This window comes from Leptodactylus fuscus, chromosome 2 (genome assembly GCF_031893055.1).
Source record: "Leptodactylus fuscus isolate aLepFus1 chromosome 2, aLepFus1.hap2, whole genome shotgun sequence".
NCBI classification, from domain to species: Eukaryota; Metazoa; Chordata; class Amphibia; order Anura; family Leptodactylidae; genus Leptodactylus; species Leptodactylus fuscus.
In genome coordinates this window covers 254,675,596-254,819,774 of record NC_134266.1, presented here as the reverse complement: position 1 = coordinate 254,819,774, position 144,179 = coordinate 254,675,596, and the positions used below count along the sequence as shown (strand labels likewise).

The window sequence follows — 144,179 nt, the reverse complement described above, 5'->3', positions numbered from 1 at the left end:
ACTGTGTGCAGGGGACACTATGGGGGATAATACTGTGTGCAGGGGCCACTATGGGGGATAATACTGTGTGCAGGGGTCACTATGGGGGATAATACTGTGTGCAGGGCCACTAAGGGACATAATACTGTGTGCAGGGGCCACTATGGGGGATAATACTGTGTGCAGGGGCCACTAAGGGACATAATACTGTGTGCAGGGTCCACTAAGGGACATAATACTGTGTGCAGGGGACACTATGGGGGATAATACTGTGTGCAGGGGACACTATGGGGGATAATACTGTGTGCAGGGGTCACTAAGGGACATAATACTGTGTGCAGGGGTCACTATGGGGGATAATACTGTGTGCAGGGCCACTAAGGGACATAATACTGTGTGCAGGGGACACTATGGGGGATAATACTGTGTGCAGGGGACACTATGGGGGATAATACTGTGTGCAGGGCCACTAAGGGACATAATACTGTGTGCAGGGGCCACTAATGGACATAATACTGTGTGCAAGGCTTACTAAGGGACATAATAGACTGCGGAGGAGGGGGGTTGGTCGGGGTCTTCGATGCCGGTGTCGGTTGGGGGGGGCATGCCAAAAGTTCGTCATGAGGCCCCGCCATTCCTAGTTACGCCACTGTTTGCAGGGATATACTGCTTTGCAAGTTGAATATCATTCATGCTTTATATTTGGCCGTTTTCATGGATCTCCCCCCATACACTGTATTGTATTAGGGATCCGCCCCCTTAGGTGCAAATTGTCCATGAAAAATTGCCTTTCGACACCACGGCCATCTGAATGTAGGCTATCTGATTTATGCATCTCCAGAAGATTAACAAAAGGGCAGCACGACACCGAGTTCTAAGAACATATTCTCCAGAATTGTTACTTAATTCGCTCTATATGTATTTACTAAATGATATTAGGATAATGGCGGGAGCAGTGGCTGCTTTCTACCAGTTCTGTTTACTAACTGGTTTTAATCCATATTCAGATAACATATGGATATGGTAATTGTATAATAAACTGTGATTCAGTATGGGGAGGGAGGGCTGCGTAAAGTATAACTGAATACATTTACACATATTACAGAATGAGCCCAGGACTCCCATGGTGCCGCCATGTAACTAGGTAACTAAGCGGCGCTCTTAATAGAGACACATTTTGGAATTCAATTAAAAACTTCATTAGTAAAGTTTTTCCACAGTTCAGTCTCAGTGCTAAGTATTTACGGGATGCTGTTTTTTTAACGAAAAAATTCAGAAATTCAGACATACTTGTATCTAGTGACTGGTGACCACCTGGTGCCTTCCTATATCTTTTAACATCTCATTAAAAATTGGTACTGGAAATGAAAACAGGTCTATGCGGGTGATTATGTATCTCCCTGTGACATTCTGCAAATTTTCGCATCATATACTGTGTTTTGGAGGTGTTATAAATAAACACACACACACGTATATATACATATATATATATATATATATATATATATATATATATATATATATATAAAATATACTGTACATATTTACATATCATATACACATTACACCAGGGGTCGGCAACCCCTGACACGCGTGCCAAGACTGGCACGCGAGGCATATTTTGCTGGCACGGCAGCCAGCCTGAGACTTCACACTAAATTTAGAGAGAGAGAGCGTCCTTCAGTGCTCTGGTAGAGCTGCGGTGTAGGACACGCCCCCTTCTCTCACTGCCCACCAATCAGAGGTGAGCCTCTCACTGCGCAGGATAAGGGCTCCCTGGACCTGCTGCTACACGTGAGGAGCTCCTGCCGTCTGCAGCCTGAGGAGGAGAGGAAGAAAAGTGAAAGTAAAAACAACACTAGGTACGTGTGTTACTAACTATTCTTATTACTGTCAGGCATTTGGGGTTATTAATTTAGTTTTAGTAACTCCATGTGCCTCACATTAATAGCAGTTAACCCCATCATGTCCCTCACATTAACCCTGTGTGGCTCACATAAGGGTTACTGATGTGTGAGACATATGGGGGTACTAATAAGGGACCTATATAATGAAGATATTCACTTATTACCTCCATATGACTCACATATCAGTGTCCCTTATGTAAAGTACACAGGGGGTTAATGTGAGGGACATGATGGGGTTTACTGCTATTAATATGAGGCACATTGAGTTGTAACCTGCAATGCACATGACCAGACTCTTTATCTACAACTGCGGATAAAGTACAGACCTATATATTTCAATTGACCCATATATACAGCCATTCTTTTTGTGGCTGTGTATCTGGGCCAAATTGAAGAACTGAAAACTATTGAGCAGGTCCTATATCTGTCCTATACATCCCCTATATGTGTCCTATACATCCCCTATATCTGTCTGCATTTGCAGCTCTGTCAATTCATTTTTAATGTATAGGTCAGTGAAAACCACATGCGTGCCATTTGTATGCAGGAGGCGTAAGGCTGAGGCCCCACGTTGCAGAAACGCAGCATTTTTGTTGCAGATTTTGATGCGGTTTATTTCAACCAAAGCTAAAAATGGCTACAGAAGGAATGGGTAATATATAGGAAGCTTCTTATACGTTTCCCTTCTGCTCAATCCACTCCTGGTTTAGGTTCAGAAAAACACAGCAAAATATGTAACAAAAAAAGCTGTGTTCCAACAACGTGGGGGGCCTTAGGCTAAAGCCCCACGTTGCAGAAACAGCTTTTTTTCGTTGCAGATTTTGCTCTTTTTTTTGAGCCGAAGCCAGGAGTAGATTGAGCAGGAGGGAGACATATAAGAAGCTTCCTATATATTTCCCATTCGTTTTCTAGCCATTCTTGCTTTGACGGAAAGAAAAACGCAGCCAAATCTGCAATAAAAAAGCTGCATTTTTGTAATGTGGGGCCTCGGGCTTAGTGTGATTCTATTGGATGGTGACACTGTAACTAGATGCAATTATAGCCAAATCCAGTTCCTGGGCACCAGTGCAGCCACTTTGTTGTAAGTGTGACACCCATTAATTCCTTGCTGGGGTTTTGCTGTTACTGCACCACCAGGAACTAAAAGTGACTGAAATTAATCTGTGTTTCACTTAGGGAGCGTTCACACTACCGTTGGTGTCCGACAGCTAGTGTCTACTGCTAATGTCTGTTCAAAATCTTGTGCAGATATTAGTATCGGACACTAGCTGTGTCTGTGACATTTTGCATTGATTTAAATGGACATCGGGTGCGTTCGTTTACTGTTCGTGGGTGTCCTTAAGTGTCCGTTCCCAAAGATGTCCGACTTTTCAAGCGGACAGAAAAACCTACATATCGGGTTTTGCTGTCCGCTTGAAAAGTCAGACATCTTTGTGAATGGACAGTTAAGGACAGGCACGGACAGTAAAGGAACACACCCGGTGTCCGTTTAAATCAATGCAAAATGTCACGGACACAGCTAGTGTCCGATACTAATATCCGCACAAGATTTTGAACGGACATTAGCAGCGGACACTAGCTGTTGGACACAGACGGTAGTGTGAACGCTCCCTTACAGAAAACTGAAGTTACTAACAGCCAAGGACTGGATGGAGCATACAGGTACATTGTGTGTCAGCTCTTTACAGGTATGACCTTACTCTGCTCCCAGTCACATACATTACCACTAATTGTGGGTTACACATGTACTTACATTGCTTCTAAAGGAAAAGAACATGTGTATCCAGGCAAATAGTGGTAAGCGCATGTGGCTGGGAGCGCAGTATGACAGCACCCCTATGTTGTGGTTTGTGCTATATGACTTTAGTGTAGGTGTCGTCAGCTTTACAATTATTGACCGGCACTCCGAGACCTCATCTTTGATTTTTTAATTTAAATCGGCACACCGAACAGAAAAGGTTGCCTACCCCTGCATTACACCATACACTTATGGTTACATATATTCATTCTGCTGAGCTGTCATATCACACCAGGAGAGAAGATCCTGCTGCCTTCCGAAGAAGCTCTCTGAACACCCTACCACTCCCTTCTCCACTCTTCCAACACAGCTGATGCCTGGATTAGGTTACAACAGCCTGTAAGAAGCTCCCGCTGTTGCAACTTTCAACAATACAAACAGAAAAGAGAGAGGAAAGACAAGAGTTCCAGAAACCACTATCTTGTACCAATCCACATCTTTATATGACTTCCTCCAGTTCCAGACGGTACTTTTGCTATGGGACCTTTGAGGTCGAAATGGCCTCTGACGACACTTCATCTCTCATTGACTCAAGAAATTGATTCTTGGTTGAATTTGGTGTTTGACCCCATTCTCCTCTTGCCCTTCCCTTAAAGGGATTCTATCATTAGAATCCCTTTTTCAGTTAATATCACTTCGGAATAACCTTAAGAAAGGCTATTCGTTCGCCACCTTTATATTTCTGCTCCACGCCGCCGTTCCATTGATATACCAGTTTTTCCTAGTATGCAAATGAGTCTCCAGACACAGGGGGGCATCTGCTGTGCTGTCTGAAGACTCTCCATCCACTACAGCCACGTCTCTCCGCCGCATCCTTCATATAGTCTTCTTCCGGTCAAGCCTGCGTTCAGAATCTAAATGCGGAACCCCATCAGGCTTCGGGCAGAGCCCACTGCACATGTCTGCTCGACCATTTTACTGTGTCCACTCTACAAGCTTCCTTCCCCCTCCTTCTTCTGTTGGTAATATCAAGTTACGACAGCCAGTAACAACTCTAGCTGCTGTAACTCAAAGCAAAAAAGACAGGAGAGGAGGAGAAGCAAAAATCCTCACTCTCAACTTTTCCACCTACACGTCCCCTAGGTAAGTACACTTTCAGCCCTCCCTAACTGCAGTCCCGCCAGTCCTAAACGTCCCAATTTACCTATGTATTAAACTAACTTTCTTTAAAACATTGAACTTTTTTCTGAAAAGCGTTAAGTATTCTCCCAGGTTCTTTATACTTTTATGAACACTTGTTCAGTGAGTTCATTCGGCGGATGCGCAGAGGGCTGCGGAGGTCATTCTGCTGCTTTAAATAATAATTACATCTTTATCTATGAAGAGGCGAAACCTTCAGCTCGAGAGTAATTTATGCCGTAAATAAATAACAATTCTTCACTGCAGAACCAAAAAGTTGCCGACCACATGGGCTTACTATGGATGGAAAATATTGTGATCTATTGAATAATAAGGGTTGGGAGACCCAGGATATGAATTCAGTCGCCAGCTATAATGAACTATAATTATCGCAGAAACAAAAGTTCGTTTGTTAATAGAACAATGATAAAAATGATCTACTCTGTAATTTGAGGGCGAGTCGGCTCGGAGCAGCACGCCGCCGAGTGTTAAATGTGTATTTGACAGCTATTTTACCCACATAAATTATACATCCTCATCATCAAAACATGAAGACGTTCCCACTATGTAAGAAAAATATATTATTATATCACCCCATAGCAGCAAGAGAGCAGAAAATGGATTCCGGCCTGAAATATTTATGATATGGATATAAAAATAAGACAATTATTTCATAATATCTCAAGATTGAAATATTTCATGATAAAATTTTGCACGGCCTTAGTCAAGTTGATTCCAGTTTTAGAGGTATAGCGCTATATTACAATAGATAGATGTGATATCCATAGCTTAAAGTGCAGAATTCTGTCCTGAATCAAATTAATAATAAAATTATATAATTTTTATGTTCTTCAGAAACGGAGCTCCAGATTTCCTGCATATGATGGAGCCTGAGAGCTCACTATATACTCTTTATACATTGAACTCAATAATAACACAGTATGAACAAAGTTTCTAAATGCCCTGTTAGAGGTGTAAGACGTATTTTCTCCTGTAATACTTCAGATTAACACAAGAACATAGAGCCAGGTAAGATTTCAGCATAGCTCCCTTGTTTTGTCACTCAAGGAAGGGAGATGGGAAGGAGGCCATCGTAGTGCACGTCCAAACCCTCAACACCTCCCGCTGCCTTCTACTCAAGAGCATCCATCAAATCCACTCCTTCCTCACTGCAGAAAATACTAAGATGCTATTCCAAGCCCTCATAGTCTGCTTAAATTACTGTAACACCCTTCTCCATAGCCTCACAGTGAATACTCTCGCCCACTCCAGTCCACCTTAAACTGTGCTTCTCACTTAATACACCTTGCTCCCCCCGGTTCTTCATCGGCTGCTCCCCTCTGCCAATCTCTTCACTGGTTTCCCATAGCCCAGTGAATAGAGTTTAAGTTACTAACGTTAACATACAAAGCCATCCACAACCTGGCCCCTCCATATATCTCGGACCTAATCTCCCGCTACCTGCCCACACGTAACCTCAGATCCTCCAATGACCTCCTACTCCGCTCTGCCCTCATCCGCTCCTCACACAACCGTCTCCAAGATTTCTCCCGTGCTTCCCCCATACTCTGGAACTCCTTACCACAACACATAAGACTGACCCCCACAATCACAGGCTTCAAGAAGGCCCTGAAGACTCACCTATTCAGGAAGGCCTACAACCCCCAATAATACTACTGTCACCACTCCGCCATTATATTCCTATACACGTATTTTCTCCTCTGGTTGGGTTACTTTCTGATGTATGCTTTCATCTATGTTCCTGACCATACCATTGCTCCATCACCAAATCAGTGACTTGGAAGTGCAATCTGGATTTCCTGCTATAGAAAAGTCTGTACCTCAATACAAAGCTAAAGGGTAAAAACCAGGGTAATACTTAGAGTCAGTGACACCTATGCCCTAGATCAGTGGTCTCACACCTGTGACTCCTGAGGCTTTGGGAATTTACAACTGGAAGCCATAGTTAACCAACAGATGTGGAGCCACAAGTTGGAGATCCCTGCCATGGATGTTCTGTAACTTCAACTACCAGAATGTTGCACCAGTATTTCACTGTTGGAGCATTCTAAGCTTACAATTGGATGACCATGGTTGAAAATAGCAGTAGAGGTCAAGTCCACAGGGTCACAGATGAAACATAACTTTTCATGAAAAATTTGCACCCAAGGGGTGCCAGTTTTCAAGGCTCACTCGTGCATTAAGTGTATGGAGGGATCAGTGAAAACAGACAAAAATAGAGCATGACCTATATTTTGACTGTCAAATACCGTAAACTATTGGTCATGTGAGTGTCCAATGACTGCAGTGTATGAAGTCTTATGAGTATAAGGTAAGACTGGATAAAAAAAACTGCAGGGTAGGGAATCAGAACCTTATATGTACAGTATAATGTGCAAATGGTGCAGGAACTACTGTATATGTGTCATCCTACTACATGTGTGCGGTGGCGGGGGAATATATTTATGTAGTGTTCTCCCATGTCAGCAGTGTAGAGTAATATACTATATATATGTGACAGTATACTACATGAAGGATGTAGGTCAATGTATGTATGTGCAGTTATATTATTGCAGGAGTGTAGTGGAATGGATTTGCTATATCATTTGTGAGCCTTCTGGGACAATAAAATGTACATTTTCACAATGCATAGCCTGTTACCTAACCTGGAGTGCTGACATTTGTATTTTAGGGTTCCCGCAGCTCATCATGATCTCTAAATATCAGCACAGCAGGTTTATGCCGAGGAAATACTGCTGGATTCAGGGATTTTATGCCAAAGAGGAAATTATTGTGACGTTTCATTCACAACTCGGTTATACCTCTGGATCTATTCCAATGAAAGATTAAATGGAGCTGGGCCAAATGCCCCTTTTAGAATCTGGTCCCCAGATAAATCTTATGATGTGCTTGTATAAATTTACATGCAAAGAAGGAATGATGTTACAAGATATTCCTGGTATCTGGTAGGTAGAGATGAGCTGGCTGGGCACTTCCTACGGGCCTGGGAGGACAAGTAACTGCATCTTGGTAAAGGTTAGAATTTTGTTAGGGATTTGGGTGGGTTGGGGTGAAGATTAGTTTCAAGTTGAACAAATCTGGTATAAACCACACCTTAAAATGGCTTAAATCATAGTGGAGAACACTCTGGGGACTCCTAGGAGTTTATCTATAAACCATAGTATAGAATACTGCCAGGGCTCCTAGGAACCTATCTATAAAACATAGTGTATAATAATGTCAGGGCTCCTAGGAACCTATCTATAAAACATAGTGTAGAACAAGTACACAGTACACAGTGCAGGAAGAATCTCACTCTGAATGGGTTTCTTGCGTTCGTTTCTCACCCAACAGCAGCAATCCCATCATTGTATCCTGCGGATGGGATAAGATGGTGAAGGTTTGGAATTTGGCTAACTGCAAACTGAAGACCAACCACATTGGCCACAGCGGCTACCTGAATACAGTCACTGTGTCCCCTGATGGGTCCCTGTGTGCTTCTGGAGGCAAGGATGGACAAGCCATGTTGTGGGATTTGAATGAGGGGAAACACTTGTACACCCTGGACAGCGGAGATATCATCAACGCTCTCTGCTTCAGTCCCAACCGCTACTGGCTGTGCGCTGCCACAGGGCCAAGCATCAAGATCTGGGATCTAGAGGGCAAGATCATTGTAGATGAACTGAAACAAGAGGAGATCAGCACAAGCAGCAAAGCTGAACCCCCACAATGTACTTCTCTGGCTTGGTCAGCAGATGGACAGACACTCTTCGCTGGATACACAGACAACTTGATCAGAGTCTGGCAAGTGACCATTGGAACCCACTAAGATATTTTCTGGAAACAGGAAAATGGAGAAATTTCAGTTGTAATGTTACCACCTGATGCTGCTTGTGCAGTATGGAGTCTTCTCTTATACCAGCCTATGACTCTAATAAAACTTGCTATAAAAATTTGCTGTCAGGGCTCCTAGGAACCTATCTATAAAACATAGTGTAGAACACTGTCAGGGCTCCTAGGATCCTATCTATAAAACATAGTGTAGAATACTGTCAGGACTCCTAGGAACCTATCTATAAAACATAGTGTAGAACACTGTCAGGGCTCCTAGGATCCTATCTATAAAACATAGTGTAGAATACTGTCAGGACTCCTAGGAACCTATCTATAAAACATAGTGTAGAACACTGTCAGGGCTCCTAGGAACCTATCTATAAAATATAGTGTATGACACTGTCAGGGCTCCTAGGAACCCATCTATAAAACATAGTGTAGAACACTGTCAGGGCTCCTAGGAACCTATCTATAAAACATAGTGTAGAACACTGTAATTAGTTCATTTTTATTAAATACTGAACATTTTGGAATATTCAGGTCAAATATAGATCATGACAAAGAGGTTCTTCCATCTCTAATTTGGGTATTCAGACACAAGGTTAGGTCATGAAGTTGAATCTTTTGCCCCAAGTGAAGGAGAAAGTGCCAGGAGAAACTATACAATTGCAAACAAATACCTGAAAAAAAGCCCAAGTAAACATAATATGGGAAATCCAAGAACACTGGACTATAAATAAAGGGTTAATATATGGCAAATACATGCAACCAAGCAGATAAAACAGAAGAATTTAAAACAATGTATGCCCACAGGCAGGAAAGCTGCTTGCTGTCTGTGAATAATATCCGCTGAAACCGCTTACTTAGTAACAAAATAGTGAACTGCAAATTAGCTAGAAGGGAGACACCTAGTGGCACGAACTTTACTCAGGTTTTTCAGGCAGAAAGCAGCCACATGTTTAATTTAAGGGCGTTACATGTTGGTCCAGAATTACCTGTTATATTAAAGGAGACTTGAGGGGTCTGAAAAAGAAGTGGCCATTTAAGTCTGTATGTGCACAGTGGGGACAGACTTGGGGACTTTTGGAGACAATTTTCTCCAATGCTCTCCGTCCTGCAATACAGAGATGAGTAAATTATGATATTTTTTTTTTTTACACATGGTCCATGGATCTGTGGGGAAAAACAGCAATGTGAATTGCAGCTTGTATAGGTCTGTCTGCTGTCCAGGTGCAGTCACATAGACACACTGAGAGCACATGGATGAAAAATACAGATATGTGAGTAAGTGCTTAATGGGGGCATGGGGGGGGGGAGATTTATGAAGACTAAGGCTATCAACACCAGTCTATATATAGTCTGTGCTGGCGAAGGGTTTACCTCACACATACCTCCCAACTTTTGAAGAACAGAAAGAGGGACAAAATGTGCGGCGCTACGCGCGCTGCAGCAAATTTAGCACAGCCCACTTTTATGTTGACTCCGCCCATTCTCATTTTTTTTCCATGTACCCCCACACAGTATAATCCTCCTACAGTCACCCGTACATTATATGTCCCCACATTATATTGTTCCTTTCCAACTGCTCTACAGTATTAAGTCCCTCTACTGGTGCCCCAGTTTAACCTGGGGGAAACTAGAGGGGACATGAAAGAAGCAGACATTAAACCGTAGGAGTAGCTGGATGGTGACATTAAACTGAGGGCAACTAGAGGCAGACAGGTCCCCCTACAGCTACCTCCACGGTTTAATGCCCCCTCCAGTTGTCCCCAGTTTAATGTCCCCAGTTTAAGTGCCCCCCTTCATCTTCCCCCAGTTTCATCTCCACCACCAATTCTCCCCCAGTTTAATATCCCCTTCATCTGCTCCATTTTATGTCCCCCTCCATCTGCCCCCAGTTTCATGCCCCCCCTACATCTGCCCCTAGTTTCATCTTCCTCCAGTTTATTATCCCCCTTCACCTGCCCCCAGTTTCATGTCCCCCCTCCATCTTCCCCCATTTTCATGCCCCCCCTCATCTCTGCCCCCAGTATAATGTTCCCCTTCCATCTCTGCCCCTAGGTTACTGAGAGACACACACACATAGAGACACACACAGAGACACAGACACACACACAGAGACACACACACACAGAGACACACACACACACACACTCTCCACCCTGCATCTCACATTCCCCTCCCCTCTCAGTACCTTTAGGCGGCAAATCTCTTCATCTTCTGGCTGGCACACTAAGACACGCCTCCCTATTCACGTGACGTCTGACGTCACACACAGGTCCTTCAGATTACAGTAGTACAAGCTTTCCCCCGATCACTCACCGCTTTTATCGCTGTTATGAGAGCGGGGAGTGATCAGAGGAAAGTTTGTTAAGTAAAACACTAAAGGTACAAAGTGGGACATGTAGGGAGCTGCGCGGGACTGCGGGACAGGAGAATAAAAGCGAGACTTTCCCGCTAAGTGCGGGACAGTTGGGAGTTATGCTAACATGACGAGGTTCAGTCTTTGTTTCTGTAAAACAGGGGTATAGCTAGGGGTTCAGCATGGGAAAGGGGGGCAAACATATCTAAAAGGGCCCCCAAATCAGGCATAGCCATATTGTGACCATAAAGTGACCGTATAGCGGTATATACCAGCTCTACACAGGACTCTGCAGACCATTTAGGTGAATACAGTACAAGAACAATGTAGTGCCTTACGACTCACGTCTCTGACTAATCCTTCACATTTCCTTTCTCTTCCCTTTGGACGGCCATGACCACTTCTTCCAGCTGTGACTTGTCTCTGTAAAGATTTTGGCATAGAAATCTTTGGCTCTTCACTTTTCCAGACACCTGTCACACATTATCCTCACCTACATAAAGTCCCCATAATGCCGCTACCCTTATATAAAAATTCCCTGCACGCCCGAGTGCCTTTTTTGTTATTGATCTAGACCTTCTTTATAAATTATACCCCCTTTTACTAAAGCCCCTTAATACTGCTTATATTAGTTATGCTCCCTTTTTGTTGCTAAAGGTGATTCCTTCGCAAAAAGTTGTAACAGCACAGTTTTTGTTTTTGTGAAAGAGCGATGTCATAAGTCAGGGAGTCACCATTGAGGTCACTGCCGCTGCTCAATGGAAATAATCAGGGCGTCTGCCTCCTGGTGCGTAAGGCGCAGGATAATGATGTCATTCCGCAGATGTCTTAGGGCAACACGTAGGCCACAGGCCTACTTACTAGTAAAAAAGGAAGCGAGAGGCTTCCTCCTCTACCATGCACTTTGGCTTCCTCCTCTACCATGCACTTTGGTGTCAGGCAGACACTGATGCAGTTAATGTGTAACTTATGCTGCGGCGGCCATGAAGTGAGTGGGTAAGATCCCAACGCGTCTGATAGCTGCACCTTTGTTTATCCAGCAACCAAATGGTGACTGGGGATCCTAATGTACCATAGTCCATACCTAGTCCTTGCATGGGTTAGGGCGTTTGCCAGATGTGACAATTATACAATTATGCCTCATGTATGAACCCTTGGTCCAGTGCACCCTGGAGCCTAAGGACACAAGGTACAGGCTGCAATGTAAGTCTGAGGTTTGCAGTCATCTAATAGTTAAATGACTTTACACAATAATACATTTCTACTTGGTTCTAAGCCAAAGAAATGTAACATTTTTTTCTATCATTAAGAATAGTAGTAGTATAACGGGAACAATTCTGCGGTTTTCCCGGAGTCTTCAGAATACAAATGTGGATGTTATTTCATGGCTGCGTGGCTATCTGAGTGCTGGGAAGATAAGCACAAAATGCCTTTTTTTCTACCTCTCGCTGAACTTCCTTTATTGCATGTCGGATCCACAATGCAGTGTTCATACTGTAAAGAGTAAAAACTTTATTTTCTTCCATTTTCCCAGAGTTGATTTTATTTTTGTCTTTAACATTGCTGCACTGCCCCCTGGTGCTTACTTTGAAAACTTCCATCTTTGGAGTGTTGTTTCATTCACAACATTTGGTTACAGTTAGAGGTGGTCACTGACGGGGGCGTAACTACCGGGGTAGCTGCTGCCACAGGGCCCGGGACATTAGGGGACACGGTGGGCCCCTAATGTGTTTTTTCTCTTTTTAATAGGCCATTACCTGATGGAATAACCCCAGCAGGTAAGAGGCCATATATACTTATGGAGTCCTGTTCCTGCTCACGGCTGCCTGTGCTTCTTCTGCAGATGCGGCTTATTTTCAGACCCTAGAGTATAATGATCGCAGGCCCAGAGGAGGTGACTGAACATAAAAAAAAAACAGAGTTATTCACCTCCCATGGGCTTTGGCACACTCCTTGCGGTCTTCAGGCTACTTTTGCAATGTAGCCCACGTCAGGGCCGAAAGCAGCAGGGAGTGTGCAGGAGAGGGAAGTGCTACTGGTTTTTATGTTTGTCACTTCCACTGGGTCTCTGATCATTATACTCTGGGTTCTGAAAATAGGGAATAATACTGTTTGGACGGGCAGCTATAGGACATTATACTGTGTTCTGGGTCTGTTATGGGACATTATACTATATGGAGGGGCCACTATGGGACATTATACTGTGTGGAGGGGCCACTATGGGACATTATACTATATAGAGGGGCCACCATGGGACATTATACTGTGTGGAGGGGCCACTATGGGACATTATACTGTGTCTAGGGGCCACTATGGGACATTATACTGTATGGAGGGGCCACTATGGGACATTATACTGTATGGAGGGGTCACTATGGGACATAATACTGTGTGCAGGGGTCACTATGGGTCATTATACTGTGTGGAGGGGCCACTATGGGACATAATACTGTGTGCAGGGGCCACTATGGGACATTATACTGTGTGGAGGGGCCACTATGGGACATTATACTATGTGGAGGAGCCACTATGGGACATTATACTGTGTGCAGGGGCCACTATGGGACATTATACTGTGTGCAGGGGCCGCTATGGGACATTATACTGTGTGGAGGGGCTACTATGGGACATTATACTGTGTGGAGGGGCTACTATGGGACATTATACTGTGTGGAGGGGCCACTATGGGACATTATACTATGTGGAGGAGCCACTATGGGACATTATACTGTGTGCAGGGGCCACTATGGGACATTATACTGTGTGAAGGGGCCACTATGGGACATTATACTGTGTGCAGGGGCCACTATGGGACATTATACTGTGTGAAGGGACTCCTATGGATGTTATACAGTATGGAGGGGCCTCTAAGTACATTATACTGTGTGCAGGGGTTGTTATGGGACATTATACCTTGCAAAGGAGCCACTATGGGATATTATAGTGTGTGTAAATGGGACATTATACTATGTTGAAATCAGGAAAAGGGGTGCTATGCCATGGGGGGGGGGACCCAAGTCAAAAGTTTGCTGGAGGGCCAGTCTTTTCTATTTACACCCCTTATTCAGAGGACACTGGTCCCAAAAGAAGAAGCTGTTTGTGGTAGATCTAGGACATGATATGGCTGAAAAAAAAAACATTTGTCCTTAATTCATGGGAGACCAAGGTCCTAAGAGAGGTCAGTCATTTAGTGTAGGGACCCACCTAACAGAGGTCGCCTTGACGGGCCAGGTGGGCTTATAGTTACAGATTCATCAAAATGTAAAAAGTACCAAGAACCTCCTATCCATGCTCATATAAACACTGCAGCTTATTCATAGAGCTGATCGCGGGGGTCACAGACAGGTGCCCTTGACCCCAGTACCTGTCTGGATTTGCCGGATTCTGACACTAGCTCTGATTATGGGATTTTCTCAGGGTATGCTTTGGTTGCAGATTTCTTTCTCCCTCTTTCACTGTAGTGTGACTCTATTATGGCAGGACTTTTACAAGGTGGTATTTTCACATGAGCGGTATAGTTTCTGAGATATGCATCTACCATTAGGCAAAGAGCAGGCTGTATTATAAAGCTAAGTAACTTCCATGACATTCAGAGTAACAGTACTGGATCCTGCCAGAAGAGGGCGCCATCACTCTCCTGCATGGAACACAAAAGTATATTACAGGAATGAGAACTCTAAGGTAAATAGTAACAATAACGGGAAAGAAGTGGACTATACGCAATATGCAGTGGCATAACTAAAATCTTTTGGACCCTTGCAAACTTTTGTCCGATGCCCCCTCCACCCTTCCAACAGCAAATTCTTCATAGTGATGGTTACAGGTCAACACACAATATAATATGCTCCACAGTGGCCCCATACCAGTGGAGAACGTAGCCCCTCTGCTGCCTGAAGCGGACAATAAAAAGACGACTACCCCTCACTACCCCTCAGACTGAAGAGCTACTGTGGAGTATATAATACTGCGTGGGGGCAGGGGTGAACCTAGGGTTTGTGCTGCCTGAGGCGGACGTCAGAAAGCTGCCCCCCCCCCCCAAGGAGGGGGCGGGGCCGAGCAGAGGGGGCAGGGCCGAGCGGAGGGGGCGGGGCCAAGTGGAGAGGGCGGAGCGGAGAGAGCATCGTTAGCGGGCAGGGAGCAGGCAGGGAGAGGACCAACTCTCTGCTAAGCATGAGGGGCGGCCGCTGGAGCAGCGCTGTGTCCACAGGGCCGCCCCAATCCACCGCTCGCTTCCCATGCCGGGCTGCCGAGACAGTGACGCTAAGCCAGTCCAGGACAGCCTGCCTGAAGTGGTCGCCTCATGGGAGGTGCTGCGCTGCGTGGGGGCCACTGTGTGGAACATATAATACTGTGTGTGGGCCACTGTGGGGAGTATACTATACTGTATGGGACCACACAGTGGCCCCCACCCAGTATTACATGCTCCACAGTGGCCCCAACTCAGTATTATATGCTCCCAGCAGTTCCCTTCCACTTTGGTGCTATTATTACACTCCAGGGTTTCCTCGGACCCCAGAATACAATGTTTGGAGGCCCTGGGAAGGTGATTAAAAATAACACACTCATAATTACCTTGCCTCACCTCTCCTGGGCATTCTTCGCTCTGTCCTGCTGTCTTCAGTGTCTTTGACCCTCTACAGACGTCACTGCTGAGACATATCATTACACCGCCATGCCCCATCACAGGCCTCAGTCACATGACAGAAGAGCGCCGGAGAGGATGCTGAGCACAGGAGAGGTGAGTATTAAATATTTATTATTTCTAGTCACCTCCCCTGGGCTAGCAGCTATTGGAAAGGGGCCCGGCGATATGCTAGGGACCCTTTACATTAACAGTATGTACAGCGGTTGTGCAATCAGGCTTGTACGACTGCTATCATAGTCACCAAGGCTGGCCCCATATCACGCTGGCCCAGTCGCAGGGGTTATCCTTGCAGATGTTGTCCTTGGCAGGATTCAAACCCAGGACTGCAAGGCTGCAGTGCTAACCACTGAGCCACCGTGTTGCCCCTGCTACAGTTACAACTTGTGGTCTGGCAAACTGTTGTGCACCTTCTCTCCCCTGAATCCCAAATGCTGACACTAAACAGACATACCTCTCTTGGACACAGAATAGACCTACAATGTGAATAGAGGGCAAATAGGACCCAGAACCATGTTCGGTTCCTATTAAAATGGCCGTAGGCAGATGGGAGAATGACATAGAATCCTAGGCCTCTTGCAGACGACCGTGGCATAGCTCAGTGAGCTAGTTCAGTGGGGTTATCCTGGGTAGCACACTGACCCATTCATTTCTATCGGCCCACGTACACGACCGTGTATTAAAAGGATCAATGTGCGGGTCAACAGTCCAGGCCAAAAACTCAGGGCAAAACCTATTCCTGTCTGGTTTTGTTGCTGTGCTTTCGTGGCACCGATTCATTGAATGAATTTGGCCACAGAAGCATGGGATGTCCGTGCACTGCCCAATCTTATTGCAACTAGACGTCACCGTTACGGCTCCCTAAGGCTCACAATTTGACTCCGTTCACTAACATTAGTGAAAGACTCACAAGGTGATATGGCAATCTTTGGTCGCATAGCGGTAATTGTGAGCAAAATCGACATGTAGCCCTAACCTAAAAATCACCCTGTTGTTCGATTTTGCAGAATTCACCAGTCCCCCGAGTTACTCTCCACATTCAATGCTCTTTCCTCTTCCATTACGAATTACTTTACCAGATTGTCATCACTTCTATGGCCACTAGATGTCACTATAATGTTACGTATTCACATTCACCAGCCAAGTCCCCAAATCATTGAGCCTTCATTCACACTGTTTTGGAGTCTCCTTAAGAGACCCTGTCACAGATGCCGCCAAAAATTGACGTAGAGAAAAGTACTGCACAAAACCTGCCGACACTGGTAATCGCGTTTTTAGTGGGCGGTCCCTCCATTCTTCTTGTCCCACTACAGAGAACATGCCACAAGTGTGAACCTAGCATTAATGTGCCAAACCTTTATGTACAAAATTGTATCTAGACACAGAAATAGCAATTTTATCGGAAGGGTCTGGCTGCTGAGATCCGGCTTCATTAATAGAACAATGGAGTGAGTGACACCGTGCGCAGACCCCTACTCATCTCATATCCCTATAGGCACATTTACTATGAAGCATTATATCAGGTGGGCTAGAGACAAAATTCAACGTGCCCCAGAGTCTGTGTAGCAGCGCCTGTAACATGGTGCAGAAAACTGCACAGCCTTGGGGTGGTGAAAGGTCATCTTTAATACTATACTGTGTACACCCAGAGTATAATAATTGGAGATCCTGAAAGTAACCGCTTTTTAATGCGTATAGGTTTCTGTTTGGGGGGTCCCAAGCACCAACTATCAGCTATCCCTATGCTCTGACACTATCACAGCACAGGGATAGTAAAAATAAATTGGCTTTTCTGTGATAGTGGGGCCACCGCCTTATAATAGCAGTGGTGGTCCACTATTTTCTATCCCTGTGCTCTGACACTATGATATCACAGCACAGGGATAGTTAAAAAAAAAAAAGACGTTTCTGAGATGAGTGCGACCACCGCTGATAATATTGGTGATGGTGCCACTATCATCTACTCGTATCAGTCATTTTAGATAAATTTGTTCGCTTTCATCAAAAACAGAAAAATTAGTAATATTCGGCTTGAATCCAGTTCATTACAAACCAATTCTCACATCTCTAGTTATACACGTTCCACACGAAAGACTATGCGGCTCCATCCACTGTCTATGGGACTGCCTGAGCCAAGAGAAGGAATGTAATGGTAAGTGCGCCACTCAATTCAGGTAGGGAAATGGGACTCCTGTTCTTGTGCTCCTGGGGTCCCAATATCAGCATAAGGGATAACATTAAAATTTGTGCCAAACTTGTGCCATCCCCACAGCACCATGGTGCCATCTCTTTGTTGTATTTAAACTATAGAGTCATCCCAATAACCTGCAGGTAGCGGTATATACTATACAAGTTCATGGCCATATAATGTGTGCACCGACTATTACAGACTATGGATGAAGTGTTGGCACGCTCACTCGCACTCGCTCTACCAAAGTGCATTTAATGGAGATTTTCTACAGGGAGAGCGATACTTCAAAGAGAAATATAGCAACACAACCCACGTCGGAGCATTGACAATAAAAGCAGAGGTCACGTGATGCCTTAATCCGGTCCTGTAACAGGTGCCCTATATAGAAAACCCAGGTCACTATCCATCCTCTCTTTCATGTTTACACACAATAGCGCCTTTGTTAGGGAGAGAAGGGAATGCTGGGTAACGTGGTGTCCCCATTCAATTCATTCCTTCTGAGTTTTGGATAGTTTTCTCAGACGCAGAAAGTTCTTGAAAGACGTTATTTATGTGTTTGAGAAGTTGATATTTCATTATTGTACTACTTCTTGTTACCGTGATGTATTGGTTAACGTCTTCTGCCAATATCTGATTTAGTAAATAATTCAATTTCCAGGAATGTAACAATTTGGGTCATATTTTATTACAATTCTGTGTGTTACTCTGTTATTCCTCCTGGAAATTATGAATAAATTGGGTGTTACCAATGAGGGGGGTCCCTACACATTCTCAGACTGTCCAGTAAGTGTTGACAGTGCCAGACTATATAGGAACCCCTTTACGGGGAATGGTAACAGGGTATTTATACATTTCCTACAGGGATAACAGAGGAACAACACATTGTAGAATTATGAAAAAATCCTCCATGTGTTTTATTTCATAGATGAATACATGTATTTACTGGAACACGGAGGTCGGGAGACCTAACATATCCTATTTAAAGGTACCATCCAGTAGGAAATTGTGACTCTGATGTTTGCCACGTTCAGTCTTCTTATAGACTTGCCCAGGATTGAATTAATTTTCAATAGAGAGCAAACTGTAACTACAACTCCCAGCATGCTCTGACTGCTGCAGGCTATCGGGCCTGCTAAGACTTGTGTGAGTGTGTGTCTACCTCCACCCCAGTCCAGGCCCGTTTTAACACAATGGTGGACCCAGTGAAATTATCCCCCATAACCACTTATATATAAACATTCCTTACTAGCACAAATCATAATGCCCCCTATATTGTATAATGCCCCCTACATAGTATAATGCCCCCTACATTGTATAATGCCCTCTACATAGTATAATACCCCCTACATTGTATAATGCCCTCTACATTGTATAATGCCCCCTACATTGTATAAAGCTCCCTACATAGTATAATGCCCTCTACATAGTATAATGCCCTTTATATAGTATAATGCCCCCTATATAATATAATGCCCCCTACATTGTATAAAGCTCCCTACATAGTATAATGCCCTCTACATAGTATAATGCCCTCTACATAGTATAATGCCCGCTACATAGTATAATGCCCCCTACGTAGTATAATGCCCCCTACGTAGTATAATGCCCCCTGCATAGTATAACGCCTCCTTAGTGACCCTATGCAATATAAGGCCCCTCAATGGCCCATCACTCAGTAAAATTCCCCTGCAGTGGCCCCATATAATACAATGGCCCATCACGCATTAACCTGTCCCCATCTGTGGATATGAGATTTCACTCGGCAGTCTGGATTATTTTAATAGGATGAAATGGAGGACTGAAGATATATTTAGAAGTTCCTGGGTTCTTGGAGGGTCACATCAGACCTACTTGTACCACCTGCAGGTTTCCAGCTCTGAGATCTCCAGGGCTTGTAGTTTAGAGTTGGGGTCAGATTTTGCCTCAAAATGGAAATACATTTTATATATCTATTAATAATATAATATATAACCTATAATATACCACTAGTGTAAATGGCACAAAGTAGGGGCTCCATTACAGATTCTGCTTTGGGGCCCGGGAGCTTCAAGTTTGGCCATTGTCTATGGGGGGGGGGGTCTCCTGTTCAGGGCCTTTGTCAAGGGTTAGCGCAGCTACAAAGAGTACCTCTAAGACTAGGCTTACAATAGCGTTGGGGTAAACCCAATACGTAAAAAAAGTGGTTACCGCAAAACCCCTGGACATCATTGACTATAATGGGATGAACCAGGTTTCTGTTCAAAATGGGCAGAGAGAAAAGTCCTGCTTCCACATATTTCAAGTGTAATCAGGGTCGGAGTCTGCAAACCGTCACCCAACACCCACCCTACCCATGCAGCCCATTGATTTCTTTCGTAGCTGTGTAATTCTAGATTCATCCTTTGGTGGTGCTGCAGTGCAATTCAAAATGTGTTGCTGTGTAGATTGCAGATTCCTGGGATCCCCCCCCCCCCCCCCTGGGATTGTCTAAAGAGGATAACCGCTTAGTGCCAGATCCCTGAAACCTATGCTTTGTTGATCTGACTGTGTTCACACTAAGTGCCGTGTCTTCATTCAGTATATATGCCCAATGTGCTTATAGGTTATAATGGGCTAGAGCCATACCAGAATGCCTTTGGGTTTGTGTAGACATAAATACCGACACTGAAAGCAAGGCATAGCCTGTGTAATAAAGCAAATCTCCGGAAGATGGAGCTTAATAACAAACGCAACTCATGAGTGCTCCAGATGGCCAATTGTTGTGACTCTTATATCCTCCTGTCAGGGTAAATAGTTTACCCCATTCTTAATTTATGTCTAAGTGTATTACTACTGCCCCCTACAGACTGTATATAAAGCAATAAATAGCCTTTATCCCTCTTACAGAAAGGGACTCAACTGTAGAATGTTCCTCTGGGTAAAAGGCCGAGCCGCATAGGGTAGGCGTTACTGACTGTAGCAGCGGGGTATGGAGTCTCCCCTTGTCCTTCCCTTAATCCCCCCCTTTTTTCTGACCAGTTCCCTTGATCGGTAAAGGGAGCTTTTCTAGACCGGATCTCCTCTATGATAGGTGACCTTGTTCCCCCTCTAATTTGGGCTGGTATAAGTGGTAGGTCCGGTGGGGATTTAGGGCTTGCACGCGCCCACCCCATTTCTTTTTCCGGCTCCTCAGCAGAGAGTTTACCTCCCTCCCATTTCTATGATCCGCTTGACAGTATGATTTGTTGGTGACAATATGGATGCATATCTTTAAGTCACAGCTGGCGGTACAGTTTGGATATTTCGGGAGTGACTTGTCCGCAGGGATACCAGTGGCCGGCATACCGCTTCACACCCACTGTTCAGATGTTGGAAATATTATGGAAGATTTAATAAAAACACCATCCCTAAAAGAGTTAAAATTGCTATGTGTTTCCCCTTCCCTCCCCTGGTGTTTACAACCAGTACACCCTGGGCAAACAGTCAATTTGCTGCCGGCCCAGGCGGAGATAGTTGGCACCTTCCTTAGCACTCAGCACCAGGGGCAACTGCTCCTGAGCACCCCATAGCCACAAGTCTGTTCCTTAGACACCCTTTGTGTAACCAGCCTCTGGTGTAGACAGAGCGCCATCCAAGTGTCCGCTGCCATAGGCTTGAGTCATAACCTCTAGGTCTTCTCTATAGTGTATCTATCCAAATATAAGACCAGAGACCCATAGAAGAGGAAGTGGGAACTATAAGGATGACTGCAGTGTGTAACCGGAGGATGAGGATAATGAATATCACATTAATACACATACAATAACACCTCCAATAGACTGGAACAGACAATATTTGGATGCACGGCTGAGCTCTAGTCTCCTTCTGAATTATACATGGATTCGAAATGTTCAGTCCCTGTATGAAGCAGAGCTGGATTGTCCTGAAGATGATCAAGACACCCAGACCCAGGAATGAAGAGGACATAGTGGTAAGACGTAGTAGTTACATCTAGACCCTAGTGGACCAAAAAGGTACCCATACTCCAGTATTATAAATGTCACATGATAGGTGGGGGCACATTTGCTGATTTTACTTTCAGTTTAATAAACCTCAAATTCCTGAACCACAATGGAACTTCTCAACCAAGAACTTCTTCAGGATTTTCTCAACCATGAACTTTAGGATATCTCAACCAAGAACTTCTTCAGGATGTTCTCAATCAAGAACTTCTTCAGGAATTCTCAACCACATACATGAATCGTTATTACTGCTTATAGCAGGCAGTTGTCAATGGACTTGCATGTAGAGGTTAGACCACACTTGTCAACTCTCCCGAAACATCCAAAAGTCTCCCGCAGAAGGGGGAGACCAATGAATTGGGCCCTACTTGAAGATGATACAAACACACAGGCAAGCAAACATAGGAGATGGACTTTAACAAAGTTACTTACTAGTTACTTACAAAGTCTTATTAGAGGCAACTGGCTTAGTGGTTACAGAAACTAATAAGAGGCATGTAGCTTGGTGGTTACAAAGTCTAACAAGAAGAAACTAGATGGGGCTACAAAGTGTAACAAGAGGCGATTGGCTTGTGGTTACAGAGTGTTACAAGAGGCAGCCGACTTGGTGGTTACAGAGTGTTACAAGAGGCAGCCGACTTGGTGGTTACAGAGTGTTACAAGAAGCAGCCGACTTGGTGGTTACAGAGTGTTACAAGAAGCAGCCGACTTGGTGGTTACAGAGTGTTACAAGAGGCAGCCGACTTGGTGGTTACAGAGTGTTACAAGAGGCAGCTGACTTGGTGGTTACAGGGTGTTACACAGGCAGCCGACTTGGTGGTTACAGAGTGTTACAAGAGGCAGCCGACTTGGTGGTTACAGAGTGTTACAAGAGGCAGCTGACTTGGAGGTTTCAGAGTGTTACAAGAGGCAGCCGACTTGGTGGTTACAGAGTCTCTCAATGAAAGCACTTCTTACAGAACAGGGTACTTTTTCAGTCTCTGTATTACACAGTCTCCTGCGGAACTGCATCCAAAAGACACTAAGTAGTTGGACAGGGTCTCCCATAGATCCATAATCACACTTACACCCACTACACAGTTTAGCAGCTTTAGAGTCAGTCTTGGTTGCAGTCTGCCCTATTGTGTCTTGAGTACATGTCTACAATCGTATGGGCTGTCCCATGATAAACAACCCTGGAGAGGATCGCCAACTTGTGATGTTTACTCGCCCCAGGTCCTGTCTAACTACTGCTACAATGCACATACAGTATTCACAGACCTCCTGAACTTTTTCACATTTTGTCACCTTACAACCACAACTTAAATGTATTTTCTTGAGATTTTAAGGGATAACCAACACAAAGTATCTGATAATTGTGAATAGGATGGAAAATATAAGATACGAAATTGTAATCAAATGAAAATCAAATACTCTGGGATCTCGTCATTCCCCAGATTATATTAACTGAAGGTGCAGGAGAGGTGGTGAGAACTAATAAAAACTCATCCTCACCTCCTGTCACCTCTCCTGGGCTCCTTATCTGCATCTGGTATTTGTTCCTGGGCATCTTGTGGCCCTCTGGGTGAACGTCAGTGGTTTTCATGGGGAACCAATGAGGCCTGTGATTGAGTTTCAGTGATTATATGGGGTACGTTGACGTCATGATGCAAGCCACACATGACCACTGGTTCCCCAGGGGTACTGATATCACCCAGTAGGCTGGAAAATGCTAAAAGATGCTCTGGCAATGAACACAAGGCACCACAACAGGGTCCTGGAAATGCTAAGGAGTGAAACACAGCTAAAAATCACTGCGTAAAAAATCCCCCAAAAAACGGGCTGGAAAACAAAAGTAGGTTGTAAGTAGTCTGTTGCATCTCTTGTAGCTCCAATCACTTGCTAAGGGGATTTCAGGATAAAATGAGATCTATCTGAAGTTTGACCCTTAGGGGCCCAACCATTCATCAGAATGTAGGGGCAGCAGTGCATCCTTCCTCTGCTTTATAGAGGTTTTTTTCCTCCTTTTTATGAATTGTTTTACCCTAAGTAAAGTTTTGTGTATCCAATGACACCTTTATTGTGTGTGCGTCCTTTTTTGTAAGTGTTGTCTATGGGCAGGGGAGTAACTACTGGGGTAGCCGCGGTAGCGGCTGCCACAGGGTCTGGGAGAGTAGGGGGCCTGGCGACAGCCGCTACCGCTGTGTTTTTTGTAACGGGCCCTATTTACTTACCTCTCCTGGCAAGTTTCAGGCCTACTTTTGTGATGTCCCTGACGTCACATGACCGGGGCCTGTGTCCTTTGTGTCGCGACAAAGTCCCCGGGTCACGTGACGTCCCATATGTCATTGAAGATGGCCGACATCAGCAGAGCCCGCAACGGAGCCAGGGATAGGTAAGTAAGTGTTTTTTTATGTTTATATCCCTCCTGGGTCTCTGATTATTAATTCGTATAATATTTGTTCATGGGTGTCCACAATGGGACATAATACTGTTTGCAGGGACCAAAATGGGGCATCATACTGTGTGTGCAGGGGCCACTATGGGGCATAATAGTATGTGTAGGGGCCACTATGGGGAACTATACTGTGTGCAGAGGCCTCTATGGGGCATCATACTGTGTGTGCAGGGACCACTATGGGGCATAATAGTATGTGTAGGGGCCACTATGGGGAACTATACTGTGTGCAGAGGCCTCTATGGGGCATCATACTGTGTGTGCAGGGACCACTATGGGGCATCGCACTGTGTGTGCAGGGACCACTATGGGGCATCGCACTGTGTGTGCAGGAGCCACTATGGGGCATCATACTGTGTGTGCAGTGGCCACTATGGGGCACCATACTGTGTGTGCAGTGGCCACTATGGGGCACCATACTGTGTGTGCAGGAGCCACTATGGGGCATCATAATGTGTGTGCAGGAGCCACTATGGGGCACCATAATGTGTGTGCAGGGGCCACTATGGGGCATAATAGTGTATGCAGGAATGCGGGGGGGGAGCCCACCACTCCTAGTTATGCCTGTCTATTAGAGAAAAGCATGAGCCCTGGGAATAGAGGTAACAGGACCACCATGCTTCCAAAAACTGAGTGCTCCGGTGGCCCTATGGATTTGCTATAAAAATATAAAATCGGAATACCCCTTTAAGGTATTATCAACTTTTCTTAACCACATGCTATTTATTAATCCTACTTCAACGAAAAGTTTGACGTAAGGGGCCACCATATGAATACTATGCAGCCCATACACCTTCACTAGAGGCTACTGTATATACTGTATCTACCAATTTCAATGGGAAAAATGTCCAATATCAGCTCCTGTGACTGCAAGGAAAACATCAATACAATAGTCTAAAAGGAAAGAATTTTTTGGAAAGGTCGAGTAGGGGTCACTGATTGTTCCTACTGAAGACAACTCGGGACCTGACACTAAGAAGACCATGAAAATGTTAATAGTTAACATTTGTAAGAATGAAACTGTCAGGACTCAGAACCTTATGGAGATAGGACCTTGTAGTACCAGGCAGGTAGTTTTCAGTATAGACACTGGTGGTGGAGAACAGAGAGGGGCAGGCACAGGCTGTAGAGGGCCATCACCGGTCCCTCTGCAGCAGTCAAATGAGGTGCAGGGCTTTTGGAGAATGAGGCACAATGTGGTCGGCTACAGTATCAGACACCATAATGCTGGGGACAGCTGAGTTGTGTTTTTAATTTTATACCTGCCCTGGCTCCTCCAGAGTTTATCCAGTTCCTGGAAAACCTCTTTAAAAATAACGTACCTTAGTGCATACAGTATAATGTACAACAGTGGTCGCCAAACAGTATAATGTTCCATATTGGCCTCTTCACATAGAATGATGTCCCTTAATGGCCCCTCCACACTGTATAATGTTCTATAGCAGCCCATGCACACAGCAGCGCCGCACCTCCCATGAGGCGACCTGAAGCGACCGCTTCAGGCGACGCTATGACAGGGCCCCGGGGAGGACGGCATTTTTGCTTACCTAAGCCAGTCCAGGACAAGCTGTCCTGGACTGGCTTAGCGTCACCGTCACCGAGCGGTGGATTGGGGAGGCCCTGTGGACGCAGCGCTGCTCCAGTGGCCTCTCCGCACGCTCAGTCAGAGAGCAGGTCCTCTCCCTGCCTGCTCTATGCCTGCTAACGCCTCTCCTCCACGCCCCCTTTGCTCACCATGCCCCCTTCGATCCACCCCGCCCCCTCCACTCCACCCCCTCTTCCGGGAGGGGGGGGGACGGCTTTCTGTCGTCCGCCTCGGGCAGCAGAAAAGGTAGGTTCACCCCTGGCACACAGTATCATGTCTCATAGTAGTCTCTCCACACAGTATAGTATCCAAAAGTGGCCCCTCCCCACACTATAATGTCCTATGGTGGACCGTCTATACAGTATAATGTCTCACAGTAGCCCACCCAAACACTACAATGACCCATACGGTTTTATTTATGAATTTTCTTCCAAACCCAAAATTTTGGGGGTTTGCCACCCACAAACCATTTATATACTCAGGGTCTAATTAGCAGAAGCTCAGAGGAGGTGACAAACAGTGTTACTCACCTCTCCTGGATGCCAGTGCCAGTCTTCTGGTCATAGAGACATCATGAGTGACGTGAGAGACCACTGAAGATTGACAACTGATGCCGGCATAGCGTCACATGGGTTGCACCACTGTCATTTTGCAATGTGACAGCTCTAAGACCAGAAGAGGTCAGAAGATCGTTGCTGAAGCCCAGGAGAGGTGAGTAACACTGTCCATCATCATTAGTTACCTCCCTTGGGCCGCCACTTACTATACAACAGCAGTTTTGTTTCAGAACTGTTCAGTCTGAACAAAACCGCTGGCGAAAACTCACGAGGTTCATCCAACAAATACTCTCAGTACCTCCCAGCAGCCTCTGCTCTAAATGTATAGATCGGAGGATGCCGGGTGGGCCTGTGTGCTTCATATATCATCTTTACCATCCAGCGTTTGTACCAGCTGAGTGGGCCCTCTTCCATCCATGGCCCCTGTGCAGCCAATTTCGCCGCACATGTGATATGTCCACCACTGGAACAGAGCACTGGGGACAGGCAAGTACGATTTTAGGAGGTTCGTCCAATTTCTGGACAACCCCTTTAAGTAACTGTAGCACAAAGTATAAAAGTAAATTGTGGTCCCAGACATTGTATACTCTGTTATATTTCCCCCATATAGTCAAAACTATAAAAACACAGATAATGAAAATCGTGAAAACTAGGCGACATCCCATATATTACTTAGTAATTGTACGAGTACAGCAAAACAATATACAATATCAATCATACAAGATCAATGGTGATCAATAACTGTCCTAAAGCGCCTCTCATCTTATTTATGAGGAATTGCAATAGCAATTACATAGTAGAGGTCATAATTCTACTACTAAGTTTCCCAAATGTGGTGTTTAGTATCTGATAGATGTTCAATTGATTTATTCTTTCAGGTTGCTGAACAGAGAAAAGCACAATTGGCTGCTGATTGAAATACCTTCCATAGTGCTGCCTTCTGCAGGGCTGGAGGTTAAAGGGCTTGTCCGGGGGTGGAGGGATAATTAAAATGGGGGGAGGGGGGAAATGGATTAAAAATTAAAAATCAGACCTGCTTAAAGCAACACTCCTGTATTTTTGCTTATATATAATTTATCTAGGAATAGTATATGTAGTTATTCCATTCTATCAGAAAAGTCATGGCATCCTTCTCTTCAGTCAGCTCATGGGATCTGATAAGAACAGGCATGTCTGCTTTGCAAAAGTCACACCAGAACTTTCTGAAATGGCATGGGCTGTGCTACAAGGTAGTCGCCATCTCATATCACAACTGTGATTGATAGTTAGACAGACTCCTGTCACACAGTTATAACATAGAGATCACAACTAAGCCTCACTAACTATATACTCCTGGTGTATTAGATTATTTGGGAGAATATAGAAATAAGGATAATGACAAATTACCCCAGCAGGTAGAGGTGGTACTGGCTATAGCTACCTCATCTCTATCTCAGCACACAGTTTAGGAGAATACAGAGATAAGGATAATGACAGTTTACCCCAGCAGGTAGAGGTGGTACTGGCTATAGCTAGATCATGTATATCTCAGCACACAGTTTAGGAGAATATAGAGATAAGGATAATGACAGTTTACCCCTGCAGGTAGAGGTGGTACTGGCTATAGCTACCTCATCTCTATCTCAGCACACAGTTTAGGAGAATACAGAGATAAGGATAATGACAATTTATCCCAGCAGGTAGAGGTGGTACTGGCTATAGCTACCTCATCTCTATCTCAGCACACAGTTTAGGAGAATATAGAGATAAGGATAATGACAGTTTACCCCAGCAGGTAGAGGTGGTATTGGCTATAGCTACCTCATCTATATCTCAGCACACAGTTTAGGAGAATACAGAGATAAGGATAATGACAGTTTACCCCAGCAGGTAGAGGTGGTACTGGCTATAGCTCCATCATCTATATCTCAGCACACAGTTTAGGAGAATACAGAGATAAGGATAATGACAATTTATCCCAGCAGGTAGAGGTGGTAATGGCTATAGCTACCACATCTCTATCTCAGCACACAGTTTAGGAGAATATAGAAATAAGGATAATGACAATTTATTCCAGCAGGCAGAAGTGGTACTGGCTATAGCTACCTCATCTATATCACAGCACACAGTTTAGGAGAATACAGAGATAAGGATAATGACAATTTATTCCAGCAGGCAGAAGTGGTACTGGCTATAGCTACCTCATCTATATCACAGCACACAGTTTAGGAGAATACAGAGATAAGGATAATGACAGTTTATACCAGCAGTTAGAGGTGGTACTGGCTATAGCTACCTCATCTATATCTCAGCACACAGTTTAGGAGAGTATAGAGATAAGGATAATGACAGTTTATCCCAGCAGGTAGAGGTGGTACTGGCTCTAGCTACCTCATCTCTATCTCAGCACACACTTTAGGAGAATATAGAGATAAGGATAATGACAGTTTATCCCAGCAGGTAGAGGTTCCGTCTCTAGTTGCCTCATCTTCATCTCGGCACACAGGAAATATCTGGGAATTCTCGCTCAGCCATTCCTTGGCCAGAGTCGTGACCTATTTGGACCAGTGATAGGTTGAATGGTAATTCCCAGAATTTTTCTGTGTGTGTTTTTAACCTTTTAAGTGGCTTTTGGTTCCTTTAGATCCCACCTATGCCACATAAAAAAGTGTAAATTGAAGCTCCTGTGCAAAATGTGGTAGAACCTCCCCATCCATATACAATGTGCATTTATAATACAAGTATTTACTTATGTGGAAGAGGTGGTATTGGCTTTAGCTACATCATCCCCATCTCCGCATACAGGGAATGCCTGGGAATTCCAGCTCAGCCAATCTCCTCCAAAAAGAAGAAAGATCCATCTACAGGCAACTGTTTCAGGTCAAGCAGGTTACTGACTGGCTAGGTAAGAGGTCATAGATATGGGTAAGAAAGGATACTATATCATCCTAAGGAGATCGCCTTTTCAGGCCACATTCACTGTACAAGGACTTCTAGACCATACATGCCTTGCATTGATATGGGGAAACCACTCTGAGGCTGAGGCACACTGACTTTAGCCATGGTCATCTACAAGAGGCTTTATTCCCAGATTGTGTCACTAGGTTTCTGGAAAACCAGGCATTGATCTATAGGATGCTACCTTACAAAAGGTGATGCTACAACACGTTTTCCATAAAAGAGAACTTATTTGTATACACTTCACTTAGATAGATAGATAGATAGATAGATAGATAATAGATAGATAGGAGATAGATAGATAGATAGATAGATAGGAGATAGATAGATAGATAGATAGATAGATAGATAGATAGATAGAGAGATAGATAGGAGATAGATAGATAGATAGATAGATAGATAGATAGATAGATAGGAGATAGATAGATAGATAGATAGAAGATAGATAGATAGATAGATAGATAGATAGAAGATAGATAGATAGATAGATAGATAGATAGATAGATAGATAGATAGATAGGAGATAGATAGATAGATAGATAGATAGATAGGAGATAAATAGAAGATAGATAGATAGATAGATAGATAGATAGATAGATAGATAGATAGATAGATAGATAGGAGATAAATAGAAGATAGATAGATAGATAGATAGATAAATAGATAGATAGGAGATAAATAGAAGATAGATAGATAGATAGATAGATAGATAGATAGATAGATAGGAGATAGATAGATAGATAGATAGATAGATAGATGATAAATAGAAGATAGATAGATAGATAGATAGATAGATAGATAGATAGATAGATAGAAGATAGATAGATAGCACAATGGGTGCAAAATCCTAAGGATACGGCATGTGATCCCAAGTAGATAATGCAAAATTGGACAGCACTCCAAGGCGATAAATCAAATAGGTGAATATTTTTTCCATTGCAACATTTCGGTCCTAGTGATGGTGGACCATTCTGGCTTGAGAAAGATCTTCCATCACTAGGACCGAAACATTGCGATGGAATAAATCTTCACCTATTTCATGAATCACCTTGGAGTGCTGTCCATTTTTCCATTATATAGACAGATCGATCTAGATAGATAGTGTGTTTTGCTGTTTGCACTCGTTCTCATTTGCACTACTTTGGAGGTATAGTCTGACTTTTTGTCTACTAGATAGATTTTGAGAATTCCTTGTAGTGATGTAGCACCATCTAATATAGGAATAACAACGTCATACATGATGTATTTGCAGATTATCCTACAACCCGCACACATTGCATTTCGATTCCGCTCCACAGCTTCCTGCAGCCTGTGTGAATGACATATGATATCACTGGAGGTGTGCCCAGCTCCTGATGTGGAGGCAGCCTGGAAACTGCAGTGCTGGTGTCCTGCTAGCCTAGAATGGAATGAATGTGACACTGGCGCTTGGGACAGTCCTGTTTATCATACCAATGAAGGAGGCTTTGAGAGGCGCTGGAGGAATTTCCAGACAGATGTGCTGCTGAAAGGTAAATGCAGAGAACACTGAAAGGAGCAACAGATATTATCCATCTAGTGAGCAGCGTGTGGGATGTGCGGGAATCATTTCCTCCTAGTGTGAATATGTAGATGCCAGGCAGGAATAGATACTAGAAAGTCATAGCAATGTAGAACTTGTTGCAGGGCAAACATCTCCAGCACAGGGTCATCCGGCCCCTTGATGAAGAAGAAGAGGATGATGGTGAGAATTCCTGTATCTACAGAGGCGTACGAAGTGCTTACTATATCCAAAATCTAAACAGGTGAAGCAGAATTTATTGCTCTTCTGTGCGCAGAGCTTCTATAGGAGGCCTGCTTACATTGCTGCAGCACTGCATCACATATTTTATTTACACATATTCATCTTATCACTTAAAGGGCCGCACCATGTACTCATCCTCTATGCATAGAATAGATTCCTGATCGGTACGGGTCTGATCGCTAAGACCCCCGCTCATCCTGGAAATGGGGATGGTGCTATGTAAGGTAGCTAAATAAGCAAATATATGTAAAAATGAATCTCATGAGGTCGCCCATCTCTAGTTAGCATAAAGGTGAAATCCATTGTAAGGGGGCATTCACACGATGTAACGCGGCACTGATTCATGCACGATAACTCGCATAAGGATCAGCGCTGCAAAACAGAATTCCGTTGACTTCAATGGGTTCCATTTAGTGCACGTAACACATTGAAATCAATGGGTTAAAAAGCCTCCCATTGATTACAATGTGTTACACGCGCTAAACGGAACCCATTGAAGTCAACGAGATTCTGTTTTGCAGCGCTGATTCTTATGCAAGTTATCGTGCAAGAATCAGTGCCGCGTTACATCGTGTGAATGTTCCCTAAGGTTGGGGTCACATACGTCGTGGAAAACACTTTTTTCCTCTGATATGGCAGACACCCGGCGGACCCCATTATAGTCATTGGGGTCTGCCAGTATCTGTTTCAGCAGTCCGGCTTTCCACCATTCAGGTCGCCTGGTGGACCCAAATGATGGATACCAAGATGGTAGTGTAAACCCAACCTCAGGCCTTATTCACACGTCAGTGTTTTGCTTCAGTGACTCTGAGCAAGGTATAATGAAAGAGTTACACCTGTTCTGTGTTTTCAACCTGCACCTGATGCAAATTACTGACCCAACAATGATGGTGTGAATAAGATCCAAGACATGGACTGTCTTGCATGGATGGAGTGGAATGGAATTCCATCATTTTCCCCACAGATCTGGCGACCAGGCTCTATGCCAGGCTTAAACCCAACCAAATGCATTTACCAGGTTGCTTAAAATTACACTGTTAGGCTGGGGCCCCATGTTCTGAAAATACAGCATTTTGGCCGGGCGGAGGGGAAGGGTTGGTATCATTAAAGTGAATACCGTGCAGTAACATTTTGTGGCTTATTTTGTGACTTCACCTCCCCTAAGTCAATGATTATTATACTCAGGAGTCTCAAAGACCCCAGAGTATAATAATAGCGGTAGTTGTTGGGGCACGCTCCTGCTTACAACCGTCGCATCCTATATCAGAAGGGGAAGTAGGGGGTGGCCATGTGCAGCAGCAGGGATAGATAGCTAAATAGGCCATTACCTGCTGAGGATACTACAGCAGGTAGCAGCCTATTAACAAAAAAAAAAGTTATCCTCACTTATATGCTATTCCTTGATGGAGACGCGAACTCCTCCTCTTCCTTCACCCGTCTCAGTACAGGAGGCATGATGACATCTTAGCGGCCTGTCTTGGGCTGGTTTAGGGGAAAAAAAATGGTATTCCCTGTATTTCTGAAGACTAGCTGTTCAGTAGCGCCGCCCTACAGTGCCATGTTCATCGCTGGGCAGTAAGGAACGCCCCTCCTCACAGTACAGCAATAGATGCTACCGTGAGGAGGCGCCCTTCTAACACTGAAGAGATACAGTAATGACACTGATAGCACAGAATGGGAAAGCCGATAGTACACTGAGGACGTGAAAGCTCCTCTTTGATAGGCCATTATCTGGTGGAGTAACTCAAAGTTCGAGAAAGGTCTTCTTAAAAAAAAAAATCTGCAGCGGTAGCGGCTGCTGTCGGGCCCCCTAATGTCCCGGGCCCTGTGGCAGCCCCTATCTCTGCTACCCCAAGAGTAACGCCCCTGCTTCTGTATGTAAGAACTTGCTTCCTCTAATTTAGTTATCAGGTTTGAGAACCCGTTACTTGCTCTCTTCAGAGTTATGGTCTCGAGTCCTATATTATACCCACTTTCCGTTACCTCTTTTTGGCCTTCTTGCACCTTCCAACGTGTTCTCTCTACCTCCTCGGTTACATCGTGTGCCAGGGGTCCCTGCTGAGGCCTGTGATTTGGGCCACAAGTGTCAGGTTGTCATGAAGCTTGGCGTGCCCATGTGACTGCTGATGGCTCAAGCACTGACCCCGGGCACATGACATCACCAGGAGAGAGTCTAATGCTACCAAGAGCCCCAAAAGAGGTAACAGAAGGGGAGTAGGAATGTTTTATTTATTTTCACCTCCCCTGGGCCTCCACTTATTATACTCTGGAGTCTGACGAGACCCCAGACTATAATGCAGCAGCCATTTCAGTTCACCCAAGGCAAATCTCCATTTATTCGGTTTCATAAAAGACCAAACAATTTGGATTATTTGGGTCGAAGCGGCTGAGTACGAGTCTGTTCACCCATCTCTAACCCAGTATATCTACAGTGAGATCTCCGCATGTGGTGTTATACTAAGTAAAGCGTCATATTCACGCTATGGTTGAGCCAAGTCTTTCTGCTGCCTCCGAAGACTATAGAAATGGCTTTTGTCTTCGTCTTCTTCTACATAAGGAGTATTTGGATAGTAGTAGTGTAAACTATTTCCTGCAAATATTCCATGGGAAGAATATGCAAATCTGTCTTCCATGATGTAATTAGGAAGTCAGCTGCTGCCTCAGTGTTGCAAACCAATAGAGGGCGCTCACTGGAATGTGCAAGCCTGTCTTGTCATAGAAGTCGTTCTTATTAGAGCAGCATGTGACGGATCCATTACTAATGTATTCCCCTACACTTCCTTAATGTCTTATTATCTATGCTTTTCATTGTAGTGATACCTTACTTATAGTTTATTGCTAGTATATTGCTATCTATATTTGTTTAGCTATTGGCAATATAGTGGTACAAGTATAATTTGGTATGTCTACGAATGAGGGAGGATAAGAGGTTTTGATGTGAATTGGGTCATCTGTTCCTGAAGAGACCACCAAAATAACTACAAATGCCAAAACAGACCCCTACCTAAATACATACAACTGACCAGACCTTTTGAAAAAGTACAAGACTCATTAAAAAAGCTTAGACCCCTTATAGGCAGACCCACGGTGAAATAAATTTAGACCCAAGACCCCTATAAATAGACCCGAAACCGGACACCCTAAACCAATACAGCACATATACAACCCCTGGCAAAAATTATGGAATCACCAGTCCCTGAGGATGCTCCTTGAGTTGTTTAATTTTGTAGAAAAAAAGCAGATCACAGCCATGGAAAAAAACTAAAGGCATTTCATATGGCAACTTTCTGGCTTTAAGAAACACTAAAAGAAATCCAGAAAAATCGTTGTGTTAGCCAGGAACAGGTAGATTTTTAGAACAAGCGCAGGGAATAAATTATGAAATCATGAAAAACAAACCAACAAAATAAGACTCCAACACATCACTAGGACTTTGTTGCACCACCTCTGGCTTTTATAACTGCTTGCAGTCTCTTAAAAAAAAGGTATCAACTACTGAAGATCACCAAGTTTACGTGTTTTTTTTATATTTGCAGTCTCTTAGGCATTGACAATCAGGACTCTTCATCAATCTGTCTCCAGCCTTCTCTCATTGCTGTTGCCAGATCAGCTTTGCAGGTTGGAGCCTTGTCATGGACCATTTTCTTTCACTTCCACCACAGATTTTCAATTGGATTGAGATCTGGACTGTTTGTAGACCATGGCATTGATCTTATGTGTGTTTCTTCAAGGAATGTTTTTGCTCTATGGCAAGATGCATTATCATTTAAAAAAAAAATGATTTCATCATCCCCAAACATCCTTTCGATAGATGGGATAAGAAAAGAGTCCAAAATTTCAATGTAAACCTGTGCATTTATTGAAGATTTAATGACAGCCATCTCCCCAGTGCCTTTACCTGACATGCAGCCCCATATCATCAATGACTGTAGAAATTTGCACGTTTCTTCAGAAAAAGTTGTCTGCATAAATCTCACTGGAAGGCACCAAACAAAAGCTCCAGCATCATCACCTTGCCCAATGCAGAATCGAGATTCATCACTGAATATGACTTTCATCCACAGTTCACAATCATCTTTCCTTAGCCCATTGTAACCTTGTTTTTTTTTCTGTTTAGGTGTTAGTGATGGCTTTCTTTTAGCTTTTCTGTATGTAAATCCCATCTTTGAAGAGTCCTGTTTATCACTCATTAAGTCAATGCCTCAGAGACTGCGAGCTGTTATAAAAGCCAGAGGTGGTGCAACAAAGTACTAGTGATTAGAGCTGAGCGAACACTAAAATGTTCGAGGTTCGAAATTCGATTCGAACAGCCGCTCACTGTTCGAGTGTTCGAATGGGTTTCGAACCCCATTATAGTCTATGGGGAACATAAACTCGTTAAGGGGGAAACCCAAATTCGTGTCTGGAGGGTCACCAAGTCCACTATGACACCCCAGGAAATGATACCAACACCCTGGAATGACACTGGGACAGCAGGGGAAGCATGTCTGGGGGCATAAAAGTCACTTTATTTCATGGAAATCCCTGTCAGTTTGCGATTTTCGCAAGCTAACTTTTCCCCATAGAAATGCATTGGCCAGTGCTGATTGGCCAGAGTACGGAACTCGACCAATCAGCGCTGGCTCTGCTGGAGGAGGCGGAGTCTAAGATAGCTCCACACCAGTCTCCATTCAGGTCCGACCTTAGACTCCGCCTCCTCCGGCAGAGCCAGCGCTGATTGGCCGAAGGCTGGCCAATGCATTCCTATGCGAATGCAGACTTAGCAGTGCTGAGTCAGTTTTGCTCAACTACACATCTGATGCACACTCGGCACTGCTACATCAGATGTAGCAATCTGATGTAGCAGAGCCGAGGGTGCACTAGAACCCCTGTGCAAACTCAGTTCACGCTAATAGAATGCATTGGCCAGCGCTGATTGGCCAATGCATTCTATTAGCCCGATGAAGTAGAGCTGAATGTGTGTGCTAAGCACACACATTCAGCACTGCTTCATCAAGCCAATACAATGCATTAGCCAGTGCTGATTGGCCAGAGTACGGAATTCGGCCAATCAGCGCTGGCCAATGCATTCTATTAGCCCGATGAAGTAGAGCTGAATGTGTGTGCTAAGCACACACATTCAGCACTGCTTCATCAAGCCAATACAATGCATTAGCCAGTGCTGATTGGCCAGAGTACGGAATTCGGCCAATCAGCGCTGGCTCTGCCGGAGGAGGCGGAGTCTAAGGTCGGACCTGAATGGAGACTGGTGTGGAGCGATCTTAGACTCCGCCTCCTCCAGCAGAGCCAGCGCTGATTGGTCGAGTTCCGTACTCTGGCCAATCAGCGCTGGCCAATGCATTCTATTAGCCCGATGAAGTAGAGCTGAATGTGTGTGCTTAGCACACACATTCAGCTCTACTTCATCAGGCTAATAGAATACATTGGCCAATCAGCGCTGGCCAATGCATTCTATTAGCTTGATGAAGCAGAGTGTGCACAAGGGTTCAAGCGCACCCTCGGCTCTGATGTAGCAGAGCTGAGGGTGCACAAGGGTTCAAGTGCACCCTCGGCTCTCCTACATCAGAGCCGAGGGTGCGCTTGAACCCTTGTGCAGCCTCGGCTCTGCTACATCAGAGCCGAGGGTGCGCTTGAACCCTTGTGCACACTCTGCTTCATCAAGCTAATAGAATGCATTGGCCAGCGCTGATTGGCCAGAGTACGGAATTCGGCCAATCAGCGCTGGCCAATGCATCCCTATGGGAAAAAGTTTATCTCACAAAAATCACAATTACACACCCGATAGAGCCCCAAAAAGTTATTTTTAATAACATTCCCCCCTAAATAAAGGTTATCCCTAGCTATCCCTGCCTGTACAGCTATCCCTGTCTCATAGTCACAAAGTTCACATTCTCATATGACCCGGATTTGAAATCCACTATTCGTCTAAAATGGAGGTCACCTGATTTCGGCAGCCAATGACTTTTTCCAATTTTTTTCAATGCCCCCAGTGTCGTAGTTCCTGTCCCACCTCCCCTGCGCTGTTATTGGTGCAAAAAAGGCGCCAGGGAAGGTGGGAGGGGAATCGAATTTTGGCGCACTTTACCACGTGGTGTTCGATTCGATTCGAACATGGCGAACACCCTGATATCCAATCGAACATGTGTTCGATAGAACACTGTTCGCTCATCTCTACTAGTGATGTGTTGGAGTGTTATGTTGTTTGTTTTTCATGATTTTTTCCTCAGAATTGAGTGATTTCATAATTTATTCCCTGTGCTTGTTCTAAAAATCTAACTGTTACTGGCTACCACAATTATTTTTCTTAAAGCCAGAAATTTGCCATATTAAATGCCTTTAGTTTTTTTCATGGCTGTGATCTGCTTTTTTCTGCACAATTAAACAACTCAAGGAACATCCTCAGGGACCGATGATTCCATAATTTTTGCCAGGGGTTGTATGAGATAACTTAGGTTAAATTGACATGGCGGAAAATGAAGAGGAATTCCTCTTCATTTTCCGCCACAGTATTTCACCGCGGTCTGTGGCAAAATGGAGTAGGACGCTTACTTTTTCAGAGTCCTGCTAAAATCTCTGCCTCCTTTTGAAAACAATGGAAGGCTTATTTTGGGCAGAATCTGCCACAGTTTTGGGGAATGGAATCCACGACAAATTCCTATGCATGAGCATTTTACTCTTACACAGCAGCTCACACTCCTCCTCTGTCTGTTGCTGATACCTGTCTTTAGAACATGTCTATTTGTCCAGGTCCTGCACACAGGGGTGAACCTACCTTTTTTGCCACCCAAGGCGGACGACAGAAAGCTTTCCCTCCCCTCCCCCGGGAGGAGGGGCGGAGCGAAGGGGCTGGGATGGAGCGGCGTCAGCAGGCTGAGAGCAGGCAGGGAGAGGACCTGCTCTCTGCCTGAGCGTGAGGGGAGCAGCGCTGCGTCCACAGGGCCTCCCCAATCCACCGCTCGCTTCCCGCGTCGGGCTGCCGAGACGGTGACGCTAAGGACAGTTTGTCTGGACTGGCTTAGGTAAGCGAAAATGATGCCCCCCCCCCCCCCCCCCCCCGGGGCCCTGGCATAGCGCCGCCTGCACACATAAGGTCATGAGAGGTGCTGTGTCCAGATCCTTCCACAGGGTTATCACACTTAACAATGTTGTGTAATTCTTCATAAAAGAATTTTGGGTGGCCACACAAACCACACATATTATAATAAACTACTGGGTGGGCTACTAACATTTTCCTAGGACCTGCATACACATGGACCTGCATCCAGGTCCTTTTGTAGGTCCTAATCAGTTTTGTTCTACCCCAATAAAACTGCACATTGCACAAAGTGTTTGGGCACCTCTAAATCAGACATATTATAATAAACTGGAGGCCCTAACAGGTTCTTTGCCCAGGATCTACCAATGCCATTACACAGTAAAGAAAGTTGCATGTAAGCACAGAGACTTTTATTCTACCCGCTTTATATCATAAACCTGGCTCATTTAGTCATGGTCCCCCCCGCCATAAGCCCCACAGCAGTGGCTATAACAATGGCCCCATGACTACCGTGCGGCCATTTGAGCTGTGTATCACCTGTAAGAGAACAGTAACAGCCCAGCATTAGTCATAATTATACTCCGTGGTCACCGAGTCCTGCAAAAGCCGCAGCAAAGCTCTCTGTGTTAAAATTACAGGTTTTACCATTTGTATGCAGTGCATTAACAGAGGAATTGCTCTTTGTAGTGTTGGTTTTATGTAGTCGTGTATTATTACACCGCCCTGGTCATACAAATCCCTGCTGTTCATCCATTTATTAAAATGTCAGCCAAGTTGAAGGAAAAGAATTATAGAATTTATAACAATTGGATTTTTACAAAGTTCTACTTATAGCAGCAGAATTGTGGAGTGATGTAGCATTGATGGGGGTGTGTGAAAGCAAACACAAGGAGGAACGCCATAATAGCTAAAGATGAGCGAACAGTGTTCTATCGAACTCATGTTCGATCGGATATTAGGCTGTTCGGCATGTTCGAATCGAATCGAACACCGCGTGATAAAGTGCGCCATTACTCGATTCCCCTCCCACCTTCCCTGGCGCCTTTTTTGCTCCAATAACAGCGCAGGGTAGGTGGGACAGGAACTACGACACCGGTGACGTTGAGAAAAGTAGGCAAAACCCATTGGCTGCCGAAAACATGTGACCTCTAATTTAAAAGAACAGCGACGCCCAGCTTCGCGTCATTCTGAGCTTGCAATTCACCGGGGACGGAGGTTTCCGTCCAGTTAGCTAGGGCTTAGATTCTGGTTAGGCAGGGACAGGCTAGGATAGGAAGGAGAAGACAACCAACAGCTCTTATAAGAGCTAAATTCCAGGGAGAAGCTTGTCAGTGTAACGTGGCACTGACGGGCTCAATCGCCGCAACCCAGCTTTCCCAGGATCCTGAATGGAATACACTGACAGTGTATTCCCGTATACCCGATATATACCCCCGATACCCGTTCCAACGGTGTGCCCCCCCACCTTCACCCCAGAAATACCCTGCAAGTCCCCTAGCAATAGAATTGGGGCTATATACACCCACTATTTTTGCTACTGCCATATAGTGCCATTGTCTGACTGGGAATTCAAAGAATATATTGGGGTTACGTGCACCCACAATTTTTGCTACTGGTATATAGTGCCATTGTCTGACTGGGAATTCAAAGAATATATTGGGGTTATAAATACCCTCATTTCTTGCTACTGGTATATAGTGCCATTGTCTGACTGGGAATTCAAAGAATATATTGGGGTTACAAATACCCTCATTTCTTGCTACTGCCATATAGTGCCAGTTTCTGACTGGTAATTCAAAGAATATATTGGGGTTACGTGCACCCACAATTTTTGCTACTGGTATATAGTGCCATTGTCTGACTGGGAATTCAAAGAATATATTGGGGTTACGTGCACCCACAATTTTTGCTACTGGTATATAGTGCCATTGTCTGACTGGGAATTCAAAGAATATATTGGGGTTATAAATACCCTCATTTCTTGCTACTGGTATATAGTGCCATTGTCTGACTGGGAATTCAAAGAATATATTGGGGTTACAAATACCCTCATTTCTTGCTACTGGTATATAGTGCCATTGTCTGACTGGGAATTCAAAGAATATATTGGGGTTACAAATACCCTCATTTCTTGCTACTGCCATATAGTGCCAGTTTCTGACTGGTAATTCAAAGAATATATTGGGGTTATAAATACCCTCATTTCTTGCTACTGGTATATAGTGCCATTGTCTGACTGGGAATTCAAAGAATATATTGGGGTTATAAATACCCTCATTTCTTGCTACTGGTATATAGTGCCATTGTCTGACTGGGAATTCAAAGAATATATTGGGGTTACAAATACCCTCATTTCTTGCTACTGCCATATAGTGCCAGTTTCTGACTGGTAATTCAAAGAATATATTGGGGTTATAAATACCCTCATTTCTTGCTACTGGTATATAGTGCCATTGTCTGACTGGGAATTCAAAGAATATATTGGGGTTACAAATACCCTCATTTCTTGCTACTGGTATATAGTGCCATTGTCTGACTGGGAATTCAAAGAATATATTGGGGTTACAAATACCCTCATTTCTTGCTACTGCCATATAGTGCCAGTTTCTGACTGGTAATTCAAAGAATATATTGGGGTTACGTGCACCCACAATTTTTGCTACTGGTATATAGTGCCATTGTCTGACTGGGAATTCAAAGAATATATTGGGGTTACGTGCACCCACAATTTTTGCTACTGGTATATAGTGCCATTGTCTGACTGGGAATTCAAAGAATATATTGGGGTTACGTGCACCCACAATTTTTGCTACTGGTATATAGTGCCATTGTCTGACTGGGAATTCAAAGAATATATTGGGGTTACGTGCACCCACAATTTTTGCTACTGGTATATAGTGCCATTGTCTGACTGGGAATTCAAAGAATATATTGGGGTTACGTGCACCCACAATTTTTGCTACTGGTATATAGTGCCATTGTCTGACTGGGAATTCAAAGAATATATTGGGGTTACGTGCACCCACAATTTTTGCTACTGGTATATAGTGCCAATTTCTAACTGGGAATTCAAAATGCGCAAGGCTCCCGGAAAGGGACGTGGACGAGGCCGTGGGCGAGGTCGGGGGAATGGTTCTGGGGAGCAAGGTAGCAGTGAAGCCACAGGGCGTCCCGTGCCTACTCCTGTGGGGCAGCAAGCATTGCGCCACTCCACAGTGCCAGGGTTGCTTGCCACATTAACTAAACTGCAGGGTACAAACCTTAGTAGGCCCGAGAACCAGGAACAGGTCTTGCAATGGCTGTCAGAGAACGCTTACAGCACATTGTCCAGCAGCCAGTCAGACTCTGCCTCCTCTCCTCCTATTACCCAACAGTCTTGTCCTCCTTCCTCCCAAAATTCCAAAGCTTCACAGAACAATAACCCCAACTGTCCCTGCTCCCCAGAGCTGTTCTCCGCTCCTTTCATTGTCCCTCAACCTGCCTCTCCACGTCATGATTCCACGAACCTAACAGAGGAGCATCTGTGTCCAGATGCTCAAACACTAGAGTCTCCTCCATCTCCGTTCGATTTGGTGGTGGATGACCAGCAACCCACCCTCATCGACGATGATGTGACGCAGTTGCCGTCAGGGCATCCAGTTGACCGGCGCATTGTGCGGGAGGAGGAGATGAGACAGGAGTTGGAAGAGGAAGTGGTGGATGATGAGGACACTGACCCGACCTGGACAGGGGGGATGTCAAGCGGGGAAAGTAGTGTGGATGTTGAGGCAGGTGCAGCACCAAAAAGGGTAGCTAGAGGCAGAGGCAGAGGTCAGCAGCTTAGGCGAAGCCAGGCCACACCCGGAATCTCCCAAGATGTTCCAGTTCGTACCCAGCCCCGAAAAACTCCCACCTCGAGGGCACGTTTCTCGAAGGTGTGGAGTTTTTTCAAGGAATGCGCCGAGGACAGATATAGTGTTGTCTGCACAATTTGCCTCTCGAAATTGATTAGGGGCTCTGAGAAGAGCAACCTGTCCACCACTTCAATGCGCCATCATTTGGAATCCAAGCACTGGAATCAGTGGCAGGCAGCAACGGCAGGACAAAGGCCGCCTGCCATTCACGCCACTGCCACTGCCTCTGCCACTGCCTCTGCCACTGCCACTGCTGACTGTGCTGGCGATGCACTCCAGAGGACGAGCCAGGACACCACTTCATCTGCCTCTGCCACTTTGTTGACTTCTCCCTCATCCTCCCCTGTTCCTGTCTTATCTCCTTCTCCTGCACCATCAAAGGCACCATCAGGCGCTTCTTTACAACAACCCACCATCTCTCAGACATTGGAGCGGCGGCAGAAATACACTGCTAACCATCCACACGCGCAAGCCTTGAACGCCAACATCGCTAAACTGCTGGCCCAGGAGATGTTGGCGTTCCGGCTTGTTGAAACTCCCGCCTTCCTGGACCTGATGGCAAATGCGGCACCTCGCTATGCCGTCCCTAGCCGTCACTACTTCTCCCGGTGTGCCGTCCCCGCCTTGCACCAGCACGTGTCACTCAACATCAGGCGGGCCCTTAGTTCCGCGCTTTGCACAAAGGTCCACTTGACCACCGACGCGTGGACAAGTGCATGCGGACAGGGACGCTACATTTCACTGACGGCACACTGGGTGAATGTAGTTGAGGCTGGGACTGCTTCCCAAACTGGCCCGGTGTACCTCGTCTCCCCGCCTAACATTCCTGGCAGGGACACGAGAAGAACACCCCCCTCCTCCTCCTCCTCTACCGCCTCCTCCTCCGCCACCGCCTCCTCCTCCGCCACCGCCTCCTCCTCCGCTGTTAGATTGACCCCAGCTACGAGTTGGAAACGTTGCAGCACTGGCGTTGGTAGACGTCAGCAGGCTGTGCTGAAGCTGATCAGCTTGGGGGACAGACAGCACACTGCCTCCGAGGTGAGGGATGCCCTCCTCGATGAGACGGCAATATGGTTTGAGCCGCTGCACCTGGGCCCAGGCATGGTCGTTTGTGATAACGGCCGGAACCTGGTAGCAGCTCTGGAGCTTGCCGGACTCCAACATGTTCCATGCCTGGCCCACGTCTTCAACCTAGTGGTGCAACGTTTCCTAAAGAGCTACCCCAATGTTCCAGAGCTACTGATGAAAGTGCGGCGCATGTGCGCCCACTTTCGCAAGTCGACAGTAGCCGCTGCTAGCTTAAAATCTCTCCAGCAACGCCTGCATGTGCCACAACACCGGCTTTTGTGCGACGTCCCCACACGCTGGAACTCAACGTTTCAGATGTTGAATAGAGTGGTTGAGCAGCAGAGACCTTTGATGGAATACCAGCTACAAAACCCTAGGGTGCCACAAAGTCAGCTGCCTCAGTTTCACATCCATGAGTGGCCATGGATGAGAGACCTTTGTGACATCCTACGGGTCTTTGAGGAGTCCACAAGGAGGGTGAGCTCTGAGGATGCGATGGTGAGCCTTACAATCCCGCTCTTGTGTGTTCTGAGAGAATCCCTGATTGACATCAGGGATAACTCAGATCACACAGAGGAGTTAGGGATAGCATCCGATCCGTCACAGCTGGAGAGTAGGTCCACACATCTGTCCGCTTCACTGCGTTTAATGGAGGAGGAGGAGGAGGAGGAGGAAGAAGAGTTGTCAGATGATGTGATGGTGATACAGGAGGCTTCCGGGCAACTTCGAATCGTCCCATTGTTGCAGCGCGGATGGGTAGACATGGAGGATGAGGAGGAAATGGAGATTGAACTTTCCGGTGGGGCCAGAGGAGTCATGCCAACTAACACTGTGGCAGACATGGCTGAGTTCATGTTGGGGTGCTTTACAACCGACAAGCGTATTGTCAAAATCATGGAGGACAACCAGTACTGGATCTTTGCTATCCTTGACCCCCGGTATAAAAACAACATCTCGTCTTTTATTCCGGTAGAGGGGAGGGCCAATCGCATCAATGCTTGCCACAGGCAATTGGTGCAGAATATGATGGAGATGTTTCCAGCATGTGACGTTGGCGGCAGGGAGGGCAGTTCCTCCAGTAGGCAACCAAGTTCTCACCGGTCCACACAAACGAGGGGCACACTGTCTAAGGTCTGGGACACCTTGATGGCACCCCCTCGCCAAAGTGCCGCCACGGAGGGTCCTAGTGTCACCAGGCGTGAGAAGTATAGGCGCATGTTGCGGGAATACCTTTCCGACCACAGCCCTGTCCTCTCCGACCCCACTGCGCCCTACACGTATTGGGTGTCGAAGTTGGACCTGTGGCTTGAACTTGCCCTATATGCCTTGGAGGTGCTGTCCTGTCCTGCCGCCAGCGTCCTATCTGAGAGGGTGTTCAGTGCAGCCGGTGGCATCATCACTGACAAGCGCACCCGTCTGTCAGCTGAGAGTGCCGACCGGCTCACTTTGATAAAAATGAACCACCACTGGATAGAGCCTTCATTTTTGTGCCCACCTGTGTAAAGCACCCCAACATGAAACTCCATGTCTGTACTCAACCTCTCCAATTCCTCCGCATCCTCATACTCATCCACCATAAGCGTTGCACAATTCTGCTAATACTAGGCTCCCTCCACCCTGATTTCCCCCAACTCTGCTGGTTAGAGGCTCCCTCCACCCTGATTTCCACCAACTCTGCTGGTTAGAGGCTCCCTCCACCCTGCTTTCCCACAACTCTGCTGGTTAGAGGCTCCCTCCACCCTGATTTCCACCAACTCTGCTGGTTAGAGGCTCCCTCCACCATGAATTGGTCCAAACTGGGGTTTTTACAGGCTCCCTCCACCATGAATTGGTCCAAACTGGGGTTTTTAGAGGCTCCCTCCACCATGAATTGGTCCAAACTGGGGTTTTTAGAGGCTCCCTCCACCATGAATTGGTCCAAACTGGGGTTTTTAGAGGCTCCCTCCACCATGAATTTGCCCAAACTGGGCTGTTTAGAGGCTCCCTCCACCATGAATTGGTCCAAACTGGGGTTTTTAGAGGCTCCCTCCACCATGAATTGGTCCAAACTGGGGTTTTTAGAGGCTCCCTCCACCATGAATTGGTCCAAACTGGGGGTTTTTAGAGGCTCCCTCCACCATGAATTGGTCCAAACTGGGGTTTTTAGAGGCTCCCTCCACCATGAATTTGCCCAAACTGGGCTGTTTAGAGGCTCCCTCCACCATGAATTTGCCCAAACTGGGCTGTTTAGAGGCTCCCTCCACCATGAATTGGTCCAAACTGGGGTTTTTAGAGGCTCCCTCCACCATGAATTGGTCCAAACTGGGGGTTTTTAGAGGCTCCCTCCACCATGAATTTGCCCAAACTGGGCTGTTTAGAGGCTCCCTCCACCATGAATTGGTCCAAACTGGGGTTTTTAGAGGCTCCCTCCACCATGAATTGGTCCAAACTGGGGTTTTTAGAGGCTCCCTCCACCATGAATTGGTCCAAACTGGGGTTTTTAGAGGCTCCCTCCACCATGAATTGGTCCAAACTGGGGTTTTTAGAGGCTCCCTCCACCATGAATTGGTCCAAACTGGGGTGTTTAGAGGCTCCCTCCACCATGAATTGGTCCAAACTGGGGTTTTTAGAGGCTCCCTCCACCATGAATTTGCCCAAACTGGGCTGTTTAGAGGCTCCCTCCACCATGAATTTGCCCAAACTGGGCTGTTTAGAGGCTCCCTCCACCATGAATTGGTCCAAACTGGGGTTTTTAGAGGCTCCCTCCACCATGAATTGGTCCAAACTGGGGTTTTTAGAGGCTCCCTCCACCATGAATTTGCCCAAACTGGGCTGTTTAGAGGTTCCCTCCACCATGAATTTGCCCAAACTGGGCTGTTTAGAGGCTCCCTCCACCATGAATTGGTCCAAACTGGGGTTTTTAGAGGCTCCCTCCACCATGAATTGGTCCAAACTGGGGGGTTTTAGAGGCTCCCTCCACCATGAATTTGCCCAAACTGGGCTGTTTAGAGGCTCCCTCCACCATGAATTGGTCCAAACTGGGGTTTTTAGAGGCTCCCTCCACCATGCATTGGTCCAAAATGGGGTTTTTAGAGGCTCCCTCCACCATGAATTGGTCCAAACTGGGGTTTTTAGAGGCTCCCTCCACCATGAATTGGTCCAAACTGGGGTTTTTAGAGGCTCCCTCCACCATGAATTGGTCCAAACTGGGGTTTTTAGAGGCTCCCTCCACCATGAATTTGCCCAAACTGGGCTGTTTAGAGGCTCCCTCCACCATGAATTTGCCCAAACTGGGCTGTTTAGAGGCTCCCTCCACCATGAATTGGTCCAAACTGGGCTGTTTAGAGGCTCCCTCCACCATGAATTGGTCCAAACTGGGGTTTTTAGAGGCTCCCTCCACCATGAATTGGTCCAAACTGGGGGTTTTTAGAGGCTCCCTCCACCATGAATTTGCCCAAACTGGGCTGTTTAGAGGCTCCCTCCATCATGAATTGGTCCAAACTGGGGTTTTTAGAGGCTCCCTCCACCATGAATTGGTCCAAACTGGGGTTTTTAGAGGCTCCCTCCACCATGAATTGGTCCAAACTGGGGTTTTTAGAGGCTCCCTCCACCATGAATTTGCCCAAACTCTGCTGGTTAGAGGCTCAATCCACCCTGATTTTCAAAACAAATGTTGGTGCCAACCTCAACTTACTACAAGGGCCAAATTCACTGCTGGTGACAAGCTCTCCTCACTGCAAGTGCCAAATACACATGTTTCAAGGTGTTTTCCTACTGTCAGAGAGGTGGTATTGAGTGTGTAAAGTGTGTAGTTGTTAGGCTGTGATGTTGGGGTAATAGAGGGTCTTTGGTGTGTTAGATGCCCCCAGACATGCTTCCCCTGCTGTCCCAGTGTCATTCCAGAGGTGTTGGCATCATTTCCTGGGGTGTCATAGTGGACTTGGTGACCCTCCAGACACGGATTTGGGTTTCCCCCTTAACGAGTATCTGTTCCCCATAGACTATAATGGGGTTCGAAACCCGTTCGAACACACGAACATTGAGCGGCTGTTCGAATCGAATTTCGAACCTCGAACATTTTAGTGTTCGCTCATCTCTAATAATAGCGCACGATCAATCCTTTAACACCTTAGTTGCCGAGGTGAATTCATATCCGAGCATGCATAGACGGAGGCAGGTGGCTCCGGTGTCTGATAAATAAAATGAAATAAAAATGTTAAATTATTTATACCGTATGGGGTATGATATACTGGAAAAAAATTACAAAGCCTGATTCATATCCCCCCCAAAAAAAAAAATTATAAAAAGTGATCAAAAATTCATACATATGCCAAAATGGAATTAAAGGGAGCCTGTAGCCAGAACCCAGCATATCAACGGGGTCCCGCAGATAGATAGGTTATAGTTACCTGATTCATACTGTGAATTTGGGCTTCCATTGCCGAGATATCACCATTTTTGACATGCAAGTACCTCTTTGGAGCAATAGCAAGCCCTCATTGCACCGAACAGCTAATTTGCATATTAACAAAAGCAGTGAGATCTCGACAACAGAGACACCAAGTCACAAGAAAATTCAGGTGACCCTAACCTATCTACCTGCAGGGCTGGGCTGATAGGCTGCCTTTTGATGACAGACTCCATTTTCATAGAAACTACACTTAGTCCTGCAAAAAATCAAACACACTGTAACATCTCTGCCTGTTCGGGTCTCTGCACCACCCTCTGCTCGCGTGCTGCGGTGCAGGAGGCGTGTGCAGTTTGATAATTTACTTAAAGTTTTTAGTTGCACTGTGTGAACATGGCTCTAGTTCTGTGATTGTATTTGCACCACACCCGTCTTCTGCCCTTGTTGCCTCTGTCCATTCAGTGGTTAAATTTTGTCTTGCCTGTGATTGACAGCCTGCCTTCCTGTCAGGTTCAGGGCGGGTTCTTCCTCCCCTATTTAGTCTTGGCTCACATTCACACTGGTGCCTGTTATTGCCTCGTGCTTGCTGGCTTTCTCTTGCTGTTTATTTACTTGTATTCTAATCCTTGACCTCTGGCTTTCCTCACTGACTATTCTTTTGGACTCTGATTTGGCACTGCATTGCTCGACTGTTACTGACCCTTGGCTAGCTGACCTCTCTTTGTTGTTGTTCGTCTTGTCTGTGTTTTGTGTCTCACATATACAGGAAGGGACTGTCTTTGTGGTTGCTGCCTATTACGTAGGATAGGGCCTGGCAATAGGAAGGGACAGTTGGGGGCTTCAGCTTAGGGCTCACTGTCTCTTGTGCCCCTTCCTCCAGGGTTCTCCAGCAGCTTCTGGGAAATTATTATCTGGCTATTCCCTAACACACACGCGGAAATATAAATAAGTTATGGGTGTCAGAATAAGAAAATTTGGATTTGGAGCTAGTAAAACAACAAAAAATGTTTCATAATATACTGTATAAAACATTAAATGGTGCCATTAAAAACACAGCTTGTACCGCAGAAAACAAGACCTCACATACCTGCAAACAGGAAAATAAGTGATGAATTTTGGAAGGCAAGGAGGTAAAAATTAAAAAGCTGCTGTCGTGGGATAAGGCATTGTGCCACTTTTGAGAAGACAGAAATATCACTATACTGATGCAAAATAGCTCATGATAAGGAATGGTGCAGAATAGAAGTAGACGGAGGCACATTCGCAGCAGACTGTGAGTAAATTGACTGTTATAGTATACTTGAAGCCTTGTCTTGGAATTTTTTCTCTAGCCCCCACCATTCCTGATCAATCAGTGCTGTTAGTTTTGGTGCCTGGTAAACTATTTAGGACTAGTTCACACGGGGGCAGGTGGGGCGGATTTTGGTACCAGTAGTGACGCGGGGAGCCACGTCACTCTCAGGTCAAAACCCGCCTGCCATGACAGTCGCGGTCACGGCTTCCCCCTCCGGAGTCGGCTCAAATGAATGGGCCGACACCAGAGGTGGCTTCCGCCTGAAGAAAGGGCAGCTCGCTTCTTTTTTTCGCAAGAGGCAACATGCCGATAGCGGAAACAAGAACGCTAGTGGTCTCCATAGACCACCATTGTATGGAGGTGGATTTTGAGGCAAAATCCGCTGTCAAAATCCGCCTCCTTGCCCCCTTGTGAACTAGCCCTTAGTCTCTGTATTGTCAGGAGGGCAGTGTCAGGCAGGAGCAGACAAGGGGTGTGATTTAGAGCTCTGACACTTGCACCCTCTGATTGGAGTGCTGAGTCACACCCCCCCTGTCTGACACCGCCCACCTGATATTACAGAGCTTATATAGCACATCAGGCACCAAAACTACATGTGCTTGTTGTTCCGGAATGGCGAGGGATATAGAGAAAATTCCAACTGTTCTGGAATCAGTGGAGCAGTGACTATCAACAAATGCTAAGAATGTAAATTGGTGGAGGTAAAAGGTCCTCTTTAAGTGCATATGACTGAGCTGCTATACCAGGCACAGCCACTATGTTATGTATGGTTCTGTGTTCGGTATCCAATAAAGAGGCCACAGCACTAGTTCAAACTTAATGGTGGGGGTGCCATAAATCTATGTGGTTACACCTTATTCTACACAACCAAGAGGCATCTGTGATCTGCGCCCTACAGGCCCTACTTTTTACAGTTCGGGCTATTGTGACTGTTTTTACAGACCCCGATTTACCCATTAAAGGGATACGGCTCCTAAATATGGAGATTCCCAAGTGTGAGGCAGAGTATATGGATTGCAAGCTCTGCTGGTACAAGACACGATGTCTCTGTTGTGCCCATTTAAAATACCGTAAGGTCTCTTCAAATATCATTATGATGTCTGCATATGACTGTACTGGCAGCATACCAGTCTCGCTGCAGGGTAATGTTCTTTAACCTGCTTTCTTCTGCCAACAAATCTGCTGTGCCGCTCTGCTCTTTGTTGTGTTGTAATCTGCCCTCTGTGCCCGCTTCAGTTCACATGCAGTTCAGGTTTGCTTAAATTAACTTTCCTTCTGCTCCCCTGGGAATCTTCCCTTGCCCTTATCATTTCTGTGTGGTTTTGAGCGTATTTGCTTGCTAGTGTATCTATTATCTGTATTACAAAGATGCGCTGTGCATGAACGCACCAGAAAAGGGCTCGTATATTGAGCAAAGCGTGTTACATAAGGCATTTACATGAGCGGCCGCAGGGTAGATAAACACATTCATCTGTGAAAGAGTTTTAATTTGGATTTATTACGGAGCGCACGATTCTAAGTAACGCACCACAATATTAGGCACAGTCTGGACAATGTTTACAAGTCACCATATGGGAATGTGCATGGCACACTATACCGATGAAGAGGAGCCAGGTTGCTCATTTCTTTCCCCTCCGAGTCGTAGATAGGGCCAACGTTTCCCCGTATGATCAAAAACCATGATCCTTCCCAGATCTCCCATTGGCAATATCGTACCCTATAATATATATGGCGGGGCATGTTGTTGGATTATAATGGGGTGAAAGCTCCCAATGACTCTTTCCCAAGCACAGAGGCCCATAAACTTAGTAATCTAAGAGCACCTCTAGTAACAGTAATGGGTACTGGATGGAACCCATTCATTTACTACACATGTAATCATATGGGCACCACGGTCGGAGTACCAGAGGATCGTCCATTGGGCCCAGGCTGTAACACCATAATGGCCTCGCAGAAGACACCCAAACTTGGAAGGTATTATAGTCTATTTCCTAGGGATTGTTGGTGGGTGGGACCCCAAAATCATTATCTGTTAGGCCCCCAAAAATCTCCTTTGATATGTGATGATAAGGAACAGTACAAGATCTGACTCTCTTGCAAAATGGGAAGGAATTGACTCAAGGATGGAAAAGGGTCTGTGTGGAAACATTTTGTGGTGGCCTAGTAGCTTCATAATGGAGCTCCAACTCTTCTATGTTCACCATTGCTGACTAAAAAAAGTTTGACTACTCCAACTGTGAAGAGCCCTTTCCTAACTTGATGTCCAGATTCCTTCTCTTCCATACGTAAAGAATGTTCCCTCGTCCATTATACATGTAAAGAGCATCGCATTTTTTCCAAGCCTAGTAATAATCTGGTTGCCCGGCTTTGAACTTTCTCCAGCTCCCCTATATCCTTAATAGAATATGGAGTTCAAGACTGAAATGAATATTTGAGATGTCCCCTGACCAGGGACTTGGAGAGGTTCAATATTACATTAGGATTAGAGATGAGCGAACACTGTTTGATCGAATAGATATTCAATCGAATATCAGGCCGTTCGAGGTATTTGATTCCAATCTAATACCACGAGGCAAACGCACTAAAAATTCGTAACCCCTCCCACCTTCCCTGGCGCTTTTTTTGCACCAATAACTGCGCAGGGGAGGTGGAACAGGAACTAAGACAACGGAGGCATTGAAAAAAAATTGGAAAAAGGAATTGGCTGGCTAAATCAGGTGACTTCCAATTTATACGAATGGTGGATTTAACATTCGGTTAATTTGAGACTGTGAACTATATGACTGTGAGACAGAGATAGATGTACAGGAAGGGTTAGCTAGTGATTACCTTTATTTAGGTGGAAATGTCACTCACACAGCTCTTTGGGGCTCTATCTGGTCGGGATCCCTGTCCACTTGCGATATGCGCGAGCTGACTTTTTCCCATAGGAATGCATCGAACAGCGTTGATTGGCCGAATGCCATACAGAATACAGCATTCAGCCAATCAATGCTGGTTCTGCCGGAGGCTCATCTGTGAAGAGGCAGAGTCTAAGATCAGACCAGAATGGAGACTGCTGTGGACCGATCTTAGACTCCGCCTTCTAAGGCAGAACTAGTGTTGATTGGCCGAATGCTGTACTCTGTATGGCATTCGGCTAATCAACGCTGGTCAATGCATTCCTATGCTGAGATGTAGCAGTGCTGGGCGTGCGCTCAGCTCGGCTACTCGGGAGATGCAGCCGAGCTGAGCACACGGCCAGCACTGCTACACCGGAGAACTGCTGCTACACCAGAGAACTGCTGAACCCTGCTGCACACTCAGCTCTGCTGCATCACAGGTGCACTGGACCCTGCTGCACACTCAGCTCTGCTGAGATGAAGCAGAGCTGAGTGTGCAGCAGGGTTCAGCGGTTCTCTGGTGTAGCAGCGGTTCTCCGGTGTAGCAGTGCTGGCCGTGCGCTCAGCTTGGCTGCATCTCTGGTGTAGCCGAGCTGAGCGCACGACCAGCTCTGCTTCATCTTCGGTTTGGCAGTGCTGGCCGTGCGCTCAGCTCGGATGCATCTCCCGAGCAGCCAAGCTGAGCGCACGGCCAGCACTGCTACATCTCAGCATAGGAATGCATTGACCAGTGTTGATTGGTCAAATGCCATACAAAGTACAGCATTCGGCCAAGCAACACTTTTTTTTTATCATTAACACGTCGTAATAGCCTTAAGAAAGGTTATTCTTCTCCTACCTTTCGATGTCTTCTCCGCGCTGCTGTTCCGTAGGAATCCCGTTTTTTGTCTGTCAGTAAATGAGTTCTCTCGCAGCACTGGGGGCGTCCCCAATGCTGCCAGAGAACTCTCCAGCGCCGCCTCCATCTTCTTCTGGAATGGGGTCTTCCTGTGTCTTCCTCCGGCGGTGGCTTCTAACTTCTAGGCCTAGGGCAAAGCCGACTGCGCATGCCCGCCAGCCTATACTATGTAAGCGGCCATTTTTCTTGTGGCCGCAAGCATGCACAGTCGGCTTTGCCCGAGGCCTAGAAGTTAGAAGCCACCGCCAGAAGAAGTGCTGTTTGAGCACTGAGGCCCGCCCCCAGTGCTGTGAGAGAACTCATTTACATACCGACCAAAACCGGGATTCCTACGGAACGGCCGCGCGGAGAAGACAACGAAAGGTAGGAGAAGAATAGCCTTTCTTAAGGCTATTCCGACGTGTTAATGATAAAAAAAAAAAAGTGATTGAATGATAGGATCCCTTTAAATTTCATCTGCCATCTTCCAGCCCTTGATGCAAGATTATCAGATTATTTTTGTTGTATTTTACAGTAACACTTTACACAACCAAATATTTCCTTTAGTGTTTTAGCGCAGAGTCACTTTTCTGAGCATTTGCTTTACACATCCTCATGTTGATTTTCTGGACCATCCCTCTCTTGGTCTGTACCGTCAGTTCTGCGACGTCAGCCTTGCTTCTTTGTGCTTCGGTCTGCTGTTTTTCTGCTTTTCTTGATGTTCGTTTTGTTACTTGCAGCTGCTACCTACTCCTTTTCGCTTTGCTCTCCAGTCTGTGATGTGACTCTCTGCCTCTCGGCGCTCTCCGTACCCACAGGACTTGTCTCTATTTATTTGCTTCTCTTTTCGTCATTAACCTGCTGTTAACTTTTCTAGGCTGGCGAGATTTTCTGTATCCTTAATCTCATCTTCTATTTCTTGGCACATCAGCAGGTTCCTTAACCTTCCCTTTGTTAATGGAAATTCCAGGCCAAATGATGTAATTATTGGTTACATAGTAATTAGGAATGACTAAAGTAGCAAGTCTATAAAGTTCAACTTATATCACGACAATGTTGATCCAGAGGAAGGAAAAAACCCCTATAAGATAGACTCCACTTACACCATATTAGGGGAAAACCTATTGATTCCAAATCTGGAAATCAGAATTTGTTCCTGTATCAACATCTTCTCTCTAAAATCTATTTCCTATATTGTATTGTTAGACTGATTATTACCAGAAACAATTCTAGCTTTTCTGCTACCTGAGGCGAAAATTGACATGGTGCTCCCAAATTAGAAAATTAGGCTTGACTACCACAGTGGATACTCATCACTCTGAAGCCACCTGACTGACATACTGGGCCCCCCAGTTCATGTTCAGTGATTATAAGACGCTTGGGATGTACACCCAGATTTAGCGTTGAGCTTAAACGGATTGTCAAAGAATTAGACAAACTCTGGAGGGCCTAGGGGCAGGTGTAACAAAAATTTCCAAAAATTTTGGTTTTGGCCAAAATGATTGGAGGTCTAGGGCCTCCTGAATGATGTCAGCGACTAATGAGGCCTGTGATTGCATCTCAGTAGTCTTGTGGGTTATTATATCATTATGTTTCATGACTCCAAGATCACTTGATCACTTATGTGACCATTTTTCAACTGAACATGGTCACATAGGTGATTCTATTAAAATAATTCTGTTAAAACACATGTTCAGGATATATTTCTGAAAATTCCAGAAAAATTCAGAGAGTAAAGAGTCTCACTGTGTATGTTGCATATAGTGTTGTTGCCTGTCTATTAAACTTGCAGCAACCTCTATTGACTATGTCCCAGGCTACACAGCAAAGCTGTCAGGCAAGGTCTCCTCTGATAAAGGTTTCAAGTCAGACTGGGGTTTCAAGATATGTTGTTCAAGCTCTTTTGAAGAAGCACCAAGAATCAGGCAACGTTGAGAATCGTAGACACAATGGTTTGCCAAGGAAGCTTAGTACTTTCGATGAAAGATACATCGTGCCTTTGAAATGAGAAGATGTCCAGCAGTGACATCAGCGTAGAAATAGCAGAAACCAGTGGGACCCAGGTACTCCCATCCACTGTTTTGAGAAGTCTGGCCAGAAGTGGTCTCCATGGAAGAATTCTGGCCAAAAGGCCATAACTTTGGCATGAGAACAATGCCAAGAAATTCAACTATACACCAAAACATACAGTAGGAACTAAGTTGTAGAAAGATGTCAGCAGGTCCTCTAGACCAATGAGTCAAAATGTAAAATACTCGTAACAGAAGGCAGTTAGTTTCCCGAAGAGCTGGAGAGCGGTACGAGAAGTGTCTGCAGGACACAGTAAAGCATGGTGGAGGTTCCTTATAAGTTTGGGGCTGGAGTTGCAGGTTTGGTCAGGATTAATGTCGTCTGGAAGTAATAATGATTTGGCACCCACAGAGCCCTGATCTTATCATCACCCAGTCTGTCTGGGATGACATGAAGAGACAGAAGGATTGGAGCAAGCCTATATCCATAGAAGATCTGTGCTTAGTTCTCCAAGATGGCGGGAACAACCTCCCTACCAAGTTCTGCCAAAAAACTGTCCAAGAAGAACTGATGGAGGGCAAAGGGCAAAGGTCATCGCAAATATTGATGGAATTTAGATTTCTATTTTGTTCATTCAAATTATTAACCCTTCTGTTTCTGAATATACAATATATATATATATATATATATATATATATATATATATATATATATGGGATTTCCTCAGTAACAATGTTTTTGGGATACTAACTCCATTAAAGTGTATTACATAAGTAACCTACATTTTCTTTGACTGGAACAAAATGTGAACAATTGTACATCTGTTCCAATTTCTCTTAAGTATTAACACGTGAGTGACCCCATAAAGTGAATCATGCAATACATGTCTTTCTATCTATAGAAGAAAGATGGACCAATTCAGTTTCCGGTGACTGCAAACCTAGTGACCGAGATTCTTGTATTGATTAAAGACTGTATCACCGTGCACACACAGCTTTTTTTTGGATGGCGGCTGCCATAAATATAGGCCAATAGTTGTTTCCCTACATGTATCAGGCTAATTATGACAATTACATGGGGGCATTGGCGCTATTAGCGGTAATTATCCCGCCATGGATCCTTTCTTGGGTTTATTTTGGTAATACAGTAGATAGATTCGGACCATTCATCTGTGTGTCAGTAGCAGCAAAAATAGATTTAGGGCAAGTCTAATTCTGTAAACAATGAAAGGGGCCAGAAGATTGTAGATACAGAAAGTCATTATGTAGGTCAGTGGACCATTCTATTCAATGTGTCGGCAGCAATTGTCATAAAGATTCCACACACGTGATGCTAGTGATACAATGATGTTATGGGGTCGGAACATGGAGGAGATATATTTCGTGTGCCATTGACATCTGCTAATGGAAGAACCTTGACGATACATCTGCATGGTGGAAGATAAAGAGATGGCCTGTTCTGGGTCATACCTGGTCTTTTGCAATGTGGCGATGATGCCAGAGAAGAGAAACCAAGATGGATGCTACTACCTCCTTGGCATGTGACATTGGCACCAAATCCTCCTACAGGCCTGCGGTGGCACAGTGTTGAGTGGTTGCACTTGGGTTATGGTAACCTCCTGCTGTGGGGTCCTATGTGTTGGTGGTTCAGGGTGCTCTTCATGTAGGATATGAATGAGTCTCAGGAGACAAAGTGGCCATCGAGCAGGTGATGCTAACAGCACAGCTTAGATCTTCCAGCCACAAGTTACATGGAAAAGTGTGAAGTCCAAACTAAAAAATTTGGCCAGCACTCCATGGTAAAAGCAAAATCCAATCTTTATTTCACATTCCCAAAGAGTAAAAACATCATGACTGTTCCAAAAGGAAAAAAAAACTTCATACTAAAGTTTTGGACTTCACAATTTTCCGTTGGAGCAAAGAAATGGACTTGTGCACCCTGGAGGGAAGCTGCATACTTTTTTGGTTCACAAGTAACATGGTCACTTCCTGCTGTGGGCTCCTATGTGTTGGTGGCTCAGGGTACCCTTCATGTAGGATGTGAATGAGTCTCAGAAGACACAGTGGCCATCGAGCAGGTTCCTCTAGTCCTATGTCCCTTTCGACCATGACATTCAGGGGCCACTCTCGTAGACACATTAACATAGGAATGACTAATTAACTCTTGTGGGACACTACATCTGCTTGATGGACCTTCCAAATCATCAGCTTTTTGGTGTAGGCAAAGGCCTAGCTATAAGTATACTTGCCAATGCTTTGGTGACAACCTTCGGGAGACCAACACACTTTGTGAAGTCACAGCCTTTGTGCATGACGTCTGCTTGTTGTATGTGTGATGCCCCTTTTTGTGACATGGGCACGCAATGTATTGGCAATGCCCCTTTTTCAGGATGTGCCCACATCACACGTAAAGTGACAGAGAGCCTGGTGGATGTGAACCAATGACTTAAATGCTGGCAATGGCAGAGGAGAGAGGGCCATGACTGGGGTAGGATGGGAATCAAATAAGAGAATGAAAGAAGACCGGAGAAGGTTGTCCACTTGCCTGTCCTTAGTGAGGAGATTGTGTCGGGGTCACGGCAGCTGGAGCAAGAGGAGTTTTTGGAGACTTGGCTTGAGAACAAGTGATGAATTGGGCAAAGGAGTTATGGTTCACCTCCACCCAATTCGTGGTTCAATACTTGGAAGTAGGGTTGGTTGCCTAGCCTGGTTTGCTGCGTTGAGAATGCCCAGGATGGAATTAGGTCTCCTTCAATATTACCCTAGGGAAGTTGGATTACTGCTCTGGGTAAATAATCTGGGGTCTGTAGATGTTATAGATTATGGGTTTGGGCCTATAGGTACCCCTCCTTTCTGTTGGAGATCATCTTATATTTACTACAACCTTTTATGTTTATGTTATTTATAATGGTTACTTATAGACTCCTATAGGTGGGATATACATATCCACCAACCTCTTGGGTCCATGTCCTCATTAGTAAAGGGATGAGAAGTGGAGACTCCTATAGGTGGGATATACATATCCACCAACCTTTTGTGTCCATGTCCTCATTAGTAAAGGGTTGAGAGGTGGAGACTCCTATAGGTGGGATATACATATCTACCAACTTCTTGGATCCATGTCCTTATTAATAAAGGGTTGAGAAGTGGAGACTCCTATAGGTGGGATATACATATCCACCAACCTCTTGGGTCCATGTCCTCATTAGTAAAGGGTTGAGAAGTGGAGACTCCTATAGGTGGGATATACATATCCACCAAGCTCTTGGGTCCATGTCCTCATTAATAAAGGGTTGAGAGGTAGAGACTCCTATAGGTGGGATATACATATCCACCAAGCTCTTGGGTCCATGTCCTCATTAGTAAAGGATTGAGAGGTGGAGACTCCTATAGGTGGGATATACATATCTACCAACTTCTTGGATCCATGTCCTTATTAATAAAGGATTGAGAGGTGGAGACTCCTATAGGTGGGATATACATATCTACCAACTTCTTGGATCCATGTCCTTATTAATAAAGGGTTGAGAAGTGGAGACTCCTATAGGTGGGATATACATATCCACCAACCTCTTGGGTCCATGTCCTCATTAGTAAAGGGTTGAGAGGTGGAGACTCCTATAGGTGGGATTTACATAACCACCAAACTCTTAGGTCCATGTCCTCATTAGTAAAGGGTTGAGAGGTGGAGACTCCTATAGGTGGGATATACATATCCACCAACCTCTTGGGTCCATGTCCTCATTAGTAAACGGGTGATAGGTGGATAAGGGGTGGGGTGTCCAGTTGTGGATATAGACTATCCTCTACTCACGATGAGTTTATACGAAATAGTTTTTTGTGTTATAGCCCGATGCATTTGACTATACTGATATTATAACCCACTTTAAGTATGTTTATACCATTGAAGGTACTTATAGTTACCTACATCTTTCCCAGGGGAACAGATTTGGAAATTTCTGTGTGTCTTTCGGCATCATGTACCGTTTTATTGTAAAACTGGATTGAAAATAGAAAATAGAAAAGCGAGAAGCTTCCATTTGGTTCAGACTGCTAATGACATTATAGGACACAGCATGTCATAGAGGAGAACTGTGCGTGTCACCGCCAGAGCGCTGATTTCCATGTCTCGCTATTTTCAGGTACAGTTAGAACATCTTGTTTAGAGAACAAAGAAATCTCCACTTTACGCTCATCGCATTGTAAAAACAGCAAAAATGACATACGTAGAACACATCGGAGTATTTTTAGCATTATGAATAATGACTGTTATCTAAAGAAAAATGCACCATGAACTTTTTGTCTCAGAAAATACTTAGTACGGGCAGGGAAACATTCCAGAACCACATTACCTATATTGTATACGTAGCATTAACACTGACCTACATATCACATAAGAACATTGCTGAGAAAATAGCCCAGAATTTATGCTGACATGTAAAGGATACGTCCACATTAGAACAATGTTAATAGTTTCTGGACAAAAAAAAAGAAAAAAAATGAGACATCTTTGCAAATAGCGACTGTTACTGCTGTGTATAAAGCTAATATGTAGGTGTATTTGTCTCCATAGTTACAGACTACAAACAGACCCCGTATAGTCTGGTTATGTTCTCGGATGAGGCAGCAAGTGTGGTGGTTTTTTAAAGGGATCCTATCATTCAAACTCATTTTTTTCTCATTAACACACCAGAATGGCCTTAAGAAAGACTATGCTTCTCCTACCTTTCAATGTCTTCTCCGCGCCGCCGCTCGCTTGAAATCCCGGTTTTTGTCGGTATGCAAATGAGTTCTCTCGCAGCACTGGGGGTGGTCCTCAGTGCTCAAGCAGCACTGGGGGCATCCCCAATGCTGCAAGAGAACTCTCCAGCGCCGCCTCCATCTTCTTCAAGAATGGCCTCTTTACGCATTTTCTTCCGGCGTGCGGAGGTTCAAAATTCAAGGCATCCACAAGTCGGCTTTGCCAGCAGACCTCAGGCAGAGCCGACTTCACATGCAGGCAGCCATAGAACTCCAGGAGCGTACTGGGCATGCTCGCGTAACCAGCCACAAAAAAAATGGCTGCCCGCATGTGAAGTCAGCTCTGCCCAAGGCCCGCTGGCAGAGCCGACATGCGCATGCATTGAATTTGGACCCCCTGCACCGAAAAAAGATGCGTGAAGAGGCCATTGCTGAAGAAGATGGAGGCGGCGCTGGAGAGAGTTCTCTCGCAGCATTGGGGATGCCCCCAGTGCTGTTTGGGCGCTGAGACCCACCCACAGTGCTGCAAGATAACTCATTTGCATACCGTCAAAATGGGATTTCAAGCGAACAGCGGCGCGGAGAAGACATCAAAAGGTAGGAGAAGAATAGCCTTTCTTAAGTCTATTCCGACGTGTTAGTGAGAAAAAAATTAGTTTGAATGATAGGATCCTTTTAAGGGTAATCCGGAAACCACCTCAAAATCCACCTGCAAAATTGCCTCCCATTGACTTCATTGGGAGCTGCTCGCTTTTTTTTTTCCGCAAGCTAGTAGCGGAAAAAATAAGCGAGATGACCTATCTTGCCGTGGTGTACATGGCTCGAGACACGCCCCTGCTTAGGCCCGTTCATTCGGGCCTAATCAGGAGCAGTATGCTGTGACGGAATGCCAATACTGTATTGGCATCCCGTTGCGAAATGTTCACAAGGTGGAAAAAGTTTTTGCGACATAAGAAGCAACAGTACTGGCAACGCATTACTGATTTATTTGTGACATAGTGCTGGCACTTGCACCTCCACAGATTAGGACTGTCTCTATCACAGAAGTATAGCTTTCCACAGCTCATTCTCTGTCAATACTAGTCACAGCCCCTCTCATGTCATCACCACAGCGTTGCAGCAATACACTGACTGTAAGAACCCATGCACACAACTAAGGCCTGATTCACATCTGCATTCAGTATTCCGTTCGGAGAGACACCCCCCCATACAGAAACCTATACGCATTAAAAAGTGGTTAGCTAAGAAACCACTCGGACCCCATAGACTATAATGGGGTCTGTGTGGTTTCCGCTTGGTTCCAAAACCCGATCAGAAGTCTAACTCCTTGCATAATATATCTATGATACTGGGCTTTTCTGTTTGTCCATGGTTTCACTGTCCTCAATGTTTACAGTTGGCAGGCAAGGACTCCTAGTATCAGTGGTGTAACTAGGAATGGCGCCCTCCCGACTGACGCCAAAGACCCTGCCTGTACACACTATTATCCCCCATGGTGGCCCCTGCACACACTATTATACCCCATTGTGGCCCCCGCACACATTATTATGCTCCATAGTGGCCCCTGCACTCAGTATTATCCCCCATAGTGGCCCCTGCACACATTATTATGCCCCATAGTGGCCCCTGCACACAGTATTATCCCCCATAGTGGCCCCTGCACATAGTATTATGCCCCATAGTGGCTCCTGCATACATTATTATGCCCCATGGTGGCCCCTGCACACAGTATTATGCCCATAGTGGCCCCTGCACACAGTATTATGCCCCATAGTGGTCCCTGCACACAGTATTATGCCCCATAGTGGCTCCTGCACACAGTATTATGCCCCATAGTGGCCCCTGCACACAGTATTATGCCCCATAGTGGCTCCTGCACACAGTATTATCCCCCATAGAGGTCCCTGCACACAGTATTATGCCCCATAGTGGCCCCTGCACACAGTATTATGCCCCATAGTGGTCCCTGCACACAGTATTATGCCCCATAGTGGCCCCTGCACACAGTATTATGCCCCATAGTGGCTCCTGCACACAGTATTATGCCCCATAGTGGCCCCTGCACACAGTATTATGCCCCATAGTGGTCCCTGCACACAGTATTATGCCCCATACTGGCCCCTGCACTCAGTATTATGCCCCATGGTGGCTCCTGTACACACTATTATGCCCCACTGTGGACACCCATGAACAATTTTTTATACTCGGGGGTCTTTTCAGACCCCAGAGTATAATAATTGGAGACCGAGAGGGGGATACCAACATAAAAACCACTGTTTCTTACCTCTCCCTGGCTCCGCTGCACTCGGTGGTGTCAGCCATCTTCAATGACGCCTGGAACGTCACAGGCGTCACATGACCCAGGATGCAGGCCCGGTCATGTGACAGCAGGGACGTCACACAAGTAGGCCCAAAGAGGTAAGTAACAGCGTGTTTTATGTTCTCTTACCTCTCCCAGGTCGTAGTCTACGCGTTAAGAACGACAAGTTCGAAACGCATCAGTCTCTGACTACTATGTTTCACGTTCCATCATCCCATTGGAGTATATACAGTATATTTTTAATATGTTTACCTAAATAAAGAAAAGAAACAAATTTTTTATTTGGAAGAAAGTTTGTTGGATTCTCCTTCTGCTTTTTGTCTAGTTTTGTAGATGACTGTGATACAAGGAGTCCTGGTCTCCTGACCGGGTTAAGGGTGGGAAATCCAGCCAGTGTCCGAACAAGATTTTGCAGAGTGACTCTCAGTTCTGGTAGAAAGTAGGAGGCCAAGTACAGGGGTTCTCCTTATATATCATTACATAAGTCCCGCCTGATCCAGTGTAGGGTTAGAGCATGTTCTAGTTTAGGGTAAAACTAGTATAAATGTTTTTTCTTGTACATAACCTGCCATTGAATAAATGCAAGCAGAAGTTTTGAGTGTAAACAGCATTAGCACAATACTTGGAGCTGTTGCTTCTCCGGGGTCAGCAATGTATTCTAATGTATTCCCTCCTTGTAGGCTTCCTACACAGTGCGATCACCTGCTGAGAAAGCTGGCCCAGGGTCAAACACACTTGTCACAGTGATCCATGCTCGCTCAAGGTCTGGATTAGACCATGCATCATTGCCCTGCATGTAAGAAGCGTGTCCTGGAAAATGGAGGAGAAATAGCTGTCGCCTACACAAGAAGACATTATACAGGGGCCCTGCTAACTTTTTGTTTTCCTATTTTCTACAGTACATCATGCATTCCACCAAAGTATTAAGCCAAATGGAACATGAACTTTGCAAAGTATAGGCATTAAAGGGGTATGTCCAAATCGGACTGCAGGCTGTACGACAACTCAACATCGGAAATAGTTGCGGCCAAACTTTTCCCGATGCTGTGATGAATTTTGTGCGGCTTTTTTTTTCATTAATTTGTGAGGTTTTTTGTAGCATGTACCACCACTCAAGATTTGTGCGCTGCCATTTTTTTACATGAATCTTACAGCTTTTATTCTTCTTTATTCTTCTTCTGATCGTCTTGAGTTAAAAGCCAATAAAATGTTGTTTTAAAAAATTATATTTTGTGTATATAGCACCAAGGCAGACCTATGAGTCTCCATGGTAACAGACTACAATTAAGAACGGGTGTAGTCTGAGCTTGCAGTCATGTGTTACTCCCTTTTATCTGCCCCTTCTACTATTTTTTGTAGTCTGCAGATATGGAGTCACATGAGTCTGTACTGGAGCTGTGTACTCAAATTACAAAAAAAATTTTTATTAACACCATCTAAAAAGTTGCTTCATATATTTTTTAAAAAAAATTTGGATATAAAAACAAAAATTTGCTGCAAATTTGCACCCAATGGAGCACCTGCCATGAGGCGACCTGAGGCGACAGGCTCAGGCGGCATCACCAAGGATAATCGGAGGGGTGACATTTATTTTTAATCAGCCTCTACCTATTTGATTATTCCAACACAGCAATCCCTGCTAGTGTCCAGTCTTCGTCACAGCCAGGAGGAGCATCCACACCCAGGAGGCAGAAGTGGAGGCCCGACAGGACAGGAGTAGGGATCAGTGAGTAAAATCCTCAGCTGTTACCTGTTGGAATCATTCAATATGTAGCAGTTGAACATGTGTGGCCCCAGGTGAGGTGAGTAAAAAGAACAAACAGTTATACTCTACTCTCCATGGTGCTGTGCACCCTGGGGTCATGTCATTATGGTGGTGCACCCCTATGTGACCACTGAGGCCTGTGGTTGGTGACCAGAGTGATGTCAGCCAGGGCCAGAAAAAGCCTAAGGAGGACCCTTTCAGAACTCTGGACTCCACAAGGTTGTCCAAGAGAAGTGAGGCAAGGTGAGTATAATTGTTTCTTATTTTTACTCCCCTCCATGATATATGTTATAAATATATTACACTGAGAAGACCCCTGAGTATAAGGGCCCCTTCACACGGAGTTTACGCTCCATGTATTCTGTTTACGCTCGGTGTATTCTGTACATTTTACACGTGTAAAAATACACGTGTAAAATGTAGTTAGCCATTGAGTTCAATGGCATGTTCGTATAACACGCGTCTTCTTGCGCGCGTCTGCGCTCAATGGCTAACTACATTTCACACGTGTAATTTTAAACGTGTAAAATGTACAGAATACACCGAGTGTAAGCTCCATGTGAAGGGGCCCTAATAGTGCTTCAGAGGTGATGAATCCTGAAAGTTTCGGGTTTGGGTAAGCCACAAACCTTTGGAAAATGAGAGTCACATCAGGCCCAATCCAAATCTGCTTACTCAACACTATGATTACACTAGCATATCACTGTGTGGGGGCAAAAAAAAAAAAAGGCAGTATACTGTGTGGGGATCAAAAAGATAAGAGGGTTATATACTGTGGAGAGGGGCCAAAAAAGGAAGCAATATTATGTGTTGGGGCCTAAAAAGGGACAATAGACTGTGTGGATGATGATAAAGGGGGCAGTATACTGTGCTGGAATATATGGGGTAATACACTGTGGGGGTCAGTAAAGGGCGTGTTATACTGTGTGTGCGTGTATGTGTGTTCCAGATAAGGGGATTATTTTATATGAAAATGGAAGGCATGACCCCATCACACAACCAAAGATTGCTCAATCTGGTATTTTTTTTATTTGGAGGGTGCCTATAGTTCACCTCAGGCAGCAGAGAAGCTCGGTTGACAGCAGTATGTGTCTATAGTTTAAAGAAGACTTTCCACTAGAGATGAGCGAGTACTATTCCAAACTCCTGTTTCCAATAGCACGCACCCCAGCGGACTCCCAGAACGGAATACTGAACGCAGTTATGAACCAGGCCTCAGTACTTTAAGTACTTTTTAGCTTCCCTTTAATAATATGTATGGCAGACCCCATCATTTCTTACTTACTAGGAACCTTTGAATGAATTTTCCCTAGACGTTCACGGCCGCTGTTGCTTTCACAGAATCATGAAATAACTGATATGTCTGAATGGATGTGAATGGTTATTCCTGGGCCGGCAGCTGGTAAATGGACTTAATTCTCTGAACTAACACTTGCATTTTCATCCTGAAGAAGTCAGTGGATGTGACCGAATAATCCCGACTTGCTCCGTATTTCCTTTACAGATGTTGTAATGTGCTTACCATTATCTGATGCCAGTGACTAATCTGAGCTGAATGTCACAGCGGGCACTGATTAGCTTTTTAGGATGGCAGCCTTTTATTTGCTGCGTGCAAAGACCTCTAATCCGGTGCTACAGATCAGAGGGCCTGCTGTTCACGTCACTATCTCTGCTCAGCCTTTCTGATCAAATACCAATTCTGCCTCTTCTGTCTCCCATTTCTAAACAGACCTTGGTTTTGCATATGAAATGCACATAATATTAATAATGGAGAGCCGGGCCGCGGAGGAGTCTTATCCTGAGCACACTATGCAAATCAGGAAGGAGAATTTAGAATAATCACTTGTATGGGGAGTTACTTGCTTGTGGCTGCTGGCGGTCAGAGATAATGGACGGATTTACAGTTCTACAAACACAATTAGAACTTCGTCATTTTCTTAAAACGGATAAATATTTTAAAGGGGGGTTTTCTGAGACCGGGCCTTGCATAATGAGGAATCGCTGCACCCACTGCTGAGATGTCTTCTTTGATGTTAATACACAACTGAGCTCTTTGGAGTAATGAGGGCGTTGCTTCTTATAGGTTTGGAGCAACGGCAACTCCCTTTTTGCTCCAAAAGGCAAATTTGCATATTAATAAAAATGGCAATATTTCAGAAATAGAGGCGATAAATACTGTGTGATTCAGGTGACCCAAACCTATTTGGGTTTTTGTACTAAATTCCCTTTTATATATATATATTGATGATCAGTGCTTAAGAGCGTTAAAGAGGTTTTCTCATCTCAGGATTTCCGTTGCCCGATTGTCTCCTCTCCTCTCCACTTCCTGTTTTTCAGCTCATTCTTTCACAGAGCTCCTGCTTGCTCTAAACCGCACAGCTACCTCTGGATTTACATATGTAGATAAGGATAGGTTCACACGGGTGCTTGGTCTCTGCTCGGGGGTTCTGTTACCCCATTCCGGAGAGAAGGAGATCTTCTTTCCCCACATTTTTCCACCCTCGTCTAGCGGAAACCCAGCGGATCCCATTATAGTCTATGGGGTCAGCAGGTTTCCAAGGGTAACCACTTTTTTAAACGGATTAGGTTTTCGTTCAGGGGGGTCCCCAAGCGACCCCCCTGGAACGGAAAACCAAATTCTAGTGTGAACCTAAGGTTACAGAGACTCTGTTAAAGAAACGTATCTAGTCCTTATCAGTGCTCACAAACAGAAAGCCATATGCAATGAGTGTGACAGAAGATAATATAGAGGCCAGGAGTCATCATCCTGACCTGTGAGCAGGACGGCAACCTAGACAACCTGCTGTAAACAATGAGGGGAGAAATGTAGCTGTATCTGCCAAACAGAGCAAGATAGATAAAGCAATGTATTGGGTAAAACACTTCTGTTAGCTTCAGCTACAAGTCTGAATATGATCCTTGAGATAGGAGTACCCCAATATCAGATCGCTGGTGGTTTTGTATATGGCACCCCCGGTGATCAGCTGTTCAAAGGGGCAGCGGTACTTGGGCAAGAACCATTTCTGCTTTTACAAGTCAGTGACATCCTGTTTATTGGTCATATGGTCCATATACAGCCCAGTTTCAAGTAGGGCTACAATACTGAGGACAGTGACCAGTGGCGTAACTACCGCCATAGCAGCAGAGGCAGCTGCCACAGGGCTCTGGACATTAGGGGCCTAGTGACAGCCACTACCACTGCTATCATTATACTCGGGGGTCTTTTCGGACCCCCGAGTATAATGATCGGAGGCCCGGGAGAGGTAAGGGAACGTAAAAAACACTGTTACCTACCTCAACACGATTCTGCCAGGCCTCCTTCCTAGGTGACTGACGTCTATGACGTCACATGAACCCGGCCTGCGTCCCGGGTCATGTGACGTCCGACGTCATTGATGAGGGACGGCAGCGGAGAAGACAGCGTAGGAGCCGGGGACAGGTAAAAAACAGTAGTTTTTTTATGTTTTTATTCCCCCAGGTCTCCGATTATTATACTCTGGGGTCTGAAAACACCCCAGAGTATAATAATTGTTTATGGGTGTCCACAGTGGGACATAATACTGGGTGCAGGGGCCACTATGGGGGATAATACTGTGTGCAGGGGCCACTATGGGGGATAATACTGTGTGCAGGAGCCACTATGGGGGATAATACTGTGTGCAGGGGCCACTATTGGGGATAATACTGTGTGCAGGGGCCACTATGGGGGATAATACTGTGTGCAGGGGCCACTATTGGGGATAATACTGTGTGCAGGGGCCACTATTGGGGATAATACTGTGTGCAGGGGCCACTATGGGGGATAATACTGTGTGCAGGGGCCACTATTGGGGATAATACTGTGTGCAGGGGCCACTATGGGGGATAATACTGTGTGCAGGGGCCACTATTGGGGATAATACTGTGTGCAGGGGCCACTATTGGGGATAATACTGTTTGCAGGGGCCACTATGGGGGATAATACTGTGTGAAGGGGCCACTATGGGGCATAATACAATGCGCAGGAATGGGTAGGAGGGAGTCGATCGAGGTCTTCGGCGTCGGTGAGGGGGGGGCACTGACAGTGACTATAAAATGTATGGTGCTTGATAAACGGTGAAGAAGCCCCTTTGTTCATCTGAATGCTGCATTCTCTACAAACAGCTGATCAGTGGGGTGTCAGTTGTCAGACCCCCACCAATCTGATATTGAGGACTTATCCTAAGAAAATGTCATTAATTTCATAGAACTGGCAAACCCCTTTAATCCAGCATTCAGTTTTACAGATATTCTTTATAATCAAGTACTAGTTTCTGACTCAGAGCTGCTTCTTTTCAAGCAAATCTGTTTATACATCTCATATAAGATGTTAGCTGCTCCTCCTGACCCCCCGACACCTCCCCATAATAACATACACTCCACCAAGCCTGCATATGTTCTACATGGGGAGAGACACGGTAGGTCCTCCAGTATAAAGGACACTCTTTATAGCTTTATAGTTGTTATTGATTAAAGAAAATCTCATATATATGCAAATTACTGAAAATCCAATATTTCTATAGAGCATAGCCTTTTTAATGGGTATGGACACGCAACACGTAGGCACACATACACACACATGGATATACACTCACTGGTCTCCTAACCAAGCACACATAAGTCTCGTACACAAATTATGGCAAACAAGTGGAAATTTTCAGTAGTTGTGAGATTGTTTGTAATATTTTACCTCTAGATTTTATTGAGGTTGCACTGCAAAATATCTGCAATGTGTGCACATACTTTAACTTAAAAGGGTTTTGCCATCTCAGTGTTTCAGCAATTTGTCTGTTGTTTTTTCTTTTCACTTCCTGTATTTCCTATTTCACAGGTCAGTGGTTATGGTAAACAATGGGAGGAATAAGTTCACATAGCAGGCAAACAAAGCAGCCTTTCTAAAGCAATATATTTAGCTAAGATCCTTGAGATGGTAATACCCCTTTAAACTTACTAAAGCAGGCCACAATAATTCTGAACTTCCAATTTTATGTCTTTCAATGAAGCCCTTTAATGTCACCTTCATCACTGCCAGCCCAATACCCTTCTTAAAGATGAATTTTCGCCACATCCACCAACTCCAACTCCTTGCATCCTTCAATAGCTGCTGCTTCACTGAATTTGTCGCAATTGGATTTTTTTTTTCTGGCCTCTAGTTCTCGAGCAATCGATGCTTTTAGTTTCAGCACCCAATATGCTAATTATATTATTTACTGTCAGGTGGGGGACCTGAACTGGAACACATAGGACCTCCCACCTGACAGTAGAGGGCCTAATTAGCATACTGGGTACTGAACAGATATCTTCTGTGCGGATCTCTCTACTGATCAGACAATTATGGGTATACCCAGGACTATACATAAGTAGTACTTGGATATTCTAAATCAGAGTGTGCTTTAATGGGTAAACAGGTTCCAGATACTTTATTAGGATTCTAGTACGTCACCCTATTATAAGACACAGTCATTAACTAAACATAAGAAAGCCATGTGGGCCAAAGTGTAACAATGGCTTGGAAGAGAACAAAGATGGGTACAAGGGTGATAGGTCAAACCTCAGCACACGTGTCACTCATGGTTGAAGAAGAGCCATGGAGTACGTTCATGGCTGGGAAGGGGGCACAATGATGTTTTATGTTGTCCTGAAATGTTGTTTTACACTCATTTTCGCGAGGAAGTTGTTCTGAATTATTTAGAGTGTTGCTATTTTCTGCTGCACTCAGCAAATCTCCTGATACAACCTTGAATTTATTGCCAATTGACTCGTGAACTTTTCCTGTTCAGAAATAGCTGGCTATAACCGTACAGCCGTACTACGTGGAGCCCAATTTGTCGTCAGCAGCTGATGCCAACTTGGGGGGGTCCAAGCATGGGTGATCCTGCATGTAAGGAGGCCCTCTACTACGTATGAATCAGATTGCATGTGAAGGGTTATTTTCATTCCCATCCCATTCCTCATAATTATTGGTGGATTTTCCGAGAGTTATGTATGTAGGAGTCAATGGCTAGCCCCCCACTCTCATTGCGTTAGCAGTTAGAAAACAAATGATCTACTGATCTTGTTCTGTTTTTGGTATCTGCATCTGGTTTCCAACAGATCAGATCAGAACGAGGTCAGCTTGATCTCAGAGGAAGGTCTTTGCTGCTCTGCAATACCAGGAACAGCCATAACACAATGTAAGGCGCTGTAATGGGTAGCTGATCGATGTGGTTCCAGGAGTGGGTGCATTGCACATGTTCAAAAGCAGCCTGGATGCCTTTCTCTTAAGAAAAAATATTACAGGTTATGAGTATTACCCTTGGTTCACATCTGCTTTTGGTAATCCATTTGGGGAGTTCGCGTGGGGACTCTCCAAAAGGACTACCAAACGCACTGGAAGTGGTGTGTGCAGTGAAAGCACGCAGACCCCATAGGCCATAATGGGGTCTGTGTGATTACCGCGCGCCGCCCGTGGACATGAAAGTGGATCACAAAGTACTTTCATGTCCGCATGATTCGTGCGGGCAACGTACAGAGAGCACATGGACACCATTATAGTCTATGGGGTCTGTGTGCTTTCACTGCACACACCGCTTGCCAGTGCGTTTGGTAATTCATTGGGGGGGTCCCTATATGGACTTCCCTGAAAGGATTACCAACGCAGATGTGAACAAGGCTTTAGATGTTTGTAGATGACAAGTTGATCCAGAGTTTTCTACTGATTGCCAGATTTAATGTTGGAAAGGATTTTTTTCCCCCTGATATCGGACAATTGGCATCAGTGTTATGTTTTTGTCTCACCTTCCTCCAGATCGACTCTGTTGGGTTATAGGTTGGACTTCATGGACTTGTCTTCATCCAACCTCATCTACTATGTTATTATGGTAGAACCCTCACCGATTGGTATATGACCTATATTCAATATTAAACTATCTGAAAACCCCTTTAAAGAAAATACAGTTCTCAATATGACTCTCTAGGAAGGTTACTCCATCCTACCAAACTGGTAATTATCTGCCCAAGGTTATCGAGAATGTCAACCATACCATGTTAATGGCTCCGATTTTTTCGCCTCTGTTGGACAAGTGTGCGATGACATCATCAGTATTGTAGATTATGTCATTACTAACAAAAAAAACCTTGGCGTAACGATGTACCACCCACAATTCTGTTTTCTTCATTGGCAGTTTATTAAATTGACTTCCAAAAAGTTGGATTGACAAAAAATTTTATTTTCTAAAAGTAACAGCAATGATTATTCTCTGAAATATTAGCAGGTGGAGGATCATGAACAGTAGGTTGGAGGAGTTGTCTGAAGACCCTCTGCCTCCTTGTTGTTTCCTCCTATTAGGAAGGTTTTCTTCAAAGAGGTTATATCAGGAGGAAAAATTTTTGGCAGTAGATAGTGTGGGGAGGGTAGCTCAGTAGAAGCAGTGGTGCGGACCCAACAAGTCAGAGACAGGGACACAAAATCTTGCAGCGAAGCGCTTTATTTAAGAAAAACAGCAAAATAAATAAACCTTTACGTCAGGCAAAAAATGAGCAAAAAAAATACAGCCTTAACTTCAGGCAAAATAACGTCAAACAAAATCCTGCTCGTCTGAGCACTAACTATACAGAAAGTACTAAGGGTCAGTTCACACGTGAACTGCCCGCGCGGGTTTTGACACGGAGAGAGACGCGGTGAGCCGTGTCTCTCTCTTGTCAAAACCCGCCTGCCACGACCATCGCGGTCGCGGCTTTCCCCTCCGCTGTCGGCTCAAATGAATGAGCCGACATAGGAGGGAGCTGCCGTGGGCGGAAGCCGCACGGCTGAGCCCGCGCAGTTTCCGCCTGAAGAAAGGGCATGTCCTTTCTTTTCTCCGCTAGCGGCAGCCCGCCGCTAGCGGAAAAAAAAAGCCCGGTGGTCTACATAGACCACCATTGTAAAGGGGCGGATTTTGAAGCGAAATCCGCTGTCAAAATCCGCCCCTTTGTTCACGTGTGAACTAGCCCTAACTGTATGTGTGACTTACTCAATGTCAGGACAGACCCAGGCACCACTTCTCCTCCCAGTATCTGCGCTGAAGTGCAGGCTCAGCAGTCTTTTATGACCCAGTAATGAGCCTATGACCCACACCTGGGGCTGAGGCCTACTCCAGACCTGCCCTGGACCACACACAAGTCAGGAATCTGGGGTTGATATAGCGGGACTCCAGTACTTTGCCTTTCAACTTCTTACAATAGATCTATGGATAGATAGCTATATTGCACCAGAAGGGTCACCTTACTAATATAGATAGCAGTCCCCCATTGAGCCAATCCCAAGATTCTTCATAGCACTGCCAGGAAATTGGAAGTCTTCCATTTCAGCCAACTCTCATGATGCTCCGCCTCTTAGTCACATGACTGACTTTGCTCTACTCCTGCTGCTTATTCTCAGAGTAGAGCAGTGACATAGTCAGAGCGTCATGAGAGGTGGCTGAAATAAAAGCGCTATGAAAAGCTAGGAATTGGCGCAATGGGGCCCGACATCTATATCAGTTGACCCCTCTGGTGCAGTATATACACTGCCTCCCCACATAACCCCTTTAACCCCTTCCCGACATGCGCCGTAATAGTACGGCGCGTGTCGGGTCTGTAACTATGGCGACCGCCCGAGAGCCGGGCGGCTGTCATAGCCGCCGGGTGTCTACTGCTTTAAGCAGTAGACAACCGGCTCTGATGCCTCCGATCGGTCCCCGGACCGATCGGAGGCATTAACCCCTCCGGCGCTGCTGTCAAAGGCGCCGGAGGCGCCATTTTCCCGGCGGCGCATGGGCGCCGCCATTTTGGCAGGGATCGCCGGCTCCTGGAGCATGCTCCAGGGCCGACCCCCCGTTGCCATGACAGCCGGGAGCCTTGTTAAAGTCTCCCAGCCGGTCTGCAAATTCTCTCTTTTGCAGGCTGGTCTATGAAGCCTGCAAAAGAGATGATGATTTTTTGCAATGCATTGCAATGCATTAGCATTGTAATGCATTGCATTAGTGATCAGACCCCCTGGGGTTCAACACCCCTAGGGGGTCTAATAAATGCAAAAAAAAAAATAAAAAAAAAATATTAAAAAATATAAAAAGAATTAAAAGTTCAAATCACCCCCCTTTCCCTAGAACACATATAAAAGTAGTTAAAAACTGTGAAACATATACATGTTAGGTATCCCCGCGTCCGAAATCGCCCGCTCTACAAATCTATAAAAATATTTTTCCTGTTCGGTAAACGCCGTAGCAGGAAAAATAGTCAAAAGTGCCAAACTGCCGTTTTTTCACTGTTTTAATTCTGATAAAAATTTGAATAAAAAGTGATCAAAGCAATAACATTTCCCGAAAATGGTAGAACTAAAAAGTACACCCGGCCCCGCAAAAAAAGACGCCCTATACATCCCCGTACACCTATGTATAAAAAAGTTACGGCCGTCGGAATATGGCAACTTTTAGAAAAAAAATTTTTTAACACCGTTTTAGAATTTTTTTTAGGGGTCAAAATGTAAATAAAACCATATAAATTTGGTATCCCTGGAACCGTACCGAAACACAGAATATAGGGGACAGGTCATTTTGGCTGCACAGTGAACGCCGTAAAACCAAAGCCCGTAAGAAAGTCGCAGAAATGCATTTTTTCTTCAAATACACCCCATTCTGAATTTTTTTCCTGCTTTCCAGTACATTATATAGAATAATTAATGGTGGCATCATGAAGAAAAAATTGTCCCGCAAAAATTAAGACCTCATATGACTCTGGGAGCGGAGAAATAAAAAAGTTATGGGGTTTAGAAGGAGGGGAGTCAAAAACGAAAAACGAAAATCAAAAAATGCCATCGGCGGGAAGGGGTTAAACAGTGACGTAACTAAATTCTTGTAGGCCCGGTGTGATCTTTGGTCCGGGGCCCTCTACCTCATCCCTACAGTGAATTCTTGAAGTGATGGTTACGGGTGCTAATGAGTTTAATCCCCCTTAGTGTGGTTAGGGGAATCTGTGGGTCTCCTTGGCTTATGGGCCAGATGGGAGCTGCAATCTCAGTACTGATTCCATTAGGCTCCTGGGCCCCGATTCGACTGCACCCCTTCAAGTTACACCTCTTTTTGATGATCACTATTATGATATGGTTATCTGACACCCATAATAAATGTGGTGACCTTACATATTATATGGATTATTTGCGCACATTTACCCAAATTTACTAACGTTATAAGATCGATCATAATCCTCCCGAAAAAAAAAAACATAGCAGCAACATCAGGATTGTCCATTTTGCTGCCAGTGAATATCTATGGAGTGTGGAATTTTCTTAGACACAGTTACCCATAAATATGAGGCTTTCACATCAGCCAACTGTCCCTAATGTCCAAAGATTTGCTCTAGCAAAGTCTTTTTTCTACTTGTGACTATTGACTGAGCGCACAATAACCCAGCCCTTGTTCTGCATGTTACTTACCATCTGTTCCCATTCTCTGGACTCTTACCATTTAAAATTCATGGTAAAGCAGGACTTCAAATGCAAAAAAGTACACTATGTACAGACTGTGCAAACATGGCCTGCTGCTGAGGGTTGTGGTGCTGTGGGGTCATCCAGGCTTTTTACACACAAAACAGCAAAGTGTCCCCGGAAAAAGTTGTCAACGTCTTAGTTATTGCAAAATTGATAAAAAGAGGAACACGCCTGCAACTAAAAATGTATTTAGATATTGTATTATTTTTAATATTATTATATTTTTTTATAATATTAAAATATTCAAATTTTACAGTGTACGCAGAAGAGAGAATATTTTTTTTTGTATTATTGCATCAATTTTTTCTTTAGGCCGGCTTCAAATGGGCAGTCGGCCCATGAAATACGGACAGGATGTCAATTGTATTTCCCGGACAGAACCCTGACCCAGACTCTCAGCATCATAGTCAGGTGAACACAGGATTACAGTGCAGGATGGTAGTTTAGAGGGGAAGCAGGGACTCCTATGATGCTGGAAGTCTGGGTCCTTTCTCAGCTGACCTCCAGTCCATATCTTAGGCACACCTCCCAACCGTCCCAGATTCAGTGGGACAGTTCCTGATTCTGGGTCCTGTCCCGGTTGGCGGGAGGTATGTCCAAGCATGAACTTATCTACATCCAGAGGACACAGATCAGTTAAATACAATGATGAAATAGGAGTCGTCCTCAGACAGCTCCTGCTTCATTGCTCTGTTTCAAACACATCCCTGTGTGCTCTGGCCCTGGGAGCCCGATTTGATGAAATCACTCACATCACTCCTGCAGCTCCCTCAACAGTCTGGGAGAAGAGACTTCACGGAGCGGCAGGGTAGCGAGGAGAGGTGAGTATCACTGTTTTATTATGTTAAACTGGAGGCAGATGAAGAGGGACATTGAACTGGGGAAGATGGAGGGGGGCTTTAAACTGGGGGGAGATGAAGAGGAACATTAAACTCAGGGCACTTGGAGGGGTATGTCAAACTGGAGACAATTTGGAAGGGGACATTAAACTGGGGCAAATGGAGAAGAACATTAAACAGTGGGGGTAGCTGGAGGGGTATATGTTACCCTCTAGTTGCCCCCTGTTTAATGTTCCCATACAACTACCTCCAGGGTTTAATGTTAATCTTCATCTCCCCCCAGTTTAGTGCCCCCTTTATTCGAGTGTATTCAGCTGCAAACTGGGCCCCACATCAGAACCACAGTTGATTGTGTGCAGGGGCCATTACAGACCGAAAACGCCCTTGTGAAGCCGGCTATATTGTTTACGTTTACTACATTGAAAACTGCATGTGCAAATCTAGTATAAAAGCCAATTCACATGGGACAAGCAAGGAACTTCAGTAGGATAAATTTCGAATCTAAAAGATAATCCTCTTTTCATGGATATGCAAATCATCTGCATGTCCTCCAGGGGCGGGGCCTGATTTACCAGATTTGCCTGTAGACAGCCATACGTGCTCCAACTTCCTGCTAAAATCTTTGCCTAATGCCACCCCTTTATTTGTGATTGCATTTTAGCTACTCCCTGTGTCACTGCTGTCTGTGGGCAAATCGGGCCCCGCCCCCGATGCACTTGCAGGCTGATTTGCATATCCATAAAAAGATTATTGTGACTGTGTCTTCATTGGATTATGGCCACATAGGAATGTTTCTGATCCCATTAAAGGCCCCTACATGGCACTATTATTGGTTGGGGAGGAATTTGGGACCTGATAGTCTCCCTTTTGAACTGGTTTTCCAAGGAGTCTTTGTTACATACTTACTGCTCAGGTTCTTTATGTGTTGAATTTCGAGCTTCTGGGATGGTTTCGATACCAAATCAGGTGATCAGAACCAGCACTTGGAGCCCTCCGCACTGTGTTTAGTGGTATTATGTCAAGATAGGGGCTGGCAGAGTCATATTAATAGTAAGGTCAACCCCATATACATGTCATAGAACCCCCAGCTGTCTGAAGAGGGCGCTGCATTCAGCTAGGTGCCACAGCCTCTTCAGTAGTTAAAAGCACAGTGCCATCTATTTGTGCTGTGGCTGTGCTCGGTATTGCAGCTTAGCCCATTCAATTGATTAGGACTGAGCTGCAATCAGACGATATAACTGATGAACGTGTGAAGCAGACGTGGCCCTCGAGGAGTGCTGCTGCCTCTTTATACAGCTGATCAGCCTGGGGTCCAGCTGTCGGACCTCCGCAGATTTTCAGTTGATGACCAATTCTAAGGAAATGTCATTAATTCAAGAAGTCCCAGAAATCCTCTTCAATGCAAACCATGTCAGACTGAGGTACCTTGGGCCCACCAGATGAAAATCGTTCTAGGGGGCGCACCCTTCAACAATCCCTAGGAAATAGATCATTGGCTGGGCCATTATTATGCTAGAACCTGGGCCCAATTGAGGATCTTTGGGTACTCTGGTGGGCAAGTCCTATATTGAATGCAAATCTATTTCCCAGGTCAAAAAGAGGGACATCGAAGGATCAAACTGGAAGAAAGGGACAGTGTTGGAGTAATAATGGTCCAGCAGAAGACAACCATATTTGAAGGATACCGTGGTCTGTTTCCTAGTGGTTCATGGAGGGTGGCTTCCAGAATTTAGGGTTTTGGGTTGGAGGAACCTCAGTCCGACACTGCTGACACTTGGTAGGGGCACATATTGCTATCCTCACCTTAAAGATTTAGCTTTTTTTCCCCTAAAAGTCCCCTAGAACAGGATGTAACTAGGGCAGCCCCTCTATGAATATTACCCTTAGTTCCGTACCTTGTCCGTCCAACCCCTACAAATCCCAAACTTTTGCCACCAAATAATTTCCTTCTTTGTTTCGTGAATTTGGAAACAATATGAGAACGTGGGGCCTGTCCAGAGCCAGGTGCTTTTTGTTGGCAGCTTGTTTGCTAATGACTCGAGCTCTTGGAGAGCAGCTGCCTTACTGCTTCCTTTGTATGGGCCATTGTTGCAGCACGCCCCTTGTTAATGCACATGCTGCCCGGGGGCAGACCCTGGGAATGGAAGCCTCCAAACCTGACACAGAGCTAGGAGGTTTAGCTTTGCATCTGCCTGGCCCAGTCATTGTGCGCCTGCTGTTCACTGGCTGTTCATTGGCTGCTTGTCTACTCAGTAATAGCTCCTGCAGATACGCTGCTCTCCCATCTGTCCCCTTCTTCATTGTTCACTCTGCCTGCCTGCCATCCTGGAGCTGACACTGTGTTAAGGACTTTGCTGCTAAAACCGCTCTGGAAACCAATGTCTGTGTGTTCGCCGGCTAAAGTGAGTACAGGGAGGATTTGTGCATTTACTGGATTCATGGATTTTCTTCATTGGGATATAGCAGAGCCGAGTTTGTCATTCGGTCCAACTGGTGATAAGTAACGTATGTTTTCTATAGGGCTACAGGTAAACATTGGCTTTATCTTTATGGATGGAGTTATTACGATGGATGAGCAGGGCAGAGGACGATAGCCGCTTCAGCTCTGCTGCATCTGTTATTTACTTAGCAATTCGTAACTGGGACGTGTCTAGGACTGGAAGTAAACTTATCGCTGTAGTGTCATGTGGAGCAGTGGCCGAGATTTACTATTGTGGTTATCAGTGGACTGCTGGAAATGTGACGCATCTTAGGCACATCTTAGGTGGATCTAATGTACATCTTAGGCACATCTTAGTTGTATACAATGTACATCTTAGGCACATCTTAGTTGTATACAATGTACATCTTAGGCACATCTTAGTTGTATACAATGTACATCTTAGGCACATCTTAGGTGCATCTAATGTACATCTTAGGCACATCTTAGTTGTATACAATGTACATCTTAGGCACATCTTAGGTGCATCTAATGTACATCTTAGGCACATCTTAGGTGCATCTAATGTACATCTTAGGCACATCTTAGTTGTATACAATGTACATCTTAGGCACAACTTAAGGACATCTTAGGCACATCTTAGTCGCATCTTAGGTGTATCTAATGTACATCTTAGGCGCATCTTATGTACATCTTGGACGCATCTTAGGCACATCTTAAGGATATCTTAGGCGCCTCTTAGACACATCTTAAGCACATCTTAGTCACATCTTAAGCTCATCTTAGGAGCGTCTTAGGTGTATCTAGTGTACATCTTAAGCATATTTTCAGCACATCTTAGGCACATCGTAGACATACCTAGGGCAAATTTTAGGAGTGTTTTAGGCTCATCTTAGACATATCTTGGTGCATCTAATTTGACGTGCTAGACATGTGGGCGGAGCTTCTTAGAAAACAGGTGGGGCTTAAATGAGTCAAAAATATCTCCAAATTACATCGCAATTTTGGTGTAAAATTCTAGCTCAAAGTACACAAACTAATAAGTGGTATAAACTTAGATGAGACAGTCTTAAGACACATCAGATGTATCATCCAGCCTCCGTCACTGTGATAAATCTGGTGTATTTTCAGAGTAAGTTTACATTGTATCACTATTAGTCTATCTGTCCAACGTCTCTCCTCATCCTCATTATGTATGTATGAACATTGCAGTCACAAAGATACATTTTGCATTCTTGGTAATATGTCGCCATCCTCCTTTGTATTGCATACCTGTATACTGTAGACTCTGTGTATATACCTTTGTGTTTACCAGCTGTATTGTTGTGGTGCTGAAGCTTCTCCATACAGAGAGGACATGGATCTCAGAGCAGGTGCAGAATGTGATGGCTGTGCAGGGGTCTCTAAGCCGAGGGCACGGTGATGGAGAACAGCTGGATGAACAATTACGACAATTGCATTTGTATACGAGACCCCACTGTGAAGTGAATTGTGCTGATACCTTGATGCAGAGGGGCGCTATCTAGATGTGACCTGTGGTGTGTGTGCGGTGTAAACATAGCGAAGATGCCATGATGTTATTTTGAGGATGCATCACACATCCAGGAGCTGCAGTGGTATGGTTGTGTGCAAAGATTGCAAGCTTTGTGGCCAAGGTGTTTGCAATATTGTATTAATATCAATAATGCATTTATGTGCACACTGTTATTATTATACCGCACCACTGAGACAGTACACTAAGGCTGCTTTCACACATGGTGTTTTGATGCAGTCTTTGAAGCCGATGCAAGATGTGGATATTTATTCAATTATTTCTGATGCTTATATAGCATCAACATATTCGGGAGCGCTGTACAGGTATTGTCACGTCTCACCGTGTGGGAAGAAGCCGAAGCACCTGGGGGAGAACTATGCAAAAACAGGGAGAATATACAAACTCCATGCAAATGTTGTGCTTGGCAGGATTCGATCTCAGGACCCCAGTGCTGAAAGGCAACAATACTAGAAAGCTGCTATTAAGGTGATGGGGCCCCCCGATCTACCGGGCTGCATAGACTGCACCAATGCTATGTCCGCCCTGTAAATAAATGAAGGCACAGCCGTAGATGTGTAGTATGTGCACGGTAGTGCTACACCTAGTGTATTATTGTTCAATGACACACACGGCTCTACTACATCTGTATGTGATGAGGGGTGGGAGTTGTGCTTGTAAGTGATGTCCAATGAAAGGACCCTCTCTCAGCAGTGGGCTATGATTTGTGTCAGGGAGCACGCCAAGCTCTTAAAGGTCTTTGTAGATGAGAGCTGTGGAGGCAGGTGCATGAAGGGTTAACATAAAGGCAGCGCTCGTGCCACATGCCCCTATTATTCCAGCATATGCATTAGGCTATTGAAAGTTTCCAGGAGATGGGCAGACCACCAGTTGCCGATCTCCTGCAGCTCCAGTAGACATCTGTTGCCTCAGAGTATTAACCAATCTGTTCAATGGGACATCTTTTCTTTGTGAGCTGGAAGTTAGCAGACAGAAGCATGGCCTGCCATACAACGGTCATTAAAGGGAGAGAATCCAGCGCACACACCACTTATTATTACATATTCATTGTATTCTCTGCATTGTCTCTGCCTTACATCAAGGCTTGGATCAGGGGCAAGCGGCCATTCTGCATTCAGCAAGAGGACAATTAACAAATCATTATTATTATCATTATTATTATTATTATTATTATTTACTTTTATTATTAATGTTATTATTATATTTATTAGGATTATTATATTAGTATTATTATTATATTCTATTAGCAGTAGTAGTATTACTGTTATATTTATTATTATTATTATTATTATTATTATTATTATTATTATTATTATTTAATTGGGTAACTTATTGAAAAATATTCCTGCATTATTAACCTGCCATAGGAATATATTTGCTAATATAGATATACTGGGGAAGTAATAAATAATAATAACAATTTGAATAAATAAATATATATATATATATGTACATATTAGTACTATTATTTATTTCTTACTAGCCTCTGCCCACGACTTCGTCTACGTGTTGTTGTTGGCAATGATCTGCTTATATTTAGCCTATTTCTGCTGTCCATGATCCGCCTGCTCCCGTGTCTGTCTCCCAGCTCTGCTACATCTGTGCATATGCACAGCATACCCAGCTGTATCTACATCTCTGCATATGGACAGCATACCCAGCTGTGCTACAGCTCTGCCTAAGCTCTGCTACATCTGGCAATTTGGATTACAGGGGTTTTCTTATGTCAGTGTCTGCAGGGGCGAACCGACCTTTTTCGCCGCCCGATGCAGATGACAGAAAGCCTCCCCAAGAGGAGGGGAGGGGGTGGGGTGGAGCGAAGGGGGCGGGGCAGAGCAAAGGGGGCGTGACGGAGCGGCGTTAGCAGGCAGAGAGCTGGCAGGGAGAGGACCTGCTCTCTGCCTGAGGGTGAAGGGAGGCCGCTAGAGCAGCGCTGCGTCCACAGGGCCTCCCCAATCCACCGCTCGGTGACGGTGACGCTAAGCCAGTCCAGGACAGCTTGGCCTGGACTGGCTTAGGTAAGCAAAAATGACGCCCTCCCCAGGGCCCTGGCATAGCGCCGCCTGAAGCGGTCGCTTCAGGCCGCCTCATGGGAGGTACGGTGCTGAGTGTCTTAGCAGCTTCTGTGTTAGAAATGGCTGAACGGATGTTGCTGAAATTTGCCATATTTCTCCCCCCATCAGAGCCTCAACACCACATTCACCTGTCTTACTCACACAAACTGTACACCCGATATACTCCTCTTGCCCACACACAGTCTGCATGTTCTCTACTGTCCTGACCTTCCATGAGACTACATTTTCTGCAGCATCCACACTGTCCAGTTCAATACCATATAGCTCCGCCCATATAATAGCATGTAGCTCCGCCCACACAATAGCGTGATCCTATCCAAGAACGGCTCAAGGACCTTTGATGATGTCATCAAGGGTCCTAGAGTCTAGTATGAACATAAATTTGTTCATAGCGGTCGTGAAGCCATGTGATTTCCCGGGATAAAAAGTAGTCTGTTTCAATCCAGGTGACAATCTATCTTTGTGCCAAATTTCAGGCAAATCTGTTCAGCCGTTTTGATAAGATCTGGTGCTCCTGAAGCAGTATATATCTGATTTCTATGTGCATGCTTCCAATGTTGGTGCATGCGCAGTGAAGCAGAAATATTCTACTCTCGCTTCCATGAAGAACTGCGCATGCGCAAGGTGCTGGGTGAGTATCGACTTTTTTTTAAGAAAAACCCTGGGAACAGTTTAGTAAAGGAATATTTGGGAAACTAAACCATCTGTCCATAAGGACCTCCAGGTGAATTTGTGTTCCAAATACACATGGTGAATTCCCTTTAACATGGCTGTCAAGATTAAATTTTATTAGCTATGTATAAGAAAGATGACAAGTGTCTGATCAGTGGAGTCCGACTGCTGGGACACCACTGCTCCTGGGAATGGTGGTTCCATGTCTATATTATGAATGGAGTGGTGGTCACCCATATGTGCTGCCGCTCTTCTTTGTTGGGCTACAGAAGAGTATCTGAGCACTGCACCCCAATTGCGCCAAAATGGTGGCACTAAATTCTCTAGCACTGTGTCATGGCCTGTAGCTGGTCTTTGATGTCTTCTAACCACTGTGTCACATGCCACCCCTTTACGGCATGCTCTAGACATAACATAATGTATCTACCGTGGCCGGAGTGTTCCTTTAATTATATAGAATGTTCTGTTCAAGCAATCTGATAACCTGGAGTTGGAAGTAAATTAATGCTTGGCAAAATGGTGGTCAAGTATCGTGGTTTCACCAACCAAATCAGGGCATAGTCATAGGGGGTGTAGATGTAGCAATCGGCGCCGGACCCTCTTATGTACAACATATTAGGAAACCAGTATGTTAGATGGCACATGGTAAGTGAGGGACCTATTACATATTGTGTACTGGGGCCTTGGAACTGGTTTACAGTTGCAGAAATGTCGCCCAAACACCTATAAATTCACCAAACACCTATCCTAGGGCAAAGGCCAGATGGAGGAATGGGTGGCCCAAGCTTTCATTTCTGGGTGCCTCTTCTGTAGGCTAAGTGGCCTCTATTTGTATCTGTATTTTGCCTTGTAGAACATCTTGCAGACCACCAATGTACGGATTACCTGAATTTCCCTGTATCTCCCCCACAGATAGATATACAATCCTTTTTGCATGGGTTATGAATAGTGAGTCATCTTGGTAAAGTACGTGATGATCTTGAGCTGTCAAACTTTTCATATTGCGGGACATTCTTAGAACTGCAAAGCTCACAATGATATACTGTTACGGCTTTTATGTAGCACTTGACAAGTACATCATCTGGAAAATTATACTGTGACAATAACAAATAACGTCATCGGGAAGAACCCGACCCAGAAATCTTACAATATATACAATATACCTTATGTACTTGGTTAACATTAGTAGAGGGTCATACAAGTACTTGGGGAACGTAGAAGAACATGGACCCCCAGCAATGTTGGCAATAAAGAGAAAATCTCAGGATCAACATGGAATTTTTGAAATTATTTTTGAAATTATTGGCAAATTTTTCAAATTCTTGATGTTCCAATGGATTTGAGAGAATTGCGGAAGTCTACAGGATCTGGAGAATTGTCAATCTATATTGATTGATTGATAGATAGATAGATAGATAGATAGATAGATAGATAGATAGATAGATAGATAGATAGATAGATAGTTTTTTTGGGGGATAGAGTAGACCCCTATAAATCCCCTGAGCAATAATAGTATCTTCGAGGGGTGGCTTTGATATAGAAGTTGGACAGCCATGTTTATGTAAAATATGGACCTTGAGAACTCTCAAAGATGGTTGAGTTAAAGTGGAAATGTGACAGATCCAGACATTGTCTTAAAGGATTGTCCAGGATTGGAAATACAAGGCTCTTTTCTTCCAAAATTATTGCCACCACTGTCCACAGGTAATGTTCAGTACTGCAGCTCCGCTCCATGAGTTGCAATACCACAGATGGACAGATGTCACATTGTTGCTGGAAGAAAGCAGTTTAAATGCTTAACCGGTTAAGGACCGCCGTACGTAAAATTACGGCCTGCGGTCCAGGTACCTAAAGACCGGACTATTGTAAAAATACGTCCTGTCTTTAGGTACCTATTTCGCGGGGGGATGGGTGCGGGGAGGACGGGGGTTAGGTGTTACTAACACCTAACCCCTTCCTCAATAACGTCCAGTCGGAACTGAGTCCGACTGGACGTTTTAACCCTTTCGATCGCGCCGTGAAACATCACGGCGCGATCGAAAGGCATCCGCCGACAATTAAATCAGATCGGCACCCCCCGCGGCGAGATCGGAGGGTGCCGATAGCAGTAAAAGGTAGTCTGGGGTCTGGCCAGTGACCCCAGACTGCCCGAAGCCCCCACATACCTGGTGATCCTGCCAGGACCTTCTGATGTCAGGCTGTGCGTCTACACAGCCTGACATCCTGCTACGGAATGCCATGTGGGACACCTGCAGGCTGTGTCTCACATGGCATTCTATATCAGCAAAGTATTGCTGATTGAAGTGTCCTAAATGGACACATGAAAAAGTAAAAAAAAATGTAAAAAAAATAAAATGAAGTGTATGAAAAAAATTAATAAAGTTATAAAGCCCAAAAATCCCTTTTTCTCAATAGAAAATGAATTATATAAAAAAAGAACTAAAAAGTAATAAAAACAATGCATATTTGGTATTGTCGCGTCCGTAACAATCTGTACAATAAAACTGAAATAATATTTAATGTACACGGCGAACGCCGGAAAAAAAAAACGGAAAAAACTCGCCGGAAGTAATGATTTTTCGCCATCTCACCATACAAAATATGCTATAAAAAGTGATCAAAAAGTCATATGCATCCGACAACAGTACCAATAAAAAGCGCAGGTTGTCCCGCAAAAAATAAGCCCTCAACCAACTCTGTCAACCGAAAAATAAAAATGTTACGCCTCTTAGAAGATGCGATGCAAAAAACATTGATTTATGTCCCCAAATGTGTTTTTCCTCTGCAGAACTAGTAACACATAAAAAAATACTATAAATGAGGTATCGCCGTAACCGTACCGACCCGCAGAATAAAGGGAACATGTTACTTATACTGTACGCTGCATGGCGCAAAATTAAAAAAGTAAAACTCAATGCCAGGATTGATTTTTTTTTTTTAAATCCAGCAAAAAAGGGTTAATAAAATGTATTCAATAAGATGTAGACACCCAAAAATGGTGTCATTACGAAATGCATCTCATCCCGCAAAGAATAAGCCCTTATATGGCCGCGTCACCAGAAACATAAAGAAAATATAGCATCTCACAATGTGAAGACAAAAACCCTCAAAAATCGCCAAATTATTAGAATACAACTGGCGGCGTCAGGAAGGGAATATATAAGCTGTGTGAGCGGATATCAGGGGACACCCCAGATTTACAGCTTATGAGGGAACAGACACCAGAAGTGACCCCTAAAGTGACCCCCAGAGTGACTCCCCCAATCATAGGAGCTACGGGGACATAGTAGGGAATTTGGTGTTTGCAATGTCCTCCGCACAGCTTATACATTCCCTCTTCGCCATCCGCTGTGCAGTCACGTCCGGGATACTAATACTCACTACACCCCCTGATAAATTCTTTGAGGGGTGCAGTTTTCAAAATGGGGTCACTCCTGGTACCCCATGGAATCCACTTTTCTGGTACCTTACAGGCTCTACAAACATGACATGGCGTCCAGATACCAAACATCTGAATCTGTGCTCCAAAAGCCGCATAGCGCTCCTTCCCTTCTGCACCCTGCTGTACGTCCAAACTGCAGTTTATGACACATGTATGACACATGTATGACACTGGTGTACCCCCGGATAACGGACATAATGTCATGTGTGGGTATAAACTGATACTAGGGCACAGCCGGACACAGAAGGGAAGAAGGGTCATTTGGTTTTTGGAGCACAGACGGTTTGGTTTTTGGATGCCATGACACTTTTGTAGAGCTGAAACGCCAGTAATTTGGAATCCCCTGATAAATTACCTTATTTTGGAAACTACACCCCTGAAGGATTTATCCAGGGGTACAGACAGCATTTTTAACCCCCACGTGTTGCTATAACTTTATATATATAACTATAACTGTAGTGGATTGTGAGAGGTGAAAATGACCATTTTTCCAGGAATACGTCCTTTCAGTGCCTAATATATTGTGCCCGACTTGTATCAGAGATGAACGCTCTAAAAGCTGTTGTGCCTGGGATACCCGTTTAACAGTTTTTGGAGTGTCTCTGCTGACATAAGTCGGGCACAACATGTTGCACACTGAAATGGCAAATCTGTAAAATTTTCATTTTTAACTTCTCTATCAGTTGCGATTTCATTTCTGGAAACTAAATAAATGCAACACTCAAGGGTTAAAAATTCTCGCTACACCACTTGATAAATCCCATCAGTGGGGTAGTGTCCAAAATAGGGTGACATGTCTGCGGATTCCACTTTATTGGCAATTCAGGGGCTTTGCAAAAGTGGCAAAAAAAACCAAACTGTGCTCCAAAAACCAAAATAGCGCTCCTTCCCTTCTGTCCCCGGTTGTGCCCAAACAGCCGATTCTACCCACATATGGCATCAAGTACGTTATCCGGGGTACACCAGTGTCATACATGTGGGCATACACTGCTATTTGGGTACCCAGCAGGGTGCAGATGTGAAGGAGCAATATGTGCTTTTGGAGTGCAGATTTAGATTCTTCGTTTTTGGACACCACGTCACATTTGCAGAGACCCTAAAATTGCCCCTACAAAATGGGGTCACTTCTTGGTGAATTCCAGTTTACTGGAACCTCCAGGGCTCTGCAAAAACATCATGGCGCCCAGAGGGTCCCTCTAAATCTGTATCCCAAAAGCTAAAACGCACAGTGGTCCTTCCCTTCTGAGCCCTGCTGTGTGCCCAAGCAGCAGTTTACACCCACATATATAATTTTTTGACCCCCGGGATGGCCCACTTAATAGTTTTAGGAGTGCAGGTCTCTGACAACACAAAGTGGGTGCAACGTATTGGGCACCGAAATGGCATATTTTTAAAAATTTCAATTTTCATTTTGTACATTAATTTTTGGGAAGCATTTTAGGCTCAAAATGATAATACCCCTTGATACATTCCTTGACAGGTGTAGTTTCTAAAATGGGGTCTCTTTTGAGGGGTTTCCATTGTATTGATACTTTAGGGGCTCTGCAAATGCGACATGGCACCTCAAAACTATTCCAGCAACATCTGCCCTCCAAAATCCAAATAGCGCTCTTTCCATTCTGAGCCCCAGCATGTACCCATACAGCAGATTTTGGCCACATATGGGGTATTGCCGTGTTCAGAAGAAATTGTGTAACAAACTGTGGGGGGCTTTTAATTCTTAAACTATTTGCAAAATTAAAACTATGGCGCTAAATGGACAATTTATTGGGAAAAAAAGTAATTTTTCATTTTCACGTCCCAATGTTAATAAAATCTGTGAAACACCTGTGAGGCCAAAATACTCACTCTACCCCTAGACAAATTCTATGAGGGGTGTAGTTTCCAAAATGGGGTCACTTATAGGGGGTTTCCACTGTATTGGTACTTTAGGGGCTCTGCAAATGCGACATGGGACCTGAAAAATATTCCAGCAAAATCTGCCCTCCAAAAGCCAAATAGCCCTCTTTCCATTCTGAGCCCCGCCATGTTCCCATACAGCAGATTATGACCACATATGGGGCATTTCTGTGTTCAGCAGAATTTGTGTAACGAACTTTATGGAGCTTTTTCTCCTTTATCCTCTTGTGAAAATTAAAAATTTGGGGCTAAATTGACAGTTTGTTGAAAAAAAAAGTAATTTTTCATTTTCATGGCCCAATGTTAATAAAATCTGTGAAACAGCTGTAGGGTCAAAATGCTCACTCTACCCTTTAATATGTTCTGTGGGGGGTATAGTTTCCCAAATGGGGTCACTTTTAGGGGGTTTCCACTGTATTGGTACTCTAGGGGCTCTGCTAATGCGACATGGCACCTAAAATTATTCCAGCAAAATCTGCCATCCAAAAGCCAAATAGCGCTCCTTCCATTCTGAGCCCCGCCATGTTCCCATACAGCAGATTATAGCCACATATGGGGTATTGCCGTGTTCAGGAGAAATTGTTTAACAAACTGTGGGGGGCTTTTACTCCTTTAACCCTTTGTGAAAATGAAAACTTTGGAGATAAAGTGACATTTTAGTAATTTTTCATTTACACATCCCAATGTTAGTAAAATCTGTGAAACAACTGTAGGGTCTAAATGCTGACTATACCCCTTGATGAATTCTGTGAGGGGTGTGGATTCTAAAATGGGGTCACTTTTGGGGGGTTTCCATTGTTTTGGTACTCTAGGGTCTCTGCAAATAAGGCATGGCGCTGAAAATTATTCCAGCAAAATCTGCTGTTCAAACACCCAGTGTCGCTCCTTCCCTTCCATGCACTGCCGTGTGCCCAAAAATCAGTTTACGCCCACATGTGGGGTATTTCTGTGCACGGGAGAAATTGCACAATAAACTGTCAGATGCATTTTCTCCTTCAACCCTTTGTGAATGTGTTAATTTTGGGTCTAAATGAATGTATTAGTGAAAAAAAATGAAATGTCTAAATTTCACTGCCATATTATTTTTATTCTTATGAAATGCTTAAAGGGTTAACAAACATCCCAAATGCTGTTTTGAATAATTTGAGGGGTGCAGTTTTGAAAATGGGGTAATTTATGGGGGTTTCTATTATACAGGCCTTTATAATTACTTTCAGAACTGAAGTGGTCCCTAAAAAATTGGTTTGGAGAATTTTCTTGTAAATCTGGAAAATTGCTGTTACACTTGTAAGCCTTGTGACGTCCAAAATAAATTAAAATACAATCAAAAGATGATGCCAATATAAAGCAGAGATATGGGAGATAATATTTATTCATGTATTTGGATGGTATGACTATCCGCCTGAAAAGCAGAGAATTTCACATTTTGAAAATTGCAATTTTTTTCAAATTTCCATCAAATTTCCTAGTTTTTTTATAAATAAATGCAAAAATATTGATTAGTGTTTACCACTAACATGAAGTATAATGTGTTACGAGAAAACCATCTCAAATTCATTTGTGTAAGTTAAAGCGTCTCAAAGTTATTGCCATTTAAAGTGACACATGTCAGTTTTGAAAAAAGAGGCCTGGTCTTTAACATACTTTTGGGCCTGGTCCTTAACCGGTTAAAGGGAGTCTGTAACAAGGAAACTCAGTATAAAAAGTCATGGTGCATTGTAGAGGACTTTATCATGGCGCTCAGTGGTTAGCAACGGTACCTTGCAGTGCTGGAGTCCTGGGTTTGAATCCAATCAAGTGCAACATCTGCAAGGAGTTGTATGTTCTCCCTGTGTTTGCATGGGTTTCCTCTTGGTACTTTGGTTTTCTCCCACACTCCAAAGACAGACTGATAGGGAATGTAGATTGTGAGCCCTATATGGGACAGTGGCTGACAATGTCTGTAAAGCGCTGCGGAATATGATGGCACTATATAAGTAGGGACAATAAATAATTATCCTGATCGATTTAATTGAAAAGCCATTTTGATAAATATGCAAATGAGGTTGATGAAAGTGCAATGAAACATGTCAAGGCTTCCAAGGTCTCCACTTGCAGGTTGGTAAGCTTAAGGCCCTGGTATGCTCCATTGCATGTAAACCTCATTTGCATGTTTCTAACAACAGCTTTTTCAAGGATATGGTGAATCTTTTGGACTCTCTAGAGGTATAATGGTGCTCAACAGGAGCGTAGCTTGAGGGGGTGCAGAGCGTGCAGTTGCATCAGTGCCTAGGAGCCCTAAGGGGGCCCATAAGCACTGGCATCAGTATTGAGATTGCAGCTTCCATCTGGCCCATAAACCAAGGAGACCCACAGATTACCCGAACGACACTAAGGAACTCCTTAGCACCCGTAACCATCACCATCAGGAATTTACTATAGGGATGAGGTAGGGGGCTCCGGACAAAAGATTGCACCGGGGCCCACAAGACTTAAGTTACACCACTGGTGGTCGGTATAATGTCCCCTACAATACAATGGATTGATATCAGGTTTCCTGGTGACAGACCACTTTTTAAGGCTTTCTGTTAAGTCAATGGGTCCTCTGCTCATTGGTGAAACCTCTGAAAGATGAGCCATACATAGTGGAAAAGTTGTGTTTCTAGTTGCAGATTTTGCTGTGTTTATTGTTGTTGGGGGTTTTTTTGGGGGGGGGAGTTGAATATCAAAAACGCACCTTTTCCTCAATGTGTGGCCTCAGTCTAGCGGAATTATGAAGATTAGAAAAACATGGCGGCTTTCTTCTATAAGGCATGACACATTTGGAAACAGGTTGTGTGGAGTATTGTAGCATAGCTCCACTGAAGTGAATGAAATGACAATGCAATACCATACACAACCTGTAGACAGTTGTGGTGCTGTTTCTGAAGGAAATCAGTTACTGTATATTACTAAGATCCTGGAATCTTTGTTAATGTTTTGCAGGGCTTAAAAAAGAAAATATTCCAGTGATTTCGAGCTTTAATGCTATTTAGTAAGCCAAAGCAAATGTATCATGGCCATACTGGTCGGATCTTTAATATCCGAGGACCTAGAGCTCTCTCAGTCCACCCTTGTGTATAAATATTTGCCAATTTCTTCAGTACGACCTTAAATAGCCAATGTCACCTAGAGGTCTACTGAATACATGGCAAGGGGTTCCATTAGATTGATTTAATTATTTGGAGTAGCCATAGAATCTACCCCATCCTTTAATACAGTACTTAAGACTTACTGAGAGCTCTTCTAAGATGTTGTGTTAACTTGGGTTCACCAAGACTTCACCTTGAAGGGAATGGAAGTATTGTGAGGTGAAGACAACCTTATAAGACAAGAGGACTGTCCCGGGAAATCCAAGACGTATTGAAATCTTACAGAGTCCTGTAGTCATTTAGGAGGATATTGATAACTTTTATCAATGTGAAGACCATGCTAAGGATCTTATACAACTCTAAGAAGAATATATATGTGTAAATTTGGTTTCTACAAAGTACGGAAGTTAAACAAATTTGCATAAATGTGGGAGAACCCAGGCCAAAAATATTAAGGGAGGTTCTTTTTCCCATAGTTTTTGACATTGCTGATATGTTAAGCACAACTTATGGTGGCAAATGCTTATATCTTATTACGCACAATGGCAGGGATGGACAACAAGATGAATCCAGGGGCTTGGAGGATTTTTATGGTCCTGCAATAAGAGTTTTGATAGACCTTGATAAAAGACATAAAGACAGTTGCCAGTGACAGATTTTGAGTCGCATTGGCTACTCGGCTCTTGGGATTTGCCCAGTCACACTTTTAAGGGTATTAGATAATTTGGTTGACAATGACCAGACCTCTAAGGCCTGAATGTGTCCATATAGAATTTTTGTGTGTTTTTTATCATATGATATATAAGGTTTTATAATATTCTTTATTTGTCAACTATTTTTATCTGCCATCTCTATTCCCCCCAAGTCCATCTTGGTCATACGTTATATATATATACGCTATATAGCCAGGAAGCCATATACAACATACCTAATATTTTTGTAGATGGTAGCAGAGATCTTATTGACCCAATGGTTGTGAGAACCAAACCATATGCTGCATGTAATACATACAGTCCTATGAAAAAGTTTGGGCACCCCTATTAATCTTAATCATTTTTAGTTCTAAATATTTTGGTGTTTGCAGCAGCCATTTCAGTTTGATATATCTAATAACTGATGGACACAGTAATATTTCAGGATTGAAATGAGGTTTATTGTACTAACAGAAAATGCGCAATATGCATTAAACCAAAATTTGACCGGTGCAAAAATATGGGCACCTCAACAGAAAAGTGACATTAATATTTAGTAGATCCTCCTTTTGCAAAGATAACAGCCTCTAGTCGCTTCCTGTAGCTTTTAATCAGTTCCTGGATCCTGGATGAAGGTATTTTGGACCATTTCTTTCTACAAAACAATTCAAGTTCAGTTAAGTTTGATGGTCGCCGAACATGGACAGCCCGCTCTCAAATGATCTGAAAACAAAGATTGTTCAACATAGTTGTTCAGGGGAAGGATACAAAACGTTGTCTCAGAGATTTAACCTGTCAGTTTCCACTGTGAGGAACATAGTAAGGAAATGGAAGACCACAGGGACAGTTCTTGTTAAGCCCAGAAGTGGCAGGCCAAGAAAAATATCAGAAAGGCAGAGAAGAAGAATGGTGAGAACAGTCAAGGACAATCCACAGACCACCTCCAAAGAGCTGCAGCATCATCTTGCTGCAGATGGTGTCACTGTGCATCGGTCAACTATACAGCGCACTTTGCACAAATAGAAGCTGTATGGGAGAGTGATGAGAAAGAAGCCGTTTCTGCACGTACGCCACAAATAGAGTTGCCTGAGGTATGCAAAAGCACATTTGGAGAAGCCAACTTCATTTTGGAAACAAAGATTGAGTTGTTTGGTTATAAAAAAAAGGCGTTATGCATGGCGTCCAAAAAGAAACAGCATTCCAAGAAAAACACATGCTACCCACTGTAAAATTTGGTGGAGGTTCCATCATGCTTTGGGGCTGTGTGGCCAATGCCGGCATCGGGAATCTTGTTAAAGTTGAGGGTCGCATGGATTCCACTCAGTATCAGCAGATTCTTGAGAATAATGTTCAAGAATCAGTGACGAAGTTGAAGTTACGCCGGGGATGGAGATTTCAGCAAGACAATGATCCAAAACACCGCTCCAAATCAACTCAGGTATTCATGCAGAGGAACAATTACAATGTTCTGGAATGGCCATCCCAGTCCCCAGACCTGAATATCATTGAACATCTGTGGGATGATTTGAAGCGGGCTGTCCATGCTCGGCGACCATCTAACTTAACTGAACTTGAATTGTTTGTCCAAAATACCTTTATCCAGGATCCAGGAACTGATTAAAAGCTACAGGAAGCGACTAGAGGCTGTTATCTTTGCAAAAGGAGGATCTACTAAATATTAATGTCACTTTTCTGTTGAGGTGCCCATACTTTTGCACCGGTCAAATTTTGGTTTAATGCATATTGCACATTTTCTGTTAGTACAATAAACCTCATTTCAATCCTGAAATATTACTGTGTCCATCAGTTATTAGATATATCAAACTGAAATGGCTGCTGCAAACACCAAAATATTTAGAACTAAAAATGATTGATTAATAGGGGTGCCCAAACTTTTTCATAGGACTGTACAAAGCTGGGTGGCTCCTTCTACATTTGTGTAACTTTATCCTAATCCTTTCTTCTATTCTGCTTGGTTAGTTTTTCTTGCATGATACAAGTCTAGTTTAGAGGCAGCAAGGTGGATGTAGGAAAATGGGCAAAAGGGCAAAGTTGCAGGTCAATGTCATTTTTGTTAATGTTGCATGTTGTAAATGTTGGTCTATTTGCTGAAAGTGTAAGACTTGTATGCAATGAATTTACCATTAGGGAGTGTCATTTATAATAATAATGGATAATAAGAAGTCGTGAAATTTTAGCTGGATTTTATGGCCTTCACCACCAAGCAGGAAGTCTTCTCCATGGTAACATCAGCGCATCCAAAGAGATTTCACAGTTCTGATGTTTCCTATGTCCTTATTTCCAGTTGCCGAGATATTTCTGAGTACAGAGTTTTTACCAAATTGCCCGTTCATCAGTCCTTGTCTCAAATCTAATTCCTCTATCACATCCTGCGAGCGATTTATCAGGGAGCAATACACCTATCTGTATTCATCCACCCTATATCAATCCAATGCTTCTGAATAGCATGTGTAACTGTGAAAGTGGTGGGTAGAGACAGGCTCCCATTTTTGGAACATTTCTTCAGGGACCCCTGATAGGAGTACATTTATATTGCTTTAAAATAATTATTAAAGTTAATAAATACTAATATGAGATCAAAAGTTATGGGGCATATCATGGAAAATCAGTAGAAAATGTAAACTGTATTAAAGCAGTCTGCCTGTGTAGTCTGGACATCCCCCTATAACAGTAGTCTGCCTGTGTAGTCTGGACCTCCCCTATAACAGTAGTCTGCCTGTGTAGTCCGGACATCCCCCTATAACAGTAGTCTGCCTGTGTAGTCCGGACATCCCCCTATAACAGTAGTCTGCCTGTGTAGTCTGGACCTCCCCCTATAACAGTAGTCTGCCTGTGTAGTCTGGACCTCCCCCTATAACAGTAGTCTGCCTGTGTAGTCTGGACATCCTCCTATAACAGTAGTCTGCCTGTGTAGTCTGGACCTCCCCCTATAACAGTAGCACTCGTCCACATTAGGGAGAGTGTTCGCCTACTTAGGCAGTACGGAGAGTGCCCCCATACCCTGGTCTATAGTCTCTCACCCTGCTAAATCAGTATCCCTACACTATACTGAGGATGGCCCAATAGGCCGAAACAGCGCTGTCCATAGTTGGGAATCTGTTCCTTTTGGGACAGAAATACTGATTTAGCAATTAAATCCACATTATGATTAAAAGACTTTATAACTGAGTCGTTCATGATGTTAAGGATGCTGCCCTCTATAGGGTGGTGTACAGAGTGCACTCTGTTCTCCTAATTCCATCCAGGAGACTAGATTTGCATATTTTTTACCCATAATCCCTAGCGGAGCAGGAATGACTTGTAAGTCTCCGTACTGCCTATGTAGGCGAACACTCTCCCTAATGTGGACGAGTGCCCCCATACCCTGGTCTATAGTCTCTCACCCTGCTAAATCAGTATCCCTACACTATGCTGAGGATGGCCCAATAGGCCGAAACAGCGCTGTCCATAGTTGGGAATCTGTTCCTTTTGGGACAGAAATACTGATTTAGCAATTAAATCCACATTATGATTAAAAGACATTATAACTGAGTCGTTGATGATGTTAAGGATGCTGCCCTCTATAGGGTGGTGTACAGAGTGCACTCTGTTCTCCTAATTCCATCCAGGAGACTAGATTTGCATATTTTTTACCCATTATGTGTAGTCCGGACATCCTCCTATAACAGTAGTCTGCCTGTGTAGTCTGGACCTCCCCCTATAACAGTAGTCTGCCTGTGTAGTCTGGATCTCCCCTATAACAGTAGTCTGCCTGTGTAGTCTGGACCTCCCCTATAACAGTAGTCTGCCTGTGTAATCTGGACCTCCTCCTATAACAGTAGTCTGCCTGTGTAGTCTGGACCTCCCCCTATAACAGCAGTCTGCCTGTGTAGTCTGGATCTCCCCTATAACAGTAGTCTGCCTGTGTAGTCTGGACCTCCCCTTATAACAGTAGTCTGCCTGTGTAGTCTGGACCTCCCCCCTATAACAGTAGTCTGCCTGTGTAGTCTGGACCTCCCCCTATAACAGTAGTCTGTCTGTGTAGTCTGGACCTCCCCCCTATAACAGTAGTCTGCCTGTGTAGTCTGGACCTCCCCCTATAACAGTAGTCTGCCTGTGTAGTCTGGACCTCTCCTATAACAGTAGTCTGTCTGTGTAGTCTGGACCTCCCCTATAACAGTAGTCTGCCTGTGTAGTCTGGACCTCCCCCTATAACAGTAGTCTGTCTGTGTAGTCTGGACCTCTCCTATAACAGTAGTCTGTCTGTGTAGTCTGGACCTCCCCTATAACAGTAGTCTGCCTGTGTAGTCTGGACCTTCCCCCTATAACAGTAGTCTGCCTGTGTAGTCTGGACCTCCCCCTATAACAGTAGTCTGCCTGTGTAGTCTGGACCTCCCCCTATAACAGCAGTCTGCCTGTGTAGTCTGGACCTCCCCCTATAACAGTAGTCTGACTGTGTAGTCTGGACCTCCCCCTATAACAGTAGTCTGCCTGTGTAGTCTGGACCTCCCCCTATAACAGTAGTCTGTCTGTGTAGTCTGGACCTCCCCCTATAACAGTAGTCTGCCTGTGTAGTCTGGACCTCCTCCTATAACAGTAGTCTGCCTGTGTAGTCTGGACCTCCCCCTATAACAGTAGTCTGCCTGTGTAGTCTGGACCTCCCCTATAACAGTAGTCAGGCTGTGTAGTCAGGACCTCCCCCTATAACAGTAGTCTGCCTGTGTAGTCTGGACCTCCCCCTATAACAGTAGTCTGCCTGTGTAGTCTGGACCTCCCCCTATAACAGTAGTCTGCCTGTGTAGTCTGGACCTCCCCTATAACAGTAGTCTGCTTGTGTAGTCTGTACCTCCCCCTATAACAGTAGTCTGCCTGTGTAGTCTGGAATTCCCCCTATAACAGTAGTCTGCCTGTGTAGTCTGGACCTCCCCTATAACAGTAGTCTGCCTGTGTAGTCTGGACCTCCCCCTATAACAGTAGTCTGTCTGTGTAGTCTGGACCTCTCCTATAACAGTAGTCTGCCTGTGTAGTCTGGACCTCCCCCTATAACAGTAGACTGCCTGTGTAGTCTGGACCTCTCCTATAACAGTAGTCTGCCTGTGTAGTCTGGACCTCCCCCTATAACAGTAGTCTGCCTGTGTAGTCTGGACCTCCCCCTATAACAGTATTCTGTCTGTGTAGTCTGGACCTCCCCTATAACAGTAGTCTGCCTGTGTAGTCTGGACCTTCCCCCTATAACAGTAGTCTGCCTGTGTAGTCTGGACCTCCCCCTATAACAGTAGTCTGCCTGTGTAGTCTGGACCTCCCCCTATAACAGTAGTCTGCCTGTGTAGTCTGGATCTCCCCCTATAACAGTAGTCTGCCTGTGTAGTCTGGACCTCCCCCTATAACAGTAGTCTGCCTGTGTAGTCTGGATCTCCCCCTATAACAGTAGTCTGCCTGTGTAGTCTGGATCTCCCCCTATAACAGTAGTCTGCCTGTGTAGTCTGGACCTCCCCCTATAACAGTAGTCTGCCTGTGTAGTCTGGACCTCCCCCTATAACAGTAGTCTGCCTGTGTAGTCTGGACCTCCCCCTATAACATCAGTCTTGTTGTGTAGGACTTCCTTAGTAGGACATAGTCATTTGGTACGTAATATAGTTTATTTTAATAATGTCCACGTCCAACTTTTTTTTTACAAAAATATGGTTACTGACACCTCATACTGTAGGAGATTGACAAGGACTATCTTTGTGACCAGTGACACAAAATAGCTCCCAATGGACGCTAACATGGCTGTCAATGATTGCTGTCAGAAAGCTACTTCCTATCCATGAAACTTCAGATAAGTATAATCTGGAGTACAAGTAGGTGAGCTAACAAGGGAAGGACTACAAACAGTTAATGCACACAAGGGTTCCTGATTATAGTGAAATTTTGGAAAATTATATCTAAATTCTAATTGGACGTTCTAGGTATTAAATCTATTGGTGACTGCCCAAAATTTTCTATTTGTTATGTTCCATTCCCAAATGTGGCTCTTGGGTTTCACACCGAGGGGAAGGGTCTCCTAGATGGAAGTCAATATGGTTGCAGTATTTTTAATTAGATCAATGTACGTCACTTGTCCATATGGTGTGACAACCGTAAGGTAGTCCGTGTCGTGGTTTAGAGAAAATTTAAGGAGGGAATCAAGAATTTCTGAAGAATCTGTGCCCGGACCAAATGTGCAAAAAACACACAACCATTAATGTGATGAATTTTTCATTTCAGATTAGTTTCTCCCTCCTGACTTGGATACAGAACCCCGACCATTTGTGGTTTTATAAACTTTACGAAGAGCAAACCAGTCCTCCCATAAAAGACAGCTGCAGATAAGTCTTTGCCCCCAAATCCACAGGGAATAAATAGGAGGACACAGATGCTACTTAATATATTCAGGACCGTCGCATTTGCAAGATGACCATGGGCCTGGCAGCTCAATGCATTTGTCTCAGACTTAATGATAAGGTTTCAAATTTCATGGGCTTTCATATTGAAATTTCCTGACCCCCAATAGACAGACGTGTGCTCCAGCAGTTAATTCAGGCAGCAAGCTGTTAAAACGCGGCCACAATGCACTTCTCTAAGTACATCTGCTGTTTTGTAAATCTTCGTCTCGCTCTCTTTATCATGACGATCGCATAGCAGGATAAAAACACAAAAAATTACAATTTATTTTAAATCTATAAAATTTTAGAATTTTTTAAATTTCATTTTATATGTTTTTTTAAAAATATATATTTTTTTAATATAAGATTTTTTTTACATTTATATTCTACCGGGCTATTTTCACTTACTGATTTTATTAAAAAATTTTAATTTTTTTTTTTTTTTCCTTTTTTTTTTGCATTATAATAAGATTTGCATGGAGATGACCTCATTTTCATGCCTAAGCATCTATTATGCCTTGAATTGCTTGCCCACTGATCTATTCTGATACAACGATCGCCGAAGCCGCATAAAAAGTTGTCCTCAACTTTCTAGAGCAGGTTTAAAAAAAAAAAAAAAAAAGTTCCCTTATTAAAGGCACTTCCTCCAGCCTGAGCACGTTGCCGGACTTATTGAACATTGATGTTGGTGGTTTCAGATTGGTTTGGCAGCTTCATTGTTCTCGAAGCGTAAACCAGACGCACTTATGTCCCAACCTCTTTCATGGGCCTTTTGTTCATACCAAATTAATCTTTTTTTCTGTGATAGCATTCATGATGGCATGTTAAAGGACTTGTCTCCTAGCAACTGAGGCTGGTTGCTCGGCAACAGAGTTCCGAGTTCCGAGTTCCTTGTGAAGATACTTTTTTTTTGTATGAAGGCTGCACATATTAAAAAGTAGCACATTCTAACTTAAAAAGAAGCTGTCATAATTGGTCGGAGGCCCCACTGAATATATTTGGGAGGCTCCTAATTTGGAGAATTTCTGTGTTTCTTTATTTTACCCTCCACGTCTAGAATTCTGTGGCTAGAAATGGTGTGAATAAGTGGTTGTAGATCTTATCCTGTCCACAGATTTGGTGACCCAAAGTAAGATGATCACGAGTGGGGCCAGGATTTGTGGCCATAATATATTATGTTTGGGTAAAACCAGTCTAAGGCCCCATATACGTTTCCTTATTATGGCCCTATTCAAGTTTCAAGAACTAGGATACTGATACTATACGTTCTGAGGAAGTGACATCATATCTGTTGGTCACATGGTCATACTAAAGCTCAGTCCCGTGATGTCACTTCCTGAGAAGAGATAGTGGACCTCAGAATCACAGTCTTGGATATCAATTTTAATATGGCAACCAAGTGTAAGACTGGCCATACACATTAGATAGATGTCGGACAAACACTCCACCAGATACATATGAACTCGGCGTCGTGTTTGCATCTGTCCCTATAGGACAAAACAGGGTTTTCAAAATTTTATTTCTAACCCGTAGTTGGAGTAACTTTTTCCAATTCCAACTCCACCTAAAAATTGGTACCGAATTCCCAACTTGCACAACTCATATTCTGACCCCGATAGCCTGGGAAAAATAGAATAAGCCAGACACCTCAGGCTGTGTCCTATCTTCCATGAGAACCAAAGATTGGTCATGTTGGAATCTAACCGTCCATTCTTTCCACCATCACCTGCCATCATGGTAAAGCTGGGTTGCCTGAAGTAATGTTCCGGAAGTAACTGGCAGGCACACCCAGCACTAATCTAATGTGTATGGCCCCATATCATGCCTCTAGATTCTCTTTGATTTCATACAGTACCTGGGAGTATAGAGGTCCATCCAATGGCGTGTTATTGAGACGAGCCGTATGCATCAGTGCCATTATGGCCAATGCTCAAACGTATGGATATGTGTGAGGTATAATGTATAATAGAACAATTTTGAGACCAGATAAGAAGCATCTTAAGGAAATGTCTGAACTGTACAAAGCTCAGCACGGTTTTGTGTTACGAACTAAAATGTGATTAGTTGTAACTTGTTTTCTGCTTGCACGTCCTATACTGTTCTATAAATGGTACGCTTTGGTATTTCCAAAGGCGTTACGGGGGTGGGGAAACATGACTGAACTGCAGAGAGGTATCTCGTAGCTGATGGTAGCGACTATATACTCTCATTTTTCCTTCCCCCCTCTGTAGAGGGCTATTCGTTTCGAGTAGCCCCTCAATATTCGACTACTCGAATCGAATATCGAACCCTATTATAGTCTATGGGGGGAAAATGCTCGTTTCAGGGGTAGGCAACGTTCAATCAAATAATACTTACCAAGTCCACGAGTGAGGGTCGGGCTGGATCCTCCGAGCAGTCTTCTCCGTGCAGCTTCCCCGCGGCGTCTTCCGGCTCTGAATTCACTCTGCCAGGCATCGGACCTGGGCAAAGTCAACTGCGCATGCCCGCACTACAAGTGGACATGCGCAGTCGGCTCTGCCCAGGCCCGATGCCTGGCAGAGTGAATGAAGAGCCGGAAGACGCCGCGGGGAAGCTGCACGGAGAAGACTTCTAAAGGTAGGAGAAGAACCAGCGTTGATTGGCCGATTGTATTGCATTCAGCCAATCAATGCTGGTTCTGCATCAAACTTTTCCATTCGAATAGTGAGTGGTACTCGATCGAGCACGAGTATTTTGAATACCGTAGTATTCGATTAAATACCTACGCGATCGAGTACTACTCACTCATCTCTATTTACAAGTAGCTGTCATGAGTCCACTGTATACAATTAGTAATACAGCATGTGACCACCAAGGCCACCAATTGGCTTCCTTGGTTACATGTTGACCTCTTGTAAACAAAGACAAGGGGGTTGCGGAGCATCTGCGCTGGATCGGCAGAGGATTTATTACGTTATTTTATAACACTTTCCGTTTTTTTTCACAAGTAGAATAATCCCTTTTACTTATTGAGATTAGAAGCTTAAAAGAAGAAAAATGGAGTCCCAACCATTGTATATAATCCTCAGGATACCGCAGGTTGTGTTCTTCCCTTGGCTATAAATATTATGGGCCATGCACAATGACAAGTGCTCTTGGATTTATGTTACAGAAGCCTTCATTATAGAGATGTATTGATAAATGTTGGTTTACGGTCACGTAACGCCTGCGGGTTACAACACTTCCCAGGAGAACTCGCCTCCAAAAGCCGTTTTCATATCAAAGAGCAGATCAAGTGGTTGACAGAGAAAAGCTGTTGAAAACCCAAGAATTTAGCTCCATAATCCTCATATCAAACGAAAACCAGACCTAGTACTTAGGAAAATGTTGATTTACATGCTCTTTGGTGCACGCAGTTTACTCATGAAGAACGGCTAGGAGGTCGTAGGGTCCAACGTAAAGAAACACAAATTTTTAGATCCAACCAGATCTCAAGTGAACAGCGAAGCTTGGTTTCCACCTGATAAGGACTCCTGCAACGGCATACCAACGGTAGTGACAATGTCACACCACTGCTATAGGGTCCTTAAGTCTAAACGATCCCTGGGAGGAGGGAATTGTGTTCTTTAGATACAATATCATATGGATTGGAAAGTGAGAACCAATGGATTATGGAGAGTCATGGAGAATATAAGGACAACAGCAAAGGATCATAAAGAATACAAAGAGAGAAGCTGTGGATCATATAGTGTCATACTAGATATAAAGAAGGATGTAATGTACTATGTAGACCGTATAGAATATAAAGAGAGAAGCCGGGGATCGTATAGGGTCATACTAAATATAAAGAAGGATGTAATGGACTATGTAGACCGTATAGAATATAAAGAGAGAAGCCATGGATCATATAGGGTCATACTAGATATAAAGAGGGATGTAATGGACTATGTAGACCGTATAGAATATAAAGAGAGAAGCCGGGGATCGTATAGGGTCATACTAGATATAAAGAGGGATGTAATGGACTATGTAGACCGTATAGAATATAAAGAGAGAAGCCATGGATCATATAGGGTCATACTAGATATAAAGAGGGATGTAATGGACTATGTAGACCGTATAGAATATAAAGAGAGAAGCCGGGGATCGTATAGTGTCATACTAGATATAAAGAGGGATGTAATGCACTATGTAGACCGTATATAATATAAAAAGAGAATCCATGGATTGTATAGGGTCATACTAAATATAAAAAGGGATGTAATGGACTATGTAGACCATATAGAATATAAAGAGAGAAGTCGGGGATCATATAGGGTCATACTAGGTATAAAGAGGGATGTAATGGACTATGTAGACCGTATAGAATACAAAGAGAGAAGCCGTGGATCGTATAGGGTCATACTAAATATAAAGAGGGATGTAATGGACTATGTAGACCGTATAGAATATAAGGAGAGAAGCTGCGGATCATATATGGTCATACTAAATATAAAGAGGGATATAATGGACTATGTAGACCGTATAGAATATAAAGAGAGAAGCTGTGGATCGTATAGGGTCATACTAAATATAAAGAAGGATGTACTGGACTATGAAGAACATATAGAATATAAAGAGAGAAGCCGTGGATCGTATAGGGTCATACTAAATATAAAGAGGGATATAATGGACTATGTAGACCGTATAGAATATAAAGAGAGAAGCCGTGGATCGTATAGGGTCATACTAGATATAAAGAGGGATGTAATGTACTATGTAGACCGTATAGAATATAGAGAAGCTGTGGAACGTATAGGGTCATACTAAATATAAAGAGGGATATAATGGACTATGTAGACCGTATAGAATATAAAGAGAGAAGCCATGGATCATATAGGGTCATACTAGATATAAAGAAGGATGTAATGGACTATGTAGAACATATAGAGAGAAGCTGTGAATCCTGTAGGTCATATAGGATTATATAAAATATATAGATAAACAATGGACTATATAGGTTATAAAGAATATTAAGAGAGAAGCAACAGACTATATGGACTCACATAGAATATAAAGAGAGACGTAATGGACTATATAGGGCTATACTTTCTATCAAAAGTCAATCAATAGATTGTATAGGATCATAAAGGTTCTAAAGACATAATCTATAGACTACTTCATATAGGATCACATAGAATATAAAGAGAGAAGCAATGGATCATATATGGTAAAGAAGACTATAAGGGGGGAAGCAATAGGCAATATAGGGTAATGTAGAATATACAGAGGGAAGCAATGGATCATATAGGGCAATCAGAATATAAAGAGGAAAGCGATGGACTATATAGGATCATGTAGAATATAAAGAAGTATTAGTCAATACAGGACCATAAAGAATATAACATGGGGGATTATAGATGATTATTTTTGTTAATTACTCATTATGATGATGAATACAAAAGCTGAACTATATATATATATATATATATATATATATATATATATATATATACAGTATATATATATATATATATATTTTTTTTTTTTTTTTTTTTTTTAATTGCAAACTGATAAAAATACTTACAAACAAGCGAAGATTTCCGTTTTTCCTCCAAAATTCTATCATTTCATTAATCAAATCAATGATGACAGTCTACAGATCTCTGCAGCCCATGGTCCTAGCAAAATTGCGTTGTCTCATCAGGTCCCATAGTGATTGGATGTCACACAGATGTCAGATTTACAAATGGGTAGCCGTAGTCTATGGCATCCTGGCCATCTGTAGCCTTCCCATAGCTGACAAGGGCAGTGGGAATGTCTGCAATCTGCTGAACCTGGGGATGATTCCAATAGGACAATCCCACTAATTAGGAGCAATTACTTGTCCAAGTCCATGGCTTGGATGCAAATGTAGGATTCCCAAGAGAAGGTTCTGTTTGTACAATATGTCTGTGTCCTCCTTTCCAGCCCATACATGCAAAATTTTATATACCACGGAGTCGTAATATCATGTATATATCCTGGATATCTGGGGTTTTCAATGAATATCTGCGTTTGTGCTTTAAGGGCATGTTTTTGAAAAACAAGAGAATCCAGTAACCTTCCCTATTATTTGGGGTAATAGTAAAAATGAGCATTATACGTGTGGCCTCCCTGCACCAAACCTCTAATCTGGTGTCCACAGCTGCAAGATCTCAGTCAACCAGATCCTGATGTATTGACCAGTTATCCCAACTGGCCCAGCCCTATCAAGGCCCCGTCCTTTGTAGTGAATGGGAGGATCATTGGCAGATGGGCAGGACACTTGAACTGGAGGACTATAGGGGGAGGGAGGCCATTGTGGAATCTGTATGGAAGAGTAGATAATGGTGGCCATGATCATATTACGCTCCAGTGATGCCAGCCCCTACGGGGGCAAGGTTTTGACCTCCTGTCTGTCTTCTTTATGAAAAAAGAATTTTCATGGATTGATAAACTATCTATTTCTTCGGTAAAATGGAGGATGGACATTGGACATGATAGATTTCAAGAATATATATTTGTTATTGAAGTGGTAGTACCTAGAATAAACTAGTTAGGATATCCTATAGTTTCAATGGATCCTTTGCTTTTAATTGTGGAAGGCAGAACTTGAAGCCCTGGACTCCAATGAAGAATTGTAATGGAGCCCCAATTTACCACATGTCTTTCTTGGGCACCACAGCTCAAATGCCACTGCTAGATCTTCTCCTCCTCTAGCTACACCCCAGCTGATATCGGGATAAGCTAGGCCTCCATCCTACAGATACATAAATTGTACCGCCAACACAATGAATTCTACCAAACTGCATTATAAAAGGTTCATTGACTCTGTATCTAATTTTCACTTTCCTTAATTTTCAGGAATTCAGGTCATTTTATCAAGGCTTCAGAAATCATAACAAGGTGGAGTCGGACACATGTACCGGCTTCATGGGCTTGAAAGATGACTTTGGCCATAGCTTTGGGCGCCTTTACACAGAGACCGGTGATACACACTTAAGTGCAATTGTACCGTGGACTATTCTGCGGAAGCCAACCATGGATAAAGTTAATTCCAGGAAGGATGACCCTGACAAAGATACCTCCGAGGAGACCTGTAGTTCCAGCTGTGATTCAGAAGAAAGCACAAATTCTGATAATGAGTCTGAGCTGTCGAGTAGACTTGTAGCAGAACCATGCCGGGTGACCAAGAAGCATAGACAGCTCTGCCGTTCTCCTTGCATCGAGCCATACATACTGAAAAGGAATGAGATTCTAGAAGACCTGAAAAGTGAACATGGCCAAACAGACTCGAAGGAGATAAAGAAGCCACCGGATGAAGTAAAGGAATACCAAACGAAATTGGACTTTGCACTTAAGTTGGGTTACTCTGAAGAGCAGGTTCTTCTGGTTCTGAACAAGCTTGGTACAAATGCTTTAATAAATGACATTCTGGGTGAACTTGTCAAGCTTGGCAGCAAAAGCGAGACCGAACAAAATGGTGGAGTGAGTAGCACGGTTATACGGGAAGCATCTTCCTTCGAATCTCAAAGACCTGAATCTCCTTTTCATCAGGAGGGAATAGATGACAGTGAGAACCTACGACCAATTGTGATTGACGGGAGCAATGTTGCTATGAGGTGAGTGATGGTGTGACGACTAGAATATGTGCAATGTATATACTGGTATCATTTGTGTCTCAAGTCTCATTGATCTGGGCAAAACACATTCTGTACATGAGAGGGTCGAAAATGCGAAGATGAGAACTGGAACGAGAAGTTAAGAGTAACTCAATAGCAGAATTGTAGACTTTGATCTTGGCCTATAGACAGGGTTGGATACCAATATGGCTGGCAGGAAGCAACTGGTTCGAGAGGGCAGCAGAAGCCTGGAACACAAAGGACATGGAGTTCTGCTCTTTTTCCATACAGAGGCCTTGAATTCTTCTTCACATATATGTTGGTGATAAAGGTGGAAAATCACACCAAGTCCAACTTTTAAAAAATTTCATATATATAGTGTCCAACACTGTACATATAGTCCTACAATACACAGACAACCTTCTTACCCTGTTTCCCCAAAAATAAGTCATCCCCCGAAAGTAAGACATAGCAGAGGTTTTGTTGAATTGTTTAATAAAAGGCACCCCCCGAAAGTAAGACATCCCCCAATAATAATAATCCTTCTGTGCAAAGATTTACGAAGAAAAACATTGCAGCCGGCTGAACACTTTGCGTGATGTTCCGTGTGCACAGGTATGCTGGCTGCTGACGCCACTGCGATACGTTGCATCCACTGTTCCTGCTGCTGTAGGATGATCTGAGAGATGCCCATGGCCATACACTAAGCATCGTATGTGGTGGGGGGGTCCATTTTCCCAGCTCATCCCACAGCAGCAGGAACAGTGGATACAGCGTATGGTATCACAGCAGTGGAAGCAGCCGGCATACCTGTGCACACGGAGCACCGCACACAGTGTTCAGCCGGCTGCAATGCTTTTCTTCATACAGTCTTTGCGCAGCAAGCACATCTCAGTGTAGTGCAGCGGTGACAGCAGCACACAAATAAAATAAGACATCCCCTGAAAATAAGACATAGCGTATCTTTAGGACCAAAATTTAATATAAGACACTGTCTTATTTTCAGGGAAACAGTATTTACACTAGGTTCACACATGCGTTTGGGGATTCTGTTCTTCAGGTCCACTTAGGGACCTGAAAAACAGGAACCCAATCTGCTTAAAAAACTATAGACTACAGTATAATGGGATCCACCAGTTTTGCGCCAGAAAAATTCAGAGTGAAAAGTCTGGCTTGCAGGACTTTCTCTCTGCATTTTTCAATCGGATTTTGGGATGGAATCCCTGTACAGAATCCAGGTGCAGGTGTGACCCTAACCTTAAATCATGACTGTGTAAACCTTTAATTTCTCTTGTGGGGGCACTGCAGCAAAACCGAACATGTGGCAGGTTTCTCCACCAATAACAGCTAGTTCCCAGGAGTCCCAGACTTGTCTAACAAGTAGACATTGCCCAAAGCAGAGAATCCCTTTAAGTATGGAGCTGAAAAACCAATGGTGCGGGGAATCCGCACAGTTATCTGCTAACACAATAGGTTTTGGGAGTACTGACATGTTTTCATATTCGGTTGGTGGTCTCCTTTAAGAGCTCAGAGTTCCTGGTGTTCTGCTTCATTAGACTTGGCCTCTGTCTTGTTTGGTATCGTGTCCAGGATGTTTTCCTCACTTGAGATCCCATGTACATTGGATTGCTTTAAAGACCCTTCCTAGAAGAATGTTGTTAAATGTAACCAAAATGAAAAGTTCCATCCAGCTCACCCAATATTCAACGACTACTTCACACTTGTGTGTCCAGGAAGCACGGAAGCCTTTTGGACTTCAAGGCAACATGGTAATTCTGCAATCATAAAATTCCAGCTTCAACCGAATCACGGAAATCCAATTCAATGTGGTATAAAAAACTCCAATTTTATTAATCCAAAGTTAAAAAATGGTCATATTCCAGTTTATGACAAAGGCCTTTGTCATAAACTGGAATATGAACATTTTTTAGCTTTGGATTAATAAAATTGGAGTTTTTTATACCACATTGAATTGGATTTCCGTGATTCAGTTGAGGTTGTTAAATGTAATTTTGGGTGGTCATCTTAAAGAAACATCGTTGTACTTGTGATAAAATCAAAGCCATGACTAATTGATCAATAATCCCGGGTAACTGTCGTCGTCCTAATTATTCAGGCTGAGTGCCAGCAGTAAGGAAATGACACCAGACACACAACGTTGGTATTAGTTCCTCTCTCAATCAAGGAGGAAATACTGACGCACTTTTATTGAAACAATGTGGGGTTAAATAGCAGCAGAGAAAGGAAGAGAGATAACAACAATGTAAGTTTTCATATTCATTCCTGATTGGTATGGGCCATGTCAATCAAACAGAAAAAGTTTAAGCAGTGCCATATATGGCCAGCTACTCCCGATCCTGCGTGGTAACCTTGGGGAGATGTATTCTGGCAGCAAGCCAAGCATTTGTTTTTCTTGCACCCGTCCTGGATGCAGGCGCCATCTTATCATATAACATTATACCAGTTTCATACATAAGCAACTATATCTAGCATTCAGCTTTTAAGGATAACAATGTTTTTCATACTTTACATGATTACAACCTTCACACTTGGACTACTAGGATGGCTGGATTGTTCATTATTAGAGGCAAAGTAGATGGCAGGAATCTGGGTTATGTGCTAGGGATGGGCGTCAGTGCCACAATGCTGCCCAGACAAAATATTAACACCCCATGATAGGTTTTTTTACATTAGAAGGTGATATATCTTGACTAGAGATGAGCGAACAGTGTTCTATCGAACACATGTTCGATCGGATATCAGGGTGTTCGCCATGTTCGAATCGAATCGAACACCACGTGGTAAAGTGCGCCAAAATTCGATTCCCCTCCCACCTTCCCTGGCGCCTTTTTTGCACCAATAACAGCGCAGGGGAGGTGGGACAGGAACTACGACACTGGGGGCATTGAAAAAAATTGGAAAAAGTCATTGGCTGCCGAAATCAGGTGACCTCCATTTTAGACGAATAGTGGATTTCAAATCCGGGTCATATGAGAATGTGAACTTTGTGACTATGAGACAGGGATAGCTGTACAGGCAGGGATAGCTAGGGATAACCTTTATTTAGGGGGGAATGTTATTAAAAATAACTTTTTGGGGCTCTATCGGGTGTGTAATTGTGATTTTTGTGAGATAAACTTTTTCCCATAGGGATGCATTGGCCAGCGCTGATTGGCCGAATTCCGTACTCTGGCCAATCAGTGCTGGCCAATGCATTCTATTAGCTTGATGAAGCAGAGTGTGCACAAGGGTTCAAGCGCACCCTCGGCTCTGATGTAGCAGAGCCGAGGCTGCACAAGGGTTCAAGCGCACCCTCGGCTCTGATGTAGGAGAGCCGAGGGTGCACTTGAACCCTTGTGCACCCTCAGCTCTGCTACATCAGAGCCGAGGGTGCGCTTGAACCCTTGTGCACACTCTGCTTCATCAAGCTAATAGAATGCATTGGCCAGCGCTGATTGGCCAATGTATTCTATTAGCCTGATGAAGTAGAGCTGAATGTGTGTGCTAAGCACACACATTCAGCTCTACTTCATCGGGCTAATAGAATGCATTGGCCAGCGCTGATTGGCCAGAGTACGGAACTCGACCAATCAGCGCTGGCTCTGCTGGAGGAGGCGGAGTCTAAGATCGCTCCACACCAGTCTCCATTCAGGTCCGACCTTAGACTCCGCCTCCTCCGGCAGAGCCAGCGCTGATTGGCCGAAGGCTGGCCAATGCATTCCTATGCGAATGCAGAGACTTAGCAGTGCTGAGTCAGTTTTGCTCAACTACACATCTGATGCACACTCGGCACTGCTACATCAGATGTAGCAATCTGATGTAGCAGAGCCGAGGGTGCACTAGAACCCCTGTGCAAACTCAGTTCACGCTAATAGAATGCATTGGCCAGCGCTGATTGGCCAATGCATTCTATTAGCCCGATGAAGTAGAGCTGAATGTGTGTGCTAAGCACACACATTCAGCACTGCTTCATCAAGCCAATACAATGCATTAGCCAGTGCTGATTGGCCAGAGTACGGAATTCGGCCAATCAGCGCTGGCTCTGCTGGAGGAGGCGGAGTCTAAGGTCGGACCTGAATGGAGACTGGTGTGGAGCGATCTTAGACTCCGCCTCCTCCAGCAGAGCCAGCGCTGATTGGTCGAGTTCCGTACTCTGGCCAATCAGCGCTGGCCAATGCATTCTATTAGCCCGATGAAGTAGAGCTGAATGTGTGTGCTTAGCACACACATTCAGCTCTACTTCATCAGGCTAATAGAATACATTGGCCAATCAGCGCTGGCCAATGCATTCTATTAGCTTGATGAAGCAGAGTGTGCACAAGGGTTCAAGCGCACCCTCGGCTCTGATGTAGCAGAGCTGAGGGTGCACAAGGGTTCAAGTGCACCCTCGGCTCTCCTACATCAGAGCCGAGGGTGCGCTTGAACCCTTGTGCACACTCTGCTTCATCAAGCTAATAGAATGCATTGGCCAGCACTGATTGGCCAGAGTACGGAATTCGGCCAATCAGCGCTGGCCAATGCATTCTATTAGCCCGATGAAGTAGAGCTGAATGTGTGTGCTAAGCACACACATTCAGCACTGCTTCATCACGCCAATACAATGCATTAGCCAGTGCTGATTGGCCAGAGTACGGAATTCGGCCAATCAGCGCTGGCTCTGCTGGAGGAGGCGGAGTCTAAGATCGCTCCACACCAGTCTCCATTCAGGTCCGACCTTAGACTCCGCCTCCTCCAGCAGAGCCAGCGCTGATTGGTCGAGTTCCGTACTCTGGCCAATCAGCGCTGGCCAATGCATTCTATTAGCCCGATGAAGTAGAGCTGAATGTGTGTGCTTAGCACACACATTCAGCTCTACTTCATCGGGCTAATAGAATGCATTGGCCAGCGCTGATTGGCCGAATTCCGTACTCTGGCCAATCAGCACTGGCTAATGCATTGTATTGGCTTGATGAAGCAGTGCTGAATGTGTGTGCTTAGCACACACATTCAGCTCTACTTCATCGGGCTAATAGAATGCATTGGCCAATCAGCGCTGGCCAATGCATTCTATTAGCGTGAACTGAGTTTGCACAGGGGTTCTAGTGCACCCTCGGCTCTGCTACATCAGATTGCTACATCTGATGTAGCAGTGCCGAGTGTGCATCAGATGTGTAGTTGAGCAAAACTGACTCAGCACTGCTAAGTCTGCATTCGCATAGGAATGCATTGGCCAGCCTTCGGCCAATCAGCGCTGGCTCTGCCGGAGGAGGCGGAGTCTAAGGTCGGACCTGAATGGAGACTGGTGTGGAGCTATCTTAGACTCCGCCTCCTCCAGCAGAGCCAGCGCTGATTGGTCGAGTTCCGTACTCTGGCCAATCAGCACTGGCCAATGCATTTCTATGGGGAAAAGTTAGCTTGCGAAAATCGCAAACTGACAGGGATTTCCATGAAATAAAGTGACTTTTATGCCCCCAGACATGCTTCCCCTGCTGTCCCAGTGTCATTCCAGGGTGTTGGTATCATTTCCTGGGGTGTCATAGTGGACTTGGTGACCCTCCAGACACGAATTTGGGTTTCCCCCTTAACGAGTTTATGTTCCCCATAGACTATAATGGGGTTCGAAACCCATTCGAACACTCGAACAGTGAGCGGCTGTTCGAATCGAATTTCGAACCTCGAACATTTTAGTGTTCGCTCATCTCTAATCTTGACATCCTATGACTTGACAGATGACATGTGGCTCAGAATTGAATGCCTTTATATGAAAGACTGACCCATACTCTGCCATTGCTTTTGTGAAGCTTCTAAATGATACTTAATAGGGTTGACTAAGAAGAATATAAAAAAGTGGCGCCACTCTTAGGCCGTGTCTGGCATTACAGCTATGCCACATGCACTTGAGATCTTCGCTGGGGGGCAAACAGTAGGTAGTAACATTATAAACATGTTACATACAAATGACAGAAATGACAAAAAATAAGGACAGTCTGAAATGGGTCATATCCATTAGGTATATGGTATCAGCACACTGGTCCATAATTATTATATTGTCTATGACAGCTTTAGACACAAAATGACTTGCTACTGGTGATTTATGTCAAATATGCAGTAAAATACCATTCACCGGTCACCAGAAGTCATGGCCCCTTTAGATTTCACATTACAAAGAGAATAACCTCATAATGCGTGACATATGGATCACCATATGGCGGTACACAGAGTGCCTTTGACTCCATAGTACTGAGGAACAGGGACTCTGTGTCTCTCCATACAACCTTAACCTTGGCTGACTTTGATCCTGGAGATGCATAGTGTATATACTGACTGTTCTCAGCCCCAGAAACAAATACCTAGGGGGACGTTTATCAGTATCAATGGTGCAGCGGTCCCTCCCCAGTGCAAAGTGAGACAGATTCATCAGCCTGGCATGGCACAGAAGCATTTGTCATTTATCTATATAGTTACAATTTTAATCTGAGCAGAACCTTCATATAATTCTTATATCCATTTCATTCTATGTGCCTGTGTGCAACACAACACTGCCCCCTGTGGCCATATTGATAAATGCATGTCCTGAGCATACAGTAATTCTTGATTGAATTTGCCCCCGTGAGTTTTGCTTTATTGCCTTCAACTTATTTTTGCCAAGTATCTCTACAATGGCAAGTCAATTGTGGGATGTAGAGGGAGCGATAACCCCGAAGACCTTTTGTTGTGGATTTTTCCTTTCACCTTCCATGACTATACCCTTAGGGTAAGTTCACTCAGAGTAATTTGACGCAGATTTGGCGCTTAATCGGCGGTGGAAAACCGCAATTTCGTTCCTCTTCATTTTCTGCTGTGTGAACCTTATTTTTTCAGCGTCCTTCTGTAATATCTCACATTAAAAAATCAATGGGAGGCGGAATCTGCCGCCCCAGATCAGAGTCAAATTCCTACGTATAAATGGCCCATTAAAGAAGTCCTTCCACCAGTTATTAGCATCCACTGATTCTGGCACAGTTGGAATTTTTTCTCTAGTCCCCACCATTCCTGAACAGTCAATGCTGTTAGTTTTGATGCCTGATATGTTATCTAATCTCAGTAATATCAGATGGGTGGTGTCAGGCAGGGGGTGTGATTCAGAGCTCCAAACAGAGGCAGCCAATGTCAGAGCTCAGAATCACACCCCTTTGTCTGCTCCTGCCTGACACCCCCCTCCTGACAGTACAGAGCCTAAATAGTATATCAGGCACCAAAACTAACAGCATTGATTGCTCGGGAATGGTGGAGGCTAGAGAAAAATTTTCAGTTGTGACAAAGCCATCTCATTAAATGATGCAAATTGCTGATCTTGGCAGAGGTAGTGAAAGGTCCTCTTTAAGGCTCAGGCCCCAGCCAAAAAGCGCTGCGAGAAAACCAGTGGTGGAAATACATTGTATTGTTTCCCGAAGCACTTATCACAGAAAGTCCGGACATAGTACAGCCTTAATTTCAGGTAAACAAACAAAATAAATACCTGCTCGTCTGAGCGCTAACTAAACAGTAGGTTAACCTAACTATACATGTGGCTTACTACCAGCCACACAAACAAAACTGGATCAATATAGTCCCACGGGACACAGGGTTACAGGACAGAACCATATACATCCTTTCACCTCATGGAACTGCCATGAACTGCAGGATCTGCAGCCTTTTTCTGGTCCAGTAGTGAGACTAAGATCTACACCTGCGCTGAGGCCTACTCCAGATCTGCCCAGGACCACACATATGTCAGAAACCTTGGGCTAATATACCTGGACTCTGGCACTCTGCCTGTCACCTCCTCACAGTGTCTATGAGTAGTCTGAGATATGCGTCTCTCTTGTTATTGCTTCGGGTTACTACTCTCTGCCTCCACAGGTTGACTTCTGTGCATAAACACAAGCTCTTCATAGGTTTACTAGGACATCAGTGTATGGAGAGATGATTTCCACTACTGCAGGGAAAGGATGATAAACTAAAGAGGGAGCTGAGCTGCAATAGCACATCATCAGTACAGTACAATGTGCAACAATCGGCTAGTGGGGATGCCAGGTCTCATACCTCCACTGATCCCATACTCTTTGGACAACCCCTTTAAGGAAATAATGTCATGAACCGTTAGTTAAAACATAATCTAAACTCATTGCAATGCACTTAATATTACAATGTGTGGTGGTCCTCAGCTTCTGGTGGAAGGCCATCTGTAGCACTCGCTTCAGCAAGAGCAGCTGATCGATCACATGTGTCCATGCCATACAATACTGCAAGAGCTGCCTGGGCTCTATGACTAGCAGGTGTTGAGGCACGACACAAAGTTGGCCCTTTCCATACTGTACCAAGAAGTCCAAAATTTGTTAATTATACAACTCCTGGCAGAATATGGCGCCACGTGCAACGTTTATTGTCTTGCATTAAGAAATTCTAGCAATAGGGAAAATGTAGTTTAATTTCACATGGTGTTCAATTAATTATCTTTCCATTGCGGCAATTCCCAGTGTGGCTCTGAATAGAAATGCATGTGATAAGTAGTCATTGGTATAATTGCTAATGTTCTCAAAGAGATCCCACTTCAGACAAGAAATCATTACATCGAAATTGCTCTTGTAATTTCCTATTCATCTGTTGGATTACAAGAGGCGATTTCAGACGAGGGCTCTGCCTGGAATTGAAGGGAATGGGGGAGAATGTTATAGAAACTATAAGTGACTCATAACGGTGACAGTGATTGACAGCTCCGGATTTAAGGTTTGTATGGGAATTTTATACATTTTTTTTTGGCAAAATTGGATACTCATAGTCTGTTTAGCCTACTTGCATTCTAACAGTCTATCTATCAGAATTTTTTTTTTTTTTTTTGGAAACAGCGCCACCCTTGTCCATGGTTGTGTCTGGTATTGCAGCCCAGGTTCATGCAACCCTTTGGCGTTCACAATCCCAGTGTGAGAACATATACCTGCTTGGACCCAAAAATGGCCGTTTCGACGATGCATTGATTTCAATGTATCTGTTCCTAATTCAAAATGCGCAAAATGCGTTAGCGTGACTACAGCGTATGGCAGACGCCACACACAGTGGATATGCTGCTGCTGTAAAATTTTGCAGTATGTTTCCCTGAAAGCTGCACTTGGAAAAACCACCTCGAAATCGGTTGTTTTTGCAGCTGAATATCTGCAGGAATTGCTGTCTCTGCAGCTTCTAATCTTTGCATTGCAGTGGTTGAAACGCGCAGCATAAATAGACATGTAGCAGGTTGAAAATCCGCCGCACAGTCACTTTGCACCGCAGGTTTTAGCTGCATCATGTGACTTAGATTTGGCAAACTACCTGCTGTCCATGGCTGCCCCCTGTGAGTATAGCCAGTGTGACCCCAGCCTCATTCTCCCTTTCCTGCACAAAGCTCTATTCCACTATTACATTTGTATTTCCCTGTATAGACCTTGTCGCCTGTTGCTTTCCAATGCTGCGGGGATAGTGCGTAGTCACTGGGAATAGTTTGATATTTTTTTTCCGCTCTGATAAATTTTCTGATGATTCCATTTTCCTCTGGTCAAAATGCTCTTTGACATTTCTAAGTTTATACCATGCAGTGCAAAGAACATTTGGTGTTTCAGGCGGCCAATATGGCAGCAATGTAACATCCGGATTACAGCTGCAAGACCCAGATATCTATTAGTTCTACTGCAGGGAACTGCAATCAGCATAGGACTCTATAGGAGGTTACAATGTCTTCATGTGTGTCAATGAGGACTCCACTGACTATCCCTCTTCCTTCATAGACTGTAAGCCCTTGTGGCCCTCTATACCACTGTGCCACATGGTAACTGTTAGTATTATATTTGTTTTGTATATTTTGTGTACCGTATGTAAGCCCCCAAATGTAAATTAATATAATAATGTACAGCACCATGGAATTAATATAATAATGTACAGCACCATGGAATTAATATAATAATGTACAGCACCATGGAATTAATATAATAATGTACAGCATCATGGTATTAATATAATAATGTACAGCACCATGGAATTAATATAATAATGTACAGCACCATGGAATTAATATAATAATGTACAGCACCATGGAATTAATATAATAATGTACAGCATCATGGTATTAATATAATAATGTACAGCACCATGGAATTAATATAATAATGTACAGCATCATGGTATTAATATAATAATGTACAGCACCATGGAATTAATATAATAATGTCCAGCACCATGGAATTACTGTAATATAATATGATTCCAATGCTCATGTGAACGTAGCCTAAGTGCGGGTTCACACCTGCGCCTGGTCTCCGCTTTCAGGTTTCCGTATTCTCCCCGAGAAACTGGACAGGAGACAAAAACTGGCAGTCACTTGAATGGGTTTGCAAAGTTACCGCCCGTGAGCGTTTAGTGCCTGTCCGCGGTGAAACCGTTTCTTTTAACCGGACACAAAGTTGGACATGCCACACTTTGTGTCCAGTTAAAAAAAAAAACGGTTTTGCCGCGGACAAGCAATAAGACGCTCACGGGCGGACACTGACTGCCAGGTTTCTATCTCCTGTCCAGTTTCTCGGGCAGAAGACAGAAACCCACAAATCGGAGACCCGGGGCGCAGAGGTGAACCGCCCCTAGAAAGATAGAGGGATACCTTATCTCCTTGTAATATACACCGCATCACTCTCCTTCTCTCTGTTTGGGGTCTTATTGGGACTCATTGTCACCAGATCTTCTCATCCACCAGAGGTCTAATCTGCCCCTAGTTGATGTTGATAAGTAGAAGGAATATATAATGTATAGGGATATATAGGTTTGCTACATCATCCATTAATACCACCTTCCGTCTCTTGTAGTCATGGAAATAAAGAAGTATTTTCTTGCCGCGGGATCAAGCTCGCTGTCACCTGGTTCCAAGACAGAGGACATAAGGATATTACAGTGTTTGTTCCCGCCTGGCGGAAGGAGCAGTCACGACCCGATGCTCTTATCACTGGTGAGTGCTGATACCCAACCTCATAGAATGGGAAGATGGAAGGAAGTCTAATAAATTGTATCACTGTGTGCCGGGCTAAGCTAAGATAGCAAATGTCCTGCACTTTTTATTTTACAATTGTCTTGTGCTTTATTTTATCCCCTGAGCATTCTGAGTAAGAGTGATGCCCCACGTTGCGAAAACACAGCTTTTTTTGTTGCAGATTTTTTTGCATCTTTTTGAACCAAAGCCAGGAGTGGATTGAGCAGAAGGGAGAAGTATAAGAACTTCTGATATATTTTCCCTAAAAAAACACAGCTAGATCTGCAACAAAAAAATGCAACGTGAGGCCTCAGTCTTAGTGTACACTTGTGCTCCGGAATTGCTATTTTTTGCACGCTCCTATAGAGAAATAAAACAGGAACAGCAAACACAAAAACGTCTTTAAAGGGATCCTATCATTCAGATGGAATTTTTTGTCCCTAAAATGTCAGATTAGCCTTAAGAAAGGTTATTCTTCTCCTACCTTTTGATGTCTTCTCTGTGCTGCCATTCTGTAAAAATCCGGGTTTTCTTCAGTATGCAAATGAGTTCTCCCGCGGCACTGGGGGCGGGCCCCAGCGCTCAAACAGCACTAGGGGCGTCCCCAATGCTGTGAGAGAACTCTCCAGCACCGCCTCTATCTTCTTCAGGAATGTCCTCTTCCTGTGTCTTCTTCTGGCGCAGGCGGTGAAACTTGTAGGCCTCGGGCAGAGTCAACTGCGCATGCCCACAGGCCACAAGAAAATGGCCGCTTACTTACTTAACTCAGGACGGAAGAAGACACAGGGAGAGGACGTTCCAGAAAAAAATGGAGGCATTGCTGGAGAGTTCTCTTGCAGCATTGGGGACTCCCCCAGTGCTGCGAGAGAACTCATTTGCATACCAGCGAAAACCGGGATTTCTTTGGAACGGCGGCGCGGAGAAGACATCTAAAGGTAGGAAACGAATAGCCTTTCTTAAGGACATTCCTACATGTTAGGGACAAAAAATTCCATCTGAATGATAGGATCCCTTTAAGGTTCTCCATGATATTTCATGAGATTTCCTCCGCGCACTTTTTGTGTTACATTTTTGTTTTTATTTTACAGTTTCATGAAATTTGTCCACACATTTCGCAATTCCCCGTGTCCTACATCTATTATATGAAAGATAAAGAATATCCCCTCGTATTCTAATCCTAATGTCATATTTGGGTTGGGTGTGTGTGTGTGGGGGGGGGGGGGGGGGGGGGTTGGCCAGGTCCTGAATCAGAAGTAAAGATCTAAGAATTAGAATTCTTGGCATCATCAGTTTTCTAATCATTGAAATACCTTTCAGATCAAGAAATCCTACGGAAGTTGGAGAAGGACAAGATCCTAGTATTCACCCCTTCTCGGCGTGTCCAGGGCAGAAGAGTGGTGTGCTATGATGATCGCTTCATAGTAAAGTTGGCATTCGAGTCAGATGGCATTATTGTATCGAACGATAACTATCGGGATCTGGCCAATGAGAAGCCTGAATGGAAGAAATTCATAGATGAACGGCTGCTCATGTACTCATTTGTCAATGACAAGTAAGTCAATCATCTTTCTTGCAGAAAACCTGCATTATTTAGGGACAACATGCTGGCTCAGGAGTTAGCTAGTCCTGGGTTCGAATCCTGCCAAGGACACACATCTGCAAGGAGTCAATTCCCCACTCTTTTGTGTCCTACCAATTCTAAACCTGAGCACCTTACATGTTCTTACCGTCCATTAAAAGAATGACTTTAGGTGAAATGCACTAGGCCCTTAGCTCTAGGGCCCCTACTGCTGCTAGATGGGCTACCTCCATGGACCTATGCTGGTTTATAATATGAGCTTTAATTCAGTATCTCTACAGGATGGTATTTGTTTCTACTGTAGACCGAAATATAGTTATGATTGAACGTCCAAGCAATATATAAAGGGCCTGACCTAAACCAAGATCCCTTTATACAACAAGGCCTCAAAGGTGATGTCACGGGTAGCTGACTTTGATAGCAGTCTCGTGTTCCTGGAGTCTATTTCTTATGTGTTGGATCACCAATAGTCTACTTAGTAGACTCTACTAGACTGTATAGATATGTCCTGTGTAGGGTTGAGCCGATCTTGACTTTCCAGGATCGATTTTGAAATCTGATTTCCGATCATTTTTCATTCGAACCCGATCTCGATCCCAATGCAAGTCAATGGGATTTTTTTACTAATCGGAGATCGGATTTTAAAAACAATCCTATTCACTATACAGCATGGAATCTAACAATTGAACTCTTTAATTGTTAGAATCCACGCTGTGTAGTGATTTTTTTTAATCACTAAGTAGCCAGAGGATTTTTTTTTAATCCTCTGGCTACTTAGTCCCCCCTGGTGTCCACTTACCTGCAGAGATGGCTGGTCCGGTGCCCGGTGTTCTCGTTCTTCTTCGCCTCGCTGCCCCCTGCCTCCCAGGTTAGGAGAGTGTGGGCGGGTTAGGAAGGTGTGGGCGGGTACTGGGCGGGGAGACGTGATGTCTCCCCGCCCTGTACACACCCACACTCTCCTAAGCCACAAGCTCCACCTTCTCCCTAGTTCTTTAACACTAATCTGGGAGGCGGGGGCAGTGAGGTGAAGAAGAATAAGAACACCGGGCACCGGACCAGCCATCTCTGCAGGAAAGTAGCTACTAGAGATGTTAGCTAGTCTCCCATTAGAATGAATGGACGCAGCCGGCGCGCAGGGGGTTAAGGCTGTGTGCAGGCTGCTTCCATTCATCCCTATGGAACCGCAGTGGAGCCTTCACACTGAGTATACACTCCGCTCGGAATGAAACGAGCATTTTCCCCCCATAGACTATAATAGGGTTCGATATTTGATTTGAGTAGTCGAATATTGAGGGGCTACTCGAAACGAATATCGAATTTCGAACATTTTACTGTTCGCTCATCTCTAGTTGGGACACCTAGTGGCTGCAAGGACCTTTGGCGCAGATAACTCAAAACCATGACATAGATGTTATATATATATATATATATATACGTGACGAATTCTGATATTGTATGGCACAGTGAGGAGGAGATGAACATGGCGCAGATGTTTCCCAATAAGCTATTCTATGAAATCTAATTTAGGAAACTAATGACTTATCCGCCATCATCCATTGTCATAGACGTGGACTACTCATAGTGTGCAGTAATAAGGTAGACCCCGTAAGTCACATCCTCCATTGTACCCATATTACTTTTCACTTGTGATTCAGAGCGCTGTTGTCGTAAGCGACACCTCGCGAGTAGAGTAATAAAAGACGAAATCTAATAGACGGGGGAAATATAATAGAAGGTGGAAGCTGAAGATGTCATATTACTTTGAAGGAGTCTCCTATAAATAGCACTGAAGCGACTGTCTTTCTTGCTCCTACACAGATGAGTGCTTGTCAGGCTCTTATGAGTCAAAGAGGTCGATAAAGTGACCTGAAGTGTCTGGGATAGAAAATAATAAGACGTGTGAATAGGAGAGAATGTCTGAGAGAGAATGAGAGAAAGACTCTTTTTTCCATTCACTCCCATTATTTTCACGTTAACAGGGTAGAATAGGAATACAAAAATGCGATTGCTTTTTTTCCAAAAGCAGTGCCACAATTGACCACAGGTTGTGTGTGGTATTGCAGCTCATGCCCATTAACTTTATTAGAGCTGAGCTGCAACGCAAGGGCAGAAAGTAGCCATTCACTTTATATAATCCATTTTTCAATATTTTCCATGTCACCATCTATGTTTTTAAAACTAGACCTTGCAATTTTCACTCTGACCCTTAAACTTAATAATAGGCTGACATTTTTCAATTCTGTAGGAATTTTTTTTCCAGCAGTCACCTCATTTACAGATAATATTACAATAGAATTACAATTACACAATTATTACAATTCAGCTTCCACCTTCTATTTTATTCCCCCCGTCCATTAAAATGAACCCTCCAACGATGAAAGTTTTGGTCCCTTGAAAAAATCCTTGCTCAATAAACTTCATCATATATAAAAGTTATCATTTTCTTTTTTATTTTTGTAGATTTATGCCACCTGATGATCCCCTAGGCCGCCATGGACCAAGCCTGGACAATTTTTTAAGGAAGAAGCCTGTGGTGCCTGAATACAAAAAGCAGCCTTGTCCTTATGGTAAGTTAGTAGTTATATGCTGCAATACAAAAAGAAATACAGCACAAGAAGTATAGAATGGTAATAATGCCCAGGCTCTAACCAAATAATGGGGGAGTTCACACTACCGTTATTAATGTCCATTGCTGTCTTCCGTCATAGGATGACAGTAACGGACATTAAACTGTTGCAGAGAGTGGTAACAGGCTGATTCTGTCTCCAATCCCATTGACACTAATGTAAACCACATGACAGAAGCTGTCTTCCTTTATTTTCTGTTACAAAAATACACAAACATGACAGGAGGTAGCTTCCATCATGTTTTCTACTAGTTTGTGTGTTTGGATGTTTGTGAGTTTGGATGTTTGCTCCTCAATCACGGCCAAACCGCTGAACGGATTTGGCTGAGATTGCACACATACCTGTAAGGTGACCGGGAAGGAAACATAGGCTACTTCATAGGCCGCTCCATCCCCAGACATCACGACCGCTACCGAAGAACGTATTGTCCTGCGACGCTGCAGGACCTAAGATGACGTCATCCCTGGCTTCAGCAGGGCTCCGATAGGTCTGCTGCATCCTGTGGGCTGCCCGATGGACGAAGTGCGAGCCGGAAAACATGGTGGCGACTCGCCGCTCCAGCGCGACACTGACATGCAGGCTGGCTGTGCGGCGCAGGATGAGCCGCTTGGGTGTGCACAGCCTGCGCTCCGGACACAACCGTGCATATCCACAGCTGTGGAGTGAAGCTGACACGTGGCCCACTCGCTGTGGCAGGGAAACTGGATTGGCTGTGTAAGTAACCACAGGGGGTTACCACGGTGCCAGGGGCCATAGTATAGGACTTTGGGGGACCAGGGAGTCGCACTGGAGGGGAGGGGGCCGCACAACAGTGGTTTGGGGAGCCAGAGGGGTGCCCAGGGCCCCCTTACCAGGGATCCCGCGGGGGTAGGGTTTGGAGGTGCGCATGGAAGGAGGGGGCCGCGCTACAGAGATTTGGGTGCGCCGGAGCCACGCGGGCCAGGGGCCACGAGTTAGATACACGTATCTGCACAAAGTACCATGTGCCGAAAGATTACATACGTGTGTCTGCACACAGTTCCACAAGCCAACGGATTACATACGCACGTCTGCACACAGTTCCACAACCCAAAGGATTAGATACGCACATCTGCACACAGTACCACACGCCAGATTATTAAATACACAGGTCAGCACACAGTATCACACGCCAGAGCATTAGATATGCATGTCTGCACACAGTAGCACAAGCTGGAGGGATTAGATACACACCACTGCACACAGTACCACACGCCGTAGGATTGGATACACGCCAATGCACGCAGTTACACACGCCGTAGGATTAAATACGCGCATCTACACACAGTTCCACATGCCAAAGGATTAGATACACGTGTCTGCACACAGTTCCACATGCCAGAGGATTAGATACGCGCATTTGCACAAAGTACCAAACACCGGAAGATTAGATACGCACGTCTACACATAGTACTACAAGCCGGAGGATTGGATATGTGACAATGCCAGGTTACACACGCCGCAGGATTAGATACGTGCATCTACACACAGTTCTACATGCCAGAGGATTAGATACGCACGTCTGCACACAGTTCCACATGCCAGAGGATTAGATACACAGGTCAGCACACAGTATCACATGCCAGAGGATTAGATACGCACATCTGCACACAGTACCACAAGCCAGAGGATTACATACACATGTCTTAACTAGAGATGAGCGAACACTAAAATGTCCGAGGTTCGAAATCCGATTCGAACAGCCGCACACTGTTCGACTGTTCGAACGGATTTCGAACCCCATTATAGTCTATGGGGGGAAATGCTCGTTTCAGGGGTACGCAAAATTCAATAAAATTATACTTACCAAGTCCACGAGTGACGGTCGGGCTGGATTCTCCTTGAAGTTTTCTCCCGGCGCAGCGCCCCCGCGGCGTCTTCCGGCTGCAATCTACTCTGCCTAGGCGTCAGGGCCTAGGCAGAGCTGACTGCACATGCGCGGTCGGCTCTGCCCGGCCTGACGCCTGAGCAGAGCCGACTGCGCATGCGAGGGCATGCCCGCGCATGCGCAGTCGGCTCTGCCTAGGCCGGATGCCTAGGCAGAGTGAATTCCAGCCGGAAGACGCCGCGGGGATGCTGCACGGAGAAGACTTCTAAAGTTAAGAGAAGAACCAGCGTTGATTGGCAGAATGTATAGCATTCTGCCAATCAACGCTGGTTCTGCATCGAACCTTAAACTTCGAACAGCTAGTAGTGTTCGATCAAGTATGAGTATTTCGAATACCGTAGTATTCGATCGAACACCTACTCGATCGAACACTACTCGCTCATCTCTAGTCTTAACACAATACCACACGCCAGAGGATTAGAAACGCATGTCTGCACACAGTTCCACAGGCTGCAGGATTACATACGCACCACTGCACACAATACCACACGCCAGAGGATTGGATACGTGCTAATGCACACAGTTACACACGCCGCAGGATTAAACATGCGTGTCTGCACACAGTTCCACATGCCAAACAATTAGATACGTGCGATATAGCTTCACTCCGGGTCTCCATAACAACCGAACCCTGGTTTGTCACTAATATCCAAAATGAGATACACATGATCACATGATGCTTATGGACACACACACATACAATATACAAAATACACCAATTCAACACTGGACAATTGTTATGCGGCCACTACACAAACAAAATATGAAATATACCCATGCGAAGTCGGATCCTCCTGCTAGTATATATATATATATATATATATATATATATATATATATATATATATATGTAACAGAAATAATAAACCAAAAGACAAAACAGTAGCAAGACAGGACCAGGGAGCTCGAGGCCGTCAAGCCACACAAAACAAAGGAAATATGTCCACATGGACAGAGCAGGAGTTGATAATTGAAGTCTGAATCTATTACATCAGTATCATTCAAAAAGGAGAGGGGGGGGATGGAGAAAAGGGCCAAAGGAGAAATAAGGGAGAAGTATGAGAGGAGGAAAGAGAAAGAAGGGGGAGAAAGAGAAGAGAAAAAAAGAAAAGAAAACAAAAAAGTGGGGGGCCCCCAGTACTGACCTACTGCCCACCAAGGAACAGCAGTCAACCAGGTCTCTGTTATGTCTGAGTGCCTTGGAAGAGAAGAACTTCCATCATGTTGTCTACATTAGTGTCAATGGGAATGGACGCAGAATCAGTCTTTGACCGTTTAATGTCCGTTGCCGTCATCCTATGATGGAAGACAGCAATGGACATGAACAACAGTAGTGTAAACTCCCCCTAATACAACAGAGATTCAAAAGTCTAACACCGGCTAAGCTCATTTAGAACTGAGTGTAGACACCTGGGATCTATAGAAATTTCTATGTATTTCTATGTAATGGGTATTGGTGGAGGGTCAAGCTCAAAGATAAACTAAGCTTCGGGGTGTCAGCCTTCCCATTCAATGTGGTCTACAGTGTTTTATTATTGGTGGTTGTAGTAGTAGAAGTTGCGGTAGTAAAAATTGAGTTAGTATAATAACAACTATAAGCCTAAATAGAACCATCATTTGTGAAGGCAGATGTCTTCCACATTCTCAAAGGTCACCGTCAATGTAGTTGGGGTCAAAACCAAGAAAGATTTCATATTGTGTATTTTTTTTCTACCTTTTAGGAAAGAAATGCACCTATGGGCATAAGTGTAAGTATTACCACCCAGAAAGAGGAAACCAGCCTCAGCGATCAGTGGCAGATGAACTTCGAGCCATGTCTAGGAGCAACATTACCAAGTCAGCCAATGAAGTTGGGTTAGTCAAGAGCAATAGTGTTCCATCAAATACCAAGATTGACACCAACTCCGATGTAAAGCGCTCGGCCCCAAAGAGGCAATCAGACCCCAGTATTAGAACTCAGGCTTATGACATGGAGGAGAAACTTCCCTCCAAAAACAAGTTGGAAACAAGGTCTGTGCCGTCCTTAGTTAGTATATCAAGTATGAAACCCCAAAGTACGACTCCATCTAGGAACGGCTTACTTACTACTGTGCATTTACCATCTCAGGACCAAGTACCACCTGGACTCTACTCTCCCATGCTAATGTCCACCAAGAATCATGGGACAATCTCATGTGAACAGTATCCCAAATGTGATTCACCAGTGGATATTGGATATTATTCCATGATGAATGCTTACTCAAACCTCAGTATCTCTGGAACTCGGAGCCCGGAACGGCGTTTTTCACTGGATACGGATTACAGGATCAGTTCTGTGGCATCTGACTGCAGTAGTGAAGGTAGTTTGAGTTGTGGGAGTAGCGATTCCTATGCTGGATATAATGACCGTTCCTATGTTAGCTCCCCTGATCCACAACTGGAAGATAATCTGAAGTGCCAGCACATTCATCCACACAATCGCCCAAGTTCTCAAGCCTTCATGCAAGGCTACCATGACTCTTTGACGAGAGTCCAAAGTTATGGGCATGAGCAAGAAGTGAAGCACCACCATAAGACATTACCACCTTATATGTCTTTGCCCCTGCAACATCCTGCTGTTGCAGCTCGGTCAAGTTGCCCAAATGAGTACCATGTTACCCAAAAATCCCCCGTCTCAAAGAATGGAATCATGGGAAGGTCCCTGGTGTCTACAAGAATGGAAAGCATTTCGGACTCAAGACTATACGAAAGCCCACCACAACGTCAACATAAAACCTATTTAAGTCAAGACAGTCCCAGAAGCTGGGATCGAATGAGTTACGGGGATGCTTATGGTTATCGACCAAACTACCCAATGCCAGGGAACCCCTCCCAACCATGTTACGAGCAATTTGCTTTCCAAAGCCCTCCAGAAAACCAAGATCCCTCTTGGAGGGTACCCTATTGTGGCATCCCTCAGGAACCCCAAAGATTTTCAAATACCAGAGAAAAGATTTTTGTGAACTTGTGCAACATCTTTCCAGCAGAACTTGTGCGAATAGTCATGAAAAGGAATCCGCACGTCACTGACGCCCAACAACTTGCGGCAGCCATTTTGGTGGAAAAATCCCAGTGTGGATATTGAAGATAACAAAAACAAACTATACACCTTTTGCGGTGTGAAGTTTATTTCTTTTGTTCAGCTATTGCTGAAGGAGGTTTGCTACAATAGCATTTGTAATCTCCTTCTCAGCAAGGGGGTTATATAGTAAATCATGTATGTTATTTACTGAGCCATGCATCTCCAATGTACACCGGTATGCTCACATTTTAGCAGTGCTCTAGTATTGTATCGAGGTGTTATCGCTCAGTTACAGCACAGGGTTATATTGCATTTGTACTACAAGCAAAGGTTGTTGTGTTTTTTTGTTTTTTTTTATTTCAATTTTTTTTTCTTTTCTTTTTTTTCTTTTTTTTTTCTTTTTTTATTTTTTTAGTTTTTTTTTTATTTTATTTTTTTTGCCTTGCCTCACTACATAACTGGCAGCCTTTGGCTTGGGCCAAACATTAATTTTATAAACATAGATATTTTATTTATATTTTGATATTTTTGGTGCATCGGGGGTTTTCGGAGAAGCACTTTCTTATCCACTTCTCATTTCCTAATGAACCAACTTAAAGCACCAGTCCCTTTTTTTTTTGGCTAGGGCCTCATGAACATGTACTATGGAGCCTTAGGCACTCCACGTGGTACCGTACCGTATTATGGAGGTATTCTGCTCTAAATTGGGAGAATTGCTCTGTAATAGGTCCCGGGATACATACAGAGATAGGGTAGAGCTCCCTAGACTTTGTTGGGTGCCATGTTCCAACTCTATATGGTACACCTGTGTGCATGGGCCATAATATAAGCAACAATAATCCAGGGGTGACATGCTGATCTTTTTGATTTTTTTTTTTATAATTGACAAAAATCTACATTAATCTAGTGACCAGAATTAACCGCTTCCACTAACACCGCCCTTTTAGTTCTTCTGAATTAATTTATTATGATTATTTTTTCTATTTATTAATATTTTTTTTCCCAATGTTCCACTCTAGATTAGAGTTTTTAATGATATCTATGTATATCCTCAGAGAAGAAGGACTAGCGTTCTGTCGGCTCGTGATCAGAGTGAAATTCTAAAAAGGGACTGATTCTTTAGATAGCAGCTTGATCGAACATGTAGCTTATTACATGAGCTAAGTCTTCTAACACCGTAGATTCTTTGTATTATATGATTGTTTTTGTATCAAACAACGACCAAACAGCACTGATTTTCATTTTTTTTACCTATTTATTTTTTATGCTTTATGTTTTTGTACTTTGCCGACTAACATGGGCTACGATATATTGACGATGTGCACACGAGGGACGGCACTTTTATTGTATTTTTTAATTCATTTCTTTCATAACCGGATAGTTCGCTACATGATCCGTGTAAGATAAAGCGTAGATTCTTAGGAGTCTACTTTACGGAGACCTGCTTACAATCCACTTTGTAAAATGGGCCTGATTTTAATCCGTTTTGTAATGAGATCGAGGACAGAGGAATTTGTGTTATACACAGTTTGATTGGAGCCCTCTGCATTTCTGAGCCGATGTTAAGCTCTTTTAGATCATAAACACGCCCTCTTGATGACATCATACTGTTTGAATTACATTTGACCACACCCCTTTTTAATATGAAGATGAGATTATCAGATGTTCTGGTGTTGTGATGGGACAGACGATAGGAGTTGGGTTGGAATTTTTCACAATATTGACTTTACCATGAATTAAAGGGAATGTGTCTCCAGAAAATTACCTATTCTCCAATAAATTACCTGAAAAACTTATGTTTTTTTTTAAACCATGTTTTTTTTATTTTTAAATCTAGTTTAATTATTTATTTTTTAATTCTTTATGTCACTATTTGTATTTTAGAAAATTACTCAATCCTGCAATTTTCAATCTGGCCACTAAGCTTATGAATAGACCGATACTTGCTAATTCTGTGGGATTTTTCTTCATTTCCTCATTTACATCACAGACAGGATTACAACAAAAGGCAGCACCTCTATAGATAGCACTACTGACCCTTCATGGAGATGATGTTGCAACTTATCTTCCCCCCCTCCCTACACCAAACACTCTCCCATACACCTCAATGAGTTATATCCAGACTATTGCTACCTATGGCCATGATTATGCTGTAAAGCATATTACTAAATTCTGTTAACTGAAGCAGAGGAGAAGCTCAGGCAAAATGGCTGCCTCATATTTAGATACAGAAAAATCTGAAATCAGAAAATAACAATAGAAAAGTGTGATATATTACAATTTTTAATTAAAAAAATATTGATACATTCCCTTTAATTATAAAGTCAGGGTCAGAGTGGCCCACCAGAGGAAAATAGGATCACCTGGTTGGTCCATAGCTTGGCATGAGAAGAGCCCATGAGGCTTGGCAGAGTTTGGGAAACAAGTACCTGTTCGGTGTACGGATGTAGCAAAGTTTAACTTGACTTTTAATCTTGACTTTTTCTATGGCTTTTATTACACTGCAGCAAGTTATCAGATTCAAGTTAAATATTACTACATCTGTGGTTGGATGGAGGACTCTCCGTCTCATCTGCCTGATGGGGTCATGGTGGTCCAAACCAAACCAGCATAAAGTCATTCCTAAATGTATGTGATACTAAAAAGATCATGTTGAATTTGTGTCTTTTTACTGTAACAGAACTTTTTCAAGTCTTATAGTTATTGTGATAAGCCAATATTTTTTATCTTTGTCATATTCTCTTATGTTCATATGAGGTTTTTTGATGGTGGATTGTAGGACCTTTCAAAAACACTCAATGGGAGTCAGGAGCAGAAGAATCTTCAGTCGGATTCTACCTTGGAAACCCATTGAAATAAATGGGGGGCAGAGAACAAACACTAGAATTTTAAAAAAAAATTTACGTCTTCCATTCATTTCATTGGGCTTTGTAAGACAGAATCCGCCTTTCGGTAGCCCATGACGCTTCCTGTTTCCTCTAGCTGCCCGAATCCCACTGAAGTGGGCGGGAAAGCTAGAAAGCGTATTTTGAGTTCGATTTTAAGGGGGATTTTTCCTCAAAACCGACCTGCAGAAACTCTATGTGAACTTTCCCGTAGAGATAAGTGTAAATAACTTCACAATTCACATTCCAAGACAAATTGTTAGATTTCCTAAGACGATTCTCTTGACAATACAGATAGCCGTATTCACAAAAAGTTAATTTCGTGCTTAACCAATATCCAGCTGTTCACATAGCGGCTCGAGATCCTTTGTGAACTTTTTATTCTTTGAATATTTCATAAATTTTTGTAGAAAAAGTCAAAAAATTTCCTAAAAATTACAGAAAATCTGGCCATAGTTATTAAGTTTTTGTAGGCATTGATTGTGGTGGTTGGTTGGTGGTTCTCCATAATGGTCATCCAGGTTAAGTGCCCTCTTGGCCCAGTCTCATCGAACTAACAACTTGCCTACTCATTCAACCAACGGTGTGTACTTGAGTCAGAAGGGATGGCAATAGGCCAATCGATCAGTCGGGGTACAGTAACTTTGTGTCTATGGCTTCAGGTTATCTGTGTAGTCAATTTGCTCAATATAACATGCTCTTGGGTGTCTCAAGGGAATGTTTTGTTTTTATTGTGTTTTTGGCAAATATCTTCTCTTTGTCTATGTGTAACCTGCTGTGAAGTAAGCCGTGAAAAAAATCTCCAAGAAACTGATGGAAATGATGGCAGTGGCAGGAGAGGATTGTGCTGATCTTGTAGGAGGCAGTGACTTGTCCACTACTTTAATAAAAACATGGCTGTAGGTGTTGAGATCAGATCGGAAAAGATCGGATTCCGATTGGCGATCGAGTAAATTTCACAATCGCGATCGGAATTCCGACCCAATCTTTTCCAGCAGGATCGAGATCGGAGGTTATCTCAAGATCGGCTCAAACCCAAAAGTGACTTTTCCCATAGAGAAGCATTGACTAGGGTTGAGGATCGGGATCGGAAAAGATCGGATTCTGATCAGCGATTGAGCAAATTTCACGATCGAGATCGGCTGGAAAATGATCGGAAATCGGATTTTAAAATCGATCTTGAAATCTCAAGATTGGCTCAACCCTAGTATTGAGTTGTTCTTCGATAGATAACAGCAACAGAACAACAGTGGGTTGAGTTGGTGGGAGTCAGTAAGGACAAGTCTTCAGATTGGAGATACGTGTTATAGTCTATAGAGAGCAGAAGAAGAGTAAGTTGACTTCGTGGAAGTCAGTAAGGACAAGTCTACAGATCGGAGATGCATTTCTTGGTCTATAAAGCGTAGAACAAGAGTAGGTTGAATTTGTTGACGTCAGTAAGGACAAGAATACAGATTAGAGATACTTGTCATGGTCAATGTAAAGTGGTTGTCCAGGATTTGACCAAATCTCAAAAAGAAAAAGAAAAATCACCTATCCATGTCTGATATTGAAGTCCATGTCCATTCATTTGGGAATGACCTGCAACAGCAGACATACCTCAAGTGAGTGGTGCTGTTCTTGGGAGGGGTAGAGGTGATATTTTTTTCTCTAATTTTGGACAAGCCCTTCAAAGCTAACGGATTAACATAGACAATTAGTAGATGAACTTGATGGACCAAAGTTTTGTAGCGGTTCTATTTCGTGGAGTCAAAAATACTCTTGTGGGTACTTTTTGGATTTCACAATGGACTATTGAGAGACACGGCTACTTTTTTGAGGATTGATTTTTATAAAAACAAAAACTTTTGATATTGTTATTGAATACTTTTTTCTGCAACTTTTTGGAAAATGGCCTTAGAGATAAATATGTATATAGCCCTCTGCTCCTCTGGACTTTAAAGACTGGCATGTGAGGCTCCATGAATATTCGACGCGTTCAGTGGCTTTAGCAGAGGCTGTGACGGATTCCTAAGCGCTGAATATACAATTGATAAAGGCGTTTGCGCGAATTGGGCAGATTTAGTCAATTTACATTTGAAGCAAACATGCAGGTTTTTACTTTGCCAATTTTCTTTAAACATGATCTTAAGGGGATATTTCAGGTTTTACAAATAAATTTTACCGACAAGTCAAATTTTTATAAAAAATATATCCTGGCCTTAAAATTTTTTAACACAAGGATGGACCAAATGGCAGATTCGTGGTAGCAAACCTGGACAAGAAGGACCCGCGCTTGCTTTCTTTTTTCTTTTAAAATTTTTTAAGGCCAGGTTCACACAGAGTGCTTGCCGTATGTTTGTGAATTCCTATCATGTTTTCTTTGTTTGAGCCCCTGTTGTTTTTTTTAGTAGACATTTTTTTTTTTCGTCCCAGATGAGTTTGCTAAGAATAATATAACCTTAAGGGGGGTTTTTTTATGTTTTTTTTTTTTTTTTTTGCATTTACTGCACTATTGATTGGACCAAAATTAGCCTGCACATTTACACTGGCTTACATATGGCTTTTTGATGTGTTCCTTAATGGCTTGTCTATGAATTTTTTGAATTTTTTTTACGAACTCTTACCTCTATTCATTTTTGGCCTAGTAAATCTGTCTCCCCTATCTCGGACGTGCACAGGGGATGTCGTACTACTGTATAGGTGCAACCTGTACAATTGCACAGGGGCCCAGTAAGTAAGAGCATCCACTGTCGCCTTAAAGGAAGAGAAATTTTACAGTTCAAAATGGCTAATGGATTTTCCAAGAGGTCGGTCAGGGCTGAGTTGCGAAAGAGCAAAGGGCATTGCAGGGTCTCCCGGTTGTCCACGACAGATAAAAATGAGCTCTGCATTCCATTTTAAAAAGTTTAACATTGTTTTAATAGAAAGTTTGGAGTGAATTTTTTTATTTTTATAGTAAGCTAAAAAAATGTTTTAGTTACTTGACATGAGAATTTACATTGGGGATCTCCAGAAGAGCACGGAGCAGAATAGACTTTTATATGCCAATACTATTATTGGTTTGCTCTTTATACTGTGCACAACCAAGGTCTGCTTTATTTATAGGAAGAAGAACAGTGGGTAGGGACAAGTATTTTCAGGATCTTTGAGGGTCCCAGTATTAGGGCTTCCAGCTGTGGATAGATGATAAACGCACATATTGGGACAACTTCTTTAGTCCTTTGACCAGGGGTGTTCTGGTCCTAGAACATTAACACGACTTAGTGAATCTCTCCCATATTGTTGTATCACTGTTAAAATTTGGTTGTGTGAGTACAGGGTTAGGCTAAAGCCCCAAGTAGTGAAACACGGGTTAAAAAACACTGCAAAAACACATTGCAATTTTCCTGCTCTGTTTTTTCCACAATGTGTGGATGAGATTGACCAAAATTCACTTTGCTGGTACTGTAAAATGTAGTGTTTTTTTCTGCAGCAGAAAATAATATCGCGTTTCCGCAACTTGGGGTCTGAGTCTAAAGCTAAGGCCACACATTGGGAAATTGGGAAATGCAGCCAAAAAATGCTGCGGCGAAAACACATCACTTTTTTTTTTCACATCACTCTACACAGAAAGGGTAAGTTCAGACGGGGTGTTTTGGTCAGGATTTTGAGGCCGTATTCGCCTTGCAGCGCTGGAGTCCTGGGTTTGAATCCCACGAGGAACAACATCTGCAAGGAGTTTGTATGTTCTCCCCGTATTTGTGTGGATTTCCTCCCATACTACAAAGACATACTGATAGGAAAAAAAAAAAAGTACATTGTGATCCCTATATGGGGCTCACAATCTACATTAAAAAATAAAGAAAGACGGCTCCCATTGAAATCAATGGGAACTGCTCAGGTGTTTTTCCTCCATGAGCCGGCTTGTTCCGGCTCCCGGAAAAAGAAGCGAGATGCTCATTCTTCAGGCCGTTTTGCCTCGCGATTCGGCCTAAAGACACTCTCTCCTCCGGACTAGGCCCATTCATTGGGAGCTGGATGTCAGTACACTGCATCTGCATTCAGTCATGGCTACCCATTTTTTGGACTGGAAACTGAGGCGGCCTCCGCCTCAGGTTCCGATCCAAACAACCCCGTCTGAACTTACCCAATGTCTGCAGAGTTTTCCTCTACAGACCCTCTGCCCTATTATGACATGCTGCAATTGGCAAAAACGTGAATGTTTTTGAAAATGCAGCATTTACACCACAAATTTTTTTTCTGCAATGTGTGGATGATTAGCCAGATTTTTACCCACTTTGCAGGGAATGTAAAATGCAGCGTTTCAGCTGCGCCCAAAGTGTTGCGTTCTCGCAACATAGGGCCCTGGCCTTATGATGTTTTTTTTGCTATGGTGGCTTTCAGGCAAACAAAAAATCAGCAGCATATCTATCCTGGCTGAAAAAAATCTATCATTTTTCCAAACTGGAGAAGATATCTTTAAGTTTTTTTGTAACGTTAAGTCCTATTTACTGGTTCAATCAATAATATTTGCCCCAAAAAGTCCGCTAATGTTCCTGTATACGATGATGCTAAATAGGTGTACCCTAGAATGAGTGCACTATACCGCCACAAGAACAAAGCCCCATTGTTGTTTTCTAATGAGCGCTCTTTTCAGTTTTACAGACAAAGAAATGATATTATATGGCCCATGAAATATCGAAGGCCACACAATTGGCCGAGACAGGCGGGGATGAATGATTGTTTTAGTGAAAAAATTTTTGAATCAAGGCTTCAGATTTTTGAAATTTTTTTTATCGAAATAAGATTTTGGATTTACCGTAAGGGACACTCCTATATTTTTTTTGTAAGCTGTACTACTGTTTATGTACACTGGCTATAGTCCACTCATGGAGGCAACAGTGAGTCCATGGAAGAGTCCAAGGTTGATCGGAAGAAAATGTCAACTCTTAGAACCAAAGGAAATCAGAACGAAAATTGTAGACCCGTATGTATTGTGGCAAAGGCTACGTTGAAGGAGTTTTTTTTCACTAGAAACTTGTGGTTGGTAATGGTCCTACCACTTGGGTCTCTACTAATCCAAGAACTTAGGCCTTATTCACACGATGGTGACTTTTTTGACGGATCTAACGGCTGTTAAAAATGGACACATATATGGATATAACGTTCTGTTTTTGACGGCCAAGTGTCATCCATTTTGCCTCATTTTTTGAAAAAATTTACTAATTTCATTGGTCTGTTTTTTGACCCAAACCGCTCAATTTCTTAAAAACAGATCCATTACCGTAATTTCTATTGGATCCACCCGTCCATGAAAATGGACAAAGATTGAGCATGTCAATTTTTTGACAGCTGTGAAAAACAGTTAGTAAAAAAACGGACATGAGAATAGAAACTTTCTCATCGTGTTCTCAAAACGGCCGTTTTTCACTATTGTGTGAATAAGCCTTATGACCGGGAGATCAAATGACATCTAAGAAAGTGCTTACCTGTCACATCATGGCACCATGGTAGACGATACCGTCCATGTAAATTCATTCCAAAAGCCTGGCTATAAAATATGTATTGGCTATATTTAGATATTTTTTTTAGCTAAAGTCAAATATTCCAGAGTGTTGATAGAAATATGGCAAATGGTATCGTAAAAAAATTATTCCAGAAATAAAAAATTTTAACGCCAATTTTTTTGTTTTTTAAGTAAATCACCAAAAACGGTATTTTTGCATCCTGAATAGAACATTTTACTAGTATGTGACATAGAATATATGGTTTTGTATCAGATTTTCCTATACCTTCTAGCTATATTTTGATATACCCAGAGGATAATTTCACGACTAAGGTCAATTATGGCTAAGATAGCAGAGGGGCCATTGTTTGTGAAGAATATAACAATGCCTATTTTTACCTTACAAATCCTATGATCTTGCTCATTCAGGGTAAACTAGTGGTTCTTTCGTTCTATAAGACGGGATGCACGTTCGATAAAATTCAGCATGTAGTTCATGATGGTGCTAGATTATCGTATTGGCAAGGGGTCTCCACCAATCTGGTCTCTAGGACTTCCTATCCCAACTTCTTCTAATACACTTTGAGCTTTCTCCTTTCCGGTCACCTCGGTTTGAATAAAGGCTATGATATTAGTGGTATTGCTTGCCAATAAATTCCTTTCCAAAATTGGGAGTGGACCATATATATGTCTTGCAAAGGGGACTCCATCACCTATTATCTTGGCTGTGGAAATTTTGTCACTTATCATTCCACGTAAACTTATTGTCTGATACAAGATATGTCAGAATCAAGATCTGGGGGCAGAGATGGGGGGACACAGATGGAAGGGACAAGAAACTAGGGGCAGCAATGGGGGGACAAGAAACTGGGGGCGGCGATGGCGGGACAAGAATGTATAGGAATTCTAGGACAGTTCTCATGATAAAGCACCAGTGATACAGGAGCTGTGTTGTAGACTCCTACTTTTCAACCTCCAATGACCCTTTTTATTTTTGGGCCACCTTTGTTGAGTTTCAGCTACTTCTCCAATGTATCTTGGTGAAATGTTAACGTAGTAGACCCTATAGACCAGGGGTAGGGAACGTACGGCTCTCCAGCTGTTGCAAAACTACAACTCCCAGCATACATACTGGCTGCTGTTCTGGGAACTCCCATGGAAGTGAATGGAGCATGCTGGGAGTTGTAGTTTCACAGCAGCTGGAGAGATGAAGGTTCCCTACCCCTGCTATAGACTGACTTGGTAAAAGATGAAATTTTTTTAGCCACAACAAACCTCAACTTTGTTGGCCGAACATGGGACCACATGACTGGTGCACTATATTTTCAGTAACCGGTAGGTTGGCCATTCCCTCCTGATCTCACTTTGAACAAACCATGTGGGGCTTCTTAAAGGGTTGAGAATGAGCCAAGACAGATTCTTGTAGTGGCTTCTTTGGCCATGAATTGGGAAGCCTGCAGAGGCCTATACCCCTATATCTTGTTAAGATTTAGTTTTACTGCATTTTTCCAGCTTGACTTAATATCGTAGACGTCGAGTGACTAATCTCTAACCCTACTTAGGCCGACCGTCCAAAACAGTTTTAATAAAATGATTCTATATGTGCCATTTTACAGATACTTGAGTGTCAACATTTTATAAAGTATTTTTGAATAAACCTTTTTTATAAATATATTTTTTTCACTTCTATGTATATGACAATGCATAGTTCTGTACCTTCATCATGTTATATGCAGATGCCACTGTGATTGACTGGATGAAAAAAATTAATAAATCTTTTAAAATTCAGTATCTGGAAAATTTCTTTGGTTTTATTGTGATTCTGAAATATACACGTTGTGGCCATGGATCATAACCAACTGGGGCCAGATTTACTGATGGGTATAGAAAGCTATAGGGGTTCTGGGGAAAGGGGGTCCAGCCGAATGTAAAATAACAATGAATATAATGTTATAAAGTCTGGTTCAAAATAAAAAATTAAGAAACACAATTGTTCAAACAATGGAAAACTGCAGACTTTCTATGAAAAACCACGCCAGAAACACATCTCCGACGCGTTTTTTCTCGAAGCACTTTCTGGCTGCAGCTCCCTACATGGAGTCTTAGTTTTATGCAACTTTTGTGTGGTTAATTATAACAGAAAATTACTTAGCTGTGAGCTGGCGTAAACATTGCTAAGGCGCATTGATGGTGAGACTCCTCCACCATCGGAGGGATGTGTCATTGTTGTGCTGTATCTGATAATATATGATGATTTATGGGTATAAACAAACGCCTCGCAACATATGCTCTGTTCTGGCAGGTTTTATTATTGTCTGCTTTGAAAAAATTTACTTTTCTTATTTCATAACAGCTGTGATTGTAAAATGTGGCAAAATACATCCAGGACCAGAGATAGGCGAACCTCTCAGGAACCTCTCAGGATTTGTTTCGGAGTCAAACAAGTTTGAAACAAATTACACCTTAAATTAAATTGGCATAAGCATAGTGTAGAACACTGTCAGGACTCCTAGGAACCTATCTATAAAACATAGTGTAGAACCCTGTCAGGGCTCCTAGGAACCTATCAATAAAACATAGTGTAGAACACTGTCAGAGCTGTCAGAACCTATCTATAAAACATAGTGTAGAACACTGTCAGGGCTCCTAGGAACCTATCTATAAAACATAGTGTAGAACACTGTCAGGACACCTAGGAACTTATCTATAAAACATAGTGCAGAACACTGCCAGGGCTCCTAGGAACCTATCAATAAAACATAGTGTAGAACACTGTCAGGGCTCCTAGGAACCTATCTATAAAACATAGTGTAGAACACTGTCAGGGCTCCTAGGAACCTATCTATAAAACATAGTGTAGAACACTGTCAGGGCTCCTAGGAACTTATCTATAAAACATAGTGCAGAACACTGCCAGGGCTCCTAGGAACCTATCTATAAAACATAGTGTAGAACACTGTCAGAACTCCTAGGAACTTATTTATAAAACATAGTGGGTAACACTGTCAGGGCTCCTAGGAACCTATCTATAAAACATAGTGTAGAACACTGTCAGGGCTCCTAGGAACCTATCTATAAAACATAGTGTAGAACACTATCAGAACTCCTAGGAACCTATCTATAAAACATAGTGTAGAACACTGTCAGGGCTCCTAGGAACCTATCTATAAAACATAGTGTAGAACACTGTCAGTGCTCCTAGGAACCTATCAATAAAACATAGTGTAGAACACTGTCAGAGCTGTCAGAACCTATCTATAAAACATAGTGTAGAACACTGTCAGGGCTCCTAGGAACCTATCTATAAAACATAGTGTAGAACACTGTCAGGACACCTAGGAACCTATCTATAAAACATAGTGTAGAACACTATCAGGGCTCCTAGGAACCTATCAATAAAACATAGTGTAGAACACTGTCAGGGTCCTAGGAACCTATCTATAAAACATAGTGTAGAACACTATCAGGGCTCCTAGGAACCTATCTATAAAACATAGTGTAGAACACTGTCAGTGCTCCTAGGAACTTATCAATAAAACATAGTGTAGAACACTGTCAGTGCTCCTAGGAACCTATCTATAAAACATAGTGTAGAACACTGTCAGAGCTGTCAGAACCTATCTATAAAACATAGTGTAGAATCCTGTCAGGGCTCCTAGGAACCTATCTATAAAACATAGTGTAGAACACTGTCAGGGCTCCTAGGAACCTATCTATAAAACATAGTGTAGAACACTATCAGAACTCCTAGGAACCTATCTATAAAACATAGTGTAGAACACTGTCAGGGCTCCTAGGAACCTATCTATAAAACATAGTGTAGAACACTGTCAGTGCTCCTAGGAACCTATCAATAAAACATAGTGTAGAACACTGTCAGAGCTGTCAGAACCTATCTATAAAACATAGTGTAGAACACTGTCAGGGCTCCTAGGAACCTATCTATAAAACATAGTGTAGAACACTGTCAGGACACCTAGGAACCTATCTATAAAACATAGTGTAGAACACTATCAGGGCTCCTAGGAACCTATCAATAAAATATAGTGTAGAACACTGTCAGGGTCCTAGGAACCTATCTATAAAACATAGTGTAGAACACTATCAGGGCTCCTAGGAACCTATCTATAAAACATAGTGTAGAACACTGTCAGTGCTCCTAGGAACCTATCAATAAAACATAGTGTAGAACACTGTCAGTGCTCCTAGGAACCTATCTATAAAACATAGTGTAGAACACTGTCAGAGCTGTCAGAACCTATCTATAAAACATAGTGTAGAATCCTGTCAGGGCTCCTAGGAACCTATCTATAAAACATAGTGTAGAACACTGTCAGGGCTCCTAGGAACCTATCTATAAAACAGTGTAGAACACTGTCAGAACTCCTAGGAACTTATCTATAAAACATAGTGGGTAACACTGTCAGGGCTCCTAGGAACCTATCTATAAAACATAGTGTAGAACACTGTCAGGGCTCCTAGGAACCTATCTATAAAACATAGTGTAGAACACTATCAGAACTCCTAGGAACCTATCTATAAAACATAGTGTAGAACACTGTCAGAACTCCTAGGAACTTATCTATAAAACATAGTGGGTAACACTGTCAGGGCTCCTAGGAACCTATCTATAAAACATAGTGTAGAACACTGTCAGGGCTCCTAGGAACCTATCTATAAAACATAGTGTAGAACACTATCAGAACTCCTAGGAACCTATCTATAAAACATAGTGTAGAACACTATCAGAACTCCTAGGAACCTATCTATAAAACATAGTGTAGAACACTGTCAGGGCTCCTAGGAACCTATCTATAAAACATAGTGTAGAACACTGTCAGTGCTCCTAGGAACCTATCAATAAAACATAGTGTAGAACACTGTCAGAGCTGTCAGAACCTATCTATAAAACATAGTGTAGAACACTGTCAGGGCTCCTAGGAACCTATCTATAAAACATAGTGTAGAACACTGTCAGGACACCTAGGAACCTATCTATAAAACATAGTGTAGAACACTGTCAGGGTCCTAGGAACCTATCTATAAAACATAGTGTAGAACACTATCAGGGCTCCTAGGAACCTATCTATAAAACATAGTGTAGAACACTATCAGAACTCCTAGGAACCTATCTATAAAACATAGTGTAGAACACTGTCAGGGCTCCTAGGAACCTATCTATAAAACATAGTGTAGAACACTGTCAGTGCTCCTAGGAACCTATCAATAAAACATAGTGTAGAACACTGTCAGAGCTGTCAGAACCTATCTATAAAACATAGTGTAGAACACTGTCAGGGCTCCTAGGAACCTATCTATAAAACATAGTGTAGAACACTGTCAGGACACCTAGGAACCTATCTATAAAACATAGTGTAGAACACTATCAGGGCTCCTAGGAACCTATCAATAAAACATAGTGTAGAACACTGTCAGGGTCCTAGGAACCTATCTATAAAACATAGTGTAGAACACTATCAGGGCTCCTAGGAACCTATCTATAAAACATAGTGTAGAACACTGTCAGTGCTCCTAGGAACCTATCAATAAAACATAGTGTAGAACACTGTCAGTGCTCCTAGGAACCTATCTATAAAACATAGTGTAGAACACTGTCAGAGCTGTCAGAACCTATCTATAAAACATAGTGTAGAATCCTGTCAGGGCTCCTAGGAACCTATCTATAAAACATAGTGTAGAACACTGTCAGGGCTCCTAGGAACCTATCTATAAAACAGTGTAGAACACTGTCAGAACTCCTAGGAACTTATCTATAAAACATAGTGGGTAACACTGTCAGGGCTCCTAGGAACCTATCTATAAAACAGTGTAGAACACTGTCAGAACTCCTAGGAACTTATCTATAAAACATAGTGGGTAACACTGTCAGGGCTCCTAGGAACCTATCTATAAAACATAGTGTAGAACACTGTCAGGGCTCCTAGGAACCTATCTATAAAACATAGTGTAGAACACTGTCAGTGCTCCTAGGAACCTATCTATAAAACATAGTGTAGAACACTGTCAGAGCTGTCAGAACCTATCTATAAAACATAGTGTAGAATCCTGTCAGGGCTCCTAGGAACCTATCTATAAAACATAGTGTAGAACACTGTCAGGGCTCCTAGGAACCTATCTATAAAACAGTGTAGAACACTGTCAGAACTCCTAGGAACTTATCTATAAAACATAGTGGGTAACACTGTCAGGGCTCCTAGGAACCTATCTATAAAACATAGTGTAGAACACTGTCAGGGCTCCTAGGAACCTATCTATAAAACATAGTGTAGAACACTATCAGAACTCCTAGGAACCTATCTATAAAACATAGTGTAGAACACTGTCAGAACTCCTAGGAACTTATCTATAAAACATAGTGGGTAACACTGTCAGGGCTCCTAGGAACCTATCTATAAAACATAGTGTAGAACACTGTCAGGGCTCCTAGGAACCTATCTATAAAACATAGTGTAGAACACTATCAGAACTCCTAGGAACCTATCTATAAAACATAGTGTAGAACACTATCAGAACTCCTAGGAACCTATCTATAAAACATAGTGTAGAACACTGTCAGGGCTCCTAGGAACCTATCTATAAAACATAGTGTAGAACACTGTCAGTGCTCCTAGGAACCTATCAATAAAACATAGTGTAGAACACTGTCAGAGCTGTCAGAACCTATCTATAAAACATAGTGTAGAACACTGTCAGGGCTCCTAGGAACCTATCTATAAAACATAGTGTAGAACACTGTCAGGACACCTAGGAACCTATCTATAAAACATAGTGTAGAACACTGTCAGGGTCCTAGGAACCTATCTATAAAACATAGTGTAGAACACTATCAGGGCTCCTAGGAACCTATCTATAAAACATAGTGTAGAACACTATCAGAACTCCTAGGAACCTATCTATAAAACATAGTGTAGAACACTGTCAGGGCTCCTAGGAACCTATCTATAAAACATAGTGTAGAACACTGTCAGTGCTCCTAGGAACCTATCAATAAAACATAGTGTAGAACACTGTCAGAGCTGTCAGAACCTATCTATAAAACATAGTGTAGAACACTGTCAGGGCTCCTAGGAACCTATCTATAAAACATAGTGTAGAACACTGTCAGGACACCTAGGAACCTATCTATAAAACATAGTGTAGAACACTATCAGGGCTCCTAGGAACCTATCAATAAAACATAGTGTAGAACACTGTCAGGGTCCTAGGAACCTATCTATAAAACATAGTGTAGAACACTATCAGGGCTCCTAGGAACCTATCTATAAAACATAGTGTAGAACACTGTCAGTGCTCCTAGGAACCTATCAATAAAACATAGTGTAGAACACTGTCAGTGCTCCTAGGAACCTATCTATAAAACATAGTGTAGAACACTGTCAGAGCTGTCAGAACCTATCTATAAAACATAGTGTAGAATCCTGTCAGGGCTCCTAGGAACCTATCTATAAAACATAGTGTAGAACACTGTCAGGGCTCCTAGGAACCTATCTATAAAACAGTGTAGAACACTGTCAGAACTCCTAGGAACTTATCTATAAAACATAGTGGGTAACACTGTCAGGGCTCCTAGGAACCTATCTATAAAACAGTGTAGAACACTGTCAGAACTCCTAGGAACTTATCTATAAAACATAGTGGGTAACACTGTCAGGGCTCCTAGGAACCTATCTATAAAACATAGTGTAGAACACTGTCAGGGCTCCTAGGAACCTATCTATAAAACATAGTGTAGAACACTATCAGAACTCCTAGGAACCTATCTATAAAACATAGTGTAGAACACTGTCAGGGCTCCTAGGAACCTATCTATAAAACATAGTGTAGAACACTGTCAGTGCTCCTAGGAACCTATCAATAAAACATAGTGTAGAACACTGTCAGAGCTGTCAGAACCTATCTATAAAACATAGTGTAGAACACTGTCAGGGCTCCTAGGAACCTATCTATAAAACATAGTGTAGAACACTGTCAGGACACCTAGGAACCTATCTATAAAACATAGTGTAGAACACTATCAGGGCTCCTAGGAACCTATCAATAAAACATAGTGTAGAACACTGTCAGGGTCCTAGGAACCTATCTATAAAACATAGTGTAGAACACTATCAGGGCTCCTAGGAACCTATCAATAAAACATAGTGTAGAACACTGTCAGGGTCCTAGGAACCTATCTATAAAACATAGTGTAGAACACTATCAGGGCTCCTAGGAACCTATCTATAAAACATAGTGTAGAACACTGTCAGTGCTCCTAGGAACCTATCAATAAAACATAGTGTAGAACACTGTCAGTGCTCCTAGGAACCTATCTATAAAACATAGTGTAGAACACTGTCAGAGCTGTCAGAACCTATCTATAAAACATAGTGTAGAATCCTGTCAGGGCTCCTAGGAACCTATCTATAAAACATAGTGTAGAACACTGTCAGGGCTCCTAGGAACCTATCTATGAAACATAGTGTAGAACACTGTCAGAACTCCTAGGAACTTATCTATAAAACATAGTGGGTAACACTGTCAGGGCTCCTAGGAACCTATCCATAAAACATAGTGTAGAACACTGTCAGGGCTCCTAGGAACCTATCTATAAAACATAGTGTAGAACACTGTCAGAGCTGTCAGAACCTATCTATAAAACATAGTGTAGAACACTGTCAGGGCTCCTAGGAACCTATCTATAAAACATAGTGTAGAACACTGTCAGGACACCTAGGAACCTATCTATAAAACATAGTGTAGAACACTATCAGGGCTCCTAGGAACCTATCAATAAAACATAGTGTAGAACACTGTCAGGGTCCTAGGAACCTATCTATAAAACATAGTGTAGAACACTATCAGGGCTCCTAGGAACCTATCTATAAAACATAGTGTAGAACACTGTCAGTGCTCCTAGGAACCTATCAATAAAACATAGTGTAGAACACTGTCAGTGCTCCTAGGAACCTATCTATAAAACATAGTGTAGAACACTGTCAGAGCTGTCAGAACCTATCTATAAAACATAGTGTAGAATCCTGTCAGGGCTCCTAGGAACCTATCTATAAAACATAGTGTAGAACACTGTCAGGGCTCCTAGGAACTTATCTATAAAACATAGTGCAGAACACTGCCAGGGCTCCTAGGAACACCTATCTATAAAACATAGTGTAGAACACTGTCAGAACTCCTAGGAACTTATCTATAAAACATAGTGTAGAACACTATCAGAACTCCTAGGAACCTATCTATAAAACATAGTGTAGAACACTGTCAGGGCTCCTAGGAACCTATAAAACATAGTGTAGAACACTGTCAGGGTCCTAGGAACCTATCTATAAAACATAGTGTAGAACACTATCAGGGCTCCTAGGAACCTATCTATAAAACATAGTGTAGGATACTGTCCGGGCTCCTAGGAACCTATCTATAAAACATAGTGTATAATACTGTCAGGGCTCCTAGGAACCTATCTATAAAACATAGTGTAGAACACTGTCAGGGCTCCTAGGAACCTATCTATAAAACATAGTGTAAAACACTGTCAGGGCTCCTAGGAACCTATCTATAAAACATAGTGTATGACACTGTCAGGGCTCCTAGGAACCTATCTATAAAACATAGTGTAGAACACAATCCAGGCTCCTAGAAACAGGAAAAGATATCAGAGTATAAAGCAGTGGCCATGTCAGTTTACCCAAGACAAAACTCCATTTGTTTTGGTTTCGAAATAAAACCAAACAATTTAGAATATTCAGGTCAAACCCGCTCGGTATGAGACTGGTCACCCATCTCTACTCACAAAACTCTTGAAATGGTACTGCTATTGTCAGCTGCCATGTGCACGTAGGTGAGACATCAAGACACTTCTGACCAAGCTTTATTTATGACTGTCTGTGCTCCAGTTCCATCTGTAATGTAGAAGATCCTGGAGTCCTGGAGTGTTTAGGAGATTGTGGAGATCCTGATTTGCAGAATTATAGATGACAGTGACTATAACAGAGGTTCTCAACCTGTGGGTTACGAACCCTTTAGGAGTTGAACGACTCTTTCGCAGGGGTCACCTAAGACCATTGGACCACATATTACTGATGTTCTTAGGAACCGAGACCCTGCTCATCTATCAAGAAACAGAGTTAAGGGGGGAAAAATGGGAAATTGCCCAGGGCCCCCCCTGCCCAAAGGGGCCCCCAGGATCCGGAGCATCAGGTTTATTTATAAGCTGCTATAATAACTGATGAGGGGGTATGAAAATGTTTTAAGCAGTTCAAAGTAGGTTATTTGCGGGGGCGTAACTTCCATAGAGGCAGCGGAGGCGGCTGCCACAGGGCCCGGGCCATTAGGGGGCCCGGTGACAGCCGCTACTGCTGGGTTTTTTTTTTTTTTTAAATAGGCTGTTACGGGCCCTATTCACTTGCCGATCCTAGCTGGGCCGGGATCGGTAAGTGTCACCGCGGGCCCCACAAAGGCTATAATTATACTCGGGGGGGTCTTTGCAGACCCCCGAGTATAATGATTGGAGGATCGGGAGAGGTAAGAAACATAACAAACAGTGTTACTTACCTCTCCACGATCCTGCCAGGCCTCCTTTCTGACGTCTCTGACGTCACATGAACCTGGCCTGCGTCCTGGGTCATGTGACGTCTGACGTCATTTCATAAGGACGCCAGCGGAGAAGACAGCGTGGGAGCCGGGGGACAGGTAAGAAACAGTAGTTTTTTATGTTTTTATTCCCCCGGGTCTCCCAGAGTATAATAATTGTTTATGGGTGTCCACTATGGGGTATAATACTGTGTGCAGGAGACACTATGGGGGATAATACTGTGTGCAGGAGACACTATGGGGAATAATACTGTGTGCAGGGCTTACTAAGGGACATAATACTGTGTGCAGGGGCACTATGGGACATAATACTGTGTTCAGGGCTTACTAAGGGACATAATAGAGTGCGGAGGAGGGGGTCGGTCGAGGTCTTCGACGTCCGTGTTGGTTGGGGGGGGGGGCCATGTCAAAAGTTTGCCACGGGGCCCCACCATTCCCAGTTACGCCACTGGTTATTTGAATTGTGTGTGGGCATAAGAGGGGGTGGTTGTAACTGTATTAGGGGAAGAAAGG

At 43.7% G+C, this 144,179-nt stretch overlaps 1 protein-coding gene and 1 pseudogene across 2 annotated transcripts; both read left to right on the top strand.

Annotated features, from left to right (window-relative positions):
- Positions 1 to 8,099: 8,099 nt before the first annotated feature.
- On the top strand, positions 8,100 to 8,755 carry LOC142195931 (small ribosomal subunit protein RACK1 pseudogene; annotated as a pseudogene).
- A 21,962-nt stretch (positions 8,756 to 30,717) lies between these two features.
- On the top strand, positions 30,718 to 125,045 carry ZC3H12C (zinc finger CCCH-type containing 12C). 2 transcript variants are annotated; one of them, XM_075262972.1, is made up of 6 exons: positions 30,718 to 30,818; positions 103,816 to 104,573; positions 115,400 to 115,539; positions 116,878 to 117,112; positions 119,600 to 119,706; positions 123,394 to 125,045. In XM_075262972.1, the coding sequence occupies exons 2-6, from the start codon at positions 103,885 to 103,887 to the stop codon at positions 124,773 to 124,775; spliced, it is 2,553 nt and encodes an 850-aa protein (XP_075119073.1). In that variant the 5' UTR covers positions 30,718 to 30,818; positions 103,816 to 103,884; the 3' UTR covers positions 124,776 to 125,045. The 2 variants fall into 2 exon arrangements, with proteins under 2 accessions (XP_075119073.1, XP_075119072.1); XM_075262971.1 differs by lacking the exon at positions 30,718 to 30,818 and adding an exon at positions 77,027 to 77,103.
- Positions 125,046 to 144,179: the final 19,134 nt, after the last annotated feature.

What these genes read in the sequence shown, in the direction of transcription:
- ZC3H12C (XM_075262971.1), top strand. Translation starts at nt 77,080, where the DNA reads ATGTCTGTGTGTTCGCCGGCTAAA. An exon ending in CTGTGTGTTCGCCGGCTAAA is followed by an intron (nt 77,104 to 103,815) that starts GTGAGTACAGGG and finishes CTTAATTTTCAG; the next exon opens with GAATTCAGGTCATTTTATCA. An exon ending in AAAGCAGCCTTGTCCTTATG is followed by an intron (nt 119,707 to 123,393) that starts GTAAGTTAGTAG and finishes TCTACCTTTTAG; the next exon opens with GAAAGAAATGCACCTATGGG.